The sequence below is a fragment of the Pezoporus flaviventris genome, unplaced genomic scaffold (assembly GCF_033815535.1).
Source record: "Pezoporus flaviventris isolate CSIRO_AGI_PZ_B2104156 unplaced genomic scaffold, CSIRO_AGI_Pfla_v1 ptg000001l, whole genome shotgun sequence".
Taxonomy (NCBI): domain Eukaryota; kingdom Metazoa; phylum Chordata; class Aves; order Psittaciformes; family Psittacidae; genus Pezoporus; species Pezoporus flaviventris.
The window spans coordinates 34,148,006-34,268,034 of record NW_026892549.1 but is presented as its reverse complement, the minus strand read 5'-3'; the positions used below and the strand labels follow the sequence as shown (position 1 = coordinate 34,268,034).

General features: G+C 38.3%; 1 protein-coding gene across 6 annotated transcripts; it reads left to right on the top strand.

Moving 5' to 3' along the window:
* Positions 1 to 5,606: 5,606 nt before the first annotated feature.
* Positions 5,607 to 118,932, top strand: KAT6B (lysine acetyltransferase 6B). Of its 6 annotated transcripts, none has more exons than XM_061451096.1 (17): positions 5,607 to 5,786; positions 13,495 to 14,389; positions 64,849 to 64,957; positions 70,952 to 71,067; positions 71,233 to 71,314; positions 72,312 to 72,444; positions 76,142 to 77,073; positions 78,024 to 78,145; positions 79,652 to 79,767; positions 81,847 to 81,988; positions 85,052 to 85,213; positions 87,586 to 87,679; positions 108,428 to 108,659; positions 110,763 to 110,922; positions 111,543 to 111,809; positions 113,037 to 113,343; positions 115,067 to 118,932. In XM_061451096.1, exons 2-17 carry the CDS (start codon positions 13,769 to 13,771, stop codon positions 117,547 to 117,549), a joined length of 6,078 nt encoding a protein of 2,025 aa, XP_061307080.1. In that variant the 5' UTR covers positions 5,607 to 5,786; positions 13,495 to 13,768; the 3' UTR covers positions 117,550 to 118,932. The 6 variants fall into 6 exon arrangements, with proteins under 6 accessions (XP_061307080.1, XP_061307068.1, XP_061307087.1 ...); XM_061451084.1 differs by having other exon boundaries at positions 5,607 to 6,336; XM_061451103.1 differs by having other exon boundaries at positions 5,608 to 6,336; positions 76,142 to 76,524.
* The last annotated feature ends 1,097 nt before the right edge of the window (positions 118,933 to 120,029 follow it).

The window sequence follows — 120,029 nt, the reverse complement described above, 5'->3', positions numbered from 1 at the left end:
GGGATCTGCAAGTCTGAGGCATTTTGGAGAGACTTTTTCTTTTTATTCTCTCTCTTCTTGTCCAGTTGGATCTGAAGAAAGTTATAAAAGTAATATGAATTAAAACAGAGAGTAAGAATGTATTCCAGCAGTTTGGAGAGCACAAAAAGCTGTTGGGAAGCTGTGAAAGGGATTTTGTGTGAACTCTAAAAAGAATCATAACCCCCTCCCCAAAGTGACAACCCAATATCCCCAAAGGGAACAGCAGGAGGGAAACCTAAACCTGTCGACAAAGTCAACCGATAATGATTGGAGAGTTAATTACTTTAAAGCTCGCAAAGACAAGCTGAGGTGTTAAAATGGCTCCTGCAAACACCAGCGTCCTCCGCTTTCACCTAGACTAATCACAGCAGGATGGTAGCAAGAAGGACCTGAGCATCTACCGATTATGGCAGCTTTCACTACCTCTGAGCAAACTGATCTTTATTCATTTTTAATCCCATCCTTTATCTCATCAGCTGCCCTCACAAAGTATTGCTGTAAATGCGTATAAAAACACAAAGCTGCATCAAGTTCATTGATGCTGGCTGATATAGAGACCTGCAATATCCCAGGCCTTCCTCTTGGGATTAGCCTAGAAAACGCTACTCTTGCAGACAGCACGCAAAATGCTTCCTGTCATATCAGTGCATTTTACATGGCAAAAGGAGAAACTTAAATCCAGTATAGCTATAACTGACAATTTACTGCAGAGCACAGGTGCTAATCCTTTTTCCTCCAGCAAATTTGTTTGGAGTCACACTTTATATTAAGATCCCATTTATGAGGTTTAACACAAGGTTAGCAGGTGTTTCTATGTAAAGCGTATAGAGTTTAAATACATCAGTAGGATGTTTCAGACGATGATGAGCTATTGTTAAAAAAAACCTATTGACCCACTGGACTCATAACAATTGATTACCATTTACTGAAACATCTATTAATCACTAATCCTTTAGCATGTGTGTATAAATAGAATCTCCATATGCAGTACCATGAGATAACATGTATATGAAAGACACCATCTTATCAGACACTATCATGTATAAGAGGTACCTGTTTTTTTCTGCTTTGTTTTTAGCATTTTCCTCTGCACTCCTAAATTCTATCCATCCTGTTGCTTCTTTAACATGTGTAATAGTTAATGCAGCAAAAAGACATGCCCCTGCTAAGGTTTAAATGCACATTAAGAGGCTGCTAGTTTATTCTCCATGACTAGGACAGCTGCTCTTTAACTGGATCTCTTGTGGCTAGAGCAAGGACCTTGGAACTCAGGTGGACAGATTTTTCCTTGAGCTGGCATCCTTTTCTACCACTTTGCTCTATCCTTTGTAACCCTGGTTGAAGATCAGGGAAAATTATACATGTTCACCTAAAAAAGCTCTTATAGGAACTAATTAATTAAGGATTGTAAAGTACTTTGACAAAGTAGTGTAGTATATTTGCCAGAGTAGAATGGAGTGTATGCGACTTCTTATGAAAAAATCATTGTCTCCATTCCTGTGAGACGACAGCTAATCTACCTATCACCATGTAAGGGATTGGACAAGGGGGAATGGCTTTAAACTGAAAGAGGGTAGATTTAGATTAGATATAATAAGGAAGAAATTCTTCCCTTTGAAGGCGGTGAGACACTGGAACAAGTTGCCCGGAGAAGCTGTGGCTGCCCCATCCCTGGCAGTGTTCAAGGCCAGGTTGTACACGGCTTTGAGCAACCTGGTCTAGTGGAAAGTGTCCCTGACCATGACAAGGGGGTTGGAACTAGATGATCTTTAAGGTCCTTTCCAACCCTAACCATTCTATGATTCAATGAAACACTTCTTTCCAAATTACAGTGTTATGCCAATTACAACTCCCAAGTTGAGACTGTTACAGCATTTACCTTATAATCTGTTAGTTTCAGGAATTATAAAGTGCCCAAATCAATAAGATGGTGGCATGAGACTATTTTATTCTATTATTCAGTTTCATTAAATGCAATAGATGAGACAGAAAATTATCAGAAAACATGCCCACTTTTCGGTGTCTGTGGTGTGTATAAATATATGCATGTATATATTAATATAATCTACATTAGTATTTACTAATAGTGCTGAAATTGGGCAGTAATTCGTTGTTACATTCAGCAATGCATAGCCTCATACATAAACCAAGAAACTTCCTGTTTGTATTCAGAGTTAGTTACATGGATTAATCTTTCAGGTTAAATTGCAATATAAAAGGCTGTAAAAAAAAAAAACAACAAAAACTCAAATCCAAAACTCGTAAGTGAAAAAAGAAAAGGCTGTTTTAATCCAGAAGGGATATGAGATTGAAAGTTAGTGTTTCAGGGAAGCTGCTGAACCCATGGCAGGGGAGCTAAGCAGAGGAGGTGGTGTAGGTAAAGAATCTATGTGTTCAGCTCATCAGCAGATATATGCTCAGAGTGACTGTAGAGGCCGGGAAGAAACTCGCTGCACTCTTAGGATGACTTTTATCTCCAAGCCAATTTCTTCCAACAGCGTATGCCAGGGAAGACAGTTTTGAGGTGACTGTAGTACTTTATGTGGTTATGTGTGGTAATAATCAAAGGAACATCCTGGCTTTGTTGAAGTCATAGGAAGTTTTGCCAGACTTTGATAGGGGTCAAGACTTCACCCCCTAGCAGCTCCAAAGATAAATGGGGATTTGTCACCATACCAACATGGATAACTATATAATTGTTTCTAAATATGTAACAGCCCCACCATTTCTAATGAAACTGCACCAGCGATTAAAACCCTCACTGGGAAATCCTTATTCTTATATGTGGCAGTAATTTCATGCACAAGAATTTTCTCACTGTTTTAAAATATGTGTTCAAACTCTAATTTACTGTTCTTTTTTGTATACTGATGAATTGGGACTGCACACGGCTGGGCTTCATCTAAGCAGTAGTCTCCAGCTTGTCTTACACCACTGCTACACACACAGCAGTTTTAAGATTTTGATTCTTGAGAACTGAATTTAACACAGACCATGCTCAGTGCTTAACTTTTTGCTTTCTCTCACTTGTGATCTAAAAATAGCAACTGTACATGCTTTTTAGAATAATCCTAAGGACTGTTAGAGAGAAGGATATGCTTACTATGTACACTACAATATAGATGTGCAATCAAATATATTTTTCAGGTGGTGAGGGGGTGTCCTCTAAATAAGGGTATCCAACATTAAAGCAAGGAAACCAATGGAACAGAGTGATCCAGGCCACAGCACTTCTTTCTAAAAGCAGATGAAAGAGAGAGTGGTTTTGATTTAGATACTTTTTATTTAATATTAGGGACATCTTTTTAGCAGATGGAATGGGTGTATCCAATGTGTAGGTGTCTAGGCACCTGTTACTGCTCAGGGGCATTAACTGTGGTACCTCAAGAGTTTCACAGTGGTTATGGGAGAATAAATCCACTAAAGTCTGGCAGTAGAAGACATGCTAAAGTGTGAATTTTATTGCTTACATTAAATTCCTTGATGGGCTTATAACTTTTCCAGGGCTATTTTTAATGTAGGTGTTGGGGTTTTTTCCATACAATTAAAAAACCGAAAGCATTTCTTATCTAGATCACAAACCAAAACACACACAATGTATTAGACATTCTTGAGTAGATCCAAAGTGTTTCCAGTACTTAAGGCTTGTCTGTGTAACATGCACTGTCTCCAAACTGAGCTGTCCTAAATTCACATGATGCAATTCATTTGAGTCATTATTTTAGGAAATAGTATAATTGACAGTGGTAGTGGATCTAAGTTCACTGGAGGATGACTCATGTATAAAGAGGTTTGTGTGCTTGACTTCACAATTTACATAGTGTAAGGTACACCTGTAAATGTCAAGATCCATAGGAATCTCTCTTCAAACAAAAGGTTCATGAGTATGTTAAAAACTGGAACACAACACCCAATGACATATTACGTTGTATATAGCCTATTTTTTAGGAAAAGAATTAAAATAAGAATTATTTAAACCAGAAACTTTTGTGATTTTTCTCTGTGCTGTTACTTATGCCTTCAGCACACTCATGATTTCAAAATCGCCAAAGAGATTGTTGAGTTTTCTCCAGTGTTTTGTTTCCTGAAGTGGGACGTGGCCATGCCAAGTTTCAGTTTCAAGACGTTAGTTTTCTGTTTTACCACTAACCAAGTTGTAAATTTCCCAGGAAAAAAAAAAAGTTTATAATGGAAATGTTGACACAACATTCGGAATAGTGTTGCTAATGTGACGCTCTGCTACAAATTGTGCTGTAATGATTTATATTGTTTCCAATAATCTAAAAACTATTTTCAATCCCAGCCAAGTCCTGCATAATACATGAACCATGAAGGATTCTCCAATAAATATTAGGTCACTAGACATTTCAAGTTCCCATTCTGTGCTTAAAAGGCTCTATCTGGCAGTTAAAAGACTAAAACCTCAGTCAACAGGTATGGTATGATATATACATACTGGAATATTATTTTCACCCAGTAGCTTTCTGTAAGTAGGTCATTCAGTTTTACAGTGCTCTAAAACATCGCCAAAAAGCTTCCTTATACAGCAACTCCAACAATTGCCTCTGAAAAAGTTGCAGTAAGCCTTAATGCTTAGTATTACAGAAACCTTGTTTGCTTGCTGGTCTACATGCAGTACATGACCTAGAAAAGACCCTCGTAATTTTCCACCCACTCTAAAATGAGATTATTGTTTTTTTCTTTCATCTTTATCTTTTCTTCTTTGGGACTAGTTATTTTTAGAAAACTTTGCAGACGGGCACCAAACACAACATGTCACCCACAAGACATGGGAAAGAGGATGCCTGGGAGATCTCCGAGATGGGCCACTGTAAGTTTGGGAAGCTAATTGGGTGTCTAATTGGTGTTTGCTTGAGTAGAGGCGGTTAGATTACCTTTTCTTCCCTTGCATGGTACCCTGTGGTATATATACCCTATGGTGTTTTGTCATGGTATACTTCGGTGAAAAGTGGTGTTTGCTAGCCATAGCTGAGGAAACTATCATGAGTAGTATTAAAACTATGACATGCTAAGTGGCCTTTGGCAGCACGATTCAAGACAGCATGGGGAAAACCTTTAAATGAGTTTTAAGTCCGTATGTGTTATCACCTTGCCCTTTAAAATATATTCCTCACAACATCTTGTTACATTTACAACAAACTCAATGAGCAGACAACATCTGTAATTTGTTCACTCTCCTTTCATCCCTCAGACTAATTATGGTTGCCTCAAACACAGCCCTCTCCCTCCGGGCCGAGGAACTGTTCAAGCCCTTAGGGAAGGATTCACCAGAGCCTGCCTGTGACAGTGCTCCCACCGAGACACGTTAAATCGCCCCACGCTGCCCGAGAAGCCCAGACCAAAGCCCCGAGGGCAGCGTATGAGGGCCTCTAGGGAGGCGGCGGTGACCACTTCCCCTCAGGCCGCCTTCCCGCCCAACGCGCCCAACCACGGCCACCCGCACGCCCCGTCCCTCAGCCCCACAGTGCCGGCGGGGACGCGCCTCCCCCCAAACTTTATTGCTTTTTCCCCCCTTTCTCTCCCCCCCCCCTTCTTTTTTTTTTTTTTTTTTTTTTTTTTAGGGAGAAAAGGTGGGGGGAGCTCAATTTCCCACTTGCCAACAGCAGATAAAAAAGTGGGGAGGGACCTCTTCTGTCACAGCCTATGTAGATTAACCTTTCAATTAGCTGTTATCAGGTCCTGTGTTTTAGCACCAGTCCTCGCAATCTGCGTCCGCTCGGCATCGGGAAGGCTGGAGGTCTGGGGTGGGTTTCTGTTTTAATTTCTGTATCAGTGATAATTGTTCGTGTGGCTCCCCTCCCCCGCCGCGAGCTGAACGCTTGTGTCTGATCTGCCCGTCCACCTTTTCTAGTATTTTGGAGTGAGAAGAGGAGCCCCGCGGAGGAGGAGGAGGGGAGACAAGGTATTCTCTCTGTATTCATCTTCTTTTTTTCTCCCCTCTTGCGAAGGGGCTTAGGGAAGGTAACTGGTGCAATCAATCCGCTGGCTGGGGATTCCCTCCACCCCCTCCCCGGCTCGTCTGGCTCTCCTGGCTGGGTCTCTCCAGTGTGTATGTGTTTGGGGAAGGGGGTGGGGGGAGGCTGTGTTGTTGTTGTGTTCCTGGCTCTGGTTGCAGCCAGGAGAGAGAGCGAGCGAGCGAGAGACAGAGAAGGGGAGAGCGAGCGAGCGAGAGAGAGAGAGGAGCCGCGATCGCGTTTCAGGGGCAGCACATTCCGCAGGAACCGCTGCTGCAGAAACACACACAGGCAGAGAAAGGAGGTCATTGCAAGCAGAGGGGGGAAACCTGCATCGGAGGTTAGATTCCCAGGAGTTTATGTGGGGGGTAGCAGGGAGCATGCGATGGGTTTTGTTTTGTGCTGGGTGACAGGCTGCAATTTGCCATAATAACCCCCTTTCCCTCCCCTCGCTCAGTGCAGGAGGCTTGTCACTAGGCTGGGTACTTTTTTTTTCCCTTTTGCATTGGAGGCTGATGCACGTGTTTGCAGACACTTGTGCTTGGTAAATGCATTGCAATGCTCTGCGTTTTGCAGGGGAGGGGGAGCAGCAGCAGGAGGTGATGGCTGGGTTGGACGGGGTGGGGAAGGGGGGAATGGAGCGGCGGAGGGAGGGAGGCAGGGGATGGCTGAGGGTTTTGTGTTGCATGCTCCCACCCTGTCTTTCTGAGGCGGCAATTGTTCCTTCGCAGACGGGGGTGACAGGGAAGTCCCCTGCGCTTCGTATGGCGAAACTTGCAGGGACCTGCATGTGGCTGTAGAGCTGAGAGTCATTGTCGCCGTCCCCGCGCCCATCCCCTCCTCTCCTCCCCTCCCCTCCGCGGTGCGGGGCGTGCGTGTGCGCGATCAGCGCCTGCCGGTGCCGGGCACCTCGGGAGGGTTGTGCTGGGAGCACGCTGTTCTATCTCGCCCGCCCGGGCCAGTGGCAGGATCGGAGGCACGCGCGTGACGCTCAGTATTTAAGGCTGGTTATTAGTGTGTGTGGCGCGCCCGCCCGCCCTGCCGGGCCGGTTCTCGCAGCAGCCGCCGGTGTCTCTTGCTAGAGATTACCCTCGAACAAACTTCAGGAGCGGGTGGGGCGGTGGCGAGCGGGTGAGTGGGGGAGGGTGGTGAGGCCGGGGGGGAGGTCGGTAAGCAGACGGACGGCAGCGGTAGCCAACGGCAGGGCGAGCTTGCGAGAGCCCGCGCCTCCGCTTGCGGTGAGGTACCAATTGCTAGCGGTCGAGGCCCAGCAATGAGGCAGGCGGGCGGGCCATGCGTGTGTGTGGCGGCGGTAGCAGCCAACGGCAGCCTCCAGCCCCGCCCTTTCTGCCGGGTAGGCGGAGCTGAACGTGGAGGGAAGGGGCGTGCCTCGTGATGGGCACCTTCTATCTTCCAGTGGGAGAGGCAGGCTGGTTGCTGGGCGGAACGGGCCGGTGTGGGCGGTTGATGGACGCGGGCCCGTGGCCTGTAATCGTGGAGCGGCGTGCGCAGGACGCCCCAATGGCGGGCGCCGGTGGGCGGGGCGCGAGGGTAGGTAAGGTTTTAATGAGACTCCATTGGGCTGTAATCAGTGTCATGTCGGATTCACGTTAAGTACAACAGGGCGAAACAAAATGGCGGCGTAGGTGAGGCGAGCCGAGCCGAGCCGAGGAGAGGCACGGCGGTAGGGGGAGTCGCGGCTGCCGCCGGCAGGGAGGCAGCCCAGCAGCGGGGCCAGCCGCCTCGGCGCAGCCTGGCAGCGGGAGCAGGGGAAGAGCCGGCAGCAGGGGGAGCCGCTGCGACGCCTGGAGGAGGCTCCTCCCCCCGCGGCCCCGGTCCCGCGGAGGTGAGTGGTACCGCGGAGGGGGGCTTCCTCTCGGCCTGCCTCCCGCCGGCGCGGCGGGGAGGGGGAGGCGGCGCGGCCACTGCCCTCGGCACCGCCCGCATGGGGTGGGTGCAGGTGCACGCCGTCGCCGTCCTCTCCCGGCTGCCCTGTCCTGCGGGGTCGCCGTGCCCCGGGGAGCAGAGCCTGCGGGCTTGGGGTTGTGCCTTTGAAATGGGGAAATCCCGGAGTGAGGCTCGGAGGGTTCAAAAGCCAGCCCCGGCTCGGCCCCTGTCAAACACAACAATGCCTTGGCGCGAGGCATGAAGTGTTGCAAATCTCCGTGGTTTGGATATACTGCAAAAATGTTAGGCAAGTTGGGGAGGGGAGTGTTCAAGCCTCTAAAGCCACGTTTAGGAAGTGATGTTCACGCCGTGTTTTCTTCGGTCAGATCTCTTCTTCAGCATTCTGTCACTGGGCACTGAAAATAACCATCTCTGCAAAAAGCAGACGGGTACCCATTCTGTTGAAAATCACTATCGCATCAAGAAATGTCTTTAGTGAAGCCCTCTTCCCAGGTTAGCTGCTGACAGTGAATATTACCTTCCCCATACGCCCTGGTATTTTCTAGTACCATATTTTCAAGTGCTCAGAACTTCCATGGAAGAGGATGGGGAGGGTGAATTTTGGTGATTTTGCTGGTGTCGTGTTGTGTTAATGCTGTTTGCTCTGGTGGTGCTTGCTGCTGTCATGTTGTGAGCTGCTTTTTTGGCATATGATCTTAAACTAGCTTATGGGGTATTGCAGAGTGTGAGCACTTCATCAGTTTGATTCACATATACTACTTCCCACACCACCAAGTCTTTTGGTGTAGTTTTGAAATTACTATGATGTCTACCCTTCTGTCTTTTTAAACCATGTGCAAGCGTCATTGCCCTTCCTTGTTAAAATGGAAAACTGGATGTTATTTAAAAAATAATGCAATAGCTGGCTTTATGATCTGAGTAATTCTAAGGGTGTCATGTATGCTGAGAGTCCTTGCCGGGATCTGCTTTTTCTCTGTTTCTTTGTAGGTGCATGTATTTTTGCAATGGGGAAGCAAGAAGCTTGCCTCTTTTTGCACCATTAATTCAGATGGGGGTGGAATGCAGAGTTGATTAGCTGCAGAATTCTAAGTAATGGATTGGAGGAAAGAAAAATGGCAAAAAGCTTACCGAATGCAATGGCAGTCAGGCTTACTGAATGCAATGGCAGTCTTCTCTTCTTCCTTCCCCTTTGCTGCAATCCTTACCTGACCCTGATGCTGCAGCAGAGAGCTGGCCTGCTGCTGCTTCTACTGTTTGTGTGCAGAGCAGGTAGGAGGGAGCAGAATGAAATTATGCTTCGCAGGTCACCGGGAGGTTGCACAAGTTGCTGTCATCTCTTCCCCGAGCTCATGTCTCTCCACGTCCTTCCCCCCCCGTTATTTTATTTTTTTTTTGGTAGTGTTAACCTCAGTTTTTAAAAGTTTAACTACATTTACAGTTAAGACAGACAAAGTGCATTTTTCATCTGCTTCTTTAAGAACTTAGGTTGCAGTGAAATGCTTCTTGATTCTTGTGCAGTAACTTTTAGTTTTATTTCTTTGTGGTGGGGGAAAGCATAGCTTTTTCTCTTTTTCTCTTTTTTTCCTTTTTTTCTCTTTTTTTCCTCTTTTTCTCTCTTTTTTCCTCTTTTTCTCTTTTCCTCTTTTTCTCTCTTTTTTCCTCTTTTTCTCTTTTTTTTCCTCTTTTTCTCTTTTCTTCCTCTTTTTCTCTTTTTCTTCCTCTTTTTCTCTTTTTTTTTCTCTTTTTCTCTTTTTTTTTCCCTCTTTTTCTCTTTTTTTTTTCCCTCTTTTTCTCTTTTTTTTTTCCCTCTTTTTCTCTTTTTTTTTCCCTCTTTTTCTCTTTTTTTTCCCCCTCTTTTTCTCTTTCTTTTTCTTCTTCTTTCTGACTGCACAGCTTGTTTTCACAATCTGGTTCGCTTGGAAATAGTTCCAGGTACTACTTCAGTCTAAAAAAGACCTCATTACAGGATTATAGGATTACTGATGATACCTAAGATTGACATGTTCAGTCAGTGCATTCTTTAATTAGAATCAGCTGTACAATAGGTGTGTGCTGTATAAAGGGCAGTCTTGCATTCATTCTCAATCCCAAGCTGCAATTTTGCAACTTCTTTGTATTTATCTGGTAATTTATGATTTAAGGACAAGCCTTGACTAGAGATGGCTTTTCATGTTTTAAAGGTAATGTATTGTACTTATTAACCTACCTAATGCTTATGTTCTGCAGCTCTTCAGTGGCAGACTTGTTAATAGATGTGGTCAGTAATAATAGGGTAATCAAATTTTCTCAAAAGTTCTTATTCTCAAGATAAGGTACCATAGAGTGCAGAAACTGAAATATGACATAGGAGGAGTTTGAGGACTGTTGCCATAAAACTTTGGAAGTGGTCCTGCATGCTTAACAGTCTGCAAAATCTAATCTGTGATTGGAAGGGTACTGTTGGGGGTTTGATTAAAAGGTATTTGATTATAATGTGAGGAAAATTAATATGTAGACATGATTGCCTGCTACTAATTAATAACCTTTAAAAATGTCCTCAAAATCAGGGTAAACATCACACTTTTTGTATTAAATGATGTATGGCCACCCTTTTGTGGTTTTGGTGAAATTAAGTTTTAAACTTAGAAACCTGAATGTCATTTTGAACTTCTGTACATCCTCTTATGTTTAATCTGGAAGGTTTGTTTCTGGAGCAGTTTGTTTTGTCTTTATCCAGTCACTCAGTATGTATATCTCTCTGAATTGCCAATCTTGGATCAATCTGTCTTGATTTATGAAAGGCCTGTTTAACTTACTGCTGCAGGATCACGGAGCTGAATTATATTGCTGGCAAAGATGTTTGTTATTTAGAGGTTATTCTGAATCTTACGTGTGATAGACCTTGTCATGTCAGAAACTCAGTTCAGGGTGCTATACTGCAAGTACATATTGGAATCAAAGTGGCAGAATAACAGAGGCTCTAGGTTGTAGCAGAACGATTTCAAAATTTGATTGAATGAGCTTTTCATGGTTTCCCAAAGCAGGATGAAGCCAGATTGTGTTGGAAGGTGTGGATTTAAGATGTATTGATTTTCCTCTTGAAATACCCTGTCCTGTGTGTAGGAAACTGCTCTTGCTGATAAACTCAACTAGTGTTGTTTTTAGAAGGTGCTAGTATGCAGGAGGTTATATTACACATAGGGAGTTTTAAGAGAATATATAAAAATGGGGTTCTGAATGTATATTGCTGTGAAATTCCAGTACCAAGCAGCAGACTTTACACGAAGATATGGGTCACCTTTTGCCACAGTCACTGGCCAATGAAAATTCCTACAACCCCCAAGTTACAGCATTTATGCTGAAATGTTCATTGGTGTCCAGGTGCTTGGAACAAACCCTTCACTGTGTTCTGGAATTTAATGGAAGTGATGTGGTTACTTGTATGAAATTTAATACAACATTACCGCAGTAAGTTTAAAAATGAGGCAAGTATGTCTGAGTCAGCAAATGCAGTGTTCAGCACTTAATTAAGTACTGACTATCTTCACAAAGGCTTAGAGCAGAGCATCCTAACTAAATAATACTCAAGCTTAAAAGTAGCTTTCTAGGAATCTGGGGCTTTATACGTAGCTATAGAGAACTTCCAAGTCTATAGGCAGAATGTATAAAATAGTCTTGGCGTGATGGAGCCTCCACTATGTAAAGAGTTCTGCTTTGATGTGACTGTGATACTGAAAATACAATTATACAAGAGGATTTGTAGGATTCATAATACCATGGAAACTTTTTTCTTCTTTATATCTGTCTGTGTTTTGCAGCTACAGTGTTATTTTGGAATTATATGAAAACAGTGAATATAAACAATGCTGTTAGGGGAAGAATAGCTTTTGCTAGCTGGATTAAATTGTCTGTTTACACAACAAGTTGTTGTATTACAAATATTTGAAGTACACAGAACTGTTATCAAATGTAACTTGTATGAGTACAGTCAGGAAGCAAGAAATAGGATCCAGTCTCTGTAGATCAGTAGGGTTCAGTATGACAGCCAGTTAAACACTGAGGCACTGTATTTGTATCGGGAATGTGTCTTTTCGTTCTGTTAGTCAGTTAAACTTTCATATTTATAAACCAAAAAATGCTTAAGCTTAAACTTAAGGAGGGACAAATTCATAAAAGAAATTTATTAGAATTTCTCCTATTTTGAGTATAGAGGAATTTTATGTTCACCAATAGCCAGTTGTTCTTTTGTTAGTAATGTAGGTATACAAATGTGTGATCTGGAGCTTATATTTAAGAAATTTTTTTGAGGAGAGTACAGGGAGGAGAAGGTGTGGGACCAGAATTGGGCTTTACACACATTCTCTTCACAGTTGCAGGAGAATCTTTTTAACAAGTTGAAAATAATTTAGATTATGCCTTAATTTTTTTTATTCATAATTTACTCAAGTTTTAAACATGACTGAAGTCCAAGATGACTTAAATAAATGAATAAAAATGAGGTCCAAGACTCGTGTAATCATAAATATTACTGCTAGTTATAGGCTGCTTGCCGTAGTTTTAGAATTTGCTGGGAAACTGATGAATCTTCTACTTTATAAGACCAGCCGTTTATTGAGAATGAAGGTTTTTCTCTTCCATTTATATTTTTTGCTTTGATTTGAAGTAATTAAATGATTTTGTTAGTCTTCAAAAGTTCTCCACATTTTGTGGCGGAAAAACTTAATACCTTAAATGTATTTTATTCCTTAGCTAGATGACTACTGCCTTAGTTTTGTTTGTGTGGCTTTTTATTTTTTATTTTTTTTCACATATTGTCCTGCCGAGTGGATGAAGTCTTGATCAAGATATTCTTTCAAGTTTTTGCAGGCACTGAATTTTCTATTAGAGTGATCCTTGTCAAAGTGACCTCTTTATATGTGTTTAAATGTCTTCATGCTGACAAGGTGTTTGTGGGAAAATGCCTGCTGTTACTTCATTTCTGTTCCTAAGAGTTTGTATCAAAAATGCGTGCCTCTCCACACCTTAGATTGAGAAGTGCCTTCTGATTCATTTCTGTATTGTAATATACTGGGGTATTAATAAGGATGTAACTAGTAACTCAGTTCTGATATTTTGTTTTTAATTTTTTTGAGTTGTATAATCAACATATGGCATGACATGGGCAATCTACTCTAAGAAATAGTAGTGGTTAATAATTTGACTTTCATTGATTGGGCATTGCTTTGGTTTTTTTTGGTTATGGCTGTGTGGTTTTTGATGGTTTTTCTTGGTTGTTTTCTTATACCAGTGGGTGTAGAAATGGGTGGTAGGCAGTTTGGTGTAGAGAATATTTTCAGGTAGAGAATATTTTCAGGTATCTGGGTGGATGGAAATGGTCCAAGTCAGTAGGAGGTTAAGTGTTGGGGTGATGGAATTTAGGAAAACTAAATCCACTGAATGTTACCAGAAGTGGAAGGATTTAATGATGACTTCATTGATGTGGTGTGGGAATTGACGCACGTTTTATATAATCACACAAAGATTTTTGCATACTGTAGCATCTACAGTGTAAATAAGTGTCTACTTAAGCATTAACTATTCTCTCCCTGCCTCTTCTTTTTTCTTTTTAAAGGTTACAACAAACCTTCTTGTAAGGATGTACTAGTATCATTACGAATGAATCCCATCTACCTTTCCATAACGGTAAAGTAATTGGAAGTTTCAGTCAAGAGGTATTTCCCTGCCTTTTACACTCCTCAGGATGGATATTTTTGAGATGCATCCAAGCAGTGTGTGGTATCCTTTGGTTTGTGCTTGAAGTGTGAACAGCCGCTGACAGATCTGCCAAAAGGATAAGGAGGAACCTCTATGGGTAACCCTTGGCTGGAAGCAATTACTGGTCAACCATGGTAAAACTTGCCAACCCTCTTTATACGGAGTGGATTCTTGAAGCTATACAAAAAGTTAAAAAGCAAAAGCAAAGGCCTTCTGAAGAGAGAATATGTCATGCTGTTTGTGCTTCCCATGGATTAGATAAGAAGACTGTTTCAGAACAGTTGGAACTTAGTGTTCAAGATGGTTCTATTCTTAAAGTTACCAACAAAGGCCTTGCATCATACAAGGACCCAGATAACCCTGGACGGTTTTCAGCTGTTAAGCCTGGCACTATTCCTAAATCTGTTAAGGGATCTAGAGGAGCTTGTAATGAGCTTCGTAATGTGGATTGGAATAAACTCTTGAGAAGAGCAATTGAAGGGCTTCAAGAACCAAGCGGTTCCTCACTGAAAAACATAGAGAAGTATTTGAGAAGTCAAAATGACCTAGCAAATATTTTCAACAATCCTGCCTTTCAGCAGAGGTTGCGTCTAGGGGCCAAACGTGCTGTGAACAATGGGAGATTACTGAAGGATGGACCTCAGTATAGAGTGAATTATGGCAATTTGGAAAGCAAAGGAGCTCCAAAATACTCCAGCACTCTCCCAGCTTCACTTCCACCTGTCAGCCTTCTACCCCATGAGAAAGACCAGGTAAGTCTGAAAAATGAGAGTAAATTTAGTAATGCAGAAATTATTCTACTATTCTTTATTTACCTAAAGCAAAAATACTGTTTTTTTTTTTTTTTGTGTTCTTTGCTTACCTGTTTAAATGTATAAGAAGGACATATATCAAAGATCTGTGCAGAATTGGTTCCGATAAAGGAAATTTACTTAGCTCCCTGTATCTTGTCATTCTGTGTTGGATAGTTTGCTCTCTGGATTTTTGGCAGATAAACAGAGGAGCAGGGAAGAGTACAGCTGCATGCTGTTTTCTAGGTGTGAGATTCTTCTGTCTTGTGTGGCAGACTGGCATTGCTGAAATCTGCAATGTGATTTGATTGTGGCCTTTAATTTTATGCCTGGACGTACTGATTTTCTTGTAATTTGAACATCATCTAAAATACCACTAGAACTCTTGATAGTTAACCCTGTTAGAATTATTATTTTGAAAGATATTTGTATGCAGATATTTAGTGTTCAGTATACAGTTGATAGGAACTGGAGTTAATGTAAATATTCCAGGAATGTCAGTGAAGGTGTCAAAGTAACAAATAGAGCTAAACTGCAGAATCTTTCTATTTCTATTTTGTTCCTGCATGGGTTTATTTTTGCTATTACTTGGGCCATGTTTTCAGGTTAATTATTCACAGGGTTTAAGCCTTGAGGGTGAAGCATGTGTCAATTAGTGTTTTGTTTATGAGAGGATAGTGTCAAAGACAGGTCTGTAGGCATTCTTTGATCATTCTGCATTTAGTATGGTGAAGTGTGTTTTGAGTTTTCAGTGTACTTGGGGGGGGGGGTGGGGGGGAAGCTGCCCGTTCTACTTGAATTGGATTACTTAGAATATCTGTAAGTTGGTGTTTGTTTTGCCCTTCTTAGTGGTAAAGTTTCGAGGCAATTCTTCTTGGCTTGGAATAATTTTGCCATTGTAGAGGTACAATTAGTGTCTTCTCCTAGAAACTGCATTGTAGTTCTCTCTTTAGCCAGTTGTGAGGCTCTGGAGAATGCAGAGTAGAAAGTGCTTATGCTAGAAATATTTAGTCAAGTCTGCAAGAATGGTTGCTTGTGGAACTGTCAGAGATGACTCTATGAATGTTGGTAATTTAAGGTTGATTTTTGTGAGCTTCTGTATATGTTGATTGCTTCTATGCATGGATACGTAGCTGTTTGTTTCAAATTGGACTTCTTGGGTATTTGAAGGATGCATTGTGCTTCACAATAATCAGGAAGATCAGAAGTGTTGCTTACTATGTGATTACTGGTGTAGCCATACACTATAAAGATTTAATTACTTGTAGTGATAAAGCTGTCTTTCTTAAGTACTTTCGGAGATTATTCTGTAATTCTGATACTCTACTGACATAAAAAATTGGAAGGCTGGAGTACTGAGTAACCAAAATGCTATGATGCTTCATGTGATTTCTGTTGAAGCAAAAACCTCCCTTTTTAGGCTATGTACTGGGACTGGCATCCATTGCAAGACATGTTAGTTGGGTCATGCTGCTGAAAAAGTCATTACTTCTATACTAAAATACTGGTATAAGGATAAATCTGTCTTTATAAGTTAGCCAAACAAATCTGTTCTGTAGCAAGTGCTTTGGCAAGAAATAAGCTTTCATTTGGGTGCCTCAGAATTAGGAGTGTGACTTGTGTGTTTAAAAACTGTTTGGTATGCAGTTTTCCTGACAAAAATAGTTTTGGTGTGAGGTTGGTAAATTAGTAGTTGCAGATCAGAGTAGTGCACTGCTTAGTTGTACTAATTGTGGTACAGGTTACTGGGCAAATACGTATAGACTTGTTTTAAGTACAGGCTTTTTGCTGGTCTTCAGACTGTATGGCTTTAAATACACATACAGGACAGTTCTGAAAGTAACTATAGGTAAGTGTGTTTTACTGGGATGTGACTGCATGTTCATTTGAAATTGGGAATTCATGAATAAGCAGAGTAATACTGCAAGGCAAACTTATTGGCTATTTTTATTGGGAGATACTTAAGTGGTAACGTGGGACATGAAAAGATTGTATATTGAATTTTATACAGTAAAATGTAGCCAACTGACATCTCTCAGGAATGGCTAGTCTTTGAAGAAGTTGGTGTATTTGAAAATTTGACTGTTCATGTAGCTAGCGCAAGTAAAGCTGGTCTTCTGTTTGGTTGTATGTTTGCTTATTTTTAAATACTACAGTTGAAGTTCAAGTATTTTTTTCTGTTGACTATCCTTGGGGAGAAGAAAGAACAGAAGGATATACAGAAATCTGTTTAGATGACTGCAAAAATTTTAGTAATTTTGACCTTTTTAATGCATGATTAACATATCATCAGGATGAGACAGTTTACAAAAGTTAGCTTTGCAGACCTAGAGCCTTGACTCTGTTATAAGGGGGTGTTGAGTGTTTTGCATTTGGGAAATACTTACATGGAACTGGAAGTGCTAAATTTTCTTCGTTGTGGTGGTGGTGGTACGGAGGTGCTTTTCTTGTCTTAGTATTAACTGGGTGATCCAGTGATCCTCTTGTTTCATTAGATGTAGAAATAGATGCAGTTAGTTACAACAGCATAGCTTATATTGCTGTATTCCTTCCTGTTATCCATAGGCCTGGAAGGAAGCATTTTTACAAAAAATCCAAAAAAAACCCAGAAAATTAAAAACCAACCAAAATAACAACCAAAAAAAACCCACAACAAACAAACAAAACCCCCAAACCACAAGAAAACCAGAACAAATACTGGAAACAAAAAACCCCAAGCAAACAAAAAAAATCCCTGCTCCCCCTTCCCCCCTTAACCCCAAAACAACCCCCCCCAAAAAAAAAAAACCAAACCAAAAAGGTATGTTTCCTTGAAGTGTTAATCTGACTTGTCTGGATTTGGGCAAAGGTGTGTCAGCTCCAGAGTTACAGGAAGAGGAAATATGCAGTGCAGCTGTTTAAATCTTCTCTTCCTCCACCGCTTTCCATTCCCTAGTGTGTGTGGAGGGTTGTTTTTTCACTTCTGTGCAGAAGAGATATAAGCATAAGGCTCATAGGAAAGACAGATGAAAGGTCAATAGCTGTCATCAGCTATATGGTGTCTAGACTGTACATCCTTCAACATGTAATGAGTAATAAGAATTACGTTTCAAAAGGACATCCTGGTTATCCTATATATTCTGGTGGTTACATCATGGTAGATGCTTACTTGATGTGGACAGGTACCTTGAATCAGAGTGCTTCAGAACAAGTGTTAAATTGATGCGTTACAAGGACCAGCCTTCAGCTGGAGATGGAGCTGCCCTTATGGTGAAGGGAAACTGAATCCAGCGGTGTCCTTTAGGATGTAGATTTGTAAGGTGCTTTTTCTTTCCTGAAAATAAAAAAGCAAAACCACATACACAAGAAGCAGATAAGAAGGAAATTTGTTGCTCAGTAGTTTGATCTTGTGCACTTCACTATATTGCAGTACATAGTTTTAACAATTTAACTGCTCTTATGTGTTCTTCCTTATGTTCAGAGTATCTCGGAGAGCTATCTTCTCTCTTGTGCTTCACACCTTCTCTCCTGAAGCACCCTCTGAAAAGGGCTGTATGAGTATGTTAATCAGAAAATGCAGTGTAAAAACTGATAACATAGTAGGAAAGGGTGTGAACAGAGAGGAAAATCAACCTGAACATACTGAGTGATACTTAGCTTTTCGATAAGCCTTTGATGCATTAAAATACACTTCCAGAAATACAGCAGTAAAGTGGTATTTAAAAGATATGGTTAACATCTTTAAATGGATGTTTAATTTTTCTTTTAATGGTGTCAGTTGTACAGTGGCAATATTGGTGGTGTTTTCTGTGTGCATGCATGCCCTGTGTTTTTTCTTGTTTCTGTGGTCACTTGGACAAGCATTAGGAACCTTCTGCAGTTTGGGAACGGCATGAAACCTACCTAGGTTTTACGAGTTAGTGGTATCTTAAGCACAAATGTGTGACTGTAAACAAAAATAAACAGGTCTTTGTAGGCTGTAGGCAGCTCTTTACTTATTTTTCAGCATCATTTAAGATGATAAATCCAGCTTCAAAAGATGAAGCAGTGGCCATCATAACTTTCCAAGAGGACTATGGGAGTGTGTAGTACATCTCAGAATAATTACTGCCTAAAGTATTCTTTGAAAGTTGCAGTGCAAATGGAGATAACTTGATCCATACAGCATTTTCTTGGTTCTCCTGAGCACTGTCTTGAACAGATCAGCAACTGTATTGATAGTTGTTTCTATCTCTTTCCTTGGCATGAGAATACCCCATTCACTTTCAGTTTGTCTTTCTAAGCTGACTTTCATGCAAAATCAAACTTGTTTTATTAATTTTCCATACTCTGAACTCCTATCTAATTTTGTTTTCACTGGCCTACGTACATTTAGCTTTTCAAAGTGTAACTTGGCATGGGTTGAATTTCAGTTTTCTGGTATGTAGCTTGTGCCAGTGCAGACATTGGGTGTTCCTCCTTCTGTCTTTCAGGCAAAGAGCCAATCTACAGAGAATTGATTTTTTGGCATCCAGGCTCCTCCCTGTTGAGTTTTTCAGCTTCGTGCCTTCCTGTGGGTAGGCAACAAGAGACTGTTGGCTGAGATTTCTTTGCTTGCTCCGTCTTGTTTCCTCTGGCCTCTAGCCTTTCCACTGAGTGGAAACAGAGAAGTTAGGCAGAAAGCACATGCTACATAATTTATCTTACCAATTTACACATAGGAGGATATTCATAATTGCCTTGCTTTGGAGCTGGCTCTTCGTGAAATCTGTGCTCCCGCAGGTGGGTTTGAGCACCAAAAGGCAGTGATAAGTAAGTGTCTGGAAGAGAGTGTCTGCAGTGCTACAGTTGAAAAGACTGTAGACTGGTAGGAAGACAAAGAAGAAAAATGAAATCTAGGCTTGAAATTTGCCAATCCATAAAATGCTTTAAAGACAGCCTGTGTTTCTCTCCTTGTAACTCTTCATGGTCATAAAAGACTGTGGAGTGTTAGTGTTACTTGACAAACAGTAACATTCATGTTTGTGCTTCTCATTATCACAATTCACAAGATGGCTTTATTTCTTGAAAGGATGGCCTTCACCTCAATGCATGTAGCTTTTGTCCTTGGACTTTTGGGGTGATTACTAGGTGCTGCTGCTTTCTCCCATTTCTCTACTGTCCGTGTAGCTTCTGAAATGCAAGAAGTATCAACTCCTCCATACATAAGCCAAGTGAACACTTAAAAGTGGAGCCTGTTCACACTTGAGATACTGGAGCTTACTAGAAATTGAAGAATTACTTACCCCATCTTTTGAGAATTTAAAACTAAAGTGGAAAAGTCTTGTCATCTCATATCATGGATAAGTGGCTTATACCATTGTAGATAGGTATATCAGGCTTTGGTTTTTTTTCTGTGTTTTTACAATTCAGCACATTTGGATCAAACCATGAAGCAAGCTTGTAAAAGTCTCGGAATTGTATGGTGGGAGTGAAATTTAAAACTACCATTTCCTAAAGTAGATTGGCCTGCTCCTTCCTAAGGCCAGGCAGAGGGGTAGGTTGGGTTCCAGTTAGTGGTGTCAGTGATTTATTTTCTGCAAGGAGGTCATTTGCAGTTTCCTCTAGAACCATTAAGGAAAACCCTCCTCAAACTTTTTTCCCAGGCTGGGTATTTTAGAGCATAGTTCTGCATGGTGCACTCACAATTCTTGTTTGCTGCAAGAAGTGGTTCCAAGCCTTATATTGCAAGCTGCTTAATCCTAAGACTTGGTAAAATTTAATTCTCCTGGCAGTTTCTCTTCAGAATTAATTGGTGTGATGTACTGCAGTGAGTCCTGTATTGAAACTGACAGCAAAAGAAATTCTGTGTAGTTCCAGCAGTTCTCTGTGTGTTCATCTATGCTGTTTTCTGTGAACTTTTCTGTCTTAACTGGGAGTAACAGTTGATTCCAAAACTACAGTTAGAAGTTTTACTCTTTGGACTTTTACTCCAAGATTTTATTTTTAACTACTCACTACATGGACATCTATTTTGTGAAGATTCCTTCTAGAATATGGAAATACCAGAAGCCTGCCTTAAATATAAGGAGAACTGCCTTGCATATTTTCTCTGTGCTGTATCCTTAAGTGTCTTAAGTGTCTGTCCTCTCCTATGTTGAATAGCAGGGATAGTCTTGACTCTTTGGGTGTGTTTTCTGTGGCAATTGAAATGTGGTAACAATTCCATGATATTTCTTATTGTTACAGGGACTTCATTATAAAACAGGTGATGAAAAACCTTGGTAACATGCAGTTGAGGTTATCTGCTATTTTTTTGACAGCTTAATTTATTTTTTTTTCCTCAAGAAAGATCTTCAGGTGTAGATCAGCTGTTCATCAACCATAGTTTTCCATTTTGGTTGTTGGAAATGGCGAAAGACTGTGTTTTGTTAAAATTTCCAGCTAGTATTGAGAAAAAAATTAGTTACTGTCAAAGTCTTTACAACTTTGAATCCATTCACGTTCCTATGATTACCTTCTTTCAAAGGGTAACTTTTCTCTGTATTCAGGACTTGTTTGCCTGGGTGTGAGGACAGACCCATAGTTCCTGTGATTGTGAGGGCTTGTTTCAAGTTAGGACATGAGGACTTTATAGAACCAAACAAGAGGGAATTGCTGTTGTGTACCGGAATGACATTGTTAGGGCTCAGGTTGTGGGTGTAGAAATCTGAGTGGTGATGCCCATCAAATCGGGTACCACTTAGGTGATGAGAGTGATAAGAGGCAAGCCAACTTTTAATCTAGTATGATTGCCTTTGGTTGCAAAATCACTTGTGTTTGTTGTTCTTCCCTGTCTGCTTATATCCCTCCTCATTGAGGGCAATTATAACTGGTTTAATTTATATATATATTTATATTTTTTTTTCCCCTCTCTCCCCTCTTCTTTCTCTAGGTTCTTGAAGAAGGTGCCTGAAGCTTTGAATTTGCAGGCACAGGCACTATTCTTACAGTATGAATTGTGTAAAACTGTTAAAGGGTTACTTGTGTAGGCAATTCCAGGACTGCTGCATTTAGTCCTAGGTTTGTGCAGATTGTTGTGACTTCAGGTTGTGCTGTATGTAAAATGTTATAAAAGGAAAAAGTCGTGGGGGGGGTGGGGGTGAGGGATGAGGGAAAATTAGAGACTTGTAAATAGTCAGCTCTTGTGTGTTGGCATCAATAATAGACACGCAGGAATTCCTGCTTTTTCTCAAGTTTTTTAGCTTTGCAGGGGCACAGAGTCCCATTTATCTGCCCTTGTGGTGGTACAGCCTGTCATTTACCAGTGTAATGGTACTAGTAATGCAGTACTAGGTGGAGTAGGCTTGAGACTTCTGGTTTTAATTGCAAGCTGGATTCTGGCACACGAGAAAAGCTGTGTATGATCTCAGCAAAATTGTCTGGGAGGCATGTCTGATGTTTCCTCATCTAGGAAGAATCCTTAATAGAAGTGGGGGCTAGCATAAGCTGTGATAAGTTCGACATACAGTTTCCACATGCTCTCCAGCATTTAATTTCATCACTAGTGGTGTTTTGAAGTTGGCTTCAATTTCACAGCTCTTGTTTTTTCCAAAATGGTGAACGCAACTGACTTGTTCTAGTTTTTATGTAGTGTCCATGTATCCGTGGCAACATTAACTAGCAGTGTTTGCTTTTGGCTCAATAAGAGACAAATGTTAGTGGCACCCTTGTTTCAGACATTGAGTACATACAGTTATTAACTAGCAACTAAGTAATTACAAGTAACAGTTGAAAGGAGTATAGTCAAGAAAGTAAAGATAATTTTATCATAGCTGTGTAGAATTTTTTTTTGTCCTGTGTGGCACTGTTGTGTTAAGGCATCTTTTTCAGCACCATCTATTGGGTGATTATAGTGAAGATGAAAACTGGTATTTTTCATATGGCAAAAGGATGAGAGGTAACTGACACAAGTTGCAGATAGATGCAGGAAGTCAAGACAGATGAAGGAGAAAATTCTTTGTAGTGAGGGTGGAGAAACATGGAATAGGGGTTTGGAGTGGCTGTGGGATAGTGGGACATCTGTCCTTGGAGTTGGTCAGAGCTTGATGTGATATGGTCTTGAGCAGCCTGAGGGATCATTTGAGTCTGGTTTTGTTTCCTGTGGGTTGCATGCTCTATGGTCTGCCCTAGCCTAGATTATTCTATTTCAACCTGAATTGGAAGTTTGTTTGCTGCTTCTAACTGTTGGCTAATAAAACAAAAACCATAGTTTATGAAAGACTAAGATGATGACGATTTGCAGACAGCTGCATCAAATAGCCCAAGTGTAAGCTAAAGAAACTGAAGAGGGATGGAAGCTTCACCTGGGAAAACCCTTGCTGGAGGATTCAGTGTATTTGTTACAGTTTCTTTTGTAAGTGCATTTTGTGTGTGTTGCTTTAAGAATAGTGAGCACTCTGATTTCTGTTTTCTTGGGACTCTCTGAAATCTAGAAAAAAGTCACTGAACTTTTAGCTTTATGTATCAGACCCAGAAGGCTGGGTCTGAAGCCTGCTAGGTTTCATTTAAGTTTCACTATTATGTTGTGTGCGTAACTTCTCTGGTGCTGTTGTCCTTTATATTGACCTGTAAAAACGTGAGTGACACCTTGCTTGCAGTGCTGTGGAAGTCTCTGAAGTGTTTAGAATTAGTGGATAATGAGCAGTAATTAGCAAAGGGGTTATGCAAAAATACAGTTAAAGAGTGATGAAAAAAGCAGTGTTTGAGCCTAAAAGAATTCTAAAGACCTAAGTAACCTCCATTATAAACACTGAACTTAATGGTAGTTAGTTAAGTTCTATGATTCTACAGGCTACTGTATCACTCATTTCTGTTCTGAGAACTTAAGATTGGTGGCTTTCATTTCCTTTTTTTTTCTTAATTTTTTTTTTTTATTTTGTCCTCTCAACACTAAGTGTACTTGCTGTAGGTGTCAGGTTAACAAGGGTATATTAGTGGTGGACGAAGAGAATGGTGTATTGACTCCTGCAAGTAATGTTTTGCTCCTCAGTCAGTTTATAAATATGCACATGGAGGTTTATGTAATAAAGAATGAGGTTACTTATGAACAAGGTATTTTCTGATCTGAATATTCTTGTTCTGCCATGAACTGTCCAGCTCTCTTCCCTTTTTACCCAATTGTGAAAACTGAAAGTCACTGAAAACTTGTGAATGGTGTTATTACAAATATTATTCTCCTTTAATATCAGAAAACTGTATAGTAAACCCCTTTTCTCTTTATTTAGATGTTTGGCACACATTCTGACGATTCAGCAAAGTGAACTTTCATTCAGGTGCTTCAGATGTTACAGATTTTCTGAAAGTCTAAAAGTTACAATCAGTCAAGAAATGACTAGAGAAAACCAGTCACAGGGTAGATTCTCAAGTTAGATAGCAGCATGTGCTATGTGCATACAGAATGATCCTTTAGTGTGCTTGTAGATGCATATGAAAACTACATGGAAAAGTATTGGAGCTCACAATGTCTTAGAAACCAGTGACTTGTTCTGCTGTGGCCATTTTAAAGAATTCCACTTGTTGGGTCAATTGACTTGCTTGTTTGCCATAATCTTGAAGAAGGAAATGATTGTTACTTAGGTCATTTAATGATTATAACTGTTCTTAAAACAAATTTTAAATTACTGCATTTTTACCAGTGACAGCTTCCATTGTAGTCTTTATAGCTATGGATTTAACTTTATTCATTCATGATTAAAAGCCAGAAGTGTTTTACCCTGAACAAAACATGGAATGCAGTAGTGGTTTAAAGTACCTGGCATTAGCTAGTCCTTCTGCTTTACATTTAATTGACAAATATTTAAAAATTAGGAACGTGAAAACACGAGTTTGCTTCTGGGCTTTGCCATTGGAATTTATGTGGCGATGGGCAGTTGTTTTTGCTTTATGCATTTGTGAACCGTGTTTAAAAAAGAACAAGTAGCTTGTCATCTTGCAGGCATATTTTTAGATTTTCCAGTAGAGAATTTCATATCTGAAAATGAAATTGATGGTAGGGATCTTTTATTGGGAATATTAAACCACTAGAGAAATCTTCCTGTGTTTCCAACTTCCTGAATCGCTCTGAATTCAAGATGGTGCCTCAATTCTGCTTGTGAATTTAAGGAAATAAGCAAATAATTGTAGCTGCTATTCAGCCCTGGATAGGCAGATTTTGTTCTATGTCTCCCAGAAAATGCTAGTGGTGGGAGAGGGATGTGCTGGAATTTTGTTTGGTACCTCTCTTCAATATCAATATCTCTGCCTTAAGTGACATTTTCAACATATTTATTAAGCACCTTCAGCTTGTATTGATAATTTTCAGAGTTAGACTAGAAATAAAACTGATTTATCTGTTTTTATGTTAATAAACCTGCTGGAGTTGACTTTATTTGATAAAATGACTTTGACAGCTGGCAGCTCTATTCTGCCTGAGAAAAAAAAAAAAAGAAAAGCTGGATGTTCGGGCTTCATTGTGTGAACATGCCATGTTTAATTTTCTGTATGTAGTTCTAAACAGAATTGCTCATAATTTGCTAACATAAAAATGAATCTTAATGATTTATATTGTTTCTTTCTCCATACTGTTTGGGTGTATTTTGAAGAGACTTCTGAAAGATTTGATTTCTAGAGAAGAGCTCCTGATACAGCTGAGGGCAAGCTTTTTTCCTTTCCTGATCTCTGTCTGGTGGTAAAATTCTAATTTGCTTGCCATTTTGTGAAAACAAGTTAATTTCTATCTGTCTTGGAAGTTTTATATGGGATTAAATTGTAAAGCTTGATGACTTAGAATTTTGCATTTTAACTTAGAGTTAGTTAAGATATAAATACTGTAGTCTTCTTAATTGGAAAAGAGAACAAAAGTAACTTTCTCCCCCCATGTAACCAAAGAGGCTTCGACCTTGAATCTTGTTTTTCTTTTTGTCTCGAGCATATTTGTCTTTATTTTTTAGCAGACTTGTGTCTTACCCGTCCATTTCTGGCAACAGCCCTAAGAATAATTTTTTTCATCTCCCCACAACATGTTATTTCATTGTTACTGATATCATTGCAAGGACAGCAGCTTTAAATAAGGTTAACTTTTGTGTTTTATGTGCACAGCTATAACGACTCTCATTGTTAGTGCTTTCTTAAGCCGGGACAACTTGACTTTTTTTTTTTAAGTATGTATTTAATAGATTTTGCCAATTAGAGTAGGCATCTGTTTGGAGATCAGTAGCAATCAAAATCACTTAGGAAGAAATTGTTGGCTCATGATGCATTTAAAATATTTCTGGAAGTACAGCTTCTTTTTAGCTGTTGCTAAGAGATAAATTTTCATTGACATGAGGGATGTGAGGACATGTCAGCATGCTACCAGTTGTTTTATAGGCAGTTAGCTCTGCCGCCTTGCAGATGGTTAGAAAACTCTTGGTAGTGCGTAAAATGTGTGCTGATTATCTCATTGAATTAAGGTAACCTTTTGTTATCCATTGAATTCTGCAGACCACGCACTGAACAGCTGTTCTGCTGTTGAATTCTGGATTTAGTCAACATAAAGATTATGCTAAAGGGTATTTAGTCCTGTTCCAGGTACTGAGCACTGGACTACTGTAAGATTATTTTAATTTTTTTTTTTATTTAATGCTACCTTCAGTGTGTTTGTAGTCCGGGCAATCCAGTAAGATGGTATCTTCATTTTCTCTCAGCTGTATTTTCCAACTTTGTTGCCACCTTACGCTCATTAAAAGTTTGGAAGTAGGTCAGAGACAGAGAGTTTGCAAAGAGCCTTTGCTTTCCCCTACCTCCTGCTTCTTTTCCTCTTTCTTAAAGTGTTGCAAAGAAAGTAACTCTTGTTCTTACCCGCTTTTAGCGTTACTAGTTTGAGGTTGGGTTGTGTTCTGGTGTGGTGTTTGTTTAGTGATGATACTTGCCTTAAAAAACAGAGTAAGCAGTCTGATTATTACACAGTTCATAAATCTGATTATTTTGGATTATACTTCTAAGTGTGCGTCTCATCTACTGGAGTGTATATAAAGGTCATAGCTCACCGTCACATTACAACTTGCTTGTAAAACCCTGCCCTTTTGAAAATAAATTAGTAGGCAGAATTAGGTTTTTGATTTGGTTGTTTTTTTATTAAAGAGTGTTTTCAAGATTTAAAAAAAAAATTAGTTTCTGGAATGATTTTGGAATGGGACTGGGGAAGGAATCGAAACATCCCACAGGTAAAGCTCAAACTATTTGGACTGCAGAAAGTGAAAACGCTTCTGGATTGCTAGTGTTCACAGACTTTCAAAAAACAGTTAAGGTCTTCAGCTCAGTATGGGTTTGTCTGAGAAAATTCTATTTTGCAAAGATCTGGAAAGTTGGGTTGAGAATAATTTATTGCTTTGGAAATACAACAGATAAAATTAGGATAAGGTATCATAGCAACTGTATATAAAGGGTTATACTTGTATATTGTGCTGTATAGGAGGGGTAATATGCTGTCATTTGTAACATAGTAGAGTATTGAAGGCTTAAGGGATCTCCTAGAGAGCTGCTTTCTCAAGCTATTAGGGTCTTCTCTGAGAGATTCAGGAATAGATTAGAAGTAACTCTGTTTGGTATTACAGTACCTATTTTTTTAGGGTAAAAAGTAAAGAAAAGGGGTCTAAGAGTTTTAAGGGTCTTTAAGGGTCACTGTCTAAGGTACCTTATAGGAGAAGATGTTTCTGAGATCTCATTTAAGTTCATCTTTCCAGCCCTGCTTAAGAGTAACTTTGACTTTATTCATAAAAGTGTGGGGGTTTGTGGTGGTTTTTTTTTGGTGGTTGTTCGTTTGTTTGTAGGGTGGTTGTTGTTGTTTTTGTTTTGTTTTGTTTTGTTTTGGTTGTTTGTTTGTTTGTTTAAATCAAGTATCTAATGTTTTCATGGTGGCTTTTTGGTCCGATCCCTAAACCAAATCATATGTACTGGTTAGATTTCTGCCAGTAGATGCCCATCTTCTGTGCAGTTTCAAGGAGTATTGTTGAGCTGTTTCATTTGAAACTACGTCATTCAAAAACTAGTCTATTTTGATGTCAGGATTATAATGAAAAAGCTGATTAAAATTAGTATTTGAAGAATATAGTTTAGAAAATAATCCCTTTTTAAGATTGATTAGTTTTGTTACATAAAACTACAGTAAGATGGGAATATGATATTCTGAAGAAATCTTTGCAGGAAGTCTGGGAGCTGAAATATTTTCCCTGCTGTAAAAACACCACAGTAAAATAATACATCTTTTGAAATTATGGAAAAAAAGAAGCAGCATGTATTTGTTTCATTACCCCCAGTACATTTTTGCCCTAGTAATCAAATTTGCTTCATTTTTGAATACCGTGTTAATGCTTAGGTGGAATACATTCCATCTTGGACTGAAGAAATTTCTCTGTACCTAGAGGATTTATTTTTTTAATACATTTTCCACCCTCCCCTTCTAGTTCACTGAAACACTGACATGTAACTCCATTACATTTCCAAGAATTCTTCTCCACTTTTGTTAAGTATCTAGCAGGTTTCTTTTGTGACTTGATTCATCTTTGCAAGTCAGTCATGTTCATAAAGTTAAGAGTTAAGTCTTTAATTTCTGAGCAGCCTTTCCTAGAATATATTAGGTGATTAAGGTAAGCTAACCATTAATGCTTGCCTCAGGCAAGCCACACCAAAATAGAACAGCTCATGTAATGGTACCTTTCAGGTGTTAGGGATTGTGATCGCATTGGAGACGAGTTATCATGAGGCTGTGTGGTAGCTTTAGAGCAACCAACTTCTAGTATCAGAGCTCAAAATGACAGTTAATGGCATAGCCTTGGTTACGGCACTGCTGTTTCTTGGTGGTGTTACGTGGCCAAAAATAGTATTGATAAGCATCGTGTGTACATACTACAACAGGAGGTTTTACTTGGTTTTGTAATCTAGCAGTCCATTCACCTCAGGTCTGTTTAAGTTGTCTAGTAAAGCGTGCTTGCTTTTGGTTAGCTTTTTAACAAAATTTTGCAAAACGCTACAGTTGGAGAAAACCCAACTGAGTAGGCTTAATAATACTACAAGTTTCACCAGGAGGAGGTACTACAGGGAATACTGTACATTACCTTATTATATTACTCTTTATTGAAAACAGGCTGTTAGACTATAAAGCCAGTAAGAGAGGGTAATTAAATTCTCAATTGGGGCTGATATTAGCAGAGGTACAACGACATGTTTTGATACAAGCAAAATAACAACAGGGAAGCATTACATAGAGCTGAATTTCAAACTAAGACAACAGTTATTGCTTGTAAAGAGCTTCCTGTAGTCTGTTAATATACTGACTTACATAGAAGTAAAACCACCAGTTTTGCTAAGTTTTTTAAGTAGTAGTACAAGAAAGCAATGTATATATTTTGAGTTTTAACTCATTTGTGTGCACAAACCAGTAAATATTTAGTGAAAATATTTGGTAACAGTACCTCTGGTAAATTCTGTTACAGGTCTGTCTGATGCAGCTTATACTTGCTGTCAGCACCTATTCCCTCCACGGTTATTACCACAGAAGACAGCTTTGGTATTTATGCCTGGCTTTGTTTCCTAGGTGTGGGGCTCCAAGTGATTTTCAGCCAAGAGCAACATGATCTAGAACGGACAACCCACTTAGTGAAAATAATAGCAAAGCATATCTGGCTTTTTTGTTTGTTTCTGAAAAATGCTTTTTATGCAGACAGTGCATCAAAAACATTTTTTGAGATTGGTGTTTGTTGTTTAACCTCAGCTTAAAGCTTGAGGGAAAAGCTTTATTAAGTACTTGATTAAAAGCTTTCATGGAGGTACTAAGAAATGACCTGGTATGAAAGTGGGAGACAGTAATGTATAACCCATATAAAACCCATTCACTCTACATACTCTACGTAGCTAAATTCTCAGGGTAGTTTTGTCCAAATTACTGGTTTATATTCAGACTCTACTTCTGAGGTGCTATGAGCATCAGTGAAAACAGTATCATGTAGGGTTTTTTGTTACTTTTGTAGTAATTTCAAATGCTTCTCCAGAATGCTAATTAGGAAATCACAAGTACCACAAGTGATAGATGAGGCCCCCCTATTGCACCAAGATGGACAGATTTCGTTCTTCTAAATTTGTGGCTACTTCAGAAACTTCAAGCTCAGAAGTGCTTGTTTCTTTGTACAGCTGTTCCTGAACTTTTCCTGTGTGGGGACCTTAACTGATAAGATCTTAACATGGGTTTTGTGGTTTCACTGCTCATAATTAGGGGAAGGAAAAAGCCAACTATGGTGTTGAGTTTACCATTGTGGTATAGGACACAGCATAGCTCACGCTGTTTCCTGTCATGTCATAATCTTTATTGGGTTCCCTTGCAGAGTTACATATTTTAATATTTAGCTTAAAATAATTCGGGGAAATGGAGAACATACATGCTGAAGCGTTGTGCTGTTCATCTGGTGAAGGAGGAAAAAATTCTTTCTCACAAGCACTATCTTCTCCCATGCACCTGTCTGCCTTCCGTCATCAGTTAACATAGCTTAAAAAAATAAAAAATTGTCTGGGTTGAGGCCCTGACTACAATGTATGTATTTTCTCCAGTAGAACTGACTGCAGGCTTAAGGCAGTGCTTAAATTTCTAAAACCTTGGGAGAGACTGACTAGTCCCAGATATGGTATGTTGTATTATGGTATATGGTAGTAGCACAGGTGAAGCTTAAGTCTTAGCTCAAGCTTTTATAGCTGAATTAAAGTAACATTTCTCTGCTCCTGAGTTATAACAGTGGATTAAGTTGTGACTAAGTTAAATAGACAGTCCATTAGAGTAGAATCAAAAGACCAAATGAATGCAGTGAAAATAGTTTTTTTAGAGCCTAATGCTTAATTACTCTGACTCAGGAGAAGAATCTGTCCCGAGAGGTGTCATGCAGATGTTTTATTTGAGGATACAAAGGCTTTTACATAGATTATAGGAGAGAGCTGTTCTGCAAACAAAAAAAGATGGAATTCTGTTATTTGAACATTACTCAGAATTGAGTAGCCTGCTGTATTCTGCAGAAGCAGTTCTGTAGTACAGTACTTTTTTCTGTTTAACAGCTGAAATAATTCATCTGATTTAAGACAATCCTAATTCTTCTCCAGCATATAACAAGTTAACTAATTTATCCTGGCAGCCAACATGAGATTTATTTTTTGGTCACTGATTACGGGAACCTGAAGACTAGCCTCACTAGCCACCTTTTCCATGTCTAAATAATACATTTCTCTTAAAGGATGTCTTGTTTGAATTTGTGTCTTGAACACAAATATTCAAATCTTTCTAATGGAGTACTAAAAACTTCCTGGTTTGTGCCTAACATTCTACCAAAAAGGTCCCTTTCTTCCTCAAAAGTTAGAGCATACTGAAATTGTGATGTCATATAAGTAAAATACTATTTTCCTGCTGTATAACTTTGCTGTGGGTTTGTTTTTGTATTCATAGTAGATTAACATAAATGTGTCACAGTTGATGCATTAATGAATGATAGTCTTTTATGTTAAACAAGAAAACATTGGGCTGTAAGAAAACGATACTGTGCTACAGAATCTTAGTTATGCTGCTGTGCTGTTATACTGTGTGGCGATCCTGTAGGACTGGGTGAGGTGTTTTGCCTTGGTTTTTGAAGACTTCCTGAATTTGGTCAGTACAGATTTTTATGTGCAAGATCCTTAGTGATCTTAAGTGTTGTTGTTCTTTTATGGGGTGAAAACCTGGAGTATCTTTAATTTTGTAAAACAAGAATGCCAGATCAAAGCTTAAGTGCAGTGTACAGGTTCTGAGGTGGAATTTTGCCTTCTTCTGTCTCTTCCCTTTCCCGGTGGATTATACAGCTTTATTTGAATGATGCTTCAGACAACATAACCACACCAGCAGATGCTCGAGACACCTTTTCAGCTGTCATCAGTACTGACGGGCACCTACCTGTGAAAACTTCCGGAGACATTTGGCTTGTGTGTTATCCTTGATAAAATAGGCTCTCTCTGGAGGAAAATGTCTTGTGTGCTAGCAGGTTTTTCTGTCCTGGTTGTGAGGGTTGACAAGTAACACATATTTAAAGTGCAGCAGCTAAAAGGCAGAGTTTTTTGCCTCATGACAGGAAGCAGCTTTGTTGCTCTTTGTTGTGTTTTTCAGTGTTGGGGGATTTTTTGTGCGGTGTTTTTTTGGGGTTTGTTTTTTTGTGGTTCTTGTTCCTGATAATACAAAATAAAATACTTTAAATTGTCTGACATTCCAAGCCATCATGGATATACCTGATGTGAAAACAGTATGAACAAACCCCTTAAAGTCCGTAACAAAAAGCTGTATTATGCAGCTAACAGGTATTGTCCTTTAAATTCCAAGCAAGATGCAGAGAAACATTTAAAGGAATGTTATTTACTTTGATGCTATAAAGTAAAAAGTAGAAGTGAGGGGGGAAGAAAAATACTTCCTTCCTGTGTATTCTTCTTTGTGTATGCATGGCAGTATACAAACTTTTAGATTTCAAAAAGTAAGTTTTCCTCATTGCTTTTTGCATTGTAGGGATAAAGGATGCTGCGTACAGTACAGTTGCAGGCTGTTGAATCCTGTCTTTCTTTCCTGCTGCTTTCTCTTTTGGTTCATTGAAGACCAGGCTAATAAAAAAGGGTTTCTTGGCTTTCAGACTTTCAGACCTTCTGTGCTGATCAAGGTGCAGGTATTCTCTCAGATCTCCTTGGATATAAGGATTTGCAGCAGTAGATGAAAACATCTTCGGGTTTAAGATGGCTATTTGAAATTAAATACTTAGTGAATTGTCCGTTGTCTTCCATGTCTGTGCTATGGGGAGTTGTGATTTCAAGTTGCTTGGGTAGAAGACATAAGAACATGCATTGCAGGTTTTTCCGTAAGGATTTATGGTAGAATTTAGCATGTTGGTTGCTAATTGAGATTTCTGTCAGCTAGGACACTTCCTGCCCCTTGTTAGTACAGGAGGATATCTGATGTGATTGGACCTGCAGAACTTCTATCTGCATGTCTCATTCACTGCTGTAATCAGAAGTAGATGTATTAATTTCTAGTACCAGAGGTAAATGAATCTTGAGCTGCTTTTCAGTTTCTAAGTAATGAGTCTAATCTATTGCAGTAAAAGCTCTACCAGTCAATGAGTGTGGTACTTTAAGTAATTCTGTGGTTTAAATCTAATTACTGTACAGTGCTTTTTAAATCAACCTTCTGCCGGCTGCAGGGCAAAGCATCTTAAGCCTTGCCCAGCTTAAATTGTACACTATGGGGAATTATTTTAAGAGTGGTAACTATGATCCTGTCTTGTGCAATATGTTTTGTATTTACACAAGAAGAATTGCAGCTGTTGAAGTTGGTCAGTTATATAGGAAATAATGGGATTGACTATACTGAGATGCCAGAAAATAATTGAGTGTGTAAATGAGAGCCAGACTCATTAGTCTGTGACATCATACAGTGAATGCAAGGTTTTAATGATAAACTAGGTACTAATTATGAAGCTTTTTCTATGCTGCAAATGAGCTAATTTATAAACTGCCAGCACCTGAAGAAGGAAGTCCCTTAGGGCCAGAGGGTGTGTATTATAACGTATTTATTGGTTTGATAAAAGCTGTATTGCATTATCTGTCCAATTTAACCAGGAAATATTTTTCTTACAATTTAACTGTAAATCTCAAGAGGAGAGAACTGTAGGAATGTGATTTTTATATTGTAATGCTACTTAGCAGTAGAGATTCAGGAATTGATGCAAATAACTGTTCTAAACAGCTTCCAGGGAAGAGAATTTTCTTCTGAGAGTGATTTCTTGTGCCTTGGGGTACTCTTTTTTTTTTAATACATAACTTACATACACTTGTATGTGAATGAATATCTGTGTGTGTGTGTATAAATGGTTTATTTGCATAACCCTCATTTATACATTGAGTTACCAACCTTGTCTTGTGAAGACTGACAGATTCTAAATCTAAAAATAGAGTGCAAGATTCAGTGGGGATGGAAGAGAAAAACTGAAAACTACAGGGAATGATAGGTGAAAGAAAATAATACTCTGTGTACTGTTAACTTTGTAGTGGTGTTACTTATGGTTGAGAGCACCTTCCTTTCTGCAGGTACTGGCAGCCATTCTGCTGTTTTCAACTTTGTCACTTGTCTTTTCAAGTTAGTTGAGTAACTTGGTGATAGCAGAGGTCAGCTGCAAATGCTTGGGCCAAAAGATGTCTGGTTGCTGTAAAAAATGGCAGGGCATCATGTCCCACTGTAATAAACTAGGCTTTTATTACTGACATGTTGTTGGCCTTCTGAAATCCCTAGCAAAATTGTCCTGAAACCTGTGGTGTCAGTGTGTTCTTCACTGGTGGGATAAGTTTGTGAGAAAGGTCGTCAGGAGGAGTAGAAATTCAGTAGAACAGCTATTCTGGTGAGTATGGATTATTCATACTCTCGTAAGAACTTAAGGAATGGTCTTTGCACTATCACACTACCTTAGTGCTTGCTTATGGAATAAGTGGTAGTCACCTGAACATCACTTAACCTTGTTATCATACTAGTTTTCAGAGTTGGGCAAGGATTTCTAGGTACTCAAATCCCAGTTCGCAAATTGGTGCCACAAAAGTAAACCAGAATAAGCCTTATGGAGAGTTAAAAGGTTGTGAGGAAGACAAACTAAGTATGTCCTTCCCTCTTTCTTTTGCTCTGCTGTTACAATTTGTGAGCTTAATCTTTACCTGGAACACCTTAAGTATTCTGCTGATTAAAGTGATAGAGAATTAGTTGAAGAGCTGTGCACATTCTCTGAGAACTTTCAGAGTTGCCATTGTCTAGGTGCATACCTGTGATGCTTCACTGAAATCTTGAGATAACATGTAAAGATTGTAAGTTACCATCTTTTTTTTTTCACGCCATTTTCAGATTTAGTTTTTGCAATAAAGCTTTGTATTTACTAAATTATCCCTGTTGAAAAACTAAGCCTTGAGAGATTTTTATGTTCCTTGCCTAGCTGGTCCTTGGTTTTCAGGTCTGTCTTACGGACCTGAAATTACAAACTTAATCTGCTGCCAGAAGACTGGCTTGTTGGCAGCCAGTCTTCATCACCTGTTGTCTGTGTACCAAGTTCATAGCAATTGGAGCTCTACATTCCCCATAGGTAGCGCTGTTGCTGCTGACGTGCAGATGTCATGGAGGAGCCAGTGCCATTCTCTTACTACTGCAAGAGGAGGGGAGTGAGGCTGGAAGGTGGTGTTTTCTGCCTTCAGGCTGTAAAGCAACAGTTTGCTGTTGCAGAGACTGCTTTTGAGACTCTTACTGGTGAAAACCTCGCTATAAAGTTGCAAGGATCAGCATGTACTTTTGGGGGGTGTTCTGCTCACTGGCATTTTTTCTAGCACCTCTGTTACTTGTGGTATCTTATGTCTTGTCACGTTATTTTCTCATGCAGAGTAATTTCATTGCTGCATGTAGGAGTAACCAGGAGTGGTTTGAAAGTAGTGCAACCTCCATAGTTTTTGGTGGTAGCAGCTGTTTGTTTTGAAGAATGGGAAAACCTTTTCATAAGAGCTCATAAGGATGAGTGGGAATTTTTACTTTTTTTAATTGCTAAGAATACTATTGTATTTCATGCGAGGTTATCCCTCCCTTCCCACCCCAGTCTAACATGTGACTGCTGTTAACTCAGTTGTGGCAGGTATTACACTGTATCTCATAGTAAGGTGAGTACATGTGTCTCTTAACAAAAGAGAGGATGTGAAGGCATAAACCCTTACAACTACCCATAGTTTAAGCCCAGCCAGTAACTCAGAACCACGTAGCCACTTGCTCACTCCCCCTTCCTCCCCCTGCTCCCAGAGGGATGGGGACTAGAATTGAAAGAATGTAACTCCTCCGGGTTGAGATAAGAACAGTCCAGTAACTAAGGTATAACACAAATCACTGCTGCCACCACCAATAATAATAATGATAAGGGAAATAACAAGGGAAGAGAATACAACCGCTCACCACCTGCCGACCGATACCCAGCCCGACCCGAGCAGTGATCTCACCCTTCTGGGTAACTGTCCCCAGTTTATATACTGGGCATGACGTGCTGTGGTATGGAATACCACTTCGGTTAGTTTGGGTCAGGTGTCCTGTCTCTGCTTCCTCCCGGCTTCCCCTCCCCCATGGCAGAGCATGAGGCTGAGAAGGTCCTTGGTCAGAGTAAACATTACTGAGCATCAACTAAAAATCATCGGTGTTATCAGCGTTGTTCCGAGGCCAAAAGTCAAAAACTCAGCACTGCACCAGCTGCTGAGAAAAATGACTGCTACTGCCGAACCCAGGACAGTAGTGAAAGCAGGGTGGGTGGGATGGGACACAGCATTATCTTGGAAAGATTAAAACTTAATTCTTCACCTCTTGATGTGTGTGCACTTTAAGAAAACACAAATTTTCAGCAGATACATCAGTTTACTCATATCATCTCAGATTTTGCTTGAGTGCCTACCTGAGAGCAAGCAGTCCCTTTGCATAAAATGTACTGCCTGTTTTGTCCCTTAAACTAGAACAGAGTAGAAAGCTAAATGTGTGTCACTGTGATTAACAGCATGCATTTGATTTACTGCACACCTATTAAGCATGTTTTTAGTATAACTGTCTCTATTGCCAGAGGTGAATTCATACTGCATTGTTCATTGACCGTTGTGCCCTGTCCTGGAAGAAACTGGGGTAAAGACTTCAAGCTGGAGGCATGCCCAGGCTGCTGAACTGTTTAGTGTGTCCTGGCAGCTATAGACAGAGCTGTGATTGCTGACACCTTTTGCAGAGTTGCTTCTGACTTTGAATTCAAGTAGGGAGGAGCGTTGGTATAGTCTTCGTAGCTAGATCTGTCACAGTGCAGTCAAGTGACTGCACAAGTTTCCCCAGCCCCTGGATGTGATGTCGCCCAAACTGGCTTTACACAAGCCACCTGTTGCTGCTGTTGATTACCAAGGCAACTAAGTCTGGGAGCCAGAAAGCTCAACCACATCTGTATTAGAAGAATTAAATGCAACTCTTAAAACAGGAAGCTGGGAGGTTGTTATAATAGCCTGGGCTTCTTAGCACTTTGTTTTGGTGGTCTTCCTGTTATTTGTCACTGAGTTTCTGTGGTCAGTAAGAGTATCTCTGTGCCTCAAGAAAATACACTGAAAGCAGATAGGTATTAATGTTGGTTTTTGCTCAGATCAAATGTAAATGCCTTTATTGTATTATGTATTAAATAGTTTGTTTTGGTTACTTTATAGTGTAGAATTGTTTTAAAGGAGATGAATCTTTTTTACTTTGTTCAAATACACCAAGCTTAATAAAAGGCAGTTCAGAGTGGTTTCATTTAATGAGGCCTACTTCTATCAAATTTACTGCTTTAAACCCAACTACAAATAGAGTGAATTAAAGACCTAATTATTTCAATATAGATGTGCATTGAGTCAGAGTGTTATAATGATTCATTTCCTCAAGTGTTTGATTCCCAGTAGGTTTTTGTGTCAACAGCCAAAAAGGAATTTATTGACTTTACAGTACGTATAGTTTGATCTAGTTGATTATATTGTTCAAGTGTAAATTAGTGGGTGGTAGAATACTGTGTTGTATTGGAATTTTATTTTGTCTTAAGCAAATTGTCTGAATCCTTATTAACTACTAGTGCTTAAAATGTATAGTTCTGACTCTTGAAATAGATGCTAGGGCATTCAGAAGTTTAGTGGTTTTCTTCTACTCATTATGTAGGAACATCTGTATTCAAGCAGTGTTTTCCCCTACCCTGCCCTGAGAGAGTGCTGCTAAGGCTGCATAGTAAATTTGAATGTTCTGTGGCAAATTCACTAGTTGATTTTTTTTTTTTAATTTACTTTAGTTTACAAATAATAAGATTCCTAGATTCAATTTCAGAGTATACAAGTTTACAGGCTATTTTCTCATGTGGGATAAGCATAGTTTAGGCACAAAACATGTTCCATTGCTTCTCTTCCAAGTTCCATTTTGTACATCTGTTGCTCTAAGTAGATAACTTTCATTTGTCTGTTTATGTTTTATGGGCTGCAGTCAGGAAACATGATTTGAATAATGTCTCCTGTCTCGTGCAAAGATAATGCTAGAGGAGTATCTATTTTTTTTGGTTGTGTTTTAAAGGGCAGCAGGTACCATGTGGAGTAGTTAATACAGTGTATTTATCATTGTCATAGAAGTTGTATCCTCAAATACATTCTCTTCTCCTGTACCTTAACATGGCATCAAAGTACCATTAGAAATTATAGGTGTTGAAATAGATGATCCTGATAGGCCTTTTTGTGTTTCAATTAAAAATTGTGCTGTGCAAATTTAATTTTTTTATTTTTTTTTTTAAAAGCAGATTTCTAGTTGGGCATGACAGCTCTCCAGTTTGAAAAAATAATTATGGTTGGATCAAACTTTCTGCTGCATGTCTGTTATCAAGTTATCTATCAAAGAAAATGAGATGAGTGATTAAAAGGTTCAGATCAAAGGCAACTGATTTAGCTTCACTGGAGGCTCCCATCTTTTAATTTAAAATGTATCTATGTCTAACTGATTACCTCTCACATTTATAAAGAAATATTGACATCCTGCTAAAGTATGCAGTGACCTCACTTCTAGCTGAGTTGTCTAGGTTTCACTGCAGGCGCTCTGAAAGCATTGATATTCCTGTAACCTTTTGAGGCAAGATATGTGTTTAGTGTATTAATGAGCTGGTTGAAGTGATGTACAGTAATTTCATCCTTGGGTAAAAACAGATGTGAAAGATTCCATTTTAATATTTAATCAAGCTCAAAGCCTCTGTTGGCTTGTTTAAGTTGACCTGACAGCATTATACCTGGAAACACTTTGAATTAAACCCTGAGTGCTTGACCTTGTTCAAACAGTTGTAATTTAATAAGGCTGCTGTCTTTATGGAGATAGTGCAGCTAATGGGCAAATCCTTTCTTGGCAGGATTACTTTTTATTGCAGTGGAAAAACTTCCTATCTGCTCTTAAAAAAGATTTTAATCAGATGAAGTAATAAAAATGAAATAGCAAAAAGTTTTGTATGAGAGTTGCTAGTTCTAGCTTATAGTTAAAGAAGGGATTCCAGAACATACTTTCTTCAATCGCCTTCCAGCATTCTATAATGACGGGTCCCTGGCAATCACTATACTGTAGCTCATCTCTTGCCAGAACTTTTCTTAGGGTTAGGAAGCTATTTCTCAAGTTGTATATTTTTGGGCTCAGTAAAGTCAGTAGAGCTTGCATCAGTTGAAGGCAAATGGAATGCTTTATTGTTTTTCTGCTTGTGCCTGGAAAAATGTGTCTAAACTTTGGCAGGTTTTTCGAAACAGTGGGTCCCAGGAAACAAGTGCATGAATGTGTGTGAGCAAGTGTCACTGTATTAGTTAAGCTTTTGTGAAAAGAGGTGGTAACGGAATGCAAGACAGCTAACCAGGGAGAATTTAAGTAGGTTTCAGCATGGTATCTGGGGTCTAAGTGAAGCAGGCTATGTAATAGTGTGAGAGAGGTCCTGAGACAAAGTACTTGTTCTTGCTCATTAAATTTTATCACCAAGCCAGGAGTGAAATGAGAGATATAAACTTGTCCATATGAATATGATTTGCATGTACTTGAAAACTTGGTCTTATCTAATTTTCCAAAGAAATTGGACCTATGTGTCAGCACAAATTCTACAGCAGCACTTAAGTCAAACATGGAGAACCGCTCTGTAGCGTGCATGTACACTGTTTTTTCTCTATCCATATTTTCTGTTTTGCTTCCACTTTTCCACAGTTTTGCTTTTTTAAGGTATACGTAACAACATTTGTAAATAACTTAAATCTGTCTATAGACAGTCTGAGTAGAACTGGAGGTAGATTATAGGTATACGTTGAGCGTTATGTAGGGAAGACTTAAGGTTTGGATAGAAAAGAAAGGAGACAAATGACAAGGAAATGCTAGTTAACCAGAAAAATGGATGAAGCTGAAGTACAGAAATGTAGATGGTTACATCAGCAGGATCCCTGTCTCTCTAATTCTGTGTGTATATTCAAAAGTTTAATAAAATCATCTGACTTCTTAAAGACTAGCTGGATAGAACTGTGCTGCTGTTAAAATTTGCCATCAGATCAGCTATTTGACAGTTTGATTGTCTTACATCCCAAGATTAAGCATTTGTTTTAGTAATTCCAGAGGCTATGTAGTTTAGCAATAGTAAAATCAGAATTAATTTGAACTCATTTTTATTCTGAAATGCAGCAGCACTTAGTTATGCTACATTGTTGTTATAAGCCATCATATGGTTGTTGCTAGAGAGTATTAATATATTTCAAAAGTACATACTGGCAAGGACTGTATATACTTGCAGAAGGCTACCACAGGTTGTAATGAATATGCCTCACAATGCCAAACAAAATAATCATTCATTAAAAACACTTTTTATAGCAAAACATGACTTTTGTTCTTAAGTTCATTGAGATAATTCCAGTTTCAATGTAACAGAATTTATATTGATGTAGAACATTACAGCTTTCTTTGTAACCTAGGATGCCGTTGATAAACATGGTATCTATGGATGAATGCATTAAGCATTTCTGTTCTAAAGTCAATCAGTGACTCAGGATAAGCTTGACTGTCAATTATAAAGAATTACGCTAATACTGACTGATGCCCCAGAATGGATCCAGTGCACTGTGATTTCTTCAATTATCATTTTTTCAAAGGCATTAAAAGGAAGTAACTGTTCAGAGTTCTGCTACAGCTCACTGAAGCATAGCTAGTTGTGGTCTTTGACTTATGTGGGTGAAGAAAGGAAAACAAAATCTAAAATGAGTGTTTTTTCATCTAATAGTTACTTTCTTTATTGACACCTTGTGTTCAGGGATATTTGAACTCTGCTGTGGTTTGAGAGCTTGATGATACTTTGTCAATCTTGAATTTGTTTCTCTGATCTGTCATCGTTTTGTGCAGTAGCTTGCTGCTACTGAAGCTTGAGTTTCTATTAAATCCCTAGTATGACCTAAGGATAAGGATACCAGCCATAGGAAGCGGCTGCCAACTTTGCGTTAGTATTGGGAATCTTTGGCAAGACTTCAGCTTCAGTTTGAGTCTTTGTTTTTGTGGAGGTTCTTCAGATTCTGCTTTGGCTGTTGAAATGATAGTTGACAGCATTTTGGCACTTGATTGTCAGGGCTGGTGACTTGATTCTTTTCACTTCCAGTTGACCATTTGAAATACGGTTCAGGCTCTTTACTATGGGAAGTTATTTTGGCTGCTTGCAGGTGTATGTAAATGACAGGGAGTCTCAGTCCAGTTCTCCATGAACAGATGCTCATTTTAGACTTAATTAGAGTAATTTCACAGTCTTCCAAGTTTCACCAGTGTCTGGACTATTGATTTCCTGTAGCTTTGGAAATAGGTGAAGGTATTGCCCTTTAACACAGTCGTCACTGTTTTGTTTCCTTAGAATGTGTCTGAAACCAGCTGATAAACATATTTGAGGAAACTTCATGTGCTGTACTTGTTTAACCTGCTAAAAATATATAGTCCTTTTCCCAGGGCTGTTCCAGTGTGGTACGGTAGTATGCTGTCAGGTTTCTGCTGTTGTCTTGTTTTCTTGGTAGGACCTGGGGCCTTGCTGCTTGACTCATGGGGACAGGTATGGCTGCTTCTTAGACCAAACATGTAGAGGTAGGATGTGCTTTTGGTAGATGTATTCTGTAGCAGTTCATTTTGCTAATAGAAGGACAGAGGCTTGAAATTAGGCTTACTTGGTTTGAACCACCACCACACTTTGCCCAATCCCAAACCAACAGAACACGTTAGTCTTAAAATCTAATTAATGTTTTTTTAAAACTAATGTCCTATGACAAGTTGTTACTAGTAATTTTTTTTAATACAACAGAAGGGGGATCACAGGCTTCCTTTTCTCAAGCCAGACTTATAGTTCAGGAAGATGAGACACTGTTTAAGGTATTAAATGTTTCCTTGGAAGTTAACTGTGTTCCTGTGACACTCCAGGAACCTTCCAGGTCACATCTTTACATGCCTTAGTAGTATATGAATGCTGCCATTAGCAAGAATGTTCATTATGTACTTCCTTTTATCCTGTTGTTATTAAGAGCTTTATTAGCTACATTTAAAAATTGTAAGTTTGCTAATTCTGGGTGTAGCTGGGCCTGAGGAAAAGGTGTCCAAGTTTTGACTTGTGTAAGGTTGTTTTACAGTGCAGCCCAGTAAAATTACGCAGGGGGAAAAAAAACAACTCCATTCCAGTGTTTTAGCAGATAAACAGGTTTTGTTTGGATGGGAAGTCTCTAGTTTTTAATGTGTTTTTAAACAGTGCTAGTTTCTTCTGAAATATATGGTCTTGAATGTACAATGCTGGAATTAGTAGACATGCTTAAGGTGAGACTGGCCCAATATTCAGAAGAAAAAGTATTAGAGCTAAAACTTCTGTGAGGGGAAAAATGTTACTTTTGGCAAGGTTGTCTTCTTGCTAGTTTGCTTTCTGCTTTCCTACATTAAAACTCCCTGACAAAAAAGCAAACAAACAAACAAAAAAAAACAACCAACCTACACAAAACCCGCCAAACCAGCCAAACAGAAAACCCCCAAACAAAAACCACACATCTCAAGCTCTTCTCTCCCTTCCCAACCCCAACCCTAACCCTGTGGCAGTTACATTGCAACTGCAGTTATTGTCAGTCAGATGTACTTTGCCTCTCTTCCCTAAGTAACTTAATGGCCAAACAAACAGTTAACTCCCTTGGAAGCATTGTTACTGAAGAAAAAAGGTGGATAGCTCTGTCTAAACTTTGTTGATGGTATTTCAGATAATGGTAGAGGTGGTAATCAGCTAAACAAATCATCTGTGATACTGGATTAGATGTGGCATATATTTCTTGGTAAGATGGAGACTTGGAGTATATGGAGAGGACAAAGAGGAATATTGTTGATGTGAGTGTGAGCATGAGGGATATTGTTGAAGAATATGGAGATGAGGGGGGTAGTGAAGAAAATACAAGATATCTAATCTAGTCAGAAGCCAGATTTCGCCAGATGTGTTGTTCTGGGAAATTGACTGTTCATATAGGTCCAAGACTCTAGGTTAAGCTAACTCTGTTATGAAACTATACTTTCAAATCTCAAGGGTTTAAAGGATATTTCGTAGCCTAAAATGAAATAGGAAAAATCTGTGAGTGTTGGTTTCTTTTTTCTTTCATAGCAGCAGATGCAGATTTCATCATCTTTTTTAAATAAAGGATATGTATATTCAGTCCCTTAGTATAGGCTGTGAAATTAATTAGCCTGCTGTGATAGGCATAGTAAGGAAAAATACTTGGGTTTCTTTGGTGTGATATCTCTGGCCTTTATGTCATTGTCTCTCACCTCCTGTTTCCATTACACAAAATGGTTTCAAGAAACACGCTTTCCCATTTGCATACCTTAATGGAAGATGCAACAAAGCTGGGAATTGCCAAATTTTATTTAATAAGATGAACTAGGAGTCAAATGTAAACTCTTGGCATGTTTTTTTTTGTTGTTGTTTTCGGGGGGGCGTGTTGCTATGTGTGTGTGTGGAGAGGTTTTTTTCTTTTCTCCCCCTACAAATTGACGACAGCCCAGTGAGTGGATTTTGCTTTGGTTAGACTGTTTGGCATGTGTTCATAAGAGATTATCTCTGGAATCTCGTGTATATACAACTCCTCCATCCTCTTAGAACTTGTGTAATACAAGTACAGAACATGATTCTTGTCTGAAAAAGTATCCAGTGATACATCAGATTTGCAGAGCTCTTCAGAAGTTTGAGAATTATGAAGAGAGCAGTATGATTTCCAGTGGTTGGGATGTAATATGTGAAAACTTACATAGTTCTGATCAGAGAAACGCCCTTGCGTTATTTTCTTTTAAGCTTCTCCACTTGCTTTTCCTTCCACAGAAAATAAATACATGCATATGTAAATAAACCAGGAATCAGAGTAGGTGAGTTTACTCAGTAGGAGGTGCAGGTAATTTTACAACTTGTTTGTCCTGACTACAGCTTTGTTTTCAGAAGATGCAAGCAATTAGCTGTGTTGATTTAGCTGTATACTTAGTATCAATACCCTGCACTGTCCTTACAGAGTGATCAGTGTCACGTTGAGTGCTGCATGGCAGGATCTCTCTAACACAGTTCTGTAACACCAAGCCCAGGGAGGGCTAGCAGCATGAGCAGCAGTTTGCTTTTGACAGCAGAATGTCCTTGTTGCTATTGATTGGGTTGTTCAGTGAAGTGAAAAAACATTGATCCAGCTTTACACTGGTAGTTATATGATAATCCTGGAGATGAATGAGTATCAAGTGAAGTATTGCTGGGGGGAGGTGGCATGGGAGGAATCCAGTGCTGTTTTTTTGTGTAGGTAATAATAGGCTAATGATACTTTAAAAATAAAGGGCTTATTATATAGATCTGCACTAAATTAAATGCAACTAATAAATATGAAACAGATCTTTCTGAATAGCAGATGTAAATAGTGGTAAAAGGATGTATGTCTTGTCTCTCTTAATTTCCCAAATAGTTGTTCTGTGTGTCTGTCTCTAGTCTGGGGCACTGTAAATAATGCTGGTATCTTGACTGGTTCTGGAGAGTGGGGGGACTACTCTTCCAGTATTTTCATGTATGATTGGCGGTTATGTTCCATGCTGCTCTGAAATATCATATATATATTTTGCAGCCACTGCAAGTTAATTCGTATTAAGTCACATCTCCCTGTTTCCAAGGACGTTCTTCATTTCCTTTTCCTGATGTTAAGAATCTCGGGGACTGGAACATTAACTATCAGTTGACTCTTCCTACACTTGATCTCCTGATTCTCAGGTATTAGGCTAAAATGGATGAATAAGATGGCATTGCTGGTGTTAATGTTTTCTGGGTTTTAAATCTGTTTGGACTTCTGCTCTCTCACCTTCTTCTCTTCCCCAGTCAGTATATGGTAAATGTCAGTTAAGGGGAGGACTGAATGCCACTGTTTTATTGCTTAGTCTGTGTTCTGCTGCAGTAGTTGTGAATGGATGCACCTCTGTTCCTGGCTACTAGAGTGTTTCTGGTGCTTGTTCAACCTAGGATCTAACATAATTTAGGTTTATGAGGGGTTACAGCATCTCAAAATAGTGTCCTTGCAACACTGTGCTTTTGATACCTGGTTACCACTTCAGCTCACGAATTTCTAAGTTTGTGGTACTAAGGGGTAGGATTTTGGGTCTTTCTATCTCTGTAAAGTTTCAGTTGTGCACCCACTTCTATGAAGACAGCACAGAAAGATCCTGTGTGGAGATTTTAATTTCTTTGATCAGTGCGGTCCACAGAGCCTTCTCCAAGTAAGTGTGTCAACTGCCATTTACACTAAAAAGTTGTATTGAACAGACTGCAGGTCAGACTTTCAGAAATGCTGAAATCCATCCTTCTTGCCTGTCTAATTTTGCCTTTCCCATCCCACTAAAAGATTATAGTCTCTGAAGTGCTTAAACTGTCTTTGTGTGTAAGCTTTGGAGATAGTGAAATAATTTTGAAGAAAACTGAGTTATAATGTGTTTTTAAAAAAAAAAACAAATCACACAATATATTCCTCAAACAAAATAGTCAGCTAGTGGTGGGGTATTTTTTGTTGTTCATTTGGGGGTAGGGATTGCTTCAAGACATAACAAGTCCAAACTCTGTCCTACAAGAACGTTGCAATCTTGGATTTTTCAGCATTGTAACTTAATTTGGGCAGGTTATGTTAGCTAGAGATAAATTTACACAATTGGTGAAGAATCCTTTGTCCCAACTTGTATTTGCTTTCTTCAAAAATTCAAGTGGTTCTTAATGCAGGAGATCTGGTAGGTATTGCAGTACAACTGAGAGAAGCTGTCACAATGCTCAAGCTAAAAGCTGGTGAAGAAGTTTTGATCTGAGCAGTTAAAAGTAGTTTGATTCTGGTCTACATTTTATTTCAGTGGTGTATTTGGAAAGCAGATGACTTCTGTAGTACGTGTATTTTCTTATTCCAAGACAATTTGTTACATATTTTTGTGGAATTTAGAGTAATGTTACATTAGATCAATTTGGACTGAGTTAAGACTGCACATTCATAGAATTTGTTCATCTGATTTATTTCTAGGATTGTTAAGTATTGTTACTTGGGATTAGATTGTAGTGGTAAGAGTTTGCAGTTTCAGCACACTGTTCCTTCTGCAGAGCTACAAATGAGGAACTGTTGGTGGGAAGGATGGAGGCAAAACAATACATACAAGACTTTCTTTGAACTCCTTTTTATGGTTTTCCTTCTTAAGAGAGGAGTTGGGTAGAATATTAAGAAGGAAATACTGGTGCACTTAAACTCAATGTTTAGTTGGCATACTTCGTCATGTAAACGTATAGAAAAAACCTTTTATAATCTGAGTTTCGGAGAAAATCCTTTTACAGAATGGGGAGTTATGTGTTAGAGCTGCATGCTGTTTTTAAACTGTTTCATTGGCAAGTGTATTTTTCAAAAACATGTCTGATGGACTGAAGACTACTGTACATGTTTGTTGCTACACAGAAATGCTCTTCCTAGCTTTAATTATTTCACTTGCTGAAGTAGCATAAGCCACACTTGAGTACTTCTGTCCACATAAACGATTTATGCTGAAATGATGTGTTGCTGTAGGTAACAGCGACAAAAACCCTTGGAAGAGTTGAAATTTGAGGCCAGGAACCTCTTTTGGGAACATCGGGAAATTCCCTTTCCCCCTGACATGTTCAAAACTGAAACTTGGGATTTCTGTTGTCCCTTCCTCCCTTTTCTCCCCCTCACCCCCCCAAAAAACCCATGATTGAATATTTTAACATATTTTTCGTTATGGACTGCGCAGCCCATACAGTTTTTATGCTTACCTAATAGGCAGCTGTTCTTACAAATAAGTGGAAAGATTTGGTTGTTAGTGATCAATTTTCAAACTAAAATAAGGCATTTCCCTTAATTCTTCCTGATACATCCGAATGCATGGAAGGGTCAGTTGAAGAAAGGTGTTATGATTTGCAGTAAAGCAGGGGTGGGATAATCTAAAACTATGAATAGCATATTACTTTGTGGTTATGTTGTCTTAAGAACAGAATTGCTTTAGTAAAATACTAAACTAGGGCAAATAGTGAAGTTTCTTCAGAGAAGTTACGTTTGCCTTGAGCTTTGAGTAGATCGAGTATGGATGAATGCGTGTTCTCTAACTGCTAAATTATAGCATGGAATGAAAACTTAACAATCACTTCTAATCTGCTTTATACTGTAGGTGTCTCAGAAGCTCTTCACTCCGACAGTTACTGCATAGTCTCTTCAGTTCTGTCTCCTATGTACTCAGGGGTTTGGGTTGGGGATGTTCCCTCTGTCTCTGTAAACTTGTAATCTTGAAGCTGAGAAGTTCTTGGTAGTTTGTTCTCTTCTGAGAACAAGTTAGTATTAATTTATTATGCTACTTTCTCAGAGCCGACACCTCTTGATTGGAATTGTGCTGTAGGCCTGTTTCTCTTCTCCCCCACCCTCTTTTAGGAGATACCCGTCTCTGCTGACCATGACACATTGACACTGTGTGCAGAGCTACAGTCCAGATGCATATTAAGCCCCAGTTCAAGGGGTGAGGGTAGAGCTCTTAGCTTAATTTTCTGACAGTATTTCTGTATTGCTGGAAGGGGAAAGAACACTCTGTAAGTTCTATAAGCAGCACTCTTTTCTAGTCTTTATTCTTAATTAAGCAATGATACTATAATTAGCTATCCAAAGACAGTGTAGAGGGAGTCAAATCATAGGTCCAAACCAGAAGCTGAATCTTTCAGTTGAGTTAGTATTCTAGCAGCTGTTTCTACCTTAATTAAGATGCTTTAATATAAATGGGACTGTGATATCCATTGCTGTGTTTCCCTGTTGTTTGACTTGCAATCAGTTTATTTTTTTTAGTGTAATTTTGTCTCCTCTGGATACACCACAGAAGTTCTTTGTACTTCCTTACAGAGATGGTTCAACAGAGGTGTTCTGGGGAAAAGACAGTGAATGTAGTAGATAATGGTTTCAGGAGCCTCTAAAGATTTGTGTGGGGAATACCTTTTGCCTAAGCTGGTGGCTTCAGTATTCCATTCAGCTTCCACTCCACCTTTCCCCTCTAAGCAGTGCAAATGCTCTGCAAATTCTGATGAGGAGGGCAGACATTTTAAGGTCTTGATTTTCTTCCTAGAAAGCAGTGCGGGTGTAATACTGCATGATTAGCTATGACTATGGGCAGGAAAAAAGTGTTTTCTCCAAGGAAACAGAAGTCTCAGAATGTAGAAGATGACTCTTGCAGTATCTTTTCTCCTGCTGTTGTAATGGGGAAAATGACAAAATGCAAAAGAAGTAATAAATACAAATTTGCCTGATGTCCTAACATTTTTACTCACTTCTGTCCTGTGGGTATTATCTGTACTTGTGAAGAAGTAGATGGTGATTTGTTTTGTTTTTTATGTGGGGCGTGTGTTTTGGTTTTTTTTTAATTTTGAAGAGGTGCAGATCTTAAAGCAGAAATCTGTGCACTTTTAGTTTAAATTTAAATTTTCCAGACCTAAAATGTTTGTGTTTAAAATGAAGTATTTATGAAAACATACATAGTTGTATCCATATTGTAATCCTGTGAAGTTTAACCATAACAAGTGCAAGGTCCTACACCTGGGTTGGAGCAATCCCAGGCACAGCTACAGGTTGGGCAAAGAAGAGATTCAGAGCAGCCCTGAGGAGAAGGACCTGGGGGTGTTGGTTGATGAGAAAATGAACATGAGCTGGCTTCAGTGTGCGCTTGCAGCCCAGAAAGCCAACCGTATCCTGGGCCGCATCAAAAGGAGCGTGACCAGCAGGTTGAAGGAGGTGATCCTGCCTTTCTACTCTGCTCTTGTGAGACCTCACCTGGAGTATTTTGTACAGTTCTGGTGTCCTCAACATAAAAAGGACATGGAACTGTTGGAACAAGTCCAGAGAAGGGCCACGAGGATGATCAGGGGACTGGAGCACCTCCCGTATGAAGACAGGCTGAGAAGGTTGGGGCTGTTCAGCCTGGAGAAGAGAAGGCTGCGTGGAGACCTCATAGCAGCCTTCCAGTATCTGAAGGGGACCTATAGGGATGCTGGGGAGGGACTCTTCATTAGAGACTGTAGTGACAGGACAACGGTAACGGGTTAAAACTTAAACAGGGGAAGTTTAGATTGGATTTAAGGAGAAAATTCTTTCCTGTTAGGGTGGTGAGGCACTGGAATAGGTTACCCAGGGAAGCTGTGAATGCTCCATCCCTGGCAGTGTTCAAGACCAGGTTGGACGAGGCCTTGGGTGATACGGTTTAGTGTGAGGTGTCCCTGCCCACGGCAGGGGGGTTGGGACTAGATGATCTTAAGGTCTTTTCCAACCCTAACTATTCTATGATTCTATGATTCTATTTTGCCTTTTGCCTGTTATCCAAGACAACATTAGATAGTATGAATGCATGAAAGATCTCATAATCAGTGTTGATTTTGGGGGATGTTGCAGTGCAGCTTCTTTCCCCTGAGCTTCTGGGACGGAGATGTTAGGAAACACAGCATCGCAGTATTAACAGCACATTTGGCTTCTAGCTGCTGTTGTCTGTGCTGGCAGCTTCTGATATGTTGTCTTATTTTTGTTGTGGCAAGGGGTGTGGCATATAATATGTAACAAAATTATTAGTTCATGTCCCGCACACTTTGAAGAATAAACTTTACTTCAGTGAATAATTGTCAAACTTGTAATTGTGCTTATACGAATATAGTATCACTAACTTGCAATGATATAATTAAAAGGTATGTAAATCTGCAGGTTGTGTGGGTTGTTGCTGGTAGAGGATTTGAAGAAAGACCTTTTGAGAGCCTTTTTTCTAACAGTAGAAATTCCTGACTTTTTCGAGGTGAGTTTGGTGTATATGGGATATAAGTTTTCTTACTTTGTTCTCACCAGGAGAGGTGGGACTGTTGCCCCACTGCAAAAGCGGGAGCTAGAGACACTGCAGTAGTGGTGTTGTTACTTGAGTGCATTTTAACTGTATTTGTGTCAATTCATTGAGGGACAGGTGGAGGAGGGAAGGGAGAAGAGGGGAGTTGTGTTTGGTAGTCAGTAACAGCAGAACTATAATCCATTATTTCCCAGCAGAAGGAAAGGAGCTGCTGTCCCTAAGAATTTAGTGTGTAGCAGAGATACCGCTAAGAAACTTCTGTTACCACAACCTCATTACCTTTGCCAGACAGCAGGAGTGATAACTATTATCTTACAGATATCTTACAAGTGCAAAGTTGTTTTCTCAGGTATATTGAAACTTAAAAAGCATTTAAGAGGAATAGACTGTGTAAGCCAAGGTCATAAAGTGCTCATGACTTGTCTTTTGAGAAAAATGCTCCTCACTATACATTATTTTGTTATTATGCACTTTGTGCTCTTGCTAAACACAGTCTTAACTGAAATCTGTACTGAGTGGCCAGTAATGTTTTAAGTATTCTGTCTGTAAAGAAAATAGTATTTGTTGTGATGCAGAAGTACTTGTCCTTTCTGCCTGCTCTCAACTCCTTTAGGTGAACTGTGGGATTACTGCTACAGTGCATTGGAACTTGGCAGTTGCGTGCAGCCTTGAAGCCTTCCAGCCAGCACCAAGGAATGGTGCTGTTCTCTTTGTGTAATCAAAAATAGCGAATATGAAATGTAACGCCTTTACAGATGTCATAAATAACTGTAAAAGTGCCCTCTTCCATCTATCCTTTCTCCCCTTTCTAATGGAAAAAAGCTAACTGTAATACATATTAGTACATATTAATACATAAATTTATGTATTAATACATTTAGCTGTTGGATAGATTTGTACATTGTGGATTTTTTGTGAGACATAAAGTCCCACATTTGCCTGTCTATGTGTTGTGACAGATGCAGTTAGGTAGCTGCTGTAAACCCTTAGAGGAGTTGAAATTGATGCTTCTAGATATCAGTTTGACACCCTGTTCCTACCCCCCCCTTTTTTTTTTTTTTTATTTCTTTACTCCCCAGATCAACTCTCCTGTCTGCCTTTGTGGTCATACCAGTTAAGAGTTTTGGCCATTTGGGGTTTGAATGCGTTATCAGAAGGGCCTAGAAGGGGGATTAAAATGTTGCCAGGAAAAATTGATTTCTTTATACCTGGCTTCTTTGTATATGTTTTTAACATATAATCTGCCTTAATCACACTAATTTATTGGCAGGTTGGAATCTGAGATTCTTTTGCTGAAATACAGAAGCGATCTATGCTTAATCTGAGTACTACTAGGTTTACTCCACATGAGAAATAAACACACTGTTATTTGAGATCAGGAATCTCCTCCTAATGAGTGCCAGAATAACTGGGATGATTTAGGTTTGTGTTTCTGAAGTTCTGTCAAGCAACATTTCAAGAACTAGCCTGTCATTTAAAAAAATAAGAGTGAAAAGGCATTTTGGTTGGTGGGTTCACTTAATTCATGTACTTTGGTTTTTAAGCTTTGCTGTGTTTTGAGTAATAAAATTATAAAGGGGGTTTGTGCTATATTAATACTTTCCCCTTCCTTTCCCCCCATGTTTTGTCACTGTCATCTCTCTTCAAGTGTAGATTTATTTCTCGTACAAATTGTTGTTTTCTTTGGCAGGAGCTATAAGCAAGTCTGTATGAAATTATGTAATGTCTGAAAAGTTACGTTCGTGATTAATTAGCCTCTCCTGAAATGATTTTGGTGTGTGTGGAATATCTAGATCATACATTTTGTTTATTTGGCTATGGTAGAAGGCACTGTGGTCAGATCAAGTAACTTCAGGGTGTTTTGTATTAACTATTATACACATTACTTGATTTCATTTGGAAAATGAAATATATGTCTTTTTTATTGGTCAGTCAATGTGAACCCTGCATTTTGGGTTCAAATAAAGGAAACTAACTTGGGCTGCAAGTATGCCTTATTTCCTGAACAGTAAAATTTATAGGTGTTTGCTTCAAGCTGAGCCCCCTTTAAATGGCATATTCAAACAAAATTTTGTCAGAAGTTAAAAAATGGGGGAATGATACATTATATCCGAACTGCATTGATGTCAGTGGCACAGCTCTTTGGCGGCGGTGGAGTCAGGATCTCATCCAGAATTTTAAGTGTGAAGAGGACTGACTTCCATCTGTCTTTCTGTTGTTGTTGTTTGGTTTTGTGTGTGTTTGGGGTTTTTTGTTGTTGCTTTTTGTTTTGTTTTGTTTTGAAGAAGTCTGTCCAGTACAGTTAAATTATGTTCCAAAATTCCAAGGTGTAGATGTTGACTCTTTCAGATCTTGACTTGGTTACCAAGACTTCTTGTCAGTAATGAAGGCTTTTAGGTTATTCCTTCTGTGTGTTGAGTTACTTTTCAAAACCTTCTCTACCCTTTAAAAATGCTGATTTGTATCACTTCATTGGTACTTCACAAATGCTTGCTTTTTCCAAGACTGAGGGGAGGTACTGTGCTCATCCTAAGTGTAATTACTGATTTCAGCTAGCTTTGCAGTTAAACATGGAGTGTATTTTCTTTGTTTTTACTGAATTGACGGCATTCTTTCTTATGCTCTAAGCATAGATGCTTAGTTGTAAGAGTTTTAAATAAATACTGGAGAGTTAAGCCATCAGTAACAAGAAGTGTAAATAGTACTTGGATTTAGACTGTTAAGAAATAGCAATGTAACCAGTCTTTTTGTTACTGCCTCTAAATCTGCCGTCTACTTCCTACTTCTCATTGGTTAAGGGAGCTACTTTTCTCACACTAGCCTACAAGGAAGCCTAAAATATCTAGAGTCTGTAGGGATCAGAATTGCAGGCTTCTTTCAAGAGATCAAGGTCAGAATTTTGCTGTGTTCATCTGCTAGTGCTAAAACAGCTGAACAGTCAGTACATGAAGTGAAAAATTGAACTACTTGTTCCTTGGCCTTACAGGTTAATCCAGTCCTAAAGACTGTTTAGTGAGTTATAGCTCTTGCCATGCTGCGTCTCTGTTTTCATTGGGATTTCACATTTTCTCCTGTATGTAAAGGAAGAGGCAAGGGAAAAATTTCTTCACAGAAAATATTCTCAAGTAGATTCCTGCAGTACATCTTAACCTGAGTTTATCAGTGTTTCGTCCCAGACATGTACTGCATTCATTTGGAATTGGATCAAAGGAAGTGTTTTTGTGGTTGCACTACATAAGAAAATTTTCAGTGGAAGTAGTTTATCGCAGATAACACTTGTGTTTTAATGGACAGTGGCCCTTAACCTGTACCTACATCGTCATTCACAGTTATTTCATTGCTTAGTTCTGTTACTGAATGGAAGTGGATAGGAATAGCTTCCTGTTACATTAAATAGTCCTGTCGGTGTTGGAGGGAGGCTCATGCTAGAACTTGAGTATAGAAGTTTCAAATGTGAGTATGGTCTAGTAGCATTGTTAGATGGATTTGTTAAGTGACGATTTTTAATACATTTTTTCCTTTGGTTATGCCTTTTTGTCAGAGTGGAAGTTTCTTGGCACCTTCTGTAGGCTATTAGCAATACAGTTGCCTTTCTTGATCAGAGCATAACTACCTTAAAGCACTGTTTAAAAATCCCTCACAAAATTAGAGTAAGCAAGCTGCTGGCTGGTGAACTTTGCTATGACCCTTACCCATTTTTTATTGTGTGAGTTGTGATGCTAGGACTTGTGTACTTTACCTGAGTAGTTATGCAGTTCAATATTATTGGTAGAACAGAGAATGGCCTCTTGGACTTCATGCATTTAGCTTGATACTGCAGACTTTGAAATAATGTTAGAACATACATTAAACCTGGGGTCTGGGAGCCTGACCAGACTTGGTTCCAGAACCCATGCAATACAAATTCCCCCCCTCCAGCTGTAATAGCTGAAGGCAAATCTCAGTCCTGTTTCCTTCAAGAGACTTTCATTTAACTTTATTTAATAGGCCTGCTTGGAAGCCTCTGTAAGAAAAGCTCATCCTCTGTGAAATATTTACTGGTTTGGTTCTGAACTGTTTGAGCTCTGGCTTATATAGCATGGTTAGTTAACAGTGCTCTATTATATTCTAATGGAGATAATTTTACTATATTTGTCATATGAACTACAATGATCTGGGGTTTTAATTAAATTACATTTTGATGGGGGGGGTGTGGTGTGTGATTTCTTCATGTATGTCAATATTGAACGTTACCTATACATATAAAGGAGCAAAGACTAATGGAGGAATCTGTTTCATTTTGTTTGAAATGCCAGCCTCTTGGGTAGCTGCTTGGGATATGGGGCTACTTTGCCTCTTCACCTTTATTATTATTCTGTCATGGATTTCAGCACTTGATCAAGTAGAAAAACTGCTATTCTCTTAGGTCTTGTAGAAAATACGCTGCATATACTTTGCAGATCTGCAGATTTTCAATCGCATCATGTCTTAGGTGATGGCTTGTAAAGGTAAATGCCTTCAAGTGACTTCAATGTCTTGGGTGCTGAATAAATTGCTTTTCTTCTCTGGAGAATAAAGTTCAGGTCTTGTTTGGGGAACAAAAAAAATTAAGCTGCTAGAATTTAAATCAACCATTTTTTCAGCTTTCTTCCTCTTCAGAAAGGAGACTAGGAACGACTTTAATAAATCTATTTATTTATTTTAAAATATTTTTTTTATTTTTAATGCTCTGGTATTCCTTTGGAGCTCACCTTGTTCGGTAGTGTCTTAGTGCCAGTGCTGTTTGGTTTTTTTTTGTGTTTGCCAAATCAAAACCAGTGACTCGGCAACAGCAAGGCCAGTGGTCTAACTGCAGTCACTTGTTGCCTGTTGGAATAAAGGTGTTTAGCTATGTTAGTTCTCTACTACTTGGGCCTCAGTAGAAGTGGCTGTGTTATTGACAATGACATCATCTATAGTACATCTATTCTTATAATAATTGTTCAAGCAGAAAAGGTGTGAAGTTATATGAATCCATTAAAACTAAATCCTTAATCACACCCCCCCCCCCCAGTATAGTATTATTTAAAGTGTCCACTTCATAATCAGTGGAAGAAATCTAAAGAAACAGTTCTGTTTAATCCCACATTGGATTGTGGAATTTGCAGCCTTAATCATTTTGCTGTGGTTCTAATATTTTTCCTTTCAGGTATGTGAGGTAACTAGGGAGCATATTTCTTGATTTTTTTTTTTATTTTTTTTTTTTTTTGTGTGTGTGTGTGTGTGTGTGGAAATACAGCTGCTTCATGTTGAAGTAGAACAGGGCTCTGCTTGTTATATTTAAAATTGCATTTCAAAGACTAGCCCAGTCTCATGAAGCCCTACTTCTGTATTTGGTATAGCACTACTCAGATCTAGAGAGTGCTGACAGCAAACTTGTCCCAGCGAGTAAACTAAAATATGCATATGACCAATTTAATACGCAATTAAACATTTTCCCTGAGCAATTAGCATTGAGACAACTAATAATTATCCTGTGACACACAGCAAACTTATTACACACATTTGTGTAGGATGACTTTGGTAACAAGTTATGAACAAAAATATGCATATATACAAACATTTAAGCAAACATAATATTATGGCAGTGAAGTGTGTGCTTTTCCATACTGGAATTTATTTAATCTGCTTAAAATCAATACTTTTCCCCAAAGAATGTAGCAGTTGACATGCCTGTGGGATCATGGTCTGTGGATTGCACATCTGCTTACCTGCTTGTCACTACATGTGTCACCTGCTTCATCCTAGTTGCATTTCAGTAACAGGTAGAATGTGGAGTTAGGAAATGCAGTTGCATTCAAACAACTGTACGTGCAACAAGAACCAGTGGATTCTGTGCCAGAAAGTTTGGAAATGTCCTAGGCATATGAAGAAATAGAGATCTATGAAGAAAATGTGAAAGTAGAAGCAAGTGATGAGCAGGATTATAGAAAGCAAGATATGTAATTGAGCTTATGTCTGAATGAATACCTAGAAGGGTACTTAAAAGTGAGTTTCTTGAAAGGGTTACATAGTAGTGGTGTGGATCGTGTGTGGTTTTTATTTGCATGTTGTCAAACACAACAGATGGCATTGTGGTTGATAGGATAGAAGATGAGGTCATGATGAGAATGATGATAGGCAATTGTTTTAAGGTGTCAGTGCATTGCTTTTGTGACAAGATAGAGTGCAGGGCAAGTAACAGAAATGTATGATGACGTTAGGATGTCTAGATGGATCTAAAGGGTTGAGTTTTAAGGGAGGTGTGAAGAGTGAAAACTTGTTACTTTGAAAAAAGAATTTGAGCTACATAAAAAGCAAAGGTATCATTTGGTAGATGACCTCATACTTTGACTAATGATTGCTGTGTAGGGAGATATAATCTGCTTGGTTGGATCTGCAGTACTGATTTCACTTTGGTCTGTGGGAGTCAGTGGACTACTTTGAAGAGAGAGAAGCAAGCCTGTTGCTGGTACACTTGAGGTGGTTCTGTGTGCCGGATTGAAGAGTTTAATTGCCAAAAAAAAAGAAGTTTGAAGACATCAGGTTTTTTTTGTGTCTTGTGTGTGAAGAAAATGGATCTTATCTTTATATAAAGTCTAAATTAAAAATACACAGGTACATTGCAGAAGGTGAAAGAAGGGAACAAACCCAGTAGTAGCTGAATGTGGAATTGGGGAGCGTTTTCTACATGCAATGCTGATGGTGCATGGTCCTTTTAGTCTCATCTGTTTGATAGAGACAACTTACAAATATGTGTTCCTGAAGAGAATATACTGCTATAGGTATCAGTAACATAGCTAAAAAGTACTAAACTGAACTTCATTTACTCCTCTTGGTCTTTGCACTTCAAACCACTGAAGAGACTATTTTGAGAAGTCTGAAGACTGCTTGGCCCAGGGTTAGAGTAGCAGAGTGTAGGTCATGGACATCAGAATTGCAGGAAGATGCAACTGAAAAATGGTAGTGTATATAGGATGTATTTACAGCTTGAGCTATTTATAGCCTAGCAAGTAAGCATAAGTATCCCTTAGTGGCAGGAGCTGTAGTTGGGATCTAATCTCACAGTAGAGAATGCAGAAGAAGGAACTGTAGATAGCCTTCTTCATAGCCTAGTTATATTGATAGTCTTGGTTACAGGACTTTTTTAATTGTTTTAAAAACACTTTTACTACTACAGTGGAAAGGTGAATACATTTTTTTAATTGTTTAGTCCCAGGTGCAGAACCAAAGTGGGGAGCCTACACATGAAATAAAAAAAGTCTCTCATGTTCAGGAGAGAAGAGCCTTCTTTCTCCTGTAGTGCTGCCATAGGAATTGACAAAAGATCACAGAAAGATATCTGAGTTTAGTAACTTCTGAAATGGTAGCAGGGCCTACATCTATCTGAAGTGTTGGCTTTAGGCTGTCTACAATAATCTTGAGTGTCTATTAAACTTGGATTATGGTTTGAAAGCTTCCTCTCTGTAAGCGTAGAGGCTTTTTAGATTGATTCTGTTAAAAATGAAAGCTGAGCCTCCAGAGGACCAGGACATTTCTCCATCTCCAGAAGATGTATCTTGTGCTCTGGGTGATGGTTTTTCACAATTTTCAGTGGATATAACATCAGACAAAGTTGGCTTATGTGAAGCTAATTAAGAGGACTGGGGCAAGCAAAGAAAACTGTAGAAAGACACGTGTGCGTTTCTGTGGGGGTTTTGTGGCCTTTTTGGTCAGGGCTTCTTCACTGCATATTAAGCAGTATTCACTTTTCAGAGCACTAGTCCTAATTGGTTTCTAGAATACAGTTGAAGTAACTTCAGTAAATCAGTTTTGATTTTGTTTAATATTTTGTACTATTATATGAAACAACAGAAGTCTAATTTGAAACAGAATTTGACTTTTATTGTCTTTTGAAAATTGAAAGAAAAGGAGACTTTTGAAGCCTAAAGGTGCATTCTGTTCTCTAAGCAGAAGTTGTTGCTGTCTCCCCTGTTCTAGGTTGTAGTGTTTCCCAGTTTGGAGGAAGGAGCAGGAATGTTCCTTTCAGTAACTAAAAATTAGAAACTGTTTTTAGGAAACTGCCCTCCTTTCTTGCAACTGCCCTAGTGCTGTCTTCTGCTTTGTGCTCGCTGAAAGTATAGGTGCTACCTTAAGGTTTGTTTTTACACTTCTGTGGTCATAGCCCATCAGCAGGTGTTTGCCATCACTGGTGTTGTACAAAGTTGGTGTACTTTCTACCATGTGATACCTGTGTGGTGCTGTAAAGGTAACATGGGGTCTACTGTGCAGTTGCCATTAGGAAGTTGTTTTAAAAAAAAAAATCAAAGTTCAGCTTACCTTATAATAATTAGTTCACCTGAACCAGGACTTCTTTACTTGCAGAATGGATGCAGTAAGGGGGTTGCAGGTGAAAGTCCTTGTAAGCACCTCAAGGTGCTTTGTGAAAATGTAGGGATTCTGAGAAAGCAAGCTTTCTGCTTACGTCCTTCTAAGCCTGTAAATGCTTAAGTGATTGAGGGAGGGTAGAGACTGGGACCAGAACCACAGATTTGTAGTAAAGGTCATGGCAGTTTCCATTTTCAGTAAAATTTGCCCCTCTATCCTGTTAACCCTGAAATTAATTGTATGCTGTTTCTATTGTAGGGTAATAGAGATCTAGTATTTGTATATCATATATAAAGATGTGTCTTCCAGCAGGTTGTCAGATGATGTTGAGGTGTTTCTGAAAAGGCACTGAGATGTAGTTGCCAGTGTGAACAGTTGAGGTTTGGGGTTTACTGCTCAAACTTAAATTTCTTGAGAATGTGAGTGAAACTTTTATGTCTTTTAATATGTGTGTAACATTTAATGACACTAGCACTTTAAACTGTAATTGTGTGTACACAGCTAATGCCTAACCATTTTCAGATGACCTGTTTAAAGCCTCAGAGTGCTATAGCAATGCAAGTAGTAACCTTGCTTTCAGTTGGGATTTATAGTTATGGGTAACTTTGCATATTCCAAATTAAGACTTTTCAGGACTTAACAGTATGACGTTTTTGAGGGTGGGATGTTAGAACATGCTAAATGCTTTAGCAATTTCAGGGGAATTTATAAATGCAGTCAGATGAGCATAGAAATTCCACAAGCACAGAAACTACGGGGGAGGAAGGAGAGGTTATTTTGGGCCAGAGTTTTGAGAGAAGTAAAGCAACAGAAGTCCAGGATGATTTCTGCCAAGGATGTGTTCTATGCAGTGGCAAAGCCTGTTGGTTTCTCAGAATAGGTAACTGTGATTCATTAAAAAATAAAAAAAAAAAAGTATTTGTTGGCTGTGTAAATTACTTAAGTCTTTGCTAAAATATGGAAACTGCACTAGTTTAAATGCTAATACTGTGGTGTTACTTCTAACTCAGTGTGATTTTGTGTGGACCAATCTCAGGGCTTGCCAGTATACGTGAAGACTGTGAGAAAGCAGTAAGAATAGTGAGTCCTTCATGTGTCAGAACTTGTAAACTATGATAAATAGTTGAAAATGATGTCTTTTGGGGTGGTTTGTTTTGGGGGTTTTTGTTTGTTTTGGTGTTTTTTTTTTATGGTTACTTTTTGTGTTTGGTTTTTTGTTGTGTTGTGGGGTTTTTTTTTAAATTTTTTTTTTAAGCCATTACAAAACGCTTTCTGAAAGTACCGAAACCAGTATTTTTCTTTATTCTGTATCTGTAGCCCAAATTTACAAAGCATGTTTTTTCTTATTTTCTGAAGTGACTGAAATGATTAAACTATAATCAAAATCTAGTGTACATGCATCATATAATTTTTACTGAAAACTCTCTGAAGTGTTAGGACAATTACAAACAATTATTGTATAAAATTGTAAATGCTTTGAAATCATTTTGAGGGTGTGCTTATTCTAAAATAAAGACTGGGGGGTGGGAGAGGAGCCCAGACTTTTTCAGGGAGTATTATTGGACCATCCAGTGCTCCAGTGACATCTTCAGTGCATAACTGAGTCCTTTCTGGTCTGTGGATATGGGGGTAGCATCCTTCTTAGGCCTGAAAGCCTCACAGTATTCCTTGGGTAGCCCATGGCTTTTTTCTAATTACTGCAGTAATCCAAATCTGGAAACACTAATCTCTGCTGTTCAGTTCCCTCATCTTTCTGCTCTGCCAGATGTGAAAGTTAGATGATATTTAAGGTTCTTTATGGTGAATGATGTCGCTCATAGATTTTCTTCGTTATGTGGGTAGTTGCTCTTTTTTCTACCCTTTATCAGATGCGTGCAGGAGGATGATTTGTGATGCTGTCCTTCTCCACTTCACCTGCTGCTGTTAATGCATTCCTGTTTTGCATGGTGAAGTAAGAGTTCTGAAATCTTCATTCTTCTGTCACTCAGGTTGAGGATATTTGGGCATACGGAGATGAAATTGTTAATGGGTTTGTATTGCCCTCATGATGAAAGGCAGTTGCTTTGAAATGACGAATCTGATGGTCTTCATTCTTTCTCTCTAGATACTTCATGGCTGGTACTTGAATATGATACTTCTACTGATAGTTTTGTTTGTCTGTGAAGTATTTATGCAGCACAAAAAACCAGCACAGTGTATATGGTGGACCAGACTTTTTTGTTGACTGTAACTGAACTGCAGATCTTACTACTTACTTCATCATTTTAATGCCCTTTATAGGAAGGTGGTACATTTACGAGTTCAGAGCAACAGTTTGTATAATGTCTAAAGCAGAGACACTGACTGCAGCCTGCTAAATAGACTGTGATACTCTCTTTTTTAGTAAGCCAGTCTCTTGAAAATGTACCTGCATAGCTTTTCTGGTTCACACAGTTTTTATGATAGAATTCTGATTAGCCTCAGTCAGTGGTTGTATATAGGAATAATTTGTCTCTGCAAAGGGAGAGGGGGATGAATTTGAGACATTCCTATTATGAATGCTAAAAAAAAGAAAGCCTGGTTTAATGTTAGTGTTGTGGTTTAAGCCCTGTCGGCAAGTCAGCCACACAGTTTCTACCCCCCCCGCCATCTTTCTTCCCTTCTCCCCCCCCCGGTCCACTAACTAAAGTATAACACAAATCACTACTGCTACCACCAATGATAATAATGATAAGAGAAACAACAAGGGAAGAGAATACGATACCACGTGCCAGAACGAGCCCAACCCAAGTAGTGAGTGCCCTTCCGGGTAACTCCCAGTTACATCCCTGGGCATGACGTGCTGTGGTATGGAATACCTCTTTGGTCAGTTTGGGTCAGGTGTCCTGTCTCTGCTTCCTCCCAGCTTCCCCTCCTCCCTGGCAGAGCATGAGGCTCAGAAAGTCCTTGGTCAGACTAAACATCAGTGTTATCAGCTCTGTTCCCAGGCCGAAAGTCAAAACACAGCGCTGCACCAGCTACTAAGAAGGAGAAAAAATGACTGCTACTGCGAAACCCAGGACAGTTAGTACTATACAAATAGCAGGATTAAATAGGTATCTCCTACCAAAGTCTACTAATAGATTTGTCAGCGTAAAGTTATACAATCTGTTTAAAACTTGTATATACTTGAGAAACTTATATACTGTATTTTGCAATATAATCCCTTCTTTCCTACTTATTGTAGGAAACTACTAATGTAAATTTTAACAGGTGATCACGGTGTGTGCATCACAGGGGTTTCTGAGCCAAAATTACTTTTGACAGTAAAATATCAGGATTTGATACTTGTTTTTAGTGTATTCAGAGGACAGATGGACTGCAGTGGTTGAACGTATGATGCTTTAAAGAATTGACTATGACAGTTGGATATCTGATGCTTAAATAAGTATTGTTCAATTTCTAATAGAAGAGTAAAATAACCTGTTTACAGGTGCTGAGTTGATGGTTGCTCTGTAGTATATATGGGTTTTAAAATTAAAAGCTAAAAAAAGTCCTATTGCCTGACTGCATTTTAGTGAGGCTTCAGTTTCTGAACACTTTCTGAAAAAATTCTCGCAAATTTGCTCTTAGTGCAGTTGGAAATAAAGTTATTTGAACAAGGCAGCCTATTATATTTGGATGTACAATTTCTAGTGACCTACAAAACTGAACACTTAGCAAAGTTGTAATTTACCTTATTCCTGGAATTAAAGGAATGAAAAATTCTTCTTGGCTTATTGGCTCTGTTGAAGAAATAATAGTATGTTGCTGGATAAGGGTTATTTAGACTTATCTTCAGTGGCAGACCAGACTCCATAAAGTTTTTGTAACACAATTCTTAATGTGGTTCTTAAATATTAGATAAAAGTTCCTTTTAAACTGAGGTTGAATGACAAGACAAATACTACTGGCTCATCTGGTATAAAATACTGCAGTGTAGAATAACTGGCCATACTAGTTCCTGTAAGAGATGAAATAGAATTAACCTTCCTGTTGGCTAATCATTGTTTTTCAGAAGATAATGATAGTCAGTTGCTATATTTTTAGAAGAGAGACTAGTGATTATGAAAAGAGATAAAGGTAGGAGATGCAATTCTGTTTGATTTATATTCTGACAGAGTCAAAAAACTAAACCAACCCAAAAACCCCGACCAAAAGCCCACATAGTTTATATTAATTGAGACAGTTGTGAGCCAGAAACAATGCTAACAGCATCATAGAATCATAGAAAGGTTGGAAAGGACTTTAAGATCATCTAGTTCCAAACCCCCTGCCATGGGCAAGGGTGCCTCACACTAGACCATGTTGCCCAAGGCTCTGCACAGTATATGAATATAGTTTTGCTTTGACTGCAAGCTAAAGCAATATGAAAAAAAAACAGTTTTGTTTACTGTGCTGACAAGAATGTGTGGTTTTTTACCTTTCAGTAGCTCAGGGATCAGGCCCGGTAATACAGTTATTAATATAAATGGCTTCAAAATACTGGAGCCAGTAAGTTTCTGGAAAACTCATGTGTGAAGTGATAGGATTTGCAAGCTCTCTAGTATTAGATTTGGTTTGGGAACATCAGTCTCTGTAGCCCTGAACCCCAAGCAACCTTTGTCCTTTATTTTACCTTCAGTTAAAAAAAACAAACAAACAACAAAAAAAACAAAAAAAAAAAAAACCAAAAAAAAAACCCAAAAGGGGAATGTGAGATGGGAAAGTAAATGAATGTTGGCTAATGGTTGTGTCTTTTTCTAGAGCAAGGAAAAAAAACACAGATAAAAGAGATTGTGGACCTGGATTTGAATGATACGTGGTGTCTTTTAAATTATTTATCAGAGCAAGCCTTTCTGAAGTGCCTAACACACTGTTATATCAAAGGGAAGGAGAATAGCATAGTTGCCCAGAGGAGGTTTTTACTGCGTTCCACTAAAAGAATAATCTTTCTTTTAAGATTGTCTATATTAAACTTTAAGTAGCAGTTTAGAAATGTCCACAAGATCCTGCAAGTGAACAGTTGTGTTTGGACCATTTTTCTGCTGATGATTATTGGTGTAGTCAGTTTTTTTGTTAATACTATTTTGTTCCAAATACAGGTCTGTTTATAGTGATGCAACATATCTGTTGAATTATATCTTACTGGCAAGAATAGTAGCTAACTAATTTTATTGTCTATGTTGTTTTTAACTTGCAAGTCAAAAATCTGCAGGTAATTGGTATATCATTTCCACCTGTAGAATTACTGATCTCATTTAATGCTGTCCTGCCAAAACTGACAAAGAATATAAATTATTATTTTATTTTTTTAAAAATCATGACTAAATTGGAAGTCTGCCAGTTTTGGAACTTCAGTTATTTTTATCCAGGCAATATTGTTATCCAATATTTCAGATGTCTATATAATCCATAATGGAGGTCTTTGTAAGACTAAGGACTGCAGATGTTGTTTGCTCCTGTTAGATATAAGAAGGTAATATTGCAGTTCCCTTTTGTAGTTTATGGAAGAGACCAGACATCTCCGTACTTGTGAAAAGTCTTTGGCCCTGGACATCTTTTATGTATATTCTTTGGGGTATGTCAATATCCCGATAACTGGATTGCTAAGGGATGAGCAATGAACAGACTTTCTGAGGACTAAGCTTTCAGAAAAAGCACTGTGTCTGAGTATGTTTGTATGGAACTGGTTGTAGGCTAGGGTAAGGATATGTTGTATATCGAGTGCACCCTCAGTAAACTTGCAAATGACACCAAGTTGGAGTGTTGATCTGCTGGAGGGTAGGAAGGCTCTGCAGAGGGATCTAGACAAGCTGGAGAGATGGGCTGCAGGCAACTGTATGAGGTTCAACAAGGCAAAGTGAATTTGGGCCGCAACCACCGCATGCAACACTCCAGGCTTGCAGAAGATTGACTGAAAAGCTTCTCAGTGGGAAAGGACCTTTGCAGGGAAGTGGTGGAATCGCTGTCCCTGGAAGTGTTCACAAACTGTGTAAACAAGGCCTTTAGTGACATCGTTTAGTGGTGCATTTGACAGTCCTGGGGTGATGATTTGGCTTGATGATATTAAAGGTTTTTCCCAACCTGATTGGATTCAGTGATGCTGTCTGTGCACCTCCTTGATGGGAGGGTTAGGTTTACCTTGCTTGTGTCAGTATTTTGGGGGATCTATTGCTTGATTTAACATAATCCTAAAGCTCAAGAATATAAACCTAATTTCAGTATTTCTGTATTATGTTGTGTTGAAGTATAAGAGCATATCTACATGGAGCTGATACCTTCTCAAGAATACCCTTAAAAACAAACATTCTCCACTTCTCAGAACTGTAATGGAATACAGATTTGTAGGTCAAGTGAAGATTGTTAACTTTCAAAGTATTGTGACAGAGTGGAAATGTAAACAATGAAGGTGAAAACAACAGTTACTTTGATACATAGAGCTAATAGCATTTTTTAGCTAAATCTGGAAACTATGAATTTGCAAAAGAAACTGTCTTAACTTTTGAATTGTGATGCTAGCTGGTAGAAGTCAGTCTGTGAACATACTCTATTATTTCAATATCCCACTTGAAATAGTTGCATATAGCTTTATTTGTTACAGATCTGCTTACAAATACTTCTATGTAGTCATTAGTATGTGAATATTTGGGATGATGCAGGTAAGCAGTTTCATTAAAACTCTAAAATTAGTGCAGTTAAAAAATTAGTGGGTTATTTAATCTCTGATAGTTTGTCACATAGCAGATTAGGAAGATAAGGAAGTAAATATGTATTAATTCTTGTCTTTCTCTGAGTTCTGTGTATTGCTGACAAACACTGAAAGATTTGTATGGGGTTCTTTTATTCCAGTTGTATATCATAGCTGATGGCACTCATCAGTCTGGAATGGGTAAATGTTGAATCCACTGCTTTTACCCTAAAATGGTAGTTTCGATGGGAGGTGTGAGTTGTATTGGATGGAAAAGTATCAAGTCTTACATCTGAGAATTTTTTTTAGGGAGGTGGGAGATGTGTGGTGTTTGGGAATTTTTGAGGGGTGGTGTTGTTTTGGGGTGGGGTTTTTTCTGGTTTTTTTTGTTTGTTTGTTTTAGGTTGTGTTTTTTTTTTTTTGTTTATTTGCTGGCTAACTTTGTCTTATTTTTAAATCTAGCCACGAGCTGATCCCATCCCCATATGTAGCTTTTGTTTGGGAACGAAAGAATCAAATCGTGAAAAAAAACCAGAGGAGCTGTTGTCTTGTGCAGACTGTGGCAGCAGTGGTAAGTTGGCTGAACTTAAAATACTATAAATGTTTATATTAAAGTCTGTTTTTCAGGTATAAAAATATTTTGAACTTCTGAATGTCATCCTTTCTTTGGATATAGCTGGAAAACTACAAGTGAGAGGTGTGAATTCATCTTTAGGCCGAAAGTATAGACCTGAGTAAATCAATAAGGGAACCACAGTTGTAAAATTCAGGGATTCTGTTATTATTTGGGATCTGTGTTTGTCTGAAAACTGAGTTTTGCATTGTGACATCAAAAGACTATCAAGAATTTGGCATTGTGACATCAAAAGACTATCAAGAATTTGGCTTGCACAGATTTGCAGCATTTTGGAAGCTGAGGAACAGTCCTGATAATAAAGACATATGTAGCCATCTTTGCTGTTCTGTATCTTGTGTATCCAGTTCTTTTTGGTTGGTGTTTGTTCTTTTTTCTGTTTTGTTTTTGTTTGGTTTTTGGTTGTTTTTTTTATATAAAGTTCATCTATTACTCAAATGGGAATTTGAATAATGTTTCAGGTAGCATAATGAAGCTCTTAGGCACCTGTTACTTGTCAGGCACAATGTAGAGTCTTTACTGGTCCCGTGTACCTCTCTCCTGTGTGTTGCAGCAGCTTTTGCAGACTCTGGGTGACTAAGGGAAGCACCTTCATTCATAACAAAATGATCAATTAGGTTAATATTGAAAATCAAATGCTGTAGCACACTGTTACTTTGTGCAGTGCTTGCACTTGGATGATACCAAGTACATTCTTGGCTGAAGTTATTCCTGATTCACAGAGGGATTTGGCTAAGCAACTTAGGCAAATCTCTTCAGTAGCTCTATGCCATAAAGCTTTTCCTGGCGCAACTGTAGAGTTCTGGATGTGAAAATCCTCTGATCAGTTTAACTATTCTAAAAAAATCCCCTGTGGAAAATAGCTTTATGCTGGAAGAAGAGTTACTTGGCCAGAACAGTTAGTTGAGTGGACTGCTTTTGTTTAGCTGTGCCAGTAAAAAACCTTTTGCTCCCATAAGCTTACAGCTGCATTGGGAAAGTACTTTTGCTGAAGCTTTGCAGTGTAGTCCATCTTAGCTTAAAGACAAAATAGCAGTGCTGTTTAAAGTCACAGGCTGCACCATCCAGCTGTTCGGTGCTACCCCTTTGTGTTGGTACCTGGTAGCGTATAAACTGGACTGAGAAAGAAAAGTAGTTGAAAGACAAGAAGTTTGATCAGGTCCCCCAGTGCAGTTCATGATGGAGTCATGCCAACTTCTATACCAGAAAGAGGAAAGTGCTTAGGAGGGAAATGAGTAGAGAGGCAGTAGGGTCTGCATAAGCCAGCACTGCTTTTGAGAAAGCTGGAAGTGAAAGTGTTGTTTCAGTGTCTTTCCCTGTAGTTGAAGATAGCCTCTCTTGGGTACTGTGATAGCTACGTAAGTGCTTGAATGAAAACAAAACAATGTTGATCAAAAATGTGTTTTCAGTTAATCAGCATATGCTTTTGTTTATGTGCTTCTGAATCAGTCACCCCAGATAAATCCTTTGTATTTTAGCCAGTGTATTTCTTTTTAGTACATTTGAGCAAATTATTAAACAGTGAAGTATGGAAGTGGCTTTTTCACCCCAGTACACAAAACCAAGCCCCACAGATTTTAAACTGTCTTTAATGGTTTGCAGGTTTCCTGTATTTTCAAATCTGCATGTTAATATTTGGAAATTTAATAGAATTTGAGCTTGCTTAGACTCTGCTGTGCAGTTTACATTAATCAGGTGAGCTTCAATACCAGCTACTATTCTGTTGTGTAATAATCCCCCAGTAGGTCTAAGATGCTTTAGAACTGGAAGTCTGGACTTTCATGGATCAGCTTCCATTTGAATTAACACTGATACATTCTCTCTGATTCATTAAGACTAAATTATCTTTAATTAGTTCCTCAGATGTATTACATACAAAGAATGAAACGTTGAGATTGCCAGTCAGGTAGCTGGATGGTTAAACTTTAGCTACTGATGCCTAACTAAAATAAAAAACAATTTCAGTGCAATATGTAAATACCAAAACTTCACTCAAGTGGAGGTTTATTGTAATTGCATTTGTAATTTTGCACATTGTAGTGTATGTCAAAGCTGGTCTTGCTGTCTAACAAACATAAAGAAAATTACATGTTGTGCACAGCAAGCAGATTGTACAGCTGATCAGAGAGTAAATTTCAGTGCCCACTACTGGCATATCTGCTTTCGTTTATGTTTCTGTGTCAGCTGCTCATGTATTTTCAGGTAATGTTTCTGCATTCTGAAAGCAGAGAGTATCTAGTTATCTTCACATTGCATTGCTACTAGTCTTATTTTATGATGTTTGGAAGGATAATGTATTTGGGCAGTGGAAATGAGATGCATTCCTCTGTCACTTAGCACAGGGTGTTTTCTAAAGGAGTAACAAGTTGAAATTTTAGAAAGAGGAGTTATTGGGGAACTATAATAAATATTTTTTAAAGGGGGGGGAGAGAAATGGCTGAAAGTACCTGTACCTGTGGGTACTGTCCTCAAGTTGTATGTTAGCCTGAGAAGGCAAGAGGGTTACCAGTCAAAGATGGGTAGGCGAAATTGGGGAGCAGAACACATAAGCATCAGATTCACATCAAGAGAAACAGGGACAGAAAATATCTCGAAAGTTCTGCAGAGATTGCTTTGCAAAGGATATTCTTTAGGAATAAGGGGTATGGAAACAGTCTTAATTACTGTTGTCTGTGGGAGGAGGTTGGTTAGTTGGATAAGAATGAACTGCAAAGAAACCTTCAGATGGAAAAATTTGCTATATGCGTGAGATAGGTGTGTTGATTCTCTCTTCTTATAGGTAAAGTCAGCCTAAGTAATAATTCTTTGTAACCAAAATGTTATCAAACACAAAGTGTTTTTTAGCGAATTATCTTGTACATTAGTTCCCAACATGTGTATCAAAGTTAAAAATGACTGGAGATACTAGTATATCTAATTTAGCATTGATATAACTGTTGCCACTGATACAGTGCTTATTCTTGTAAAAGACTAGTTTTGTTGTAAAGTCCTTTGAGGAATAAACAAGGACCAAATTTGCTATGAGGAAACAAAAGGAAGCGGGTTGAAGGAGTTGTCTTGAAGTCTCAAGGAGTGAGATATTCTGTCTTAATTTCTTGATCGCAACTATTTCTGCCACATCAACGTATTACCTATGTTAACCTTTTCTAACTGGGATGGTTAATAACTAATTTTGAAGTGTTTAAATTTTAATAGCTTTATCTTAGAGTAAGCCTATATGTATTCCTAGTGGAAATTGCCAGCTTTCAAAGGTCTTAATGTCCAGTAATTTGTTAAACATGTGTCCTACATTAAAATATTGATGCTTCTGAGGTTTAAAGGAAAGTCAAATGATTGAACCAGGAGAAATTACCATTTGAAACACTTCAAACTAGAGATTGATCAAGTGTTGAAAACCCCTGGACAGATGTATCAGCTTCTGGATATGGAGAAGATGGTATGATCTTGATTTTCAGTTTAGATTTCAGTTAGAGCTGAAATACTGTGAATTTTGAAGCCAGAAACATGCTTTGCCTCTTCAACTCTCGAATTTAAAGAAACTAGCTGTAAAATCACTGAAAGTCACACTGACTTCATTTGACTGAAAGGCAACTGTCAGTTTTAATAGAAATCTGTTAAACTACAAAATTAATTAAAAAGGGGCCCTTTTAAATGTGAAACCTGTGTTGATTACGACTTCATGGCTTGGGTTGGTTACGTCTACCTGTTATTGTTGTGTTTGCACTATGTCAGTTTGTCTTCAAGACTGTGACTACTGTCAGCTGTTACAGGATATTTTGAACTCTGAAAATTTCTGTGCTGTCTCTGCTAGTGCATACGTAGGAAAGACGGTAAAAGAACGTGGTATATGCATAGTGATGATTCCCATTTGCATTCTTCCAGCCTCTGGTTATTTGTTGTTCAAGGACTTGCAATTGCAGGCATAATCTTCATATTTAATGCCGGTGTGGTTTTGGGGTTGTGGTGTGGGTTTTTTTTTTTTTTTTTTTTATTGCTTTGGGGTATTTTTCCTTGAATTTTTGTCCAATAGTAAAATCTGACACTTAAGGATATTAACAAATACATAAAGCTGTGGAACTGCTTGAACGAGAAATGTTACATTGGTAGATAGCAGAGAAACGAAGTAACCCTGTTAAACCTAATCTGTGCATAGTTACCAGGCTGTGAGAATGGATGTTTCTTATGTTTATACTTCTCAAGTTATTTACTTAAGGCAAAGGTAAAAGGAACAATTTAAACCAGAATTTAATTGCTCCTTGAAGTAAATCACTTTTGCAGGGTAGATGACTGGAATTAAATGTACTTATATGGAGGTAATTGGTTTATGATTACATTTTAATGTGTTAATACAGTTGTTAAGTCATGGTTGATGAAATAAGTCTTCCTCTGATATTGATTGTTAATATCAGCTGTTCTGGGACTTTTTTCTTATTTCTTAGCAGATTTTTTTAAATTAAGTACTTCTTAAGCTTTATTGAAGGGGACTGTGTAGCATTGAACTCAGCTGTGCAGTTTCAAGAAATTGCTTTAAGTGTATACTCAAGTTTAACCACAGAAATTCAGTAATCTAAAACTCTATGCAAAGAATCAAATGGCAATGCTTTTTTAATGTAGTTGGTTTCAAAGCTACTCTTTGACTTTATTATTGATTATTCTTTATGAACAGGCTATATTCCTGCATTTTTATTTTGAGAATATGCTATATTTAAACAATTGCCTTTTTTTTTTTAAAGTTTAACATAAAGGGGATTAAGCCTTGGCTACCTAAGGTAAAGGAAATAAAATCTGAAATTTGCTTTTTCTGAAGTGGCTTTTGCATTCCATCAGTCATGTTTGCAATTCATGACTCAGGCTGTTAGAAGACAAAAATAGCAAATGCTCACGGATTAACTTGCATTCTTGTTGTGGTGATTTAGCTCAGTCTTGGACTGAGAAACAGCAGGCGGAGAAAGCCTGAATGACTGTGACTAGACCGTTATCTGGAAGAAAGCACGTATTTTGACTCCGACAGTGAGAAGTAAGCAATGCAAGTCACATCACTGCAACCATCTAAGTGCAGATTGGCATCACATATTCTTCTGTCTCACAACTTGTGGGTTGCTGTTCTTGAATATAATACCAGCAAAAAGTGCTGGGAAGGATTGTCACTTCATATTTAGCAGTGCTTTTACATTTTCTGGATTAAGGGCATACTCTGAAGTTAGCATATCACTGCCGGTATTGCCTAAAGTACTGTATGTGTTCATTTTTCTCATGTCTTGTATGAATTGGAAAAGCCACATAGGCCTTCTAGCCTACCACAAAAAGAGGATGGTCACACCAGGGAATAGTAGTTTCGTGGGAGGTGGCAGTTCAGCTTTCCTCATTTCCCCAGCCCTGCCCCGTTTACAGTCTTCCTTTCAGTCAGCTTTGTGCCAATTGCCTACTTCATTTTTTTTTTCCTACTGCTCTGAAATTATTTTGTAAATAATTAAGTAATAAGTTGGAATGAAAAATACAGACTGTTACGTTTCTGTGGTAGATACACAGTATATTTAGATAAATAATATGGTTTTATCTTAAGATTTTCTCTGTTTATGTTGCACTGCTGTGAGGAGGGAGTGGAGTCAGGTTAGTAAAAATACTTTTTCAGAACCAATGGTAATTTAATATGCTATGGAAATAACCTAGTGAAAATAAAAATTCAATTCCAGGTGCTTGTGTAGACCATTCACTGGTGTCAGTTACAGCAGGAATAAACTTCCTACTTCTCTTCATAAATGAGTTTTGTGGCAGTTAGGCTGCATCTCTGTATGAAGCAGATGAGTTAAATAATGTGTTGCAAAGTTCTGAAAACAGCTGGTGCTGGTGGTGTTCGCTACATTCTGTTGAACTTAAAAACTTGTCTTCCCAATCTGAAATCTCAAGCTTTAAATATTTTCATTTCTTTAGGGCATCCATCATGTTTGAAATTCTGTCCTGAGTTAACATCAAATGTGAAGGCCTTAAGATGGCAGTGTATTGAATGCAAAACATGCAGTGCATGTAGGATCCAAGGCAAAAATGCAGTAAGTTAGACTGTTGGTCTGTTGTTTGGCTTTCCTTTGTTTACCATAACTCTGTACTTAGCATGTGCAAATACAATTCACTGATGTACAACTTCAAGCAATGCTGTATTAAGTCTTGTTTTCCTCTTCCTCTTCCTTCCCCTCCCTCCCCCCATCTCCCTTCAGGATAACATGCTTTTTTGCGACTCCTGTGATAGAGGGTTCCACATGGAGTGCTGTGACCCACCACTTTCCCGAATGCCAAAAGGTGATAATAATAATCCTTTCAATGAAAATACTTTCATTCACAGTCTTTTCTCATATTAAGTGACCAAAAGCTCTTTACAGTGCTGCTTTTTTTTTTTCACATTGATAAAGAGTACGATTTCAATCATGTCAAAACCAATTTTATTTTTCTCGATTTTTTTTTTTTTTTTTTTTTTTTTTTTTTTCTCCTTAGGAAAATAATAAAGGTCTGTGGTCATTGACCAGGTGAATTTGCTCTATATTGAGTTATTTGCCAATCTATTAAAGGTGGAGTTTTACAGAGTTAAAGTGTTTGAAGTATATACACTGACAAAGAAATCCTTAGAGCAGGTGAAAGGGCCTGCTTCTTCATGCTTTTTGTAAGAATAACTTTTAAAGCCAAACAAAACACTTGTGTCTTCAGGTTCTCTAATCTCTAGTTTTCTGATATATAGCACCTCACTTCTGCTCTCATATCTTTATGGCTTTCCATATTTAAATTTACGCTTAAGACTTTGTCCAGTTTCTCTTCCCCTCCCTCCAAGTCCCCAGCCTTAAGTCTTCAGACACGATCATCTAATATAAAAAGGATGCCAAATTGAAGTTGTATTTTAAAACAAACGTACCTAGTTGTCATCTTGTCTTTTCTTTAGCACACTTTAGTCTAGATTGCTTTGTAACACTCATTTTTACCCTGTGTTAATTGTGTCTGAAGAAAGCTCTAGGTAGTATAAAGAGGGACAAGCCAGAACATAAATTATTCTGAGAACCCATTTGTTCACAGTATTTTCTGTGATCCTTGTTGCCACCTCTTTTCCTCTTCCCATGAGCACTTTGCTTTCAAAACACTTCAAAATACAGGTAGAAGTGGATCACTTTTCTATGTTCGCTTCCTCTTCCCTATGTCCTGTTCATAAGATAATTTCTTGACCTTGTATACTGGGCATGTATCTTGATATGCACCTGCAGAACAGATTAAATAAACTGTGTACTATTAAACTTTTTTTTCCTTTATGTAGGGATGTGGATTTGCCAGGTCTGTAGACCAAAGAAGAAAGGGAGAAAGCTACTTCATGAGAAGGCTGCCCAAATAAGGCGACGATATGCAAAACCTATTGGACGACCAAAAAATAAACTAAAGCAACGAATGTTGTAGGTTTCTCTTCGTTTTTTGTTTTGTGATGTTTTTTTGTTTGTTTGTTTGTTTTTTGTTTAATTTAGTTTTTCCCCCCCTTATATTTCTAAGAATGTAGTCAGGTAAGAGGAGACGGTTGACACTAATTCAGCTACAGTTTTTTACTGTATTTCAAGTTGGGGAAAGCAGGTGACAAGTATTCTAGTATATGCCTTTCAGCCCAGTGGCCCATAACTTCTTAATTATAGTGGGTGCTTTTTGTGTCATGTTGGAAGGAGGAGAATAAACCTCTGTAACTTGCTTTCCTAAAAATTTATTAACAAAACTCATAGCAGATGCAAATAAAATTCTGAATGATAACATATGCCAAAGCTATCTTGTAACTGTAACTTCAAATAATTGAAATACCTACATAATACAGATTATGTATGTAATAGTGAGTTACTTATATCCAACTTCAGGAGACTGTTCTGCTCAAAGACCTGTTCAAATGTTATATACAATTGGCTTTATTAATTAATATTGGCTCCAAAACTCATTTCACAAAGTAAACTGTGCAAGTACCATGGAAGTTCTGGTTTCAGTGGTACTCTGGGAGAAAATTACTTTAATTCTGCTGTTGTGCTGTCAGTGGTTACAGGGAAGGAGGTTGCAGTTCCTCTTGCTTCTTAGGAATGTGTTTATCTAAGATGAGAGTGCTGTAATTCTTTTGGCATCTGTCTTTCCAGGGAACACTGTAGTTGGACATCTTAAGGCTTGGTTGGACAATTGTTTAAGTAACATTCAAGTGCTGAGTTGACATTACACTGAGTGTTAAACAGGAACCGATTCTGTGTGGACTCCAGTAGCATGTTGCCCTCTATCACATGTTCCTAGGCACATACACCTTTCTTCTCCTGTTTAGCTACCTTTTTTGGCCATATCAGCTTAGCAGCTGAAAAGCTTTCTGGCTTTATCTGCTACTCATTTTGTCATGTGGCTGTTACCCAGCCTTTTTTCTCTGTAGTCTAAATACCTGCCTGGTATTCTTCAGAGCTGTATGGTGGCTGCTGTAAAACTTTGCATTTTTGAGAATAAAGATTTTGGAGCCAGTGGAGCCACCATGTAAAAATAGAAGGGGGGGGGGGGGGGAATAAATACTTGCAGTACTGCAAATACAGCACACTAGTTAAGTTGATGTATGTGGTGCTGTGCAGCTTTCTATATTCTCTTTCCCTCTCTCTCAACCAGGTTTTCTTGTCTTGCCTATTTGGTCCTTTTCCTAAAATTCAGTGTATGTTGCTCTAGGAAAGTAGTACAGGACAAGGATGAAGAGTGGCACTACGTGAAAGTAAAAGATGTAGTTGTAGTGGCTTATGAGGGCATGCTGTTAAAGGAAGAGTGGGTGAAACATTCTTTCACTTCTCCATTCGCTTCCTGACTAAACAACTTAAGAATCTGAAGGTCATTGAAATACCCATACAACTGCTAGTGTTTTAACTGAAATTCCTGTATATCATTGTGTGTGTGTAATTAAAACATTTCACATATCTCTAGCTACCCCTCTGGTTTGCTTTACCCCTTTGAAAGTTCCTAAGCTTTCAGCTGGCATCTGTCTTTCCAGGGAGCACTGTAGTTGGACATCTTAGTGGCAATAATACAGTACTGCCATCTTCTCTAAAAATATGTCCCTGATTTGGGTTCCTACGGTGGAGTTAGCAGGAATATCTTCTCTGACACAGTAATTCTGCTTCTCTTCTGGCCTCATACGTGTAAAAGAAAGGTTGGAAAGATTGTGAAGGTTTTACTGTTACATTTTGCTAATGGGATTCTGTGCTACAGCGTTTTAAATAAATATGCTAAAGGGTGCAAAAGTTCTCTTAGCATTGGATAATGTTTATGAATATCTTTAGAGAGGTTTTATTTTCTTTGTAGCACATGAACCACATGAGCATATTAGAGTAGTACTTGGGGAGTTCTTCATAGCATAAATACTTGCAATACTGAGGGCAAGTTTCTATTACTTCAGCATCTAATATATGTAACAAGTAATCTTGTTTTGGAAAAATAGTGATTAGGAGATTGAATAAGAGAAGAGGCTCTTCCTCATTGAATCCTGTTTGAAAGAGATGGTGTGATTCAGAAGATGATAATGTCATAAATGGAAGTATGTGGTCACATGAAATACCGGAAGGTTAGCTAACGCTACTTAATTCTTTTTGCGTAGTACAAAGAAAATCTGTCCAGTAGTACTGGAATAGTTTTTTTGCCTGTTGACCATCTGTAGAAAGCCTTTCACAGGCAAATTACTGTGTAGGTTTAACTAAAACCAGGTGCATGTTGGCCTCTGGCAGTGATGGTGATTACCACATGTAGTAGTGAGAATAGGTCTTGTGGTGGACATAAGTTTACGGCACCAAAGGATTTGAAAAACTTTTGTCTTAGTTTCTGGTTTTGTTGCCTCTTAGAAGCTAACCAAATTTAAGGATGTGTGAGTGGAAAAGGGGCTAGTTCTTAAACTGGTGGGCCCTTGGAGTTTGGTAAACCAGATGGTAGCCCCAGGCTGTTCGGTCTCTAATTAGAACTAACCTGTTGGAATTAATTACTTCAGCATCTCAATTAAGAAGGCAAAATCTCTGGAAGAAAACTTTCTGCTGCAAAGTAAATAAGCTAACTTCAAAGAGCAGGATGGAAAAGAGAGTGGAAGCATTTGATGCAACTATATAGCTTTGTTTGGATTTGCAATTTGATCCTGCCTCCTGATAGCTATTTCTTTTACTTGCAAACATTTTTAAATGTTCCTTTTCTATATACTTACAATATACTACTCTTCAGTGTATTCTTCAGTGTTGTTCCTCTCTTCAGTCATTAGCAACAGCTAAACCTGTTACTACATCTGTCAGAAATGTTGGTTTTCAGCATGCCCTTTTTCTTCCTAGCATTTAAATAACATTAATTGCTATTCCTTCCCATGTTAGGCCCGATTGGTTTACGACTTTTCTGCAAATACCATGTGGTCTTACAGTTCTGCTCTTTCCTTTCCTTTGCTATTTTTGTTTTTGCTATTGTTACAATTTCTAAAGAAAACAGAGTTTATTTCTTTGGTTTTGTTGTAATGCTTTTCATAAATAACCTCATTTTGCTTTTAGGTCTTTGGTGATAATTTTGACTACTAGTTTTGATATATGTAATCCAACGAGAGTGTGGGGAAAAAAAATTAAGTTTCTTGAAAAATGACTGTATTGCTTTATAGGATTAATAGACTTTCCCTACAGTTTAAGCAAATACAGTCTGAAGTGTTTTGACATCAGTAATTTATTAGCACTGAACATGTGCATTTCCTCTGTGTGTACAATAAATTCTACAGTGATAGAACAGTTCTTGTGCTCAGACACAATGCATTGAAGTTTTTCTCCCAATAAGCACACTTTTGCCATGTCTTTTGCTGTTGTCAGGTGGGAAGGCTGCCTGCTTGGGAGATCCTGCTATCCCAGCTGCTTCTACTTAAATGTACTAGGAACTACCTTTTAAAATAAAAGGGGGAGGGGCAATGAGAAAAAAAAAGGGAAAAAAACAGTTGGATGTTATGTCACAGTGTGAAATGTATTTCGAAAGTGAGTATGTCTTTAAATTTCTTTGTAGTTTAAGTACGGTGGCATAAATAACTTGAGTAAACTGTAGTACTATTCGGCAGTAGTTAATGCTGATTTTTATTTTCCAAATTTTTTTGCATAGGTCTGTAACCAGTGATGAAGGATCCGTGAATGCATTCACAGGAAGGGGGTCACCTGGTAGGGGTCAAAAGACTAAAGTCTGTACCACACCTTCATCTGGTCATGCTGCATCTGTGAAGGATTCAAGCAGCAGATTGCCTGTTACAGACCCCACTCGGCCTGGTGCCACCACCAAAATCACCACCACCTCCACCTACATATCTGCCTCTACACTTAAAGTTAACAAGAAAACCAAAGGGCTCATTGATGGCCTTACTAAGTTCTTTACACCATCACCTGATGGTCGCAGATCACGAGGTGAAATAATAGACTTTTCAAAGCACTATCGTCCAAGGAAAAAGGTCTCTCAGAAACAGTCATGCACTTCTCTTGTGTTGGCGACAGGTACCACACAAAAGCTAAAACCTCCACCTTCTTCACTTTTACCCCCAACCCCCATCTCTGGTCAGAGCCCCAATTTGCAAAAATCCAGCACTTCCACTTCTTCTAACTCTCCCCAAAGTTCTTCCAGTCCGTCGAGCATACCTTCCTTTAGTAGCCTTCCTAGTAACAGTCAGCTAAAGGGACTCTTTGATGGACTCTCTCATATCTATGCCACTCAGGCACAGTCTCGAAAAAAGGGACACCCAAGCTATGCACCACCCAAGCATTTGCGTCATAAACCAGAGTTGTCTTCCACACCAAAATCTAATAGCTGTTTCTATGGAAAGAAAGAGGTTAGGAGTAGGTTTGTTTCTCGTGCCTGTACCTCTAGATGGGCTGTGTCTAGAGGGCACGCTTTTAAAGCAATTGCTCACCTCAAGACAACAACTTTCCTTAAAAAACACAGGATTCTAGGCAGATTAAAGTATAAAGTGACCCCTCAGATGGGGACCCCCTCACCAGGGAAGGGGAGCTTGGCAGACGGAAGGATTAAACCTGATCAGGATGATGGTAAGCAAAGGTCAAAGCGCCAACCAAACCTGCGTCCCGTCCAAAACCAAAAATCTTATATTGTCACATAGGTCTTAGCTATTTCTCTTGTTCTTATTTCACTTTCATACAAAAGCAACAAAACTTTGACCTTTATCTAATGCTGACTAAATCTCCAGAACGTTTTTTTTTTTCTCTGACTAATACCACACCACCTTCTTATTATTTTTTGCATCTGTAGTGACACTAGGAGCCCCAAGTGCCTTCATAATGTTGCTTATGGCTGTGTAGTACCGCATGAGTGGCCACTTTTCATGCTACTTACGTGTTCTTCCCCGCCTTTTCTTTGGCAGTAGTGCTGTCATCATGATTCTGTGTTGTCAGTGCTTATAATGGTGGGCATTTCAATTCATTTCCCTCTGCTCCATTGCTTTTTCATGAACAATTCCATCCTACTACAGTCTCCACAACACTTGATCTATAATGCTGTGAACTACCTTTTTTTTTTTAATTACTTTTATTTAAGAAAAAAGATATTTTAATGCAGACTTAGCATAGCATTGGTTTCCAAATTTAAAGGACAACCTTTTTTCTCTTAGTTTTACCTGGTAGAGTATACTGGAGTCTATTAGGTGGCATAGTTCTAGTGATAGAATGTGCTCCATTTTATGAGGTTTGTCGTGGTTTAAACCCAGTCAGTGTCATGACTAAAAAACTAATTTAGTAGAACTGGACTGTAAAGGCTTATACAGACAGACAATCAACTACCAAAAATAGCTCAGGCAACAGCAAACTACAAAACAAGAAGGGGGGATGGTTTCATTTCTGTTACTTAGTAATCCCAAATTTAGTTTTAAGTGGGGAGTCATAACAGCCGTAGTTGCTACAATTCTTTTTAGGAGTATCTCTTTGATAAGGCATGTGTAACCTTCATGTCTGTGAATAAACTTTTTGCTGGTTTTAAATAACAGATACTGAAATCAAACTAAGCATCAAACAAGAAAATACGGATGTGTTTCTGGTGGGAAGCAAGGACACTGTTACACAGGAGGATTTGGAAGTATTTAAGCAGGCTCGAGAACTGTCCCTGGAGGTAAGAATCATGTAGTATAAAACACATTTATTTCTGCAACTAAAAATTTAGTTCACCTTCATACGTCTTATTTATCTTGATTTTTTAATATATTCCTTCCGAATTAATATGTCATGCTTGCTGTGAATTTAATTTGGGAGGCACTGTATATACAGTTACATCCTCTTGGATAGGAGACAAAACATCACACTGGAATGGGTCAGATGATAAGTGACACTTAGGATAGATTTCAAAAGATAAACTTGAGCATTTTGGACACAGGGCTACCACTGATTAAGCATGGAGATTAAGCGTAGCTGACATCCTGGTCAGCCCTGAGAGGATGTTGGTCGGTAAGAGTGTTCCTGCTGATTTTCCTCTGCGGATAAAGCAGCTGCTATGAGAAGCTACGTCTGTCCCAGCAAATACTGTTCGGTAGAAAACTGGGTTTAGTGAGTTCATAAGTTCATTTTACCAAATGATTTAATGCTCTTTGAATTTAAATAAGATAGACTTTTTTTCCAGTGCAAATATTTGAACTGAATCTGATTGAAACTGTTCATACCAGCTGGTGGAGACTGAGTTTTGGTTTGGAGGTTTTTTGTTTGTTTTGGTTGTTCTCTGTCTATGAGCAGTGTGTTTGAGAACCTAGGTTAGAGAGGAGGTGCATGTAATATTTCAATGGCTGCTTTTTTTAAAATTGCGTCATAAATGAGTATGTCTTTCACTGTTTTCAGTAATGGAAGTCAGTGTTTTTTCAGGTTTAGTGTACAAGAACTGACGTTATCTGCTATGGGTCAAGGAAGTGACCTTTTTATAGTCTTAATTCAAAGTGTTTTAACCAGAAAACTCAGACCAAAATGTTAAGTGGTAAGACTTGTAGAATTAATGGTGAAATTGCTTTTCCCTCCCGCCTTCTTCCTTTTTTTTATTTCTCCAGTCCTTTAGAGTCTAGTAGTTGTTTTCTTATCAGCTCAACTTCAGTGTGATAGCTGAGATTAGCGTGCGTTAATATACTGCTGTTAGAGGTAAATTCCAAGGACTCTAGAAAGGTTCTGCTGATGCCTTCTCCCTCACTTCGCAGTCCTGGGGTAAAGGTTGGACTTCATGACCTTAAAGGTCTTTTCCAACCTCGTGGTTTCCACGATTCATTGTTTGGACAAAAGGACAGCTTTGAATTTGAACCAGAACTGTAGAGAAGTCCTAGCACTACACTAGATGGTGCAGGAGAGAAAAACCGAAGCAGTTGTGCCTCTTTTGTGGCTAGGTCATGCACCATCTATTTGTATGCACTTGTAAGCACTGCTCTGTTAACTTCATGTTTAGTTTTATTGCACCTTGAAAGACATTTTGACTGTTTATATTTGGCTGTTTGCGAACTCTGTCCTCTGTCCAGGGTGGAAGAACTTAAGCAACTGATTTGGATGCTTCAGGTTTCTCACACCTTCACTGGGTGAAATTGATATAAAGCTAACATTCCTTTTACTTCTTCTACGACTAATGTTTTTCTTGTATTACACCTGACAGAAAATTGGGTGTAAAAACACTGGTGAAACAGGTGGGCGATACCCTTCAGTGATTGAGTTCGGAAAATATGAGATCCAGACCTGGTACTCTTCACCTTACCCACAGGAATATGCAAGGTACCAAGTTGTCAAGATTGCCATACGTTGTTGGAGCTTTTAATAATGTGATAGTTGCAATTTATTTTCTTACTCTTTTGTAACTGTTTATAGTGTGCAACTATGAAAAGTAAATACACTCTCCTAATTGTGAGAGCAAGGGTTTGTCTTTTATAACTAGTTCTTAAGATGCATTAGAAGACTGGTTTTCCTAGTCCTGCATCAGTACAGTCTTGCAGTGTGTATTGGCATATGTGTTTGGGTTTTTGGGGAGGATTTATTTGTTCGTTCTGCTTGAGGTGTTCTGTTGTTTTGTTTTGTGAGGAGATGGTTATTTTGGGGGTTTCTTTTTTTGGTTGGGTTTTGGGGTTGTGGTTTTTTTTTTTTTTTTTTGCATGTTTGGTGTTTTTAAACCATTGCAACCAAACATGTCTGATTTCTGGCCATTTAGAGATATTAATTGTTTGTCATCCAGAATTCGTTAACCTTTTTTTTTCTAGGGATTAGGGAGAAATGTGAACATGTAAGATAAATAAAGCTAAAGTGAGCAAGTTGTGGCAAGAGCATCTTGTTTCTAGCCTTCTTTGCCAGGGAGCACCTTGGAGTCAGGCAGAGAGCATGGACTGGTGTGCGTGCTCAGCAGATTTTTTGCTGATTTTTTTTTTTTTTTGCGTGTGCTAAAAACATACGTTCTATGAATCCATTGGATCTGTGGCACACATGGGAGATTTTCAGAACTGTATGATTATCAAGCTTTACTACTAGCAAGCAACCAAGCTATGTGGTCTGTTCCAAAATGCGTTTGCATATTATTACTGTAAACTGCCTTTTCTCTTCACCCCCTCATTTCTAGATATTGCCGTCTTTGTGTGGTGGGAATCAGAGGCACTTTATGAAGTGGTAATAATAAAAATCAAGGGCCAGAAAAAAGTGTATAGATCATTTCTATTTCCTTTTATTACGACTGCTTTTATAGTGTTGATGTTTTCTCTCATTCACTTTATAACATATTATGAAAAATAAAGTTACCTGCTCCATCAAGTAAATTAATCTGAGAGAAGCATAAGGATAGTTATTATTAGTAAGGGGCAGTGGTGGAGGTACTGTGGTTCTTTTCAGTGGATTACATCATTGAACAAACAGTTCAAACTGCTTTTTATGTTGCTGATAAACTTTCTTAGAATATGGGAGGAGTGTAACAATGACTGTGATCCCACCATGATCCCAGGATGTGCCAGTAGGTTCAGAGCAGATGAAGATTGTCCTCTGCTCTAAAACTTTGTAGGCTAATTAATTTTGTATCAGTCTTCCACTGCTTCAGTAATTTAAAAACGAAGGTAAAAAGCCATAAAATTCACTGAAAGGAGCAATTTCTGATATGTAGAACACGTGTCAGCATTGTCTTCCACAAGGTACTACATTCTGAGTAGTCTGAACTAAATCCTTCCTGGAGGATTACAATCATCTATGTTGCCTGTGTTGTCCAGATACGTTGGATACAAGCAAAATGCTCCCCAGCTTTTTGGATGGGCTTCTGTGTTCAAGTGAAGTGATAGTTTAAGTGGGGGTGAGGTGGTTACAGTCCTAGTACAGCTTGCTATCCTACCCAAGTGTTTGGAAGACGGTGGAAAGAAAAATCATCTCCTAGCCTTTCCCACATATAAAATAAGGAAAATTAAAGGGAAGGAGATTGCCTGTATTCTGCTGTGTGCCTCTTTTGTCTTCACTGGAAGGAGGGTGAAAGTCAAGGTATGATTCCAGTGTGCCTGCTTTGATGGAAACCACAGCAAAAGCTTAGTTGGAATGTGGAAAGGGGAAAGTACCTGGGATCTACCAGAGGTGGACCACAAAACAGCTGATTGCAGTCCAACTCTATAGTACTAAGTTCACTGTGATTGAATCTTGTCTTCCTTTTCTTATGGCTGATGTATTCTATGTTCAGTCATTCACCTTACTGTGATATTTATTTAAATGGAAGCCGTATTTGCTCATGGTACCTTGTATTTAAACAGGAGAGGGACTCTTAACTTTGTGGTAGCCTTTTTATTTACAGAATTTAATGATTTTTTTATATAAAATATCTTTCTAATTTTTGTACAGATTACCAAAGCTTTACCTGTGTGAATTCTGTCTTAAATACATGAAAAGTAAAAACATTTTGCTGAGGCACTCAGAGAAATGTGGCTGGTTCCATCCACCAGCCAATGAAATCTACAGAAGAAATGACCTTTCAGTATTTGAGGTAGGTATGTCACAAATCCCACATTTCTGAAGGTTTGTAGCTTAAAGACATTACAGATCAGTAGAACTAGTGAACTAGTAAAACCTGTAACATACTGAAATACTCCTTGGAAGATTCAATTTACACCTCAAAAATAAGTCCGTCTTCCCTGTTCCTCCCTGCCATGTTTGTACACTATTCTTAATTTCTTTACTAGTATTTCATGCATTAGCCAGTCTCTGAGGATATTTATATAGCATGCATCTTAGATGGGGACTGCAGTGGAAGTCCTTTGACTCAATTGCCTTTCCCTTCTCAGTAGAAGTACCTCTTGGCACCCATTGATTTCTGGCTGTTTGAGTGTCTTGGGTATAGAGAGAAATTAATCTTGCTTCCCATGTATAAAGGCAAGCAAAGTAGTTTTCTGTGTATTGTTCTAAAAAGACAAATGTGGCTACTGCATCTGCATTCCTTTCGGATGCTTGAGAAGCTTGCCCAGAAACATCCTGGTTGGGTGACAGAGATTCAGTCTGACTTTGGTCAGAACACATTGCCTTTAGTTTTAGAAGTCCATTGTTGAGCCTGTGAATGTGTTCTTTTATAATCTAAATTATTCTCTTGGGACATGACTTCTCTTAAGTTTTTATGGATTCACGCACAACAGAATTCTCTTTGAAGTTGCATACCTGCAGTTATTAAAGCTATGCATCAACCTCCATGTTACTGTTTATCAAGAGTTGTTACTTTTGTGTATAAGCAGAAAAGACTGCTGGGATTAGTAGGATTTCTTTTGAGGCTGGTTTTCAAGCAGCAGTATGCAGATGCGTGTACTGATAACAGCTTTGTAATTGCAGGTATCATAGATTTACTTGAAACTTGTGTTTTCTTACTGTGTATATGTCTGTTGTGCTTGGTCATTGCCCATTCAAACAGTGGTAGATGCAGTCCTGAAGTTTACTTAACTTAGAACAAGATCTTAATATACTATTCAGTTGTTTGTTTTTGTGCTATTAGCAAAATAGCTGTCTGCATCAGGATTGCTTCCTTCCTGACTTTGGCAGTTTTCATAAAGATTATAGATCTGCCAGTGAAAGACTGAAACTGTAAACAGCCTTAACTCTTTTCCTGTCAAGAAACAAAATTGCCTTAGTCAATCCAAAAGTAACTTGCATTTTCTCTATTAGGTGTTCAGAACTGTGCAGCATACAATAGGCAAGTCCTGCTTTCCAGTTTATTTTCATTAGTTACTGCTAAGATGTAAATAAAAACTTCCTAAAAAATAAAATACAGCTCTGAGAAAGCGGGTGGGGAGGTGGGGAATTGACACAAAAAGCACATGGAAAACAAGGTGCATGTGAAAGTGGTGTCTCAGTTCTTTCTCCACTGCTTTTATTCCTTTATTTCCCATGCTTCAGTAAGCCTGTATGTTAAGACTTCTGAAATGAAGTGAGGCCTTTTTTTATTTTGGAGGTTACTATCAGTTGTTACTCTGGTAACTGTAGAAACTTATTCATCAGTTGATACTCTTCCTCACTGATATTTTCAGGAATTCTGTGTCCCATTTTGTGTTAGGCAGAATGAAGGCTTTGTGGTTTCCTTCATACTTGTTTTTGAGAGAAGTAGAAATGAGTTTGGCATTTAGGACATGTACCTCTGCTCAGTCCATGACTGATATATTTGAGGGAAGACTGACATAGTTTACTGCTATGCTGTAGCCAAGAAACTTGTGACAGAAGTTTGCATTTGAACTTGCAGTCCCTTTTTGTTTTGTGTATGGTTTTGTTTTTTGTTTTTTTTCTCTTTCATTTAAAACTGATGAGCAAGCTGTGTTTGTGTGGAATTTAAGTTGTTTTGTTTTTTTAGTTTTTATTTTTTTTAATATTTCTGTAAAATGCTATTACTAAAAAAGAGAGCTTACTAAATTTGGGTTTTCAGGCTTGTGGCTTACTCAGTGATGATTTCTATGTGCTTCATGTTTGCATTTAATTTGCTAGTAATTGTGAAAAGGAATAAAAAGCATCTTGACAATGGAGTGAGTTGTATGAGAGCTTAACATATTTGATAGGTTCTTGAGTCCTGTATGCAAGTGTTTATTCTGATGTCTTTAGGAGTAGCAGCTGTCCATTACATCTTTTTTTCTTTAATCCAGATAATACAACTGTTGAAGTCACCTCGAAATCCCTAAATATACCCAGAAGATTGGGGTTTACTCAGATTTGTAACTCTAGGATTCTTATTAAAACCAAATTAGAACAGAATATAGCTTCTTTTTCAGCATGCAAATTGCCTGTCTCTGTGAATGAAATACAGTTAGTGACTTTATCGAAGAAGTTCAGTGCAAGCAAACCTTTCCATTAGGAAGATTATTTCAAAAATGCTTTTGCCTTTGACTCAGCCTTCCCTTTCAGGGGGTAACTAACTGATCTAGGAAATCTGCATCTGTGTCTGGGTTTTCTGTATCTGAGTCACAGCTTTTGACTCTTTATACTTGTAGCATACCTAGGCTAATTGTAGTACTTGGCCTGAAAACTTACTTCTCTCAATAGCGTTTTAGTCTGGCATAGAAATTTTGTCCTAATTTATCTAAAATGTTGCTGTGATTAATACGTAATTGGCGACTCATTTATTGGCCTTATGCTTTAGGAATTCAATGCTTCATTGTTTTGTAGGTTTTTTTAGTTGTTGTCTGCCACTGCCTTCTCGCAAACTGCGGTTTAATGTAGTTTGAAGTAGTACTTTTTTGTTGTCTGCCAGTCATATTCATTTTCATTCCAGGAATAAAGTGAAAGAAGTAAGTCTAACTTGAACGATTAAAAAGGTGATGTTATTTTGCTTAAGAAATATGGCTGCTCAGAGGTTATTTACAAGTGCAAAATAATTAGTACTAATTTGAGAATTTTATTTAACAAGAAGCTGGGGCTTTTCTGAACCTTAATGTGGTTTTTTGTGTGGGTTTTTTTTTTTTGTTTGTTTCTGTAAGACCATAGTGTTTACATTTCCTTTCATGTTATGATTGACTAATAAGTTGTTTTGTCCTAATATGTTGATGACACTGGAAATAACTTCATCTATCTTGCTTTCCAGGTTGATGGAAATGTGAGCAAAATTTATTGTCAGAATCTTTGTTTGTTAGCTAAGCTCTTTCTGGACCATAAAACCTTGTATTATGATGTTGAGCCATTCCTCTTCTATGTCCTTACAAAAAATGACGAGAAAGGCTGCCATTTAGTTGGATATTTCTCCAAGGTAAAAAAAAAAAAAAAAAAAATACGGTTGTTTTAAACATTTGTCATTTCCAGTCGGCTAAATACTTGTGCCAATAGCAAAGAAAAAAATACTCAGAAGCCTGATACCTCTATAAATCTCAAAGATAATGTGCATTGTCTCAACTACACTCATACTTTTCTCTGTCAAAGACTGATGCAAATTGAGAAATTTTATGTGCAGTCAGCCACATGCACTGGGGGAGGTTTGTGGTTTGGGCTTTTTTTGTTTGGTTTTGTTTGTTCTCAGAATGTTTTGTTTGTTTAAAATGCTGTCTTTTTCCTCCCTCTACCATTTTTGCAATACTATTACAAGTCTAAAATTTAAAAGGACTAGGTATTTGAAACATTGATGTGTTGTCATGGTTTTACTGCTAGCAGTTCTAGCTGCCTACTTAGACGTAAATGGCCAGCTATGTTCGTATCAAGTACAGTCTGGTCTAATGTAGTTAGTCACTGCGCTGAGCGTTAAGAATGTGTTGCCTAACTTTATGTTGGATGTCTTTAGAGTTGATGTGTCTATTGGTTCTGGTTGAATTTTAAAGCAGTAGGTAGCTGTTATGGACAAAACCAATGTTTATGTGGACTGTCTTGACAGATGATCAAAAATAATGTTAAAGTATAAGTAGTTATACCTGCAACAGGAAAAGCTTCAGTTACTACCCATAATTTGTTCATAAGAAACGTGTTGAATTGATACAGTTACTTAGGAGTTCAGTACTTCTTACCCGTAGTATCACCAGCTTCTAGCAGCTCTAATTTTCTTTCTTAAAGAAGTGGTTTGTATGAAGATACTATTTTGAAGAATTTAAAAAATCTAATCAGAGTACCTGATTGTTATACGGTGATTTCTTGGGGGTCTGACCAGTTCATTCTGAGATACAGACCTTGCTGGAATTAAAGTAACTGAGATGCTTAGGCACAATTTGCATTGTCTTTTATGTCAGTCAGAAGTTCTTGTGGAATACAAACATGTCAACTCTGATATAGGCAAGTATTTTCTAGATTTATTTAAGATACTGCAGGTGTTAATGTGAATCGCTCTTTCAGCAAGGATGCATTTTGTTCGTCCACTTCACCCCTGTTGCTTCTGACTAGTCTGTCACATTTGATGATCATGAATGTTTTAGCTACCAAAACTTAAGGGGTGGGGGAGAAACCCAAACTCGCCTCATCTCAAATTATGCACTGAATGCTCTGGCTTTTCTTCCATTATTGCATCCTGGTAGTGTATTTGTAGACTTTGTGCTAGTAGCAGTCTTAAAGAAAGCCCCTACAGAAAAAAATAACTCACCATACTGTAGAAACTAAGAAACCTTGTGAAAACAGCTTAGATATCTGCTTTCGCAGCTGGAGAAATATTTGGAAATGAACATAGTGGCATTTGATCCTGTCAGTGCCATCCCTGGTCTGGTGTCATCACATGTGGAGGCTGAAGTGATAGGTGGTGTCTTAAACTGTATATGTGCTTGCCACAACTTCCTGCTAGTTATGAGTTACGCTGTCTTTGTTTTTTGATCGATTTGGTCTCCCTTAAAACTCCCTAGACACCACCTATTGCTCCCTAAACTCCCTAGTTTTAAGGGAGCTGACTTTTTCTGGGGTGTGTGTGTAATATTTCAAAGGTAACAAGACTTTGAGGCTCTTCCTTTTCATCAGCAAATCTGAAAGATCTCTAACCTTACTGTTGTTAGAACAGCTTCCTAGTTTAGATTCTTCCTTCTGTTGTCTTAAACAGTGAGTGTAGTATTTGCCTCCATTGGCTGTATGTTACATGACTTCATTCTGTCTGAAGGAGCTCTGGCTTCTCATCATTCTTCATTGATTTGGATCCATGAGAGAAGCCTTCAGCTCTGAAAGTCAGTATGCTTCAGGTGTTAGTTTTACAAGCATAGGGTTTTTCCCCTTCACCCTGTCCCCATGTTAATTCAGAGAGACAAAATAAAGATGGAAACCAGTAGGCACTGTAGCAGTTGCTGTGAAAATACAACTTCACCATGTGTATGGATACTATTTTCCACTTCTATATCCTTGACAGGATCATCAGTGAAACATAAAAATAGTTCACTTTTCTTCCCTTCCTCCTCCTTTACAACACATAAACTTCATTATGCTATTTAGACAATATATTTAATTTTTAAGATGCTGAGTAGTTAACTAATTAAAAATATTCTGAAGGGTATGTTTGATCCTTCCTTCTTATAATTAAACATTAACATGGCATTATTTGACTTTGGTACTGACCCCCTGCATCTGTTCACCGTATTGGATATTTTACAAGGACAGCGGCAGGTGCAGGCAATTGCCCACTTCAGCAGTGCTTTGACATACTTGATCTGTTTCTCCTTCCCCCAGGAAAAGCTTTGCCAGCAGAAGTACAATGTCTCCTGCATAATGATCATGCCCCAGTACCAAAGGCAAGGATTTGGAAGGTTTCTCATTGATTTCAGTAAGTGAAGTGTTTTATTTACACTTGTGATACAAGGAGCTGATGGCTGTTATGAGAAATTGAAACATATGAAACTTTATTTAACTTGCTTTGTTTTTATCAATAGATAATGGATTTCTGTGTTTATACTTACATAGGGTAGAAAAGCTCCCTGAAGTGAAAAAACTTGCTGCTGCTCTGTTATTGTACTCAAGGAAATTGAGAATGGATCTCGTGGCAGTAATACTACCTCACAAAGCTATTACCCTGAATGAATTATCTAAATTACTTTCCATTTTGCCTTGTTCATTAGTATAAGAGGTGTCAATTATTTGTGATTATAGCTAAGAAGGTGTTAATCCAAGGCATTCTCTACACCCTAGTATTGCTAACTAATATTTTTTTTAGCTAGAAAAATCTGTTTTAACTGAAAAATTGCTACATAGAAGGAATATGTTTTGTTTTTTGTCTCGAAATTCATCACTTTCTTAGTGGAAGTTGTTACCAAAAAAAAATGGAAGTGCTCATAGCTGTGTATGTACTTGCTGCTTTATTTTGCTGAGTTGTCTGACCCTTAGAAGGCTTCAGGCACACTTGTTTAAATATAGATTTGTTATTCCCTAAATCTTTAAGCTGCAATGAAGCTTCAAACAAACTGTCTGAAGGAACTTTGCAATACTGCTAAATCCAACTTTCTACTGTAATTTAGAGGGAGAATGATAAGGAATGAGTGTATATTGTATGTGGTCACTTTTCACTATTACTTTTGAGGTTTTTTTAAAGCACTGTAGAATTACATGACTATAGAAATAGTTATGATACTAGGATTCCTGCCCTGAAGTATATGCAGGAAAGTTCAAATGCAAATAATAATACCTTGTTGTATAACAGCAGGACAAAGACAGTTTGTAACTGTAGCGTTTTAAGAGTTCTGTGTCTTGTAGTATTCTACCCAACATGACTGCAGTAGAGTTTGTACAAGACTTATGATGTCTCAGCATTGTATGGCTTCTTAAACAGTCTTCACTATACCCATATGAGTTAGGTAAGGATGCCACTGAAAACCCACCATTGAAATATAGCCATCACTGGAGCAGAACACAGCAGCTGTTCCACTGTGTGCCTTCTGCAGCTTTTTAGGAAAGGCAGTAAGTACCACTGCGTATTTCTGGAACTGTAAAGTGAACTTAAAGCTTACTTAGTAAGAAATTGGCCATTTCAAAATTAGCATCTCTTTTTGCAAAAGGAAATGGGCAATTTACTGGGCACAACTGGTAAGTACTTCTAGGCTTTTTCATTGTTACTCTGTGGTGTCTTTCAAAAAAAGCATGCTCAACAAATGATATTCTGGTTGAGTTTGTGGTAGTTATGTCTGCTTCTGCAAAGCTGATAGCACAGCTGTGACACCTGTGGATTCCACAGGAGGTCTGGAAATGGGTATGCCGTGTTTCTCTGGATCTGTGCTCTGTTGCTGTGCCATGATACTTAAGTTGGAAAACTCAGTAGGATGTTCTGTCCCTCTTATCCTTCTTGAAAAATCTGGAAGCACATCAAATTGCTTGAATCGTTAGGATTTCTGTGATAACTTGCAGCATGACCTTGTAGTATCCTTAGCTTGAAGCTTATTTGGTGCTACTTGTACTCCTTTTCTCTTTGCAGATGTGTTTGTATCACAGGTACAGGCTGCAGCTGTGTACATGCAGGGCATAGTCCAGAGACCAGCTTTAGCTTCTGCTTTAGCTAACAGACTGCCCACTTTGTGAGCACACAGTCAGTCGTTCAGCTTCTTTCTACAATATTTTCCCTTTGTTTTCTGGACAGATGTTCCCTTAACTAACTGGGAGTCAGGCTATTTCAGTTTCCAACAGAATGAAGAACCAAAAGGTGACTGAGAAAGTCTAGCTTTGTAGTGAGAGGGAGGTGCAAACTAATAGAAGGGTAGTCTAGCTTTGTGGTGAGAGGGAAGTGCAAACTAAATAAAGGGTAGTAAGAGAACTGTGTGGCTGTTTTTCCCTAGGTGTAGAAAGTGAGGTGAAACTTTAAGGCTTTTTTTCCTGGATTGTATTTATATCCTTTTGCAGGAAGGAAGCTGAATGCCACGAAACGGGGTAGCCATAGCTTCATCTGGATTAGTGAGCCCAAAATCGTGTCTTCACACAAAAAAAACCCCTTCAAAATTAATTATTTACTGTTTTGTTGGAATTTGATGTGTGTTTCTAATTCCTGTATTGTAACTGACTATCATCCTTGCACTTCACCCTGTCTGTTCAGTTGTGGTCTCCTGAGAATAAGGTGCTCTAACAGGCCTGAGATGAGCTATAACAAAACCCCTGTTACTATTCTAAACTTAACCAGAACAAGTTTATCATAGCTTAAAATTTTTTTTTGCCAGTAACATTATCTAGATTGTCATGTTCTCATAAAGTTATTAGAAGATAAATTTTATGCTCTGAATGTTAAGGCTTCATTTGGTATGTGAGTAGTGCATCTGAAGTTCTCTGTTTTGAATTCCGTGAAGCAGTCACTGACACTTGTCTGGTTTATAGCAGTACGCAGAACAGTTTTTAGACTAAAATAATAAAAATGTAACTGAGCACGTAATTTTCCAAAAATTATAGTTACAAACCACAAAAGGGAAGGTCTCAAGAACTGCAAGCAGTTGACTGCTCACATTACTTTGAATGTATCTAGACACTTGACAGGCTGGAGAGAATGCAGCCTTAAGCCACTACACAGCTTCTGCTTTGTCAGCAGTCTGGTGAGAATGTAGTTTGTGGTACAGAATTCGCTGCTTTTTTGGTAAGTGAAATATATTTGTTTGCTCAGATTGTGATGCATTATTTTGTCTTGAACTAATTTAGCTTTACAGGTGAGTCTGTGTGGTCATAACTTGCAAGGGAAAATATATTGTTTTGCTAAAAGAAAAACAGCTATTTGTTCTCTGACCATTGATTTTTATTTTTTTTTTATTTTTTACTCTTTACTCACATTTAAATTTATCTTTATCTCAAATAAAAAATTATACCACTACTATATCTTACTCTGTAGACGCCAGCATAAAGCTTTGTGTAAATTCTGGCTGTCCATCTCTTCAGGAATCTATAATCTCATGTGGAAAAGTGATTTTTAGGAAGGGTACTTTTAACTTTTGTGAGAAGAAAGCAAGCTGTAAAATGCTGGAGTTCTCTGATAATCTTCAGAAAAAAATTGCCTGTGCAGTTTTCTGTATGTCATTAGTCATTTAAACAGAAATGTTTTTAAAAATGCAGTATATGTGCCTGTATCTGTTCTGCTTTTTAAAGTCTGGTAAGATTGTGGAGGGGTTTTGATGGTTTGTTCATTTGGGGTTTTGTTTGGTTTGGGGGTTTTTTTGTTTATTTGTTTCTTTGGGTTTGGGTTGGGTGTTGGTTTTGGTTTTTTGGTAGGTAAGTCACAGGTTTTGACTGTGATAGAAAAATGCCAGGCTGTTAAAAATGGAGAAAAATTTCCTTCTGAATATTTACATACGTACAAAAGCATTTCCTGAAAAGGAATAAGGGTCTTAATTTTCTTTTTATATTTATACCTTTCTGCTTTTTACAGGACTGATAATTCTTGCCAAACTTAGGTTTGAGCTCTTTGGTTTCTTTTCATTTCCTTGTTCTTCTCGTATTCTGTGAGATTGACTGGATTGTGATTGCAGGGTTGTACCTAAGAGAGAATAATTGACTTCTGCATTAATCTTCTGTATTTGTTGTAAATTAAAGTAAACTCCAGTTTAAGTTGATCCAGAAATAAACCAGAGAGGAGGCTCTTGTTGTATAAGATCCCATTCTGGGTTTGTTTCACTCATGTCCATTTGTGGTGATATGCAGCTGTCATTCCTGTCATGGGGATTATATGTACTTGCATTTGGGTGAGTCTTTGTATGTCCTCTGTCAGTGCAGCTTGCGTTGCTATTGTGGTTTTAACAGTGCAAACACTTAAGTGTAGTAACTGCTTCACTCTGTGCAATCCCACTTCTTCTATAAGCTTTAGCAGCTTCTCTATACAAGAAGTTTCTCTTGACTTTCATGATTTGAGCTCCTGCACAGCCTAGAATCTTCATACCCTTTCTGTTTCTATTAATTAGGCTGCAATGCCAAAAAATTAGTATTTATTTATTTAGCATATTTAATAGAGTTCAGTATTACTAAAATGGAATACCATGTACTTCTTAATTTCCTGTAAGTTTAAAGTAATTTTTTGATTCACACTTGCTCACAAAACTTAACCTCATCATGGTCCCATATTCCTGCTTACTGGATTGTAAATTCTATGCTGGAGACCTAGCAGCAGTTGGCAGAAAAAAAATGCATGTGGCAGTATTAGGATAAACCTTTCTAACTGTGCTGGCTCATATGTTGGTTGATAGTTTATTTGTGTCACACTGACAACTGAGTTTAATCCTGAGGAGCAAAGTTCTTGATAGCTTTTTGTTATGTACTTTGAGGGTGTTTCTGGTCCAATTGATTGTAGCAGTTTCTTCCTGCCCTTCAGAATCCTTTTTTTTAATTTGGTTTATCTGTTCATTGTGAAATACTTATTCTTGCTCTAGAGAGGAAACCTGCTTATAAGGATGCTAGGATTCTGTTTAGGCTAAACATGCTCTTTGGTTTGGGTGTGTGGGGTTCTTTCATTTCACTTGTCTGTATGTTTGGTAAAGTGGGTGCTGACTTTTTGACCTTTTGTGTCATTAACGTGTGCAACTTTTAATGGCTCTTTTATGAGGAGACCATGATAGGGAAAGGAAATTGAAGACTGGCAGTGGAAGAATCAAAGTTGTATTCTGGTGTAGGAAAAGGGGCTCTGATAAATGAACTTACTTGCTCCTTTCCCCACATCCAATGTCTATTTCTTGGTCAAGTATTTTTTCCATTCAAACAGGTAAGTCTGCCAATTTCTAATTTGCAGAAACAGTAGAGTACCAGTAGTAGCAGCACTTGCGCAACAGCTAATGTATAACACCAGGAAAGGCAAGTTTCCACAGGATGAGAGGAACAAAAATTGTCTCTGCCAGTGAACTGTTAATGAAAGCTTTCCTCCTAAATGCTTTTTATGAGTAAGCACCAGAGCAATTGATAAAGGGGGCAGTATCATTACCAATATTTAGAGCTTGGTAACCGAGAGAGAGATACACTGTCTTGCTCAGTTAGGTTCATGGCAACATTAATTAGCCTACATGGCTGCTCAATAGAAAATTTCTCAGCAAAGGCCTGTGTGCAAAAGCTGAACTGGTGAAATATTCTGTTCTAAAAATGGGTGGGAAGTAAGGACAGATGTAATCCTGTACACACTTTCATTGAGAAGTAAGGGACAGTGATGGGGCAGTGAATAGGCAAACCAAGTATGGATACCTTTATAAAGTGCATTCTTGAATTCTTTCCAGTTTGCACTTGTTTCAGAACATCTGCATCTCTGGAAACATGGAAGATCTCAATTGCTTAGGGCTCAGTTATGCAGAAGTGGTAAGCATATTGGATTGAGTCCAGAGAGTTACTTCAGGCATGAAACCTGGCCCACAGACATGTGTAACATAAACCTGTATTTATGGGGACAGTGGGTTGTTTTTTTTTCTTATTGCCAGCAGTTTTGAGACAGTTTTGAAACAAGCTGGGGAAAAAAAAAAAAAAGCATTGTATGAAGACATAGGATAGTATTCAAACACAGTGTAAGGAGACTGCGAAAAGTATAAGATTTTCTTCTGGTCTGTAGTGCAGTTTTGTTCTCACTACAAGTTTGGTAAAGAGCTGGTGTAGCCTGTAAAATCAGATTTGCTGTGAAAGGGAAGAGGTTTGGTTTCCGCTAAGCTTGAACAAAAGACCTGAATATTGTTCAAAAATAAAACTGCTTATTTCTGTATATGCTTTATTCAAACAGCATTTTCCCTTATAGGCTCTATTAAGGATTTCAAACTTCCTAATGGTTCCAGTACTTTAAAAGCTCTGTCCTCTGATACAGACAGAAGAGTATTTTTGATTGAAAATAAGAATTTCTTTTAGACAATTTTGGGCCTAGTTTTCTCACTTGTGTCCATTACTGCAGATTATAGGACAAGAGGAGACAGCCTCAAGCTACACCAGGGCATGTTTAGACTGGACATTAGGAAAAATTTCTTCATCAAAAGGGTGGTCAGGCATTGGACCAGGCTGCGCAGGGCAGTGGTGGAATCACTGACCCTGGAAGTGTTCACAAATGGTGTAGATGAGGCCCTTAGTGACATGGTTTAGTGGTGGACTTGGCAGTCCTGGGGTAATGGTTAGATTTGATGATCTTAAAGGTCTGTTACAACCTAATTGATTGTGTCTTGGGTTTTTGTAGTGTTTTCAGAAGTAGTCAGGGTTGAGCTTTCCATAGCTAGTTGCACCTTGGACAGTGAGCTGCTGTTCTAGTTCCATCTTCAATGCTGGCTTTGTGCTGCTTTGGTATATTAAGAAGATGCAGAAATGTTGCTGTGCTTATAAGGTTGATTCCGTAACTCTTACGTCTGGTTCCTGCAATGGTGTTTCTAGGCTTTCTGCTTTAACAGCAAATAGGTTACTCCTCTCTGAAAACCTGAAAACAATGACTTTTTGTCAAGCACTATGTTTGTGCAGTCATCCAAAAAAATCAAGTTGAACAAAACATCGGTAACGGACTCACATGTGGGCTGTCATTTAGGGCAACATATGGTTGATAGATGATACTAGCATTTGAGAAAATGTCATCCCTGTTTTGAAGATGAGTAACTTCTTTTAAATACAATAAACATGTTGAAATTAAGTGATGGAATAGACTAAAAATGCTGCCTGAGGTTTTTACAGTGGCTCTGAAAAAGTATTAGGGAAGGCAGAGCCCTGGAAAAGGTGACTCATTTTCTTTCCTGAAAGGCTTTCATTTTCGATAGGAACCTGGAATGAGGCAAATGAGCAAAGCATTACAGTACAGAAATGGTATTCCTTCTTCTTTAAAGTATACTTGAACATAGAAGCAATGGTGGACTATTTAGCAGAAATGCTAAAAGGGCAAAAGAGGACAGAAGTTGATGAAAAGACATAGTTCTCTGTTGTAATGAATTCACACAGTTTTTTTTGCTATGTAGCCTTGGCTTGTGTTAAGTACCTGTGTAGACTTACCTTGTAGTAAAAGGTGGAGGGGAAGGAGGGTAACTGGTTTAAAATTTTATTCAGCTGGAGGCAAGGCACAGACCTTGACCTGAAAAGAACTTGTGGTCTTTATGCTAATTCATAAATCAGCTCCTGGAAAAATGAAAGTAGACTCGTGACTGGGGAGGTGGATGCTGTAACGATGGAGGAAATGTGTTAAGAGAGATCAGAGGTGTTTATTTTACATGTATGGCATGTAAGTTTTGGTATGCTAATGGAACTGCTGGGAAGCACTTCTGACCTGCGTGCTGTTTAAAGCTGGACCCAAGCTGCATTGAGCTGCAGGTGTTTGGATCTACATTTTTGGTATGTGTTTATATAGAATTGATAGTCTAAAATACCTTAATCTGGTCACGAAAAATAATGAATTTGCCAGAAAGTAATATTTGGGGGGTGGGGGGGGGAGAAGGGGTGTGTGAAAATAAGAGCATCAGAAGGATTTTCTTTCAGTGGGTAAGTAATCAAATATGGGTAAGAAGTAGAAATAATATTTGAAAAACTCTGGTGTTTGTGGAATAATGAACTCTTTCGTAAATAGTCCTTACCCTGGACTGGTCTTTTCCAAATTGTGATGTTATGATGTTTTACAGTTTGCTGAGGCAAATACTGAAATACAGTAGAAATACAATCTACGAATAAACACACTTCCAAAAAAAGTTGTTTACAGTTATACTTTGCTATGGTCTGTAAACAGGGTTGAGATGGGGATGAAGTGGGACACTATTTTTTTTAATTTATTCTTATAAAGATAAGATTTATTTTAGCCAAGAGCATTTTAGCATTCCCTTTCTCACATTACAAACCTGAAAGAACCATTTTGTTATTGCTGAGTGTGTGCCAAACAACAGAGAGTAAGAATAAGAGTCTGAGGTTGGAGAGAAACAGCATATTTTTAAATAGGATATATTGGGAAAAATGTATTCTCAAACTACACTTCCGGAGTCAACGCCATGAATTTAAGGATCAGTATAAAAGAGGTTTATGTCATTTATTGCCTTTGGTGGCCCCTGTTTGAATCATTGTGTGTTGGTTGACTTTGGTTGTTTTTTTTACTGACTAGGTCGATCTTCTAGTCTTTTTTGTTGGTGTGTTTACAGATGTATTGTGTCCAAATGAAAGGCTGAATTACCTGCCTTCTTTCTTTTCTTTTTTCTTTGAGGGAGTTGAAAGTGTCTGAGAGAGCAGTGGATTTGTGAGGGAGCCTGAATGCTGCTGCTTATTTTACCTTCTGTTCTTGGTGATTGATTATGTTGCTGACCTGAAGGCATGAGTTTGGCCTTCCCTAAATAACTAATAAGGAGCATTCTGTCAAGCTGAGATTTAGATGAGGGGAGAATAAAGATGGATTTTGAATCAAGCTTTGTTGATTTAAGATTATTCCAAGAAAATCAGCCTCTTGGGATTTCTTGGCTTCGCTTTTATATAGCTTGAAGACACTGTGTATTTATCAGAACTGCAAAAAAAGTGAGCATGTCACTTCAGATACAGAAGCTAAGGTTTTTAACTGAAGAGCATCTTAATTTCAGATAGTGTTGAAAACAGCTAAAAGGCAAGGCCAAACATGGTAATAATGAAAGCAAATGTTTGTTGGACAAAGCTGTCTTTATAGGGCATTAGCGAACAGGAGAAAGCCATCTGCTGAGAACTGATGGCTGAAAACAGATTTTAATTAAGTAGTGCATATTTAATGATCAGAAATTGCTGCTTTTGACTGCAGAGTGTAGTTCTGTTGCATCAAGTCAGTGGGCAGAGTGGGTATTTTGTAGCCTGTTGCCCTGTTGAGGCACACTGAGACGTACCACCTCAATTAGATAACCTTGTGGGTTTCTTAACTGATGTCTGTTTTTTCTAGTGCCATCACTTCAGTCAAGCACCTTCTTGTAAAAAAAAAAATAAATAAAATGTATCGTTTTTTGCTTGTTTACTGCTGTTTTGTTTAACACTAGATATTTAGCAGGTTACTGCGTCTTGGCTTAGCTTTTTGTAAAGTGTGTGGTAAATGGATTTTTGTGTTTGGTGCTTGGTAGGTAATGTGCACTTTCTTTGCCATGCAGTTTCTGTATCTGCTTGCTAGCCAGGTATCACTGTAAGTGTCTGTAATAACTGCCTTCATGTGTTGGTTCCTTCTTCTAAATCTTGGTTAATTCCCTGTTCTACAGCATGCTGTAGTACAGCAGATGAGCAGCAGGGATATTTTGCTGCTCACATAAGACAAATGCAATTCACATCTCCTACTGTCTTAGAGCATCTGTATGTCCTGACCATTTAGCTGAGCAAATAAAGTATTTGCAGAGGTTTTTCTAGATGTGCCTTTTGACTTCCCAATAGTGACTTCCCATTTTGCTTTTGTTTGCCTTCTTTCATACTACTACACTGTCTTTTGTAGGTGTGAATAAAACAATGATAGAAAAAGCTCTTGGGTTCTGGAACTTGGTTATCTACTCTAAAACTGTCACATCCATCCTTGATGCAGTTTTGATCCAGGGCATCTGTCACTTTCCAAGTGTGGTAACAATTTTCCTGAGCTGTGAGTCTGGGAGAACTACATTAACAACCAGGTTAACACTCTAGCTGAGAGTTGGAGCTTAAAGATATAGGTGCCATTTGTCTGTGCTGGTTGGCCTCAGTGCCATTTAAAGGTTCTGGGCATATTCAATTTATTCTTTATATTAGGCATAGCCTGCTCCATCCATTTTCCTGTCTTGTCAATTGAGTCTTGTAGGAGTACATAAAGCTGGTAAGAAGGAAAACAGGTAGTGCTTTCTAATGAGCACATTTGGTACATTTTTAACAGCAGTATTCATGTGCTGTCAACACTAAACACAGGAAGGTAATGGAAGTTCTTAAATTCATTCATTCAACAGCTACAGTTGTATAAACAATTTACCGTTTAGTGTCATTTAATAACTAAAAAATGTAATTTTAGGTAATAACTTCAAATATTGCTTATAAAATCAAGAACAATTGAGCCTTGTAAATGATTTTTCTAAGCTACTTAACCTACTGACAAATGTATTCATTGAACTGGTAGTCAGACCTCATGCCCTCTGTGCATGCAAGGGTACTTGAAGTCCTTTCCTCTTGCTTATGCTTTCACTCAGCTCATAAGTAGTCCACTTCGTACACAGAACCTCCCCTCAAGGGGGTTTACTGGCAACTGGCACAGGTAAAATAAGCGTTAGCCAATTAATTGACTCAAAGGGTGCCTTTTGTTGGTCTGACTGTAATGCAGTCATCTTTACCTTTCCTTTCCTTCATGAAGGGCATTTGTTTAGCCCTAACCTCTTCTGTGAAGCTTTCTATAAAGGAACTAAAGGTTTTGGGCCCCCTGTGTTGAGTTTACTCGAGGATGTGGAGAGGAATGAGAGCTGGCATTATTTCTTGTAACAATAATGAGAGAATCTTTGGCTTACTCTGTTCGTCACAAAGAAAGCTTTTCTTTAACCAGACAAAGAAGAAAAGAGAATGTAGCGGGTTGTTCACTGATCTAAGCATCTCAAGTTACAGCTAGTCTTTCTTTTTTTTTTTTTTTAATAGTGTTTGTGTGGATCTTGGCATTGGGGTCCTTTTGAAGTTGCCTCAAAAGTGCTTTCAAAAAGGGTACTAACACCTATTTCAGGTCCTCTATCTTTGACCTTCTTCCCATTGACATAGCTAAGAACAGTTCAGAGGCGCACAGAATAGTCACGGAAAAAATGGTAACGTGAATTACCGTTTTAGGAATCTTAATAAGTTCACATTTTAACCTTAACTGTTTCTGCCTTCCACTCATGGTCATACCTTTGAACTTGGAATGCTGAGTTGACTCAACTGCATTGAGCTGTCCTGTCAGAACACTCAGCTGTTTTGATTTTTGACTACCCTTTTGAACCTGTGTCTTCACAACTTGTTCATATCGTTTCATAACAAAGTGTTTGGTGTTTTGTAAGACGAAAGGAAGTCTCTTAGGATAACTTGACCTGCTGGTTTGAGGAAAAATCTTCACTTTAGATACTGGTGTATTATAAAAAGTTACTGGCACTTGCTGTTACTTCAGATCTCTGGTTTGATACAGAGAATTGCATGAAAACTTAACAAGTTCTTCCTTTCCATATTAAGGGACTTAGTTTAGTTTATAATGCTTCTGGTGAAACAAAATTTAATGCAAAAGTGCTTGATTCTGTCTGTCCAACTCTGGCAGTTAATTTGTGGGAACGGGCCCTTAAAGAGACCAAGAAGAACTCGGAACTTCTCATAGGGAAGTAGTTTACTGATTGCTTCTTTTGTTCTGGCTAGATTCTCACTAATATGTTTTTATTATGGCATAAATATTAACAAAATAGAAATCTGAGTTAAACAGTGCTGATTACATAAGAGCAATCTTCTGAGCACAATCTATTGCGTATGACTTTCAGAAAGGCTCCATTTTATGACTGGAGCCTCTGAGAAGTAGATCTTAAGCTGTTTCCAACTTAGGGCAGTAGTGTGATTTCTTTTTTTATTGCAGCTCTCCTGTTTGTTCAGGGTTTCAGCAGTGCATTGGCATCTTACAAGTGTTTATCTGGAAAGCTTTCATAAGTAACTTTATTCTGTCTTCTGTATGAGAGTTACTTCAGTGGTGTTGGGATACTGTTGCTATGTGTAGAAGCGTATGTAAACATTTATATGTGTGGTTGTGATGTGCATGGATAACTGAACCTGAGATTGACAGGTTTAAATTACAAAATATGTGAGGAAAAGTTATTATTCTTATGAACAAGACTGAAGGCCAGAATGCTAGCATGGTGTTATCTTCTCATTTTTCTGATGTAAGGTGTGTGTTTCTGAACAGAATTCTGCTGTGAAGGCTACATTCAGTCTGGAATTTGGGAAAGACCAGTAGACTAAAACCTGCTCCTGCTTGACTCCTGTTTATGAGACATCAATACACTGTTGTGATCCTTTTGCTGCCCTCCAGCAGTTCTGGTTAATTTTTGATCTGCCTTTACTGTCAGGTAGGCTAGATCAGTGGACTTCCTTGCAGACTGCTGAAATGCATAACATGGTGAGGTGAATAACCAATATGATCCAAATGCTTAATTGCATGTATTACTGCAGTGCAGTTAGCCCGTATAGCTGGTGCAGAAGTGCACCATGCATGTGAGGTCCAAATGTTCCTATTTATCTTGCAATTACTGTGGATCAGGTGATTAATTGAAATAACTTTTGAGTTTGTCATCTGTTATTTAAACAGCTGTAGGCATATACAGCTTAGAAGGCATATTCATGCTAGGTGCAGTACTTCCTGATAGGAAAATAGTGTGTAAAATTGACAAAAATGCAACAACAATTTTACTACAAAAAAACAAAACAAAACAAAACAAAAACCAACCAAGTGTTGAACTTTCCCCAACCTTTGTCTGGTTACAAGATCATAGAAGTGCTTTCCAAGATGAAACCTAAAAAACAGGAGACATATTTGCTTCTTGAAGTTCTTTATAATTGTCTGTCTTACCAATTAATGGAGTCACATACTTGTTTAAACTATTTTTTTCACTTTTTAATAACAATAGAAAGCCTGAAACTTTTGCTGTCAGCATTAGACTACTTCATGGTAGGAGAATTTACTTTGGAAGTAAGCTTGAAGTTTTCAGATAAAACGCTGTCAGCAACCTGTTATTTAAGTGCTGTATTGCACAGGCACATTTTGAACTGGAACTTGGTGATGTTGTACTCAACACTGGCAGTTTTCTTCAAGCTTATATATATATAATCAGTGATGTTGTACTGTTTTACTTGTTGGTAAAACTAACAGGTCCAGTAAAGTAAACAGGTCCAGAAAGATAAAATCAAGTCAGTTGTGCATTGACAGCAATTCTGTATAGCTGTTCAGATTAAATTGATTGCAGTGGCTTTGTGCATGGCTGGAGAGCAAGTATGTTCCTTGGAATGGCAGCATTGCCTCTGTCTTTGGTGTCTGTCTTGTCCTTGGCTCACAGACGGTGAGGCCATTTACTATACAGATGCTGAATACCAGTAAATACAGATGGTACGTCTCGTAGGCAAATGGAAATTGGTGATAGTTTACCTTACTATGACATGCTCTATGTTGTAGCAGCTCAGTAGCTGTTTTGGGACTCTGAGAAATAACAACATCACAGTTACTCTAAGCTATATGTTCTTTCTTGTCAGTTGAAACCTGTTTTTAAAATGGGCTTTCTATGCAGGCAAGGCTTGAGCAAGTTTGGAAACTTTGTTTGCCTTTGCTGTGAGGAGAATAACAGTGGCAAAAGAAACTTAATTTTGAAAGCCAAATTTAATAAATTTGAAACTGATCCTTCATGATTCTCAGTCATTACCTAATACAAGCATACTCTCTTAACATTTTGGGCTTAAAATTTATTGGAAGATAATTCAGATGCGATAACAAGTGTTGTCTGTTTCTTGGGTATTTTAATGCATAAGCAATAAATTAATGCTATTGCAATGATACTTAAATTTTGATCCTTTCTATTATACAAAGGTGGAGAGTCTTTTTCTTACATATAAATAAAGATTCACAATAGAGATTTTCCTCCTTGAAGCAAGACACCATTATGACGATCAAGCAGTTGTACTAGGAAGCATGGAAAGTGGTAGCCTAAAAAGCACAAGGGGAAACGGTCTTGATGAAACCCTGCTGAATAGAAAAGGATTTCTTACTTGCCAAGTCCACTCTTTCTTCAGAGTCCAGTAGGTTATAACGGCAGGGTTACTGCTGAAAGATTTCTGTGTTTTTCTCATCTAGCGACCTCTGCCACATTGCGTTTTCTGTACAGTTTGTTTGCTCTGTAATAGTTGCTCCCATGAGAGCTTTGTGTGTTCTGCTTATTAATAATTCTGTGAATTGATAGGATTGAAACAACATAAACATTTTTCTATAATGAGTATTTGGTATGAAGTAAAGCTTTACTTCTTTTCTTGCATGAAACTATCACCAGTGTGGTTCTGGTTTTGGGGAAAAAAAAAACCAAACAAACAAAAACCTGCATTTGTCTGCAGCTTTTCTTGAAGGTAAAATCCAATCTTATCTGTAGATGATTAAAAACAAAAAGTGAAGATCAAAGCTTGAATTGCAGAATTGAGCTGTCTTCTGTGGAGCGGCTAGGGTGATCTAAGGTGAGAACTCTAGAATGCTCTGGTAGGACACACCCTAATTTTAAGATGTTCGGGGTTTGGGTTTTTTGAGTTCTGTGTCTGTTACAGGAACATAACAGACATTCTTCAATGGTATTTGTAACTTATTCAGAGAGATGTTACTGATTTTCTAGAAAGTGATATTGAACAAGACTTCTTAAATAGGATCAGAACTGTGTTTTGTCTCCAGTACTTTGTGAGTAATACATAAAACTGTTTCTTAGATCACAGACTCTTTGATAAATTCCTTTTAAACTTTTCAGTGTAAACTTATTTCCAGCTTTTTGTAGCTAACAAAAAGTATCTGTCCTAGCTGAAATAAAGAACTCATGAATCCCTACACTCAGGGTCCACTGTGAAGACTGTTTTAATTTTTAATGTGCATCAGTGAAAAATACATGGATTTCTTGCTAGTGGCATGGGAGAAACAAACTGGAAAATCTGGAAGTACTTGTCCAAGTGCAGAGTGAGATTCAGTACTCTCATTTGCCATTCAGGCACATTTTTGCTGATTCTGTCTGTTTCTGTTGAAGAAAATGCAGCTAATTTTCAGAACAATAGTTAAACATCACACCTGATGGCCTCACAAGAATGAAGTGCCTTTGTGGCACTTTTCTCAAAGAACCTGCCTACCCGTAAGCAGTGAGGTTCAGGGAGTGGAGGAGTTGAGTTAGGTCAGCACAGTGTCTGTTGCTTGTGGCAGAGTGTGGTGAGGTTGATGTGTCAGATGCAGATAGTAGAACATAGATAATACTAGGTTCAGCTGCTGGCATCTTTTAGTAGATTGGTTAGAAACTGCTTCAGGAGACTCTGGGTGGATTGTATTCTGGCTGTGTTGAATTTTCAGTAAAATGTGTAATTATATCGGCCAGTGGAGATTGCAAGAGATGTAGTGATAATCTCAGAAAAAAGAGCAAATACACTTAATTTAACAAGCCAAATATAGCCCTCATTTTAACCTTCTTAGAATCTAATCTGCCACACTTAAAAGTGTGGATGCCAACCTATTGATTATTCAAGCTGAAGAAAGTAATCTTTGCATTTAATACAAAATACAGCATTTCTAGGATTATTCAAGAGGTTTTTTCTTTATAGGAATAGCAAATGTAATTACATCAAAAACACTTGTTTAAAACCTTCATATTGGCTAAGTTCTCCTGTTTCTCAGGTAAATAGGAAACCACTAATGGAAGTGTTTATTTAATCCTGAGCAGTATATATGCCATAGTGTAACTGCGCCCCAGTGCAGCCATGCTCTCTTGCATTGCACACAGTCAAGTGTAATTCAGCCACCTACATCCAGTTCACAAATGGGCTGGAGGGAAGGGAGGACAAGAGTGGGAGTTTTGGTTTTGTGGTTTACTTGAATCAGGCTAAGTTACTTGACTGACTTGAAAGCTTGATGGCTTTATAATGATTGTAGTCAGTCTGAAATATACTCAAAGAAACGGAACTTGTTTTTAGCTAGAACTCTTTTCTTTGACCATTCATCAGAAATGAAGTTATAAAATGATGTGTTCATTGCTATAAAATACAAAGCTTGTAGAGAGAGCGCACGGATTGCAGGTGAGTCCTTAAAGAATGTCTTCAGACTTCATTTGACTTCTTTCTGTCAATTTTAGTTGGTTCACTTGATTTTTCTCAGTGTACCAATTCAATTATTTAGTGTCTTTGGCTCCTTCTTCCTGTGCCAGTGGTCTCTGTGTAATCTTTGTCTCTGACATCTTGCAGCTTTGGCTGCCTTTGCTACAAAGTTCAAAGCAAAGGGACATGTTTTTATTTCTTCAGTAGATAATAGAATTCAGTTCAGCTGCCTTAAACTAAATTATATCTGCCATATTTAAAACTGGTATGATTTATGCTTAATATTAGAAAGCCAAGGTATTGAAATTTAGAAATATGTATGGCAAGGAAAGAAGGATGTGTCTTCAGGATTTGGAGACTTGAAAGAATAGCTGCTTATGGCAGTTTATAACTTAAAACTGCTTTCATGCCACAGAACTGAAAAGGGGCTGGTATGATGCTGATTTTTAGATTTTCAGGAGAGAGCTAGGGAGATAAAAGTTCATCTCACATCAGTACCAGGCGTATTAGTGGACGTGACAATAAAGGCCCGTACTAGCGAGCACATAGGTAAATGCAGTGAATGGAGGAGGAAGATAAACTCTGTGCTGCCTGTAGAAGACAGTGATACTTACCAAGTCATACAAGCTTCTTATAAAATTCCAAATGGTGTGAGGATGATACACATCTCGTGGGTTAATTTGGCCAGAGCCAGACTAATTCTGTTGACATGTGAGTGTCACAAGATGGTTGGCTGTTCTAGTCTATCCTGTGGATATTTTTTCTGTTTGCCACTGACAGAACAGGGTACTATCAAGACAGACCTCTGATCTCGTGCTGTTTGATTTAAGAGGCAGAATGAAACATAAAAATATCAGTAGTTAACAAAGTTTCTGGAGACTGACACAGATGTATTCAAGTTTTCATTTTTATTTAAGTGCTTTGTTTTCATGTAGCTGTTCGTGTGAGCTACAGCATTGTGGAGCATGCTGCAGCTATTTCAGGAAAGTTACATACTAGGGATGATGTAGATTGAAATTGCAAGGTACTGCTCAAGTTAATATCTTTATGTTTTAGGGTCTGATTATCTCCTGAATTTTTATTAGAGGCATGAAATATATGCATCATACACAGTTCTCGGATTGAATTTCTTCTAATTGTTTTAAATCTTGAATATGATAAAATCTTGAATATGATAAAACCTTGGTGGTTCTAGGGAGGTTTGCATGACAAAACTAAAAGGCTGTAAACTGCATGTGGCATGTTGCTTCACTATGAAGTCTGAAGATAATGCAAGAAATAAAAATCATTCATAGTATTTTGGCTATTTAATTTTGAGATAGTATCACTACATTCCCAGAAAATAAGATAGACGGTCATTGTTCTTCTAGATCAGGTTTTATACTTTGTTGAGGGGTTCGTTGAGGGGCTTTTTGTTGTTGGGGTTTTGGGGTTTTTTGTTTTGAGGTGTTTTTTTTTTTTTCTCTTTTTGTTCTGTTTTTAATTTAGTGTGTGTATGTGTGTCTAACTTATATTCTGACTTGTTTACTCTTGGGGGCTGTGTGGGGAGGAGCTATTTTATCCTCTCTATGTTGCTGTTGTTCATGGTCTGATATCAGGGGTTATAGTTTAAGAAGGTTCTTCCAAGTTTCTACCTTATGGCTATCCATTACTTAGGTCGACACAATGACACTGGGGGTATGTGTTTAACAGGGGTATATTGTACTCATTTCGGATGCTTCAGAAATAGATACGCAAGAAACCGAGATTAGTGTTTTTTATTTACCTGCAACTTGGAGCAAGTCCAGAGAAGGGCCACAAGGATGATCAGGGGACTGGAGCACCTCCTGTTTTAAGATAGGCTGAGAAAGTTGGGGCTGTTCAGCCTGGAGAAGAGAAGGCTGCGTGGAGACCTCATAGCAGCCTTCCAGTATCTGAAGCGGGGGCTATAGAGGTGCTGGGGATGGACTGTTCATTAGGGACTGTAGTGGTAGGACATGGGGTAACAGGTTAAAACTTAAACAGGGGAAGTTTAGGAAGTTTCACATTCTTTGCTGTGAGGGTGTTGAGTCACTGGAATGGGTTGCCCAGGGAATTTGTGAATGCTCCATCCCTGGCAGTGTTCAAGGCCAGGTCAGACAGAGCCTTAGGTGACATGTTTAGTGTGATGTGTCCCTGCCCATGGCAGGGAGGTTGGAACTAGATGATCTTAAGGTCCTTTCCAACCCTAACTATTCTATGATTCTAACTTAGATCAATTTTATTTGGCATCTCTTTGGTAAGCTTAATTTAATGGATGTCATTCAAATCACAGAATCTCTTTTAAGAGAAACTTTCCATTCAGTGCTGGCTGCATGTAACTGAGACTGTTAACTTCAACTTTATATTTTTGATCCTATAGAATGTATCTTGGATAAGCATAGGTACATTGTAGAACAGTTGAAGAATACAGACAAATGTTACTGCCATGCAGGTTGTGTCACTCCTTTAATGCAGGGTGAAAGTATGAGAAAATTTCTACTAAGAAACTAGTCTCAAAGTTCCCAGTGATTGGTAAGATCCATTGAGCAGGGATATACTAGTAGAACTGTAAAGCTACTTGTGGTTGCTTAACTAATGATTCAAACTCTGGTACTGGTTTCTTACTAAGCCTTGTATGATACTTGCAAAGAAAGTATAGTTACAGCCCTGTTACGCATAAGGAAAATGGAAGCAGAGGAAGAAAGTTCTTGTCAAAGTAATTTTCAGCTGTAATGAAATACAAGAATGAAATGCAGGTTTTGCAGACAGCTTACAAACACTGTATTTGTGTATGGGTTTTCTTCAGTGTGAAGCTGGAAGGTTAAACTGTAAAGTTACTCAAAGCAGCTGTAAGTTCTCTTGAATTTATTTTAAAAATGCGGGTTATTCTCCTTCTGTTTTTCTGCGTTGAGACTTCTTTCACTACCTGTACCGCTGCAGTTTTGCAACAGAGTCTTAGTCTAAAACTTATTGCTATGTGTTGTGAACAAGCTATTTCAAAATTCTTTCTAGGTACAGGTGAAGTTTTGCCTAAAATCATGCAGAATAGACTAGGTGTTACAGGTCTTATTTTGTGCTTATCCTTTTGTGTTTATCCTGTTGAGAACAGTTACATATAGTACAAAGATGTATCATCTAGTTCTAAAAAAACTTAATATGCTGCAACTTCACATGGTAAACCACCTTTCTTCAGTTTTAAAGTAGTGTTTGTTCTGTAAAACAGAATAAGTTTACTTGCTGAGTTTCCAGTGGTACCATGCAGATGAAGACAGGTTTTACATAAGCATGTATGTGCTGTGTAGAAGTAGGCAGATGTGGGATGGTATTCTTCCTGAAGCTCTGACAGGTTTTTTCATAAATCATTCTAATAGGTAGGGAACAGTACTTATTTCAGTATCTGTGTTGTTACTGACCACCTGAAATGTAGTAGGATGTCTGCTTTTCTGTGTAAGCATCTTTATGCAAACTGGGTGTTTGCATATGATGACCATCCGAACTCTTTCCAAATTCTGTTGTGGACCTTTTCCATTGCCCTAGAAAATGGGAAGACCATTGTTTGAAGCTGAGTAAATATACATGTATGTGTATGTGCATTTCATATTTTTACATATTTGAGAAAATAGATGTATGAACATGCACAGTTTGCATATGGTACAGCATACAGCAAAATAGGGAAACAGCCACTGCTTCACTCAAAGCTGAATGTTAATCCTATGATTTTAATTTACAATTAACCTGATTGGAGGAAACTTTGTGAAGAAGTCAGGAGAGTTTATTTAGCAAATGGGCTGTGGTTGCACTAGGTAGTTGTTAAAGTGATCTTTGAAGACTAAAAGGAGGGATTCCAATTTGAAAAAAAAAAGTATTTGAAAATGTTGGAAGGCAAAAGAACTGTACATGTTGGTGGATACCAAATGACATTGAGTAAAGTAATTCCATAAGCATGATGTCCGTGCTTTTGTTGGAGTAAGCGTTTTATAAGCCTGGTATTCAAGGTCCATGTTTTGGTAGTGTTTGTAAAGTGTAGAATATGTATCACGGAGGGATGAACTACTGTGAAAGGATATATTTTAATAATTGTGGGGGTTTATTCCTGAATTAGTTTTAATGGTGACAAATACGAGACTTAAGTTACTACCAGGCAGGTGTGTTCTTTAAATGGTAGAAGTTTCTTAAAACTGAAAAGAGTTAAAAAGGACTTATTACAAATATCGACTATAAAATGAAGGTATTGTGTTTTATAATAGCTGATTGGAAATTGGTTTTGAAGACTGTGAATTGGAGTTATGTGACTCTTCTTAAACATTAAGGGAGATTATTATTATTTCTTCTAAGTAACTCTTCTGGTAATTCAACTTGTGAATTACATGTTACCTCTGAAATGCAATTTACTGTTTAATCAAAAACTTAGGTCAGCTGGGGCTTCTTGAAGAAAAAAGACTTAAATGGTATTACCCATTACACTTCCTCTTGAGATTCTTCTGAAAATTCTGTGGCTTCAGTGATGTAGCTCAGGTGTAAAAGTTTCTCAGAAGGCCAGGAAGTTGTAGTTCTAAACGAGATTGTGTAGGATGAGACTGGTTCTGAAACACGTTGGCTTTTTCTTTTCTCTTTATGATTAAGGAGGGGGTGTGTGTGTTTGGTTGGGGGTGTGGTTAATGTTTGATTCTCATAAGATCTGAGTCTCCTAGAAGGATTTAATCTTTTCCTGTAATGCTATAATGATGAAAACCAGTCTCTTTCATGGACAGACTTTCTTAAATTGCAAGAGTTGCCAATAATTAATCGGTCATGATGATCTTTGTATTAATACCACCTTTCTTAAGGGGTAGATAAAATTCCTTGGTTTTGTTATCTCAATAAGGTTTTCTGGTTCTTTTCCTTATAGGCTATTTACTTTCTAGAAGAGAGGGTCAAGCAGGATCTCCTGAAAAGCCATTGTCTGATCTGGGTCGTCTCTCATACTTGGCTTACTGGAAAAGTGTTATATTAGAATACCTTAACTGCCACCATGAAAAACAAATCAGCATCAAAGGAATGAGTCGAGCTACTGGAATGTGCCCACATGATATTGCCACAACACTGCAACAACATAGCATGATAGATAAAAGACAAGATAGGTCAGTGAATCTTGTTTAAAGAAAAAAAAAATATTAAAAATACTGAGACCAGATATTCACATTCTCTACTTGGAAAATGGTTGATGTGAAAAATGTCTGTGTAAATTTCAGTGTAAATGATAAACATCTTACTGAAGAAGTGAGTACAGCCAGGTCTTGCTGATGGGGTAAAGAGTTTTCTCCCTATACGGATGGTGGGGTTTTTTTGGATCCTCTTTTCATGTTAATGGTTATTTAGAAGGGTGCAGCCAGCTTGAAGTATTTTCAGAGAAGAATTTTGTTTCATTCAGTATCATCTTCCGTAAGTACAATTCCCAGCTCTTGTTTGCAAATATCTTACTTTGAATACCAGTGAGGGAAAAATCTGGGTTTGTGGGTGGCAATCTCTCTCTACATATCCCCTTTTTCAGTCATGACTGAATTCACACAAGCTATTGGATCTGATCAGCTCTACATGAAATCCTCCTGCCCAAAGTACTGGGAATGGTAGTTTCTGTTTAATGTTATGATCAATCTTGAACGTTTGGGAAGCACTGGGAAGCTGATGGCCTGTTTTGTAAATATCTTAACTCTTAATGATCTTGATTGATATTACATATTTTAAGTGTGGTGGTTTTGTTGTTTGGGCTCTTTTTTGTAAAATGCCTTAAATGACTTTCAATGGTATTTGTGTTTCTGAAGAGCTTAGTAATTCTATGATTGGAATATCCAGTAAGAAACTTTATAATAAGCAAAACTGCCTTACAGATGGTTGCCAGAAAAAATGAGTATCAGGAATAGCTCAGCTTCAGTGATTTTTCACTTGCACCAGCGTTAGTATTCAAAGCTGGGAAGTTTTGAACTAAAAAAATGCAAGTATTCAGAAAGGAGATTGGCTTACAGGGTGGTGTTATGAGAGTATTAAGAGGAGGGCTGTCACTGCATTGAAACATTAACTTTCTGGGATGTTTATTTATGAACAATCCGATGGGATGAATGCATTTTAAGGTAGAATCCAGTATTACTTATGTGCAGCTTCTACCCTGGCACAAATTATTACAGACCCTGAACTCTGACACCCTATTGGAAAATACTGTGTTTTTTCATCTATAAAAATCAGAATATAAACAAGGTTAGCTAGTCTTTTTTCACAGGTAGTAAAGCTTAGACAGGCAGGTGAACTAACTTGGCTCAAGGTATCCAGAAGGTCAGTGGCTGAGCCAGGGAAAGAAATCACATCTTTGAAATTCCTGCTAGAGACCAAGCTTGGGAATTTGGTATGGCTTTTTATGATTTGCTACACTTCGTTAATTTTTCTCACATGTAGTGAAGTAAAAACTTGTCACAATTCTGTGAAAAGGGTTCACCTGGTTTTGAATTTTTTAGTTTTTTTTTTTTAAAGCATTCTCTCAGTGGAAAGCAATGTTGTCATTTAACTTGCCGGATTTTTACAGCATTTGAAAGCCTTGCTAAAAAACACTGAATTTTTTCGTTGTTTAGAATTGTATAGTTCTTCGTAACAGGGGACTCTGGCAAGATACATGCTGGTATATTAGCATAGTGTGCTTTATGTTAGTCTTCATCTACTTCATTTCATAGTAATAAGAAAATTGTTTTCTACTGCATCAACATAGGGATAAATTACATGTTTATTCTTTGTTAGAAAACCTGTGTTTCTAACTTGCTTTCTTGTCCAGTTAGCTGCCATCCTCAGTTGTGATATTAATGGTTTTCTCACTCTTTACTTGATGATCCACAGTGTTTTCTATTTATGCTTATGTGTCATATTAAAATCGGAAATTGTTCTGCCAGTTACTGAAGTGCCAACACTAAGCCTCCTGCATGCATTTAGAGTAGTCAATTATAAAACCTTTATGTCCCTCTCTGTTGCCCTGGTGATGTTTAGCATTGTGCTTTCACTTCATATACTTCTGTTTCTGCACTTCCTCCTAGTAAACAGACAGTAGTGTAAGCATGTTATCTATGTGTGTCAGCTGATATTTGTAGTTTGATGTATCCATTTAGTTACCCATCTATTTTTTATTGTGCATAAGGATTTAAACTGTAGGAAGGTTGATTTGGGAGATTACTTTCTAAAATAAGTTCCTGTTTATTGGATTGTAGATTTGTAATTATTAGAAGGGAAAAGCTGATTTCAAGTCATATGGAGAAACTGAAAGCGAATCCACGTATCAATGAAGTAGATCCTGAAAGCTTGAGATGGACTCCTTTGTTAGTTTCCAATGCTGCAGTTTCTGAAGAAGAGAGAGAAGCAGAAAAGGAGGTAATAGCAGCAACTTCTTATGCTGAATTTCCCTTCCTTTGGATTTCATTACTCTGAATATTCAACATTAGGCTGTCTTAAATTAGAGCAGTTTTAACTTTGGTCACTGCTTAATGGTAGAGGATACTGATATTACTGTAATGCTCAGTTTTTGGAGGCTGTGCAGCAAGACATGGTAACTTTTTGGGAATTAATATGATAACTTAAAACATTGACTCACTTGTCATGGAGCTGTATTTATCACTCGTGAAGTAGTCGAAGAGCATGTAATCAGATCAAATTTGGTGCAGAGCTCAGGGGCTGCAGTGTCAATCGATTCTTTGTGTTATGAACTTGCTCAAAGTGATCCAGTCAGTGGGCATGTAATGTACTGCTAAAGGACTTAAATCAATTCGCTGCATCATTAATAGTGCTAAATATCCCATGAAATGCAATCTTCTTTGGTTTGTTATCCTAACGGTTGTAAAGGAGCTACTAGATGATTCAGCTGAAATGTTGTTGCTAAGTTAGCCAGCAGTGCTAATCAGGGTTGACTTATTGTAACTCTTTAGCTGAACGTAACGGATATGGTTAAGTAAATGCTGTTTCAGTGACCTGTTATTTTAACCTCAACCCTTCAGGCTGAGCGTCTGATGGAACAAGCTAGCTGCTGGGAAAAGGAAGAGCAAGAAATATTCTCCACAAGAACTAATAGTAGGCAATCACCTGCAAAAGTACAATCTAAAAATAAATATTTGCGATCTCCGGAAAGTGTGGCAGTGGTGGGGGAGCGAGGGCAATCCACAGAGCAATCGAAGGAAAGCAGTGAGGAGGATGGCGGGGATGAGAGTCAGCAGAATTCACCTCCCCGGCTGACAAAGCCACAGTCCCTGGCCATAAAAAGAAAGGTGTGTTACTTCAGTGGTTTGGTTTCAAGTCATTTATCTCTGATTTCAATCAAATAGTTATTGCTGAAATAACAATCTGGTCTTTTATGAACATTTATTAAACTGCTGTAATCTGTTCTGTATTGTTTGGACACCGAACAACTCCTGTCTTCTGCTTCTTCCTCTCAGTCCATTCTTTCATCTTTTCAGTTTTGACAGAACTCTAAAATGCTAGTGACACAAAAAAAAAAATAATCAAAATTTTCTGTTAATTTTTAAAATAGTGGTTGCCCTCTGCTGTTTGACACTGGTATTAGTTCGATGTTTTTTCCTTTATTCATTGTAAGATGGAGTCCAGCTTGTGGTGTTTGTTATCTTCTTGTCTGTAATACAGAAACTCCTTAAAAGGGAAATACTGTTGTTTTTTTTTTAAAGCAGATGCTGTTAAAAGGGGTTTTTTTGGGTTTTTGTTTTTTTTTTTTTACCCATATTCTCCTAAATTCCAAGGGATTTAAATGTTAAATTCTGGTTACAGCAGTGCTTATTAACACTTAATTTCATTGAAAAAATCAGCTGTTTGAATGGTTTAAATTACTAAGCTAAGCATCCAAAAATTTTAAAGCAGTGGCCTAAGTATATGTATTAGTATATGTATTTACATGTCTGGTTAGAATTAGGGAACTGGAGTGTCCTTTTGTTTATACTTTAGATGAGCAAACTTAAAAGTTACTGTAAATCCCTGAGAATGCATAATAATAGAAATATAAACTGTTGAACAGGTTTTTCCTTTATAGCAGCCAAGTGTAGGATTCTTTTAGTGTATTCTTGAGACCAGTGTGAAGCTTGAGGGTCACATTCTTTGCTGTTACCTGTTTTTCTATATACATACTTCTAAAATAGCAGAAACCAGAAATGCAGAAGTATAGACTTTGATACTTGTGAAGGTTATTGGGAAGTTACAATTTATGTAGTATAGGTATGAATATTATTTGACAGAAGGTAAAAGTCACTACAACATGAAGAAAATTCTAGTCTTAATTTTTGCGTACAGAAAGGTTGCATGCATGTATACATGCATGCCTATTTTACATTTCACTTTTAGAATCTGTCTACATAAATTTTGGTTTTTTTCTCAATCATTAAATAGATTATTATAAACTCTGTTTACAAAAATGGATTTATTTATGCCCAGATTCAGTTAACAAACAGCTATGTAGGAAGACTTATATTTGTGGAATTATTTTTCAGAGACCTTTCATACTGAAAAAGAAAAGGGGGCGTAAACGCAGAAGGATTAATAGCAGTGTTACAACAGAGACAATTTCTGAAACAACAGAGGTGTTGAATGAGCCATTTGATAACTCAGATGAAGAATGTCCCATGCCACAGCTGGAACCTACCTGTGAGATGGATGGGGAAGATGATGACTTGAAGCCTGTAATTAGAAAAGCTTTCGAGTATCAACCTGGGCAGCAAAAAGAGGAGAAGGAGGAGGAAGAAGAGCAGAGCAAGGAGGAGAAAGATACTTGTTACAGGAGTGATGACAATTGTACAAGTAAGCTGAAAGTTTTCTTTTATCTTCACAAAATTGTATTGGTGACCTTCAAAGGAAGTGTTTATTTTTGTCATAAATCCGGGAAATCTGGAAATCTTTTAATGAGATCTATTTAGCTATTTTTTATTTAGCCATTTTGGTCTTAAAATCTTACAATCTTAATACTTCCTGCTTAGAGGTGCTACAGGAGCCATTAATCTCATTTAGTTCATTAAAATTCAGTGGAGGCTTCAGATTTTTCATGTTTTGATTGTGTTTACTACTTCTGTTTTTCATAACCCATTAATATTCTAGTTTTTGTGTTCAGAAAACAAATATTTTTTTAGTCTGGAGCACTGCAGTCCTTGTCATGTTGCCAGAAGCAACTTTTATGTCCCTACAGCATGGTGTTTAATGCACAATTGAGCAGGGGTATCACTGGAATCTTGTCTAGTGATGCTTTTGTATCCTTAGTAAAGGATACAAGCAAGAGTAAGATTTGATTTACACAAATATCTTTCCATCCAGTATTGTTGGTAATTGAATGTTTGCTACACTAGGCATACTAGGATCTCAGCATTAGGGTCCCTGTGGTTTTTTTACCCACAAAGGGAAGAGGTAGTTAAAAATATGTCCTTTCAAAGCTGCTTATCTAGTTTGATTTCAGGGATATTTCCTGGCAGAAAAGGTAATGGATGGAGAGTGGAACTACTAATGAGCTGTTCCGAACATACACTCATCCCTTGGCCTCCTGGTTCTCAAGTCATGTGTATAAGTTTTAATTCCAGAATGAATGGCTGGAATCTCAGAACTGTGTAATTTCTAGAAGAAGCCAATGGGTACTATTTTAGTGTTTTCATAATTGCATGGGAAGTTAATCTTTGTAATCCTCAGTGGAGGGATCAGGCACTGATTTCTATTTTAAACAGCTTTTGTGTGACTAGAGCAACCATGCTTACAAATGTTGGTGCTGTTCCAAACCAGTTCACAGGTACATTAGAATATTAGCACTTTTTCCTGCTTCTCAATGGAAATGAATTAAACTAATAGTAACAAATTCAGAGTGTTCCAGCTGTGTCCCAGTGGTCAGGTTTGCACTTCTTTAACTACATTGATACTGTGTGTCTGTCCATGAACCATGTCATCATATTAATTGATTGTAGGAGTGTTCTAACACTACAGTGATTGGCAGAAGTTGGCAAAGGGATGTCACTGAAGCCATTACACAGCATATTATATCCTGAGAATTCTAGGTTTTTGTGGTGTATAAGTGGTATCTGGGAAGAGAGAAGAGGAAGGAATGTGTTCGTGTGTTTGGGAAGGGTGTTTTTTTTTTTTAATAATCAAAGGATTCATTTAGTATTCAGATGCATTCTGTGATTAATTTCAACTATCTGTTGCATTTGTCATGTACTTTGAGCTTTGTCATGATATGCTGCCCATGAGAAGATCCTGGGATTTAGTTCGCATGTGACTTAAAGCTCTGGGAGTCTTCTAGTGTACAAATGGTGGTTCTGATAGTCACTATAAAAAGGCCACTGAACAAGAACACTTTACAGACTTGTGTGTGTTTGAGCTGTAGATATTATATCATTCTGTTGTGCTTTGAGATCCATTTATGCCTCTTGTTCCAGAGTTTCTTAATGTTTTGAGTTTATAATTATTTTTGGGTTTATGTTTGAAATATTGTTTAGTTTGTGCAAGCTAAGACTTTCCTTCTGTCTCTGTTTATTGCCTCCCAAAGATAATACAGAAGATGTAGCTGTGTTGGAAGAAAGCACTAAAGACAATCTTGAACCTTTAAAGAGTAAGCAGGGTTGGCCCAAAGGAGTTAAGCGTGGTCCATCTAAATGGAGGCAAAGCAAAGAAAGAAAACCTGGCTTTAAGCTTAACTTATACACTCCCCCTGAGACTCCTATGGAGCCTGACTATCAGGTGTTGGTGGAGGAACAAAAAGAAGTAGCTGAAGATAAGCCCTGCTCAGTTACTGCTGTTACGGAGGAAGTGATTAAAGAGCCTGTTGAAGTATTACCGCCACCAGATGATGAGGTGAAAGAGGCAGAACCTGAACCTCTGCATCCACCCAGTGAACCCTTTGAAAAACAAGAAGATGACACAATGAAATCTGGGGAAGAAGAAAGCAATATAGAAGAAGATGGAATCGATTCAAAGGATGAAAAAGAGAAAGCGGAAGAGGTGTTTCTGCAAAAAGAGGAGTCTGTGCATTTGGATGATCAGGAAGAGGAGGAGGAGGAAGAGGATGAAGAACCATCTCACAATGAGGATCATGATGCAGATGATGAAGATGATAGCCACATGGGTTCATCAGAAGTGGAGAAAGAGGAATTGCCTGGTGAAGCCTTCAAAGAAATGCTGGAAACACAGCAATCTTTTTTAGACGTAAATGTTCAAACTGGTAATTCAAATCAGGAGGATTTAATGGATTGTGGTGTTGACCTTGCAGCTGATGAGTGTGAAAGTGACCAGAAAGAACTTTGTACAGATTCAGACCCAGTGCCTGAATCTGATGATGATCATACAGATAACAACCAGGACCAAAAAGCTGGTGAAGAATTACATTCCAGTTTCAAGGGAGAGAATACTGAGACTATGGAGATTGATTCAGAGACAGTTCAAGCAGTACAGTCTCTAACCCAAGAATCAAGTGAAAATGAAGATACATTTCAGGACTGTGCAGAGACTCAAGAGGCCTGTAGAAGTTTGCAAAACTATACCCATAATGACCAAAGTCCCCAAATGACCACACTAGATGATTGTCAGCAGTCTGACCACAGTAGCCCAGTTTCATCTGTGCACTCTCATCCCAGCCAGTCAGTTCGTTCTGTTAATAGTCCAAACGTTGCTCCTTTAGAGAACAGCTATGCTCAGATCAGCCCAGATCAAAGTGCCATTTCTGTGCCATCTCTACAGAACATGGAGACCAGCCCAATGATGGATGTTCCCTCAGTTTCTGATCATTCGCAACAAGTTGTGGATAGTGGATTTAGTGATTTAGGGAGCATTGAGAGCACAACAGAAAACTATGAAAACCCAAGCAGTTATGATTCTACAATGGGTAGTAGTATCTGTGGAAACAACTCTTCTCAAAACAGTTGCTCATACAGTAGCCTGACATCTAGTAACCTAACACAGAGTAGCTGTGCAGTGACACAGCAGATGTCTAGCATTAATGGAAGCTGCAGTATGATGCAAACAAACATCAATTCTCCTCCCACTTGTAATGTAAAATCTCCCCAAGGTTGTGTTGTTGAAAGGCCTCCAAGCAGCAACCAGCAGTTGTCCCAGTGCAGCATGGCTGCTAATTTTACACCACCTATGCAGTTAACCGAAATCCCCGAGACTGGCAATGCCAACATTGGATTATATGAAAGAATGGGGCAGAGTGAATTTGGAGCAGGGCATTACTCACAGCCATCTGCCACCTTCAGCCTTGCCAAACTGCAACAGTTAACTAACACGCTTATGGATCATTCTTTGCCTTACAGCCATTCAGCTGCTGTAACTTCCTATGCAAACAGTGCCTCTTTGTCAACCCCCTTAAGTAATACAGGGCTTGTTCAGCTTTCTCAGTCTCCACATGCTGTTCCTGGAGGACCCCAAGCACAGGCTACAATGACCCCTCCCCCCAACCTTACTCCTCCTCCCATGAATTTACCACCTCCCCTTTTGCAGCGTAATATGGCTTCATCGAACATTGGAATCTCCCACACCCAAAGACTGCAGACTCAGATGGCCAGCAAAGGTCACGTTTCTGTGAGAACCAAATCCACACCACTGCCACCTGCTGCTGCAGCCCATCAGCCACAAATCTATGGGCGTGCTTCACAGACTGTGGCCATGCAAGGGCCCACGCGGACCTTAACGATGCAGCGTGGTATGAACATGAGTGTAAATTTGATGCCAGCCCCAGCTTATAATGTTAATTCAGTGAACATGAATATGAATACCCTTAATGCTATGAATGGTTATAGTATGTCCCAGCCAATGATGAATAGTGGATATCACAGTAATCATGGGTATATGAATCAGACACCCCAGTACCCTATGCAGATGCAGATGGGGATGATGGGAACCCAGCCATATGCACAGCAACCAATGCAGACAGCACCCCACAGTAACATGATGTACACTCCTCCAGGGCATCATGGCTACATGAATACAGGCATGTCTAAACAGTCTCTTAATGGATCCTATATGAGAAGGTAGGCCCTTTGGAAAGACAGACTACCAAACTGGCATATTGTATTGATCTGCACAAGTATCTTTCGGAGAGTACGATTTCAAAACCAGCAATTGGTGTGAATGCAAAAACATTTGTTGGCACCATTTAAAAGCTGTATGCAGCAGAAAGCCTTATACAAGTTTTTATTTTTTTTTATTTTTTGTTCTGTTGTTTTGTTTATTTTTTTCTTCTCTTTTTCTTTTTAACTTTGTGGGATTAAACTTTTTCTTTGGGGGGAATTAAGTGGTTTTCCATTTTTTATTTCATTGAGCTTGAAGTTCTCTGGAAAGGAAGAACTCTTTCTATGAACTGCAATTAACACAGCAGCTGATGGTTCAGAGCCATTTTATGTGCCTGCTCCCATTAAAAATGTGGATAAATAGACTCCAAAACTATCAGACAGTACTGGATCGTGAGCTTTTTCTCTCTCCTTTCCCCACATGTAAATGCCTTTTAGCAGTTATTTTATTGTATTATTTTGTTTCTGAAGGTGACACTTCTGCATGCCGCTAATGTCTTTGTTAGTGACAGTGCATTTTGTAGTACTGTACAAGTGTTGTGCTTAACAGTAAGCCATTTCTTAATTTTTTTGCCTTGATTAGGTTACCCTAGTTTGAAGGGTAAAAAAAACAGAACTATATTTTTGTTAATTATAAAACTTGTAAAAATTAATAAAAAAAGCTGCAAAAGCTATTCACATTTTGGTTAGTTCAAAGGGTTTTATTGCTGTATGTTTAGTGTAAAGTTGAGATTCTTTTCCATTTTTGTGACCAGTTTCTTTGGGGCTGGGGTAGTAAAAAAGGCAGCTTTCTGTTTTATAAATACTGTTATGTTTTTTTGTTGGTTGAAACATCTCAGTGTTTATTTGTCAAGTTTTGAAACATTTTCATATATGTCCAGATACTTGGCAGGATTTAAAAAAAAAGTAGTGAATTTGGTGTAAAGTTGCTATTTTATGGAAATGCCTCTAACTTTACATTTTCATTCCATCTGTAGATTTTTCTATCTTTATAAAATATTGGAGTTATTTTTTAAGGGAAAAAATAGAGCAGTAGCGTGTGAATAGCTCAAACTAAGCTTACAGATCGCATGTAAAAAGGCAAAAGTTATTTGTGTCTGTTTATATTGCTTCCTTTTTTGTAGCCTTTGTACCTGTACAGAGTGACTGTAAGGGCCGAACAGAAGAGGCTTGTAAAAATAGGACCCAGTGACACTCTTGTATTTATCTGTTATCTTTTTAGTCAGTCACTTAAAAGTAAATCAACACAAAAAAACACCCAAGCAACAAAAATAAAATCTGCAAAAAGCAACACCCCCCCCCAAGCTGTACATTTTAACATAAAATAAATTATGATGAGCCATTTTTAGCCTCTTGTGTCTTGTCATAGTTTGATGTTGCATGGGAATTGCCTCCTGAAACAGTGTTTGTTATAGCGCTCTCACACGCTTGATCTAAAGCCCATTAAAGTTGATGGGGTGTAGATTAGGCTGTTAGAGCGTAAGTGTAGGTGGTTACTCATCATAATTGCATACACCTTGTGAAAATAAAGAGTATCTAAGATTATTTTTTTTAATAATCTTAATAAAATCTTGAATAAATATGTATTTAATACATTACAAGGTTGTCAATATTTAATGTATGAAACATCTTTTCCTATAGAAAGTGTTTATATATTTGTAAAAGGGTATATGATAGCAACACACATGGTGTTTGAGCTGTGTCTTAACAACAGAATTGTAATTTCTTCCTTTGTCATTGTTGCTGAGTACAAGATGATGCAGATCTTGTGTTGAACGTTTGAGTTCTGTATATATGCATGTACATGTGCACACACAAGCACATACATGAACACTTCTAGCTCACCTAGCAATAGAAGGTCTGTAAAAATCATAAGGTTGCCTGTATGTGGAGCTCATGAGTGGACCAAGGTTAAATTGGGTGTGTGAACCTGCACCGGAAAAAGTCCCTGTGAGAAACTTTCAAAATGCTTCTCATGTGAACATTCCTACTGAATCCCCCTTCTAGCCCACTGCAGGAAGGTTACTAACTAAGGGGAAAGGATTGGCTGTCTCGGCTGAAAACTCGTGTCCCCATTCCAGTACATAAAGCAGCTTTATAGGTGATACTTTATATGCTCGAAAGTGAGAGAAATGTGTATTTAAATAAAACCCTTGAAGTATGTGGTGTTGCCAAATCAAAAAATTGACATTTCAGATTCATGCAAATAACCTGTTCATTTCTAGCACGATGAGGTAGCAGTCAGAAGTAGTGTATCTGAATGGGACCTACCATTGTGGGTCAAATGGTAATTTGGAGTAACTTGTGATTTAGGAGTTGAGAATGGTTGATAAGGAGAGCACGGTACAACAAACATGTTGTTCATGCACTTACACTGTCAAATTTGCTTTTTGAAGGCAGAAAGTATTCATAGTACTTAAACTATATATGCGTTCATCTTCACAA

Excerpts from the sequence above, each read along its gene's own strand:
- KAT6B (XM_061451096.1), top strand. The coding sequence starts at position 13,769 with ATGGTAAAACTTGCCAACCCTCTTTATACGGAGTGGATTCTTGAAGCT. Across the intron at positions 78,146-79,651 it reads CTCGAGAACTGTCCCTGGAG|AAAATTGGGTGTAAAAACAC; the intron begins GTAAGAATCATG and ends TACACCTGACAG. Across the intron at positions 81,989-85,051 it reads ATGACCTTTCAGTATTTGAG|GTTGATGGAAATGTGAGCAA; the intron begins GTAGGTATGTCA and ends CTTGCTTTCCAG.